The sequence below is a fragment of the Lepidochelys kempii genome, chromosome 7, assembly GCF_965140285.1.
Source record: "Lepidochelys kempii isolate rLepKem1 chromosome 7, rLepKem1.hap1, whole genome shotgun sequence".
Lineage (NCBI taxonomy): Eukaryota > Metazoa > Chordata > Testudines > Cheloniidae > Lepidochelys > Lepidochelys kempii.
The window spans coordinates 37,867,041-37,999,101 of NC_136386.1; the positions used below are offsets into that span (position 1 = coordinate 37,867,041).

General features: G+C 40.0%; 1 protein-coding gene across 9 annotated transcripts; it reads right to left on the reverse strand.

Annotated features, from left to right (window-relative positions):
- Positions 1-6,486: 6,486 nt before the first annotated feature.
- PPARG (peroxisome proliferator activated receptor gamma) lies at positions 6,487-112,000 on the reverse strand. 9 transcript variants are annotated; one of them, XM_073352270.2, is made up of 8 exons: positions 111,919-111,946; positions 86,622-86,660; positions 49,949-50,176; positions 47,344-47,513; positions 41,525-41,663; positions 31,287-31,486; positions 21,683-22,133; positions 6,487-7,476 (listed from the first exon to the last, which is right to left on the reverse strand). In XM_073352270.2, the coding sequence occupies exons 3-8, from the start codon at positions 50,166-50,168 to the stop codon at positions 7,229-7,231; spliced, it is 1,428 nt and encodes a 475-aa protein (XP_073208371.1). In that variant the 5' UTR covers positions 50,169-50,176; positions 86,622-86,660; positions 111,919-111,946; the 3' UTR covers positions 6,487-7,228. The 9 variants fall into 9 exon arrangements, 8 of the variants coding, with proteins under 8 accessions (XP_073208371.1, XP_073208370.1, XP_073208372.1 ...); XM_073352269.1 differs by lacking the exon at positions 111,919-111,946 and adding an exon at positions 111,351-111,562; XR_012159868.1 differs by lacking the exons at positions 86,622-86,660; positions 111,919-111,946 and adding exons at positions 14,051-14,158; positions 80,143-80,282 and having other exon boundaries at positions 7,394-7,476.
- Positions 112,001-132,061: the final 20,061 nt, after the last annotated feature.

Here is a 132,061-nt window from a genome sequence, read left to right on the forward strand (position 1 = left end):
CTGAAGACCATGGAGGAGCCAATACTTGGTGCCTTGAACATTGAGAGCTCGGGGAGCGGGTAGGATCTCTGTCCAAGCGGGTAGGCACTGAGGAACATGGTGAGGGGGAATGCCTCGACATCATAGCTGGCTTCCCCTTTAACTGCACCGGAAGATGGGGCGGGTCTGCTGGCATTGGTGGTTCCTTCCCCCTGGTGGGCGAGAATGGTGCCGTAAGATGGAGGAGGTCCCGAGCAGCCTGGTACATTTCCGGCGTTGATGGGAGCTGTAGCTGCTGTATAGGCACCGGCGACCGAGGCGGGGCCAGACTTGACTGCCTCACTTGGGCAGGAGTTGACACGGCCCCAGCAGGGGATCCAGAGGAGTGGCCCGCCTGGTGTCTCACTTCTCTTAGCTTAGCTGGAGGTGAACGATTGTCCGTATTTTTCTTCTTTTGAGGCACCAGCGAGTGGGAATGGTGCCTACAATCAGACAGGCCCCACGAGGAGCCATGTCAGTGCCGAGTGTGTAGAGAGGAGTCCTTTCTTGGCACCTAACTTGACGATGGTGCCGGGGCGCTCTGCGTTGAAGACAATGCACTAGGGGTCGGGTCCCCAAAGCCCGAGTCGGAATGGGGGCATAGAGCTGCCTCCATGAGGATCACCTTGAGCCACTGTTCTTTCTTTAAGAGTCCTTGGATGGAACTCGCGGCAGATCTTACAATGATCTTTCTGATGGGTTTCCCCAAGGCACCATAAACAGGACTATTGGGGGTCACGCTTTAGCGCAGGCCACACAGTTCTTAAAGCCTGGGGACCGTGGCATACCACAGTTCCAGGGAGCCTGAGTCAGCGGGAAAACCCCCACCAAACTCTATACTAAGATACTAACAACTCTAACAAACTAATGATATACAACTAGATAAAGGACAAACTTGCTAAACAAGAGCTAGGGAAGTTCCAGACACCGTCACTGGCGGTAAGAAGGAACTGAGGGGGTGGTGGTTCGGCAAGGCTCTATATTAGGCACCATGGAGGCGCGACTCCAGGGGGCACCCAGGCCAACCCAATGGATGCTGCTAGGGGAAAAATCTTCCGGCCAACGTGCATGTGTGCGTACACACACCTGATTGGAATGGACATGAATAAACACTTAAAGAATTTACATATTCTCACAGCCCCTTCATCATGTAAATTATACCAGATTAGAGCCTTAGAGGAAAGATCTGGAGTACTGCTAATTCATGCCAGCTGAAGATCTGGCTTAGATTTTTTTTAAAAAAAACTTTTTAGCAAGGCCAAGTTACAATAAAACATTAACATACTACATCGTACATTACTTGTTCAGGATCAGGTTAATATTCAAAGAACATATTTAAAGATTCTGTTTTGCTGGCTGAGGATACCTCCTCTTCTGAGTATGCTAGAAAGAGTGACCACATTTCTAAATATTTATCCTCTTTTTGGGACTTCTTTTGTGTATGTATTTCAGGGGTTCTCAAACTGGGGGTTGGGACTAGCCTCTGTTTGCCAGAAGCTCTAGCTGGGAATGAGCGACAGGGGATGGATCACTTTATGGTTACCTGTTCTGTTCATTCCCTCTGGGGCACCTGGCACTGGCCACTGTTGGAAGACAGGATACTGGGCTAGATGGACCTTTGGTCTGGCCGAGTAGGGCCATTCTTATGTTCTTACATGGGGGGTCATGAGCTGTCAGCCTCCACTCTAAACCCTGCTTTGCCTCCAGCATTTATAATGGTGTTAAATATATAAAGAAGTGTTTTTAATTTATAAGGGGGAAGGTCGCACTCAGAGGCTTGTTATGTGAAAAGGGTCACCAGTATAAAAGTTTGAGAACTACTCATGTATTTGATGTGAAAGCTTTTCCCTTAAACGAGCAGTCTGTATTTTACTATACCACAGTTCCATAGGAGGAGGGGTCACATTTTCCCAGTAATGTGCAATACATAGTCTAGCTGCTAAGAATAAAAAAAGAAATGTATTTGTTTTTCTATTTAAAATGCAGATCCTTTACTGGAGCATTAAATAAGCAGGTCTGGTGATCTTTAAGAAGCCAGCATTTTTCATAAGATGACTCTCATAATTTTCTCCCAAAACTGTCTAATTCTTTGGACTCAAACACCTCATATGCAAGTATGACCCCTTTCCCTGCAACCGCTCAACAGAGCACCTCCATAGTAGCAAAAATATGGATCTTAACTGGAGTCAAAAGCCATTTATAAAGTAATTTATAATTTATAAAAAAAATTAAATATGAACTACAAAAATTGAAGATGTATATTCCCTTCCCCTTACAGAGATTCATTCATCTAGATTAATTTTTTTATCCAGATCCCTCTCCCATCTTTTCATCTGGGTTGTTTTCTTAGCAACATCTTTGTCAATCAAAATTATATATATGTCAGGGCTGGTCTTCACTACAGAGAGATTGATGCTGCTGCAATTGATGCAGCAGGGATCGATTTAGCGGGTCTAGTGAAGAGTGCTCTCCAGTCGATCCCAGTAATCCAGCTCTCCAAGAAGAGTCGACCAGCGAGCGTCTCCCATTGACGCTGCACAGTGAAGACAGTGGGGTAAGTCGACCTAAGCTATGTCGACTCCAGCTACGTTATTCACATAGCTGGAATAGCGTAACTTAGGTCAATTTACCCTTGCAGTGAAGACAAGCCCTTAGAAGTTGTTCCAGCTTGCTCCTGGGTCAACTCCTCAAATGTGGTTAGAAGTATATTCAGATTTCACAATACAATGTTCGACTTGTAAATACTGAAAATATAGGATCTTGAAATTATTTATATTATTACATATACAGCGGACCCCCGCTAGAATACGTGTCTATGTAGCGCGAATTCACATATAATGTGGTTGCGGCCATGGATCCCAAATTTAATTACTTTAATTGCAATTCATTTTAATGCGGTCCCCGCATTAACTTGGTACCCGCATGGATCCCAAATCCCGCGTTCTAGTGAGGGTCTGGTGTATCTTGGTATGATTCAAATCCGAAACCAGGAACAGCTGTCCAAATTGAGTAATCTCAGTTTTTACCCAGAATGAATAGTCACTTTGATAATTCCTAGGGATAAAATTCTGATTATTAATGAAAGTAGCTGAGGGAGAGGGCCTCATCAATGGGAAAATTTGTCCAAAGCTGCTAAGGTGATCTGGATAAATGATTTTGGTGACGTAAATTTCTTTTTAACCAACAATTACTATGAATAGCTAAATTTGGGCTCCAGTCTTGTTTGAGTTTTACTGAGTGTTTGTATGGTCTATTTTTAACCCACTTGATCACATATTTTAATTGTGATGCATGATAAAATAAAATTATAATAATAATAGTAATAAACCTAAGTAGGGAAAACTAATCCATCCTGCTTTTATAGGCTTATGCAGAAGTTTAGAACTCACCCTTTGTTTTTTATGTTTTCCATATGAATTTTAATAGCTCATTCTGCCATGTTTTTAATGTCATGTCAGCGATACCAATAGGGTTGCACTGAAACAAAAACAACAACTTTAGAAGGACATTCATCTTTACCAAGGCTACCGTACCTCACCAAGAAATTTAATATTTGTTCCATTCACATTTTTATTATTTTACTCCACATTGGAGGGTAATTTGCCTTAAAAAGATTTGTTATGTTTCTCCACAATACTTATTCCTAAATATTTTAAAGATTCCTTTACCCATTTAAATTTATGTAGCTGACAACAGGTTGTTTTGACCCTTTCAGGAATATTAATTCCTAAAATTTCAGATTTATCATAATTTATTTGGAAACGTGATACCTGCAAAATTCTAAAATCAACTGTTTTATAATTTTAAATAGGCCTTCTGAATCCTGCAATTATAATAAGACATTGTCGGCACACAAAGCTATTTGTGTTCTAATCCACAAGACATTTTGATGACCTTTACCAAGGGACTATTTCTCACCTTTATTGTAAATGGTTTCATTGCCAAAGCAAACAGCAGGGGGAATAACGGGCAACCCTATCTCATACTCCTAGACAAATTAAAAGGAGGGGATTGATGACTATTAACCAAAACAGATGCTCAAGGATGAATATCGAGGACCAATATGCCCCTATAAAAACTGATTTTCAAAACCAAACTTTCCAAAATCTCTCTGAGGTACTCCCACTCCAGCTAGTCAAAGGCTTTCTCAGTATCCAAAGAAAGCAGCACAGAGGAAGAATTGCTAGAATTAACAATTGTAGATCTAATTGAGAGTTCTTCTGATATTATCAGGTGCCTGCCAACAGTGAATTCAGATTGGTCCGGGTGAACACATTTGGGCAAGATGACACTTAATCTGTTTGCTAGCACCTTGGCTTAAATTTTAGGATTCATGTTAATTAAAGAAATAGGTATGTATGACGCACAATTGGTAACATCTTTTCTTTCTTTCAGAATGATTACAATTTTTGCCACTTTTAATGGATCTGGAATCTCATTCCTCTGTAACATGCCTTGAAACAATTCAGTTAAAATGGGGACCAATACTTGTTCAGAGCTCTATAATACTCCCCAGAAAACCTGTGGGACCTGGAGATTTCTTGGATTTTAAATTCTTAACTACATCTTCAGCTTCCTCTGCCGTAATTTTCCTATCAAGATCTGCCACATCATCCTCTGAGACCTGAGGATTTTTATACTTCTCAAATATCTATTTATAAATTCAGGATTTGGATGTTCTGAAGTATACAAAGTATAGAAAAAAGTTAGCAAACATTTCAGAAATCTGTCTGATGCCAGTTACTAAATACCCCTTTTTATTTCTAATCAGAAGGATGGCTGATGTATCCTGTTTCTGTATTAACTCTCTTGCTAAAAGCCTATCAGCTTTATTGCCCTTTTCATAATATTTTTGTTTAATATAGCTAAATGTTTGCTTAGCCTTACCTGTTTGTAACAGAAAATAATTGAAATTAGAGGGAAGATTAAACTTATACACTCTTTAAGATCCTATAGATTTATGTCTCCTTCCAGAAAAGAAAGTTATTTAACTAAAGTATCTTCTTCAAGAGCTCTCATCTTTTTGAGGTATGATGTTTTATGTATAGGTATTCTCTTCACTACTGCTTTTCCAGCATCTCAGAGAACCCTCATATCATTTTATTCTTTTCAGTACTGTTTTTTTCTCCAGTTTATGGTTATAAGGGGGTGATATAACAAAGCTCTATTCAACCACCAGGCCCTTTGTTTTTCTTCTGAGTCCCAGTCTTGCAGCAGAATGATCCAACCAAGTTATAACTCCCAGATTAGCTTTTTTGACCATATTAGCCAAAACTCTAGAAATGAAAATCATATCAATCCTGGAATACGATCCATGAGTAGCAGAATAATATGTATAGTCCCTGACATCCAGATTCATTTCCCATCAGACATCCCCCAGATCCTCATTTTCTAAGTGATGCAACAAATTTGCACTTGCTCCTCCCCAGTACCTCTGTGTACATACAGTTGATCCAAAATGGAATTAAGCACCTTGTTAAAATCCCCCCTAGAATTATATCCCCTTCCATAAAACTTCCCAAGTCACTAAAAAACTGATTTAAAAAAAGCTTGCCTGTGATTGGGACCATATGCATTGGACAAGGTGAGAAGTTTACTTTTCAAGAACCTCTGAATTAAAATATATCTGCCCTCTGTATTTATATATTGTACTGAAACAATGAAAGAGAAGCATTTAACAAAAAGTATTGCTACCCTGCTCTTTTATTAGACTGGCCTGGAGAGAGATGGTAGCTGAGTCCAAGATGTATTCATGTGTTTATCATAATTTTTCTTCAAGTGTGTTTCCTATAAATAGATTATACTCAGAAAATTCTTTGTCAGCGAGCGGAATACTCTTTTCCTTTTTGTTGGATTATTCATTCCCATAACATGAACAGTCATGACATTAATAAACTCACCCATGAGTAAAGATCTGGCCTAGATTCTGAAGACTCGCACACAAACTTATTCCTTCTCCTGGTCCACTTACACATCACCTCTGCACTTGGCTCACTAAGTTTAAGGCATACTTAGTGATATACAAATAAAAACAAGGGATTCTTCTCAACTTCCTATTTTACCATATGCCTTCCTGTTAGTTGCTCTTTTTGCAACATCCCTCTCTTTTGGCCCCTCAGTGTGACTTATATCAACTAGACTCCCTCAATGGACCAATGTCACAGATGGCACTAAGGGTGTATGTTGATTCCTGGATCTGACTCTAAGGGAGTGTGAATTCAATGCTGAGAGTACTAAAAGAAGGTGCAAGTTATTTCAGCTTCCCTTAGATTCAATCAAACTAGCCTCTGAATTTGGTCCTCAGTGTATTCTTACCTAACATGTTGGGGACAACACACAACAAAATGAATGAGTGATGAACAAAACTTCCATGTTCCCAAGGAGAAACACTGACATCTGAAAGACAAACTAACACAGTGGGAGATTATATTGTGGGTTTATGACTTGAAGAACAAATCCAAACCCTGCTTGATGTTCATAAAAGTCACTTTATTTCTATTTTACATAGCACTTTGAGCTGAATATGCTGCTTGATGGTGGTGCATAATGTGAAATATGTCTCAGCCCCAGTTGCATAGCATAGACTGCTCTTAGACTAAGTTAATTAAAAAGGCTTCTTGTTCCTAAAAATGTAAACAGCCGATGGTTTCCTGATGTCACTTACATTTGGAGATGGCAGTGTAAAAGAGTCTTAAAGTGGGTCCAGATGTAATCAGGCCAAGTAGGTAAAACTCTAGTCTTTTGAGTTCTCATGAAGAATTCCAATAACCTGAGATTCAATCATTGTTTTTGTTGCTAACTTTTGAGTTTCACTTATAGAACCAGATGTAGTATCTTGGATTTCCTCTAGACATGTTTGAGGAAGAAGACATTTATTTTTAAGTTGAACATTTAACTGCACTGTTAACCAACTTCAATGAAGTTGTAAACATATTGGACAAGCAATTTTGTTTAAGAAATAACATAGTGAAAAAATTGTGAAAATACTGCCAACGATTTCATGATATAGACATTTTTAATATTAAAAGTAAATTGTAAATGTGTCTTTATAAACAATATGCATAAAATACATCTACTATACTAAAGCTTTCTCTCTTTTTTTTAAATGGTATTTCACAGTAATTTCTTCGGTATGTAATGTTTTCCCTCAAAGAAATAGTGCAATTTGAAGAACGTACATTATGTCAGCAGATTAGAATTTTTGTGGTCATTAATATAAGTCTTTGTAGATTTCTTGTAGGAGTGGATGAAGACTCATATCTGTCTCCGTTTTCCTTATTATTTGCAACAGCTGCACATGTTCTGTTACAATCTGTCTGAGGTCCGTCATTTTCTGAAGCAACTTTGCAAACAGCTGTGATGATTCTGGGTGATTCAACTTTAGTTGGAGCTCCAAAGCTTGCAGCAAATTGTCTTGTATATCTTCAATGGGTTTCACATTCAACAAACCAGGACGATCTAGGAAAAATAAGTGTGGGGGAAGGAACTAGTGAATAAAATAGTAACTTTGGTTTGGAGAAGAACACCTCAGTCATTTGCTTTCTCAAAGGTTTCTCCAACACACTATCTAAAAGGGGGCACTTTTTGAATGCTGTTTGATTTCCTATTTTTTTTTAAACAGACTCAGCCTTTTATTAGAGCATTCACAAGGAAAAATAGTCTTAGAAAGGGTACAAGCATTGGTTAGTTACAGATATAAAGGTATGTATGTAGTACACTGCAATGCATAGTCTACTCCAGATTCCCTTGTTGAAGGAACAGTAAGTAAATAAGATACACTTGAAGGACATCAAAGCCTTCACTAGGTAATTCATCAATGGACATCAACATACAGATAACTGGATCTACTAGTGCTTGATACCTCTTTAAAATCTGCAAATGATTCTTCCTATGATGATGAGGGTAATATAAAAACTTGGATGGGTGCTGAAAAAGCAAACTAGTCAAGCCACAAATGTGACTTCACTGGGAGACATGACTGAAGGCCACAGATTTTGGGCCACAGTGTCTTCATAATTCTAACTTGCTGGACTTAAAGATTTTGTGCTTACTTCTCCCCCAAGTCCATACTCCACTTGGTTTTCAAAGAGCTGTTTATGGTTCCCTGGTTCTGCCCCAGCATCAGTTAGAGGGGATCTCAGGAACCTTATGCCAATGGAGGATTGTTGCATCAGTGACACTGCTTCCTTAGAGATGGTGGGGGGGCTGGTGCTGGAGCTGCCTGTATCATGATAGCAGAGAGTTCTCCTCGATGAGGGGAATTCTGTTTTAGATATTTACAACCAGAATTTGAACTCTTTCAGCACATGAGCTATGCAAAGGAACCACAAGAAACTGGAGAATCTGGCCCTTCTTTTTGTTTCAGGCTTTTAATACTGAGACCAATTTTCCATTTTCCCTTCCAATATGCTGTGTCCATCTGGGCTGAAATACTTGAATACATGATTTTTTATTTAGTAATAGCATTCCATTGCGGTGCAATGCTGCTTTCAGACTCACTGTTATCTTGTTCTTTAAAAATAGCTTTGCTTAGATCTCTTATTTCACGTGAAACCATTTGACAGATTAAATCTTTAATAGAAACATTTGTTCTGCTAATGCCTCCCTCCTCCAACTCCTTTTATTAGGTGGTGGCCATTATTATTTAACATGACTCATGGCCTTCATGTAATAATAAATTTGATTCTATGGCCACAGAAGTTAAGGTCATGGCCGAACACTATTGTAATTGCACTAGATTGTCACATTTGATAATGATTGTCAATGACTTGTTACTGCTTAGGTTGCTAATATGTAACCAACTAAACCCACTTTACAGGGGGTATGGCCTACATGTGCCCATGACAAAGCAGAAGTTAATAATTTTACTGCTTAGCCAACAGATTAGTCTCACAAATCGATCAATAAAAAGCAGTGCATACATCTGGGCATAATGGAGGTATTTTCTTCTATATGGAGACCTGTCCAGTGTGGAAAGGAGAAGGGGTGTTCTAAATACATTACTGATTAGGCACTCTGTAGGATGTGTGTCATAATGGATAAAGCACTAGACTGGGACCCAGGAGACCTTGATTCTATTCCCAGCTTGGCCACTGGCCTATGGGGTAATCTTGGGCAAGTTATGTCACTGCTCTGTGTCAATTTCCCCATCTGTAAAATGGGGATAATGATGGTTACCTCCTTTATAAAACACTACTGATGAAAAGCACTAGGTGGTATTATTGCCCGGCAGAAGTTGGGGTTGATAGATGAAGTACCTGTTCTCCAGTCACCAGATTAACTCGGCACTAGCTTTACAGGAATCTCACTTCATTTTCACTTTGCTTTTACAATGTTGCCATATTTTAGGCCTTCTCTAGACTGAGGTTTTTAGCCACCAGTGAAACTAGAACGTGAATCGCAGTTTCCACGATATGCATCTGAGGAAGTGAGCTGTAGCTCACGAAAGCTTATGCTCTAATAAATTGGTTAGTCTCTAAGGTGCCACAAGTCCTCCTTTTCTTTTTTCACTTCTAAAAGGTTGCTGACCCCTGGCATATACTGTGGTTTACACAGATGTAATGTGTCTACATTAGGGGTTTGCACCAGGGCAACTACAGCTACACCAATGTTAGAAATGCCAAGTGCAGACAAGCCAAGAAACTATAGGCCCCGGGAAGCAGAAAATAGTTGGAGTGCACCGTACTCTGGCTGCATTTCCTCTTTGCCTCTGGCCTGTCACCTGGGAGCAGGGTCAGTGTATAGGTCTTAAACCAGCTCTATGCCAGATGGGGAGATTCCCTTTACAGTGCATATAGCCAAGGGGTCATCTTTGCCCCTTTTATTTTACCAGGGTGACCTAAAAGGACCTTAGTCCACTGGAGAATCAGGCCTGGACATTATAAAGGGCTAGATTAGTAGTCCTATGGTTACTACTCTGCAGAACAACCTCTGATTTAGTTACCAAAACTAGTGGCTTGTTATTTTGGTGGATATGGAAAGGAGAAAGCAATTTTCATCATAATGCAACGATCTCTCCTATATAAGAGCAGTGTTTAATGTGTCATCCCAGTTCTTCTCAAACAGAATCTGAGTATGATGCAGCTGCAGATCAAAATCTGAGCTTTGAAATTCAGGGGCACTTGGATTTGGGGTTTTGTCTCAAGCTCATTTCTAGCATTTACAAGTATATATTTAACACAGCAATTACAAAATCATAAAGAGAGGAAATCATTACTTAAACTGAAGCAAAAATATGTATTATGTAGAGGAAAGTGAGGATTTATCGGCATGGATGTTCTAGAAACTAGCTATTCCTCTTCACTCAGTGTACTACACACAATAGTAATCTTTTCCCAGAAATCATTATCCCAAATGTTTTAGTACATTTTTAAAGAATGTCTTCCTTTGTTGCAAAACTATAAATCCTGATTTAATTATTAACCTGTGCTTGGCTGGCAGAGGTCACTTACATAAACATATTTTATAAACAAATACCAGTTTACTGGCAATATTAGACTTTTATAACCAAAAATATCTTGTAGTGTAAATATCTGCAAACAGAAAATGAACAATACCTTCTTATTGATTTCCTAGAGGACTTTAGAAATATCATCAAGACTTATTTTTAAAACTACCTACCAGACTTTGGATAAATTGTCAAGACTTATTTTCAGACTACCTGGGTACATTAAAGTCGGCACTATATACATTTGCTCATATCAATCCTTCATAAACCTCCCAACTGGATATTTCTAAGCTGTTAATAATTTTGTCTTTTGGGATGCTATAGCTTTAAATTTCACTGCCTTGCTGAAGAGGAACACTGAACCAGCTGGATATGACTCAGTGCACAGCAAAATACAAGTCAAACAAGCATGAAGACCATAGCTTCTATTTCCCTTGGGATTAGCCTCCATTTTCCCCATCTCTCTTAATGCTGGGAATTATCAAGGTGTGAGATTTTCAGATGTAAAACCCAAATCAAGGCAAATCTCATGATCCCCAAATCTGACTTGCAGGACCTCTGAAGCAAACCCAGAATGTCAGCATCTAGGCTGGGATTTACTAAGGGGCCTAAGTGAATTCGGCATTCAAATTCCACTGAAGTTCAGTGGGAGTTAAGTGCCTGATTTCCTTAGGCTCCTTTATAAAACCTTTATAAAGCATGGCTTTATAATGAAGCACTGGAACTAGGATCAGTGAAACTGGAGATGGCAAAGGCCTATCGGATCATAAAATGTTATTTTTCAATAAGCCAGATCCCGAGAAAGGAAAAGTCCTATTGAAGGCAGTACAGATTTTGCCTGAGTAAGGACTTCAGGATATGAGCCATTATTTTGTGTGCTATGCTCTTCTACAAACAGAGGATGACACGATCTCTGTCTCAAGAAGCTTATTTAGATCAGACACAAGACAATACTGTTCAAACCTATGAGACACGAGGGTTGAAGCTGCAAGCTTTACCTGTACAGCTTGAAGTTAACCACACTCACTGTGGTAGAAGAAGATGTGTTTTTTGTGCAGGGATTAGTATGGGAAGGGAGGTGATTCAGGGCACAAAGAGAGGGAGCTCCAGGCAGAGGTGGCACTACAGAAGAAGATATAAGAGTGGGAAATACATATGGAGTCTTTAGTTGAGAGCCTTGGGAAGAGCATAGATCAGTGGTTCTGAACCAGGGGTATGAGTACCCCAGGGGTACACAGAGGTCTTCCAGGGGCACATCAACTCATCTAAGTATTTGCCTAGTTTTACAACAGGCTACATAAAAACCAGGAATGTCAGTACAAACTAAGGCCATGCCTACACGTACATGCTTACAGCAGCACTGCTGTACCGATACAGCAGTGCTGCTGTAAGAGTACTTGTGTAGCTGCGTTATGCCTATGGGAGTGAACTCTCCCGTTGACATACTAAAACCCGCTCAAAGAGTGGTGGTAGCTGTGTCAGTTGGAGAGCGTCTCCAGCCGACATAGTGCTGTGCACACTGGCGCGTATGCCACTCAGGCACAGATAGTTAGAGGGGGGTAGATAGAAATAAGAAGCAAAGATATGGGCAGGGAACACATTGACATGGCAAGTGAGATGAAGCCAGCATATAGATTTGAAGAGAGGATAGACTAAGCAGTGGGAGAGGTGGATCAGTCCTAGCCACAGCATTTTCACAGACCATAGTAGAAAGAAAGGAGGTGAAAGGGGGGCAAGGATGAATAGGTGGCAATTGTTAAGGTGAGAGAAGATCAGGATGAGAGAGCGGTGACAGGATATTATCTTTAAGCTCATGTGAGTGGGAGGATGGTGTAACTGTCAATGTTACTGGAGAACAGAGCGCATTGAGTCCATTCCCTGCAAGCACAGAGTGCAGTGCTATGGAAGAGTTATTAAACGGCTATCATCCTGGTAACCATCAGTGTTTCCTCTAATTTTTCACACCCATGTGCGGAATTAATTTTGTTATGTGCACCGATATGGAGATCACATCACCTCCATATTGGTGCACATAACAAAATTCATATGGTGGGGTGGAGCTGAGGGGTTCAGAGAGTGGAGGGGGCTCAGGACTGGGGAAAAGGGTTGGGGAGTGGGTGTGTGTGTGAAGCCTCTGGCTGGGGGTGCAGGATGTAGGGTGGGGCCAGAGATGGGGGCTCAGGGTTGGGGTGTGGACGGTGAGGGCTCTGGCTGGTGGTTTGGGCTCTGGGGTGGTGCTGGGGATGACGGGTTCAGGGCTGGGGCAGAGGTTTGGGGTGTGGGGGTGGGCTCTGGCTGGGGGTGCGGGCTCTGGGGCGGGGCTGGGGATGAGGGGTTTAGGGTGCAGTGTGGCTTCCTGAGGCTACAGTGGGGAGAGAGGACTCCCCTTCAACTCTCTTTCCCCGCAGCAGCACCTGGGCTGGGGGGACAGGTGTCTGTCCCCCGGCCACGGCAGGTCTAGCTTCGGGCTGGAGGAGGGCCACCTGTTCCCCGGCCGGGACTGTGCTGGGTCGGGGCGGGGCACCTGTCCCCTGGCTGTGGCAGGTCTGAGGCTGGACTGGGGCTGGGGGAGGAGCATCTGTCCCCTGGCCGCAGCAGGTCAGGGGCTGGGCTGGGTTCGGGGTGCCTGTCCACTGGCTGTGGCAGGTCTGGGGCTGGGCTGTGTCGGGCCTGGGGAGGGGTGCCTGTCCCCCAGCCGCGGCAGGTACGGCACTGGGCTGGGTCGGGGCCAGGGAGGGGTGCCGCAGCAGGTCCAGTGTTCTGGGAGAGGCATCTCTCCCTGACGCAGCCCTGACCACCTGCACAACACTTAATAGGCAGCTGCCTGACTGTGCAGCTTAGAGGGAACTTAGGTAACCATCATAATTTTTAAGACTATTTCTTCATCTATGTTACAAAGGTCATTTCAGGTTATTAAAACTGAAAGTATTTTAAAAGTCTAATTTACTTTTCACCACTTGTACTCATTCTATCTGTCTTTTGCCTGGCTTGGACAATGGAAGCAAACTAGACTATTTCACTTTTTGTTTATTATTGGTTAGTTTTGCTTTCTGGTTCTCATTCATTAGTACAAGTCTATGTAATTTGGTTTGGAAACACTGCAGGACAATGTTTAAATCCAAATAAACTGTCTTCAATTATTGAAAAAAAAGTTAATTAAAATTGTTCTGAGATTTATAGAGTACTTTTTTTCAAAACAACCCCCAAATTTTGGGTCTAAATTACCTGTCTGTATCTGTCTAAAGTGATACTTCACTTTTTCTTAGACAAAAAATAGATTTTACATATTTGGAAGCCTCTTTCAGGCTTGAATGTCCTTAAAATTAACTATATTTTTTGTTATTTCTCACTTACAAAACGTCCATCTGCATGTCTTTATGTTTTATGCTAGCATGCAAAATTACATTACATTTTATGTCTGTAACAACCATCATTAGTCAAGGTCATTTGGAGTTTAAATAGACATTCTGAAATCATAATATGATAAAATACATAAAGAGACATAATGGCTGATTAAACACTTTTTTTCTAGTGCTATTTCTGCTGCAGAGGCAGATATGACTCAGCAGTTTGGGTTTTACTCACCAGTCTGTAACATGCAGTGCACTCGTCAAGTTTTTGGTTCAAAGCCCACAGTAGTTATCTGCAGTTGCTGGTCTGATTAGGAAGTATTTCCTTGTTCTGACATGATTACTACAAGGGTAATTTTTATAACGGTCAATGCTAAAATCCTTGGTAGTATTCAGTGATGAAACCTCAAATTTTTCATATTGTGGTCAAATGATTTAATATAACAGTTAACAAAGAACAGCTATTCAGGGCTCATGAACTGCTCCAAAACATACAGTAGGAGACCAAATAAGTCAGAAGCAGAGATAGGCCAGAACCAAAATCCTGGGTCCGAATGCACTCAGACTGACAGAGTCTGGATCTGGATCCAAACTTTGTAGCTAGACCTTTTTACAACTGGACAGACCAAATTCCCACATCCAAACATTCTTCCAAATTTGTGGGCTATTAAGTGGTGGAGATGGGATCTGGAACCAGACTTACTGCTTGGACGAAGGTTGTCAATTTTGGTTGGACATATTCCTGTAAGTTTCATCACATGACATAATCTTTAATTAAAGATTAATTTTTAATTCCTGGAAACTGCAGGACAATTCTGGAGGGTTGGCAACCCTAGCTTGGCACCATCTATAGTCAGAGGAATGACTATGCAAAAATGACCTGGTAGATTCCCTATTTATTCTGTCTCAGAGACTTCCTGAACAAATTTGCTAAATTTATAGCACGAGTGAATTAAGACTAAAGATGGCTTACATTCTCCAAAACTTCTAGCATCCCCTTCTCCTGAGACAAGTACAGGGGTGAAAGTAAAATTTCTCTTACCAGTATGGTGGGGGAGGGCAGCTTCCTCCACCAGGAAGAGGCAGGGTCTCGGGTGGAAGGGGTGGGGCTGGGGGGGGGGGTCAGCCTCCCCCAGCCAGCCAGCCCGCCCGCGCTGCCCGGGGCTCCAGCAGTGATTTAAAATCGCCAGCCCTGGGGTAGCTGCTCCTTTTGCTCCCCCCACCGTCGGCGGCCCTGCCAGTAAGGACCAGGAAGGGCCGCCAATGCGGGGCACAAAAGGAGCGGCTATGTTAAAGCGCTGCCACGACAGTGCTTTAAGCGCAGTACTTTAAAGTCAGCAGTACGGGCTGGTACAGACAGCCACTTTTTACTGGTATGCCGTACTGGGCCATACCACCTTACTTTCACCCCTGGACATGTCTTTCCCCCAACCCTGACAGACTCCTTGTTCTTTCCTACCTAAGCAGAATACTTCATCCCAGTTTACCCCACAGAGACAGGTTCTTGGTGTATGTTCTCTCCCCAGAGTCAGTCAGGGCTTCTGCTCAGACTCACTACAGTGTAGGGATCCACTCTGAACCAAGGAATCTAGATCACAAGGATCCTGCTTTTAATACACCTCTGTTTACAAGACAAAAGGACAATTTTTCTCTAATATTAAGCCCTACAAACTCAGTGTAGCATCTGATAGTGAAGCTAACTTCTTTTTGGCTGTGCATTATCACCAGTGATGCAGAAGCTGTCATTTTACTGATGATGCATGAGTCTGTATAGACTCCAGATGTACATGCTCTAAACTGCTAATGAGTAAAAGCTTGGTTTGATCAGTAAACTAAGAAAAATCAAATTGAAGACACATATGCTAAGATATGTGCTTTTAAAAAAAGCCATTGTATTTAATATAATACTTTGTAAGCATGGTAAACTCCCCAACATTAATCCTAAAACTACAGGAAAAGCTCTAAAAGATTATTTTTCTCTACAAATTCTAAAGCAAAGTAAATGAGAAAACTTAGTTAAGCATGCATTTTAGTGCTCAATGTGCTATATTGTTGCGGGGGGTGGGGGATGGCTGGGAGAGGGCAAGGTAGGGTGTTGGGTCAATCAGACCCTGATTCAGCAAAACACTTAACCATGTACTTAATCTTCTTAGCAGATGAGCAATATGCTGCAGGTGGCATGTGACCAGGATTCATCACTGAATTTGGTCTGCCAGTTGGATCATGAGCTTCCCTATCCCGCGTATTGACGTGGAGTGCGATGTGAACACTGATCCATGCCCCCTGTGTACTTAATATTATGGATGGACTCAAGTATGTACTTTAGTGTTTTCCTGAATCAGAGCCTCAGTGTATCAATGTTTTAATTCACCTTCTCTTAATACTTTTCACAGTTGGGATGCAACCTAGTAGAATCAGAAACTTAGTATGCTCTAGTCCTTCATATGTAAAAGTATTTCTATCTGAACAATATACACATAAACCCTCATAAATACATATACATACACACGTAAAATAGTTCTTTAGTTCTATCTGGAGAATTATTTTATAAACTCAAACACACCTGAACAAAGAAAAAGACAGAGACATAATGGGAAAAAACAGCCAATCAAACAAATTTTCATTCTCTCTATATGCAACCAGCATAAGATCTTGCCCAGTGAAATAAAGGTACACAGAAATGTCATACCACAGCCACACTCAGCTTTATAGAATTTTAAAGATACCTCAAGCTCTTTACCAGGTATTTTGGCAACACTAAAAAACACCAGGAAACCACAGCAGAAAAGTAAATGAGACACAGAGGAGAATAAGTTCTACACAGTTAACTTTAGCTTAATTAAACAACGATTTACACATGTTTGGAGGGGATAGGCTTAGAATTGCCTTCACCATTGTGCTAGTTTGTAAAATGAGATACTCCTTTCTACCAATCCAATCCAAATTAATGTACACAGCTAGAAGTCTTATTCCCCTTAAAAAGAGGACCAGGAACAATAGAAAAAGCCCTTTCCTTCTTCCCCTTTGGCCTTCCTCTCACAGAGGTTCCCTTGCAGCCTCCATTAACACACTTTTATCTCTTTTGCAGTAATCTTGTCAATTACAAACTTTATAGGAGGAGGGTATGCTAGTGTGGAGAAAAAGCGTGCTTTCAAATTAATCCAGAAATGGGCATGAAACAGACCACTTTTGAAGTCTAATATTTCCCTTTCAGTCTGCTTGCATTACTTTGATACCTCCTATTAAACACTGAGATTTCTTTCCATTTTGATGCAAAAAAAATATTAGTTTTTCAAGTATCATTTCCCCATCATAAATGTTTATATGTGGGACTTTTCTCTTTTGATATGAAGCCAAGCAAGTGGCCTTCCAACTTGAAAGATAATGACTGCCTGTGAAATGAGTAGGGCTCTACCAAATTCACGGCCATGAAAAGTGCATCACAGACGGTGAAATCTGGTCTCCCACCGTCTTGTGTGTGCTTTTACTCTATACTATACAGATTTCACAGGGAAGACCAGCGTTTCTCAAAGTGGGGGTCCTGACCCAAAAGAGGTTTGTGGGGGGGTTGCAAGGTTATTTTAGGGGGCCGTGGTAGTTCCATCCTTACTTCTCCGTTGCCTTCAGAGCTGGGTGGCCAGAGAGTGGCAGCTAGCTCTGAAGGTGGCACTTCGCCAGCAACAGCACAGAAGTAATGGCGAAAATACCATACCGTTCCACCCTTACTTCTGCGCTGCTGCCTTCAGAGCTGGGCGGCCAGAGAATGGCGGCTGCTGACTGAGGGCCCAGCTCTGCAGGCAGCAGCATAGAAGCAAGGATAGCAATACCATATCTTGCCATCCTTACTTCTGTGCTGCTGCTGGCAGCGGCTCTGGCTTCAGAGCTGGGCTCTGGGTCAGCAGCCACCACTCTCCAGTTGCCCAGCTCTGAAGGTAGCATCCCCGCCAGCAGCAGCACAGAAGTAAGGGTAGCAGTACCGCAACACCCCCCCTACAATTACCTGGTGCCCCCCCAACTCTTTTTTGGGTCAGGACCCCTTACAATTATAACACTATGACATTTCAGATTTAAATAGCTGAAATCATGACATTTACGATTTTAAAAATCTTATGACCATGAAATGTACCAAAATGGACCGTGAATTTGGTAGGGCCCTAGAAATGAGCATATAGTTGCAATCCTCTTCCCAGAGAAAAGGTATCTTAAATCCACCCTTGTTGACAGCCAGTTTAAGGACTTAATGGGTATAAAGCCTGAACTATTCTCTCCCCCTAAAGGTAGCCCTTCTAGGTCAGTGTTGCAGCACATTGGCAGGACTGTAGGGGGAAGCCTGCATACACAGTGCCACAGCTGTTCTGCAGATCAAGGTCTCCAGGGGTATCAATACAGCACTATTCACAAGCTTATTTGCAGGATTTTTTTTTTTTTTTAAAGAAAGAAAATACAGCATTAAGAAACAGTCCTTTTCTCTATGAAACTGCTGAAAATCTTAAATAGTCTACATGCTGCTCCCTCTCAGATCTCCTGTTTCAAGGGCTTCCTCTGAACACACTGTTCAGCTTCTTGGAATGTTTCTCATTTAGTAGTACTGTTAAATAGTGAAACCATTTACCTATTGAAGCCAGGGTTGCTTGGATGTCACAGAACAGCAAATACATCTATCATCCTAGAGTTCTTGTTTTTAATGGCCTGCAAGAGGTTGGGGGCAACCTTCAGCATTGATTTCACTGGATCTGTGACCATTCACAGCAGCTGAGGATCTGCCTCTAGGAGTACGTGATGCAGGTGATGACAGGAAGGGAAAAAACTTTTCTGAAAACATTTTTCTAAATCTCATTTTACCAGAATGTGTTTCTCAAAATTACAGTAACTAAAAAAAATGCTCTGATGAAAATTTTACATTGCTAACAACGGGATAAAAAAAATGTCTCTTTTAAGAAATGGGGATTATTCTGTTGCCCATGAACAGCAACTCTGTCTCATCAGCATTTTTTTATGTAATTTATTTTTTTTGCCTGAATTAAATATTTTCAGTATTCTTTTTAAGTAAAATGTACAATGGCACATTAAGAACAGCTGTTTAGCATTATAATAATGAGCACAGTGCAACATTTGAAATGACTGAAACTGAATGAATCCCACTGTGCTTTGAATGGCTCAGCTAGAACTCAAGTGGGTGACTATGGAGGTGGGATTATTTTTAATTTGTTGCCATTATTGTTAATTTGTCGCTTCTCTCTGTCATTTTGATGTGGGCATTTTGCCTTGTAAAATAGACCGTAAATGGTACTGTTTCAGTCTCAAGAAATGTATAAGTTTTAGAGAAACTGTGATAAATTCCAAATGATTTCATTTCACAAACAGAAATTTTTCCTGTGTAATGTTTCAGCTGGAAATATCTCCAGCTCTCTTTTTCTTTCTTTTTCTCTTTAAACAGTGTAAGAGGTACCACTTAAGGAGACAGTGGAGCCAACATTATTTCCCTAGGCTATTACAGAATCACTTACCCAAAAGCAAAGCATTTGGCTGGAGTGTTTTTGTAAGTTTCTGAGAGAAGTCACTAGGTTTTTTCTCCATTTCTGTGGTATTGCAACATATACCCAAAAGACTTTTTGAGATGGCTTTAACATTACAGTATTCTTTGAGTCAGTGGTCTCTGAATAAAGGTGTAGTGGTTTTAGAACTCATATTTTCAGGTGACACTGGCCTGATTCTTCAATATTTTGGTAGGCTAACTTCCCACTGAAACATCAGCAAGAGCATCCAAAAGAGCAGGGTTTCACTTCCATATTTCGTCAGACCTGTCTGTATTAAATTACCTACTGCAAAGAAGGAACACTGTCCTTCATGTACTCCCACAGAACATATTAATATAAACCACAGCTGGAACGGATTATAAACATTAGTTTGTTATAGGTACAATTTGACTCTGTAGACTAGAGGACATCCCCAAGTAGGAAGCAAGTTGTCATTGTCTTGGATAAGGGATGAGCTTTTTCAAAACATCGTCTTTCTTATTTTAAAACAGTCCTGAAAGCAGGTAGAAGGATATCACCTTCAGAAATCTGTTTTCATATCAGAAAACTATAGGATTTTTATGTACAGTGGCTGGATGAGATTCTGAACTAATTAAAACTAATTAATTAAATTCAAAAAGTGGTTCATGAATCTCGGTTTTCAGATTATTCATGTAAGAAAAATTATTATTGGTTGATTAATCTGGTTCACAGAAGTTAACATTTCTTAGTGGGTTATTATCCTCCTGGGATCCAAAATGTAAGATTACTTACCTCATACTTGTTTCCTCTAATGCAAAACAAACACCACTGAAATTTAACAGACCCAGTTTTGCAGCTACAGATTATGAGTTCCCTTTTTTCAGTTAGAAATGGGAGAGCTTTTAAGGGCCTGTTTCTCATCTGTTAACTTTTCTGTAATATCAAAAAACTCAGACTTTATTGGCTCACTTTCTGGAGTGTCTTTTTAAGATTGTATAAGTCCATCCCTCCCCAGCCAACCAAAAATGTACTCCTATCATATTCTGCTTTATTGAATTAATTCAAAGTCCTCAGGGATCCATTTGTTTGAAAGTCTTGCTCAAGCAAAGGTCTTCTGAGAAAAGTTGTACTTGTTTGAAGTGGATTTAGCTAGTCTAATAGAACATTTTGTGATATTTTCCCTGAATGAAACATAATGCCAGAAAGTAATTTTACATTAATTTAAACGTGATGTATGGTATATCATACATAACAACACACTTCAAACAAAATGTTTGATTTTTGTATGTTAGCATGTGGTGTTTATGTTTAAAGATAATTCAATAAAAAAGCACTCTGCTTTGCTGTGTTGAAGACCTGAATTCAGAAACGTGCACAGGTCTGCTATGACATCTGTGGTGCAGAACTGAGAATAAGCATACAGGCCAGCTGGGCCAAATTCTCATTTGGGTTACAGTTGTAACACTGACGTCAATGGCACCAGCATAGAAGAGCTGACCCTGGCCTACAGTGTAGGCTTGATGTATCTGGTTTTCTATGGAAAGAGTGCTGCTTTGGACAGCTGCCTGAAAACTGATCCACAGAATACCAGAGATGTGACAGCGTTAGAAAAAGGCGGGCGATACCAATTGCTTCTTCTAAAGAAGAGTGAAAATTCACTGTCCTCTTTGGCATAAAGTTGAAGATACTGCATACACATTGATGCCTTAACTTCTGTACCCGTTCTGTCCACAAAGCATAGACACTGCTATTAGCCTAGCAGCATAGAAAAGGTTGAACCGACCATGAGGGCATGTTTTTTTCCTAGTGTTAATAGGCTCTCACTTTCTTGAGTAACTCATTAATTTTTTTTTTCTTTTTAAGGTGAACAAAACCCTATGTGGGTCAATATCATTGACTGAATTCAAATAACCTTACATTCCTGAGAGTCAAATGCTGAGTACTTATTCATTTGAAATTCTTATTGAATTCAAGCTATTAATATAAAATTAAGAGGCTGCACAAGCTAATTGTAGGTGAAAAAGAATTCTTACTACAGTAGGGTGACTTTTAAATGGTTTTGCTGGTAAGATTCCCACCCTTGCTGTTTTAAGTAAGACCATTCTGATTTAATTTTTTTAAGATGAAAAATACTGCTGACTCAGCAGGCATGTCCAGCTCAATCAGTAACAGCAGCACATTTGCATTGGCAGTTTGTGACTGAGACTGAAGGAAAGCAAGGAATATCAAGACAGTAGAGAGCTGATCAAAGGCTACATTTAAGCAATCTGGTCTTGATCTCTTAGTAGTGATCCCTTGTCTGTTTTCACAGGAGTTAAAAACAGCAACCCTATTATATAAAATTGCATATTAAATAAGGCAGTGCTTACCTCCACTGAGTATAATGACAGCTATAAATATTGCCAGGTCACTATCATCTAGTTCCAGTGCATTGAACTTCACAGCAAACTCAAATTTGGGCTCCATAAAGTCACAAAAAGGTTTTCTCAGACTCTTCAGAAACTCCCGCGTCATGAATCCTTGTCCATTGGATATGAGAACTCCATCTTTATTCATCAGTGAGGCCAGCAACGTATATATGATCTCGTGGACACCGTATTTCAGGAGAGTTACTTGATCATTCAGGTCAAGGTTCACAAAACCTGGAATGCTTTTGGCAAATTCTGTGATCTCCTGCACTGCCTCCACTGAGCGAAACTGACACCGCTGGAAGATGCGAATTGCCACCTCTTTGTTCTGCTCCTGCAGGGGTGTGACATGTTTGCAATTGATCTGATCTTCACCCATCATTAAGGAGTTCATGTCGTAAATAACGAATGGCTAAAAATAAAAGTAAAAATGGGATTGAGTTTCATGTATCCTTCCTACATACATTATCCTACTGAAAGACTATAAAGGCATAAACCATTGTTAAGAAACCCATGAAAGTTGGCATGGGATGTGTAAATACGCATCAATATACCTAGTAGTTTTGCTTTTGGGTTAAAATCCAGATAAATCCACTGAAGCAAACTTTCTTCCAGCATTAAAAAGAGTTCGCAGAAAGGGCCAGTAATTCCCACAGATTTCCTACACTTGCTGGGAACCCACTTCCTGGAGTTTTGGGATTTGGAGAGGGTAATTTTTTAAATAATTCAAGGAAAGCAATTTCTTTTAACATACAGAACTGATTTTCACGCCTAAAAAGCGTCTATTAATGTTTTTGTCCTCTCTTAGTTTCACAAGTGTTTTACTATAAGAATTCAAAGTTCAGAAAGTTAGTTAATAAAAGAATATTATCTCTTTAACGTGTATTTTAATAGTTTACATCCAATAACATATTACCCTTAAATGTTTAATTTGTAGTTATGTAGGTACAATACTTTTTCTATAGATAGACATATGTTCACATTTACATTACTTCATATGCTGTTATGCTCATTTTTAAATACAAGTCCTAGTAAGTGTTACAAATAATTGCAACTATTTTATTTTGACTATCTTGTAAATGGCATCTTCTGTTACACTGATATATTAAAGGACTTCAGAGTTTTTTAAACTCAAATAACTTGTTAATGAGAAAAAAAGTCCTTGATGCAAAAAATAGTATGTTGTAAACTAGAACAAAGCGAATTCAGGTCACAACAATGAGTCTGCCTGTTAAAAATACCCAACTAGAATAAGTCAATTTGAAAACAAATTAGCAAAACTAATACCAGCAAAATTCTTCTTCTATGATCTGGAAACAATCTATTTCAGAATAAACAGATGTGAGGCCCAATGATAAGATCTGTTAAAAGAAGTGAACAAGTGAATACTACGAATTTATCTTAGGAATGACTATCCTTGGGGCCAGATTATTTAAATATAGTGCATGCATCATTTACCCAGGATTGTATTAGTTTATTTGTGAAAAACAAAGCATGGACCCTCCCAAATATTTGGTAATATTTGTTTTTCCCCCCTGACAATTCACTCTCTCTTCCTTCCATTTTCCCACACATAAGTAATTATCTGTTATTCACCTCAACTGAAGTAAGAAACACAGGGAGGTATTTCTAACAATTTCTAACATGCTTTTTAGCCTTCATGTATTCAACCCATTGACTTCAATGAGCACTGGATCAGGCCATATGTTACTGACTCCCAAAAAAGTAATTTAAACATGCGCCAACAATTGGATCATGTTCTGCTCCTAAGAAACATACAATTTTAATTGTTTAATTGTGAAATTGGATGGAAAACCACAATGTTACATTTGAGAGGGGAGAAGGAGATGTTGATAAGGGAGAGCTACAATTTGTAAGATATCAGCTATCTTTAGTACCACTCTATTGTGTTGCAGCTGCAGAAATATTTCTTCAAACTGAGACCTACGTATTTATCTGTGAATGGTTGATCCACTTCTTATTAAAGCAAAATAAAATAATAAATAACCACAAGGTACTACATATTTCTATTTGGCATTTACTTTTCTACCTCAATTCCACATATACCAAAGTTTCTGTTTAAGTCTTTGATTTGCCTTTTGGCACCAGTCATACAAAATTCATAGGTCAGAGATTCCAAGGCCAGAAGGAACTGTGATCACCCAGCCTGACCTCCTGTATAACACAAGCCTTAGAATTTCTCCAAAATAATTCCCCAAAAGAGCATATCTTTTAGAAAAAACATACAATCTTGATTAGAAAATTACCATTGATTGAGAATTCAAAGGTTAATTACCCTCACTGTTAAAAATTTACAACTTATTTTTAGTCTGAATTTGTCGAGGTTCAACTTCAACATTGGATCATGTTATACTTTTCTCTGCTAGATTGAACAGCCCATTATTAAAATATTTGTTCCCTATATAAAGAAAAGGAGTACTTGTGGCACCTTAGAGACTAACCAATTTATTTGAGCATGAGCTTTCGTGAGCTACAGCTCACTTCATCGGATGCATACCGTGGAAACTGCAGCAGACTTTATATATACACAGAGAATATGAAACAATACCTCCTCCCACCCCACTGTCCTGCTGGTAATAGCTTATCTAAAGTGATCATCAGGTGGGCCATTTCCAGCACAAATCCAGGTTTTCTCACCCTCCACCCCCCCACACAAATTCACTCTCCTGCTGGTGATAGCCCATCTAAAGTGACAACTCTTTACACAATGTGCATGATTATCAAGTTGGGCTATTTCCTGCACAAATCCAGGTTTTCTCACATCCCCCCCACCCCCATACACACACAAACTCACTCTCCTGCTGGTAATAGCTCATTCAAACTGACCACTCTCCAAGTTTAAATCCAAGTTAAACCAGAACAACTGGGGGGGGGGGTAGGAAAAAACAAGAGGAAACAATACTTATAGACTGTAATTAATTCACCCCTTAACCTTTTGTTTGTTAAGCTAAATAGATTGATCACAATAAGGCATGTTTTCTAATCCTTTAATCATTCCTGTGGCTCTTTTTTGAACCCTCTCCAATTTATCAACATCTTTCTTGAATTGAGGACACTAGAACTGGACACAGGATTCCAGCAAGGGTTGCATCAGTGCCAAATACAGAGGTAAAATAACTTCTCTACTCCTATGTGAGATTCCCCTGTTTATGCATCCAAGGATTGCATTAGCCATTTTGGTCACAGTTTTACACTGGGAGCTCATGTTAAACTGATTATTCACTATGACTCCCATCCTTTAAGTATGGCCTACATTCTTTATTTCAGCATGTATGCATTTACATTTAACTATATTAAAATGCATATTGTCTGGTTGTGCCCTGCTTACCAAGCAATCCAGATCACTCTAAAATATACAAAAAAATACAAAAGTCTGGTGGCAAAAACTTTTAATACCTTTTAAAGTATTTTATTTGGAGTCAGACCTTTAGAAATCAGTCTTGGGAACTGTGCAGTCTCTCTGTGGAACGTATTTGCTATTGTCTTTTTTGATATTTAAAGTCAGCACAAAAAAATCCTGCTATTCTTTGACAATGCTTCCAAAAATAAAGATTTTAACCTCTTTGCAATGTCACTCCTGCAAAATAATTTACATTGCTCTTGACAAAGGACTCAATGCACCTACCTACAAGCCCATCATACCCATTTGCTTTGTTCTTGGATCTCAGGTTCCTGCTATGAAATAGAAGTAAGATGCCTGAAAATTCTGGGTACTGGCATGTAAATGAGCACACCAAGCATCCCATCTGGTTACATAATTTCTATATCCATTACTACTACAACAAATATCTTTATCTTCCAAACGCAACAAGTTCTTTTCTCTGGGCCAGATTCTGATAGCCTTACCTTGGCACTAATTCTTAAAGACTTACCTTCTTGTAATCTGGCTGCAGAGACTTAAAAGCAATTTCAAAGCTATTAGTAGTAGATGGGGTCCCTGCTCATACAATCCCCCAGTAAGGGTTTGTCTCCATAAGAACATTGTTTCAATTTAATTAAATCAGTTTAGAAGCCTAGTTAAGCTAAACTGATATGAGGCACTCTTAAAACTGAAACAAAAGTATCCACATAAGAGAGTTACACCAATTTAATTAAATCAGTATCTAAACCAATTTAGTTAAATTAGCATAATTTTCTTATGTAGAAAAGGCCTAAAACAAAACTGGCTGTGCCATTATGAAAGTGACCAGCTAGCAAACCTAGCAACAGGTCATTCGTTTCAGTCAAAATACAAGACAGTGTAAGATACATCACTAATTGTTTGCCTACAGTTCTATGACAATCATTTTAATTTCAAGATGTGTGACAGCACATGGTAGGAAAAGGATAGATATGTCTCAAGACTTATTGAACATGTTCTTCCAGTCCTGGCAACAGAGGAATATTTTTCATATAAATAACTGGATGGAATAATGACTCCATGAGTGTAGCCTACTAAACATCTACTTTCATTACTGCTGGGTCACTCTCTTTCATTCCTTCTAGAGATTCCTAGTTGCTCCTCCAGCACCAAACTTGAGAAAAGCATCATGGATAACATCTGTTCCCAGATTACTGTTCTGCTATGCTGATAACAGTACTTCAATGGGGTTCAGCCCACTCATATTACAGAATGAAAAACAAAGAGTTGACAATAGCCAAGAAAATATGCAATTTAAAGGCTCAAATGAACTCTGTAACCTGAAGCTTATTTTGCCATGGCTGGTGAGCACTGTACATTCCAGAAGAGGACTTGTTACTTAGTAATTTTAGATTCCACACACTACCTTAGCATATCCAATCATTTTCAGGTGACGCAGATGCTACTGCAATTAAAAAAGGTATAAATTTAAACTGTGCCCATAGTAAACAGTTTGATGTTCTAGAGCACAAAGTCCATTACAGTACAAATAATATAAAAGTTTTAATCATTATTTACTGACTGAGTGCATCCACTCTTCCAGTGGTATGTAAACATGTCCTGAAAAGTGGTAGCAATTATATAGGGGTTTGTCTATTTATGTATTGTTTTATGGCAAACTCTAGCCTGGTGATTGGTTTAAGTAGAACATTATGTGATGGTACACTATATACATTGCATGAGCATTGCATCAGCATAATATCCAGGCATTACCAAGTCACTTCCAAAGTCCAGACAGTTATTAATTAACCAGCCAACAAAGCATAGCAGTACAGTTCATTCAGATCTCACACAGCTCTGGAGTATTTCTCAGAATGGAAATTGTGAATGTGCTGTCCTACCACAAATTTGGAACAAATGAAGAAGAGTTCACCCCTAAAAACTCCTACCCAAACTTCATACTGGGCCCAGGGGATGCTGGGTGTTTAGGTATCAATCCTGCCAACAGTTTTATGTGAATAACTTTATGCCAGTGACTATTACTATTGACCTGAGTGTGACTACTCATATACATAAAATTATTTGTGTGCATAAGTGTTAGCAGGATCAGAGGCTCAGTCAGTGCTGTTTAGATGTCCAATCAGCATGAACACATTAGATAAAGCAGACAGTTGCTTAGTTTAATATTGACTCTAATTGCATCAGTTTAAGTATGTGAGAACAGCTGGTGGGATTCTTAGTACATAAACTCACACAATTTAGAGTCATAAACTCTGTTACATACAATAGTGTAACTAAGGTCAGAATCTGGTTTACAGAGTTTAACATGGAAGAATGAGACCAGTTTTTGAAAAAAATGTATAAAGATTCCTTTTATAAGGCAAGAAATTGGAAAATCAGCAATATACATTAAAAAAAGACAAAAACAATATAATTAAATTTGATCCTGCTCTGAGGGCTTTGATGTTAGCTACTATAACCTGGCAGACCTCTCTTGCCCTTGAGTCAGCTAATTAATTCTACCACAAACATATGAGCAGTGAGATCTGAACTCTTATACAAAACAATCATCTCTCTTTCTTACTCATAATAAACTAACAACCAATTATCTATCAAATAAGGCTCTCAACATCCTTTAGAAATAGGGACAATTCTGATTTGCAACTGGGAAGGGACCTTTGGTCCCCAAAATTTTACACTCTTCAATTATGTAGGATTTAAGCAGTCCATGAAAAATAGTTCCTAGCCCTACTGCTCAGGAAGAAAACCTTCTAGTTGTGGACAAGGGTTGCCAATTTTGGTTGGATGTATCCCTGGAGGTTTCATCATATGACATAATCTTTAATTCAAGATTAATCTTTAATTCCTGGAGACTCCAGGACAATCCTGGAGGCTTGATAAGCCTGTTGAGGATCAGTAGTCTTTGACAGTCTGCAGAGAGACATAAATAATAGCCCCAAGAACTTATTTCTGATCTCAGATACACTGGTGTGTGAATTAAGAGTAACTGCACTGAGTTTAAAACAGAGATAAGAATCAGGCTTTAAGAAAGGTCTGAATTTCCCCTTTTTCTCAATGAGGTATTGATTCTGAAAAACCTAACAATTTAAATGCTGATACTGTTAAATGTTTCACTACTGGTTATTTTAGCAGAAAGATCTGGACAACATCCTTATCCATTGTTGATGAATACAGTGGCATACATAGGATGAGAGAAAATGCAATCAGGAAAGCTGCTCAACTTCCTAATTTAAAAAAAATGGCACTGCTACAAGTGGTGCAGTGTCTCAGATCAGAACTTTCTCTCCATGAAAGAGAAACTGGCTGCCCTGCCCTCTAGTTGAATTCTCCCACCATGCCCAAAACATGGGACATGAGACACAAAGAAACTACCACTGTGCTTTTCTGCACTCTGTTCAGGATACGGAGAGGTTGGGGGAAAAACTACTTTCCTTTCAGCATTGTCCTTTAGCAGCATTCTAGAACTGCTGGTGTCTTTTCCCTCCCTTTCTCACTGCTCCTTCTGCCAACTGCTTTCCTGGTCACTGCAGAACAGTGAGAAGCTTAAGAGGGAGCTGAAAGAGAGGCAGCAAGAGCAGCTGCAGAGTGAAGCAGCAGGGCTGGAATTCTCTAGGATGAAAGGAATTAAATACCACATATACACATGGAGAAAAGTATCATATGCACAACTTCTATTCTCCCCTCCAACCCCTGCCTGGGATAAACACTGTACATATGGTACCCCATTCAGAACCAGAATATCCCTAGCATAGCAACAGTTTTCTTCTTGCCAGATGCTGATGATCTGTTGGAAAGGCCAGCTCTACACACATTCTGCGCACCTCCCTCTTTTCTACCATATTCCAATGTGTAAGCCTATCTTCTAGAGGCACTGCAGCTGGCTAATTAGACCTCAAAGGCAAGCAAATACAGTAAATGGAATGTGATATTATTAGGGCTGTAAAAAACTGCAAAATATTGTTAGTGAAATTCTTGCTAACATCATTTCACTTAGTCATATGCACCTGATAGTTTGTATGAATGCATCCGACGAAGTGAGCTGTAGCTCACGAAAGCTTATGCTCAAATAAATTTGTTAGTCTCTAAGGTGCCACAAGTCCTCCTTTTCTTTTTGCAGATACAGACTAACACGGCTGCTACTCTGAAACCTGTCTTTGTACATGCTGTAATCTGTGCAAGAAAGGTGAGACACACAAATGTCTTGGTAAAAGACTTATCTCTCTTTTTTTTCTGATCTTAGTCGTGTGACGTAGGTCAGGGAGAGAAAAAGTAATACCCATGTCACACGGCACAGATCAGTGGCTGCCGTTAAAGTTTTGATGCAAACCTACATGAACTGACTATTTCATGTGTTTTCTTAATTAAAAGATTTTGGTTTCATGATAGGCCCGCTTTAGTGCACTAATTTTGTGAAAATAGGAGAATTTTTTATTCACATTACAGTGAAAAAACTTGGCAAAATTTGAGACTCTTAATTTTGTTGTCAATGATTCACAAACCTCTGTTCCTTATAATTATTCATAAAATATGCATGCAAAGCTTCTTAAAGTGTAAGGAGCAACTTGGCAATGCCCATTTTGATGATTATTCTATACCTGACTGGTTTTTATGGGTTTGATCCAAAGCCTAAATACAGATCCATAAAACAGTTCACTTCCCAAATCAGATACATGCATAGAAGCAAAATTTCTACTAAGCATAATAATACCAAGCCAGGTCAGATTATAACTGTTCTCACTGGCTCTTTTGCAAGTTTAGGATATGTCTTAACTGCAGAGTCAAGTTACTGCTTTTGAGTTAGATTAGCTTGAGAGAGAGTGGGCATATTGCAAAATAACACTTGGGCTGCTATGTCTGACTGGTGTTATACTTATTCATATGTGGCATTAAAAATTCTTAGGGACATATACCATGGTTCTTTGCTTTGCAGGAAGCTGAACTGCTCTATCAATTCTTTCCCAGTGAACTGTGTGAAAAGTTGTCTATCCTGGGCATATGCAGGAAGATGTTGGAGGACTAGCGGCATTACAGTGGAGCTAGTCTGAGTCCACACTACAGAACAGTCATGTTAGCAAGTGACAAATTATGCTTTAGCCTATACCTCTTGAGGGGCCAGCCAAATGGAGTTAAAACACTGCCACACTTGAGTGAAGGATTTTTGCGTGTGGATGGTACCTGAGTTTGAGGCACCACTTGAGTTATAACTCGAGTTAACTTTGCAGTGAAGACAAGCCTTTAGTAGCAATCAAAAAGTGTGAAATTCTTTCCTGCCTTAGAAAATATCAAAGAAAATCAAATCAACTGGCTTTAGTGTGGTCCTAACTCACAAACTCCCTGATACTCAGCCTAAAGAAACACATCAACACCAATAGCTGTTATTTCTGGAAAAGTTTTTATCCCATGTAGTTGAATGATGATAAAACAAAATTCCACTGTGTTTAATAGGATGTCATAGATGCATACTTTTATGCTGCTTTACAGAGATATTGCTGTATAATAAAAAAGATCTTTACATGTTGCATTTTTCAAGGGAACCCACAAATACATATACATTTATTACTAACTTACACATATATTCCTATAAAGTGTTTCCTTAAAATTTAAGTTCTAGCACCACAGGATACTGAACTAACCAAGATAACTAACTTAAATTCAGGAACACATCATTATATCTTAGGAACAAGCAGTATATTTGTGGGGAGTGGGTGACAGTGCTGGTTCTGTGAATCATTCAACACTTACGAAGCAGGAAACCAAGGAGGGTATGACTATTATCATTTAACTACATGGGTTTAGAACATATCTTGGGTTCACAGCTGGTACTGGTAATAACTACTCTATGGATGCTTGTAATAGTACTGCAGCCTATCCTCTAACAGATAGACCTATTACAGAGATAATGTGTAAGATAAATTATGGTGGAGGACAGGGGAAATAGGAAGAATGGATTGAGGAGTACAAAAAGGTTAAGATGACCTTCAAATTCTTGTACTGATTTCAAGTATTTTACTAGGTGAACTTGGAGATTTTTCAAATTATATTTACTTATCCTATCTAAAAACATTTCCTGTGTTTCAGACACAGCTTGAAATATGTAACTGCCAACAGCAAAGGGTTGGGTTTTTTTAGTGTGTTGTCAATGTGGTAAATCATTTACTTAAAAAAAAAACAGAGAAAACTAACTGATTTGTCTGTCGTTTTTCCTGTCAAGATCGCCCTCGCCTTGGCTTTGGTCAGAGGGAAGGACTTTATGTATGAGTCATACAAGTTCTTGGCAAGGGCTCGAAGATCAGCCGACTCTGGGTTTAACTGGTCGATGTCGCTGGAAATCTCTGCCAAGAGCTTCTCCTTCTCAGCTTGTGGCATTCGCCCAAACCTGATAGCTGAAGAAGACAAATTGTTACATTAGTCACAGCTGCACCTGAACACAAATATATTTTTAAAATAATATTTTCTGTCACCTTTCATAATGAGCATTCCAGAGTTTAATTTTCATTCAGAGTGCTTAGACAAGTGGCAGGAAAATGACTTCACCCAATCGAGTAGACAAGCAGTTGAAAGGGTTCAGAGAATTGTCATAAGAACAAAACTAAAGGAGGAAACAATCTGGATACCATACAGTCAGCTAGGATGCCCTTGTGAAAAGGTGTCAAGTTCTAGGAGCCTGCATGGAAATCCAGAGCTATTCTTCAGACTCATCTGGCAGTCAGATCAGGTGAGTCTGATTAATCCCAACTCATGAGGATAAAAAATGGAGAGTAAGTAAAGACAATGTTGTCGGTTGGACCAAGTGCAGGATTAAAAGTCAGGAAGTCCTGAGTTTTAATCCTGATTCCTCATTGTATGATTTTAGGCAAAAAGGGAATGCTTACCTACTTCACAGAAGTGTTGTGAGAATCAATTAGTTAATATCTATATAGTGAATAATATATAAAGTACAATAAAATGTTATTCTGAGAGCAATTAAGGGGTCAAACAGGAGGTCTTTCAGATGAAATCCCTAGAAACAGCAATTTTAGAAGGCAGCTTGACAGAAGGTTGCTAGTTGCCCTTAAGTTAATAATAAAGGAAACCCGCGGAGGGGTGAGATTTGAATGCTAACTCTGTCTGTATGTGTGCTGGGTTGACAGAGTGGCGAAGGACTCGCCTTCTCACAATACCTCACAACTATCCAACTCAAATGTAAGGCAGGATACAAGGCACACATCTTTACAATTTATAAGTGTGTACCATCCAAAGGACTGTTTACACACATGGGCAATGATTCTGAAAAATCTTTCAAATAAGCCAATAAGATATGTTTCCTAACAGACTATTTTTTTACAATATATAGATTTCAGTAAATGGAATTAAATCTATATGACCCTTAAGAAAATAAGATAGAAAGAACATCAAGGTGAAAAAGACCAAAAAAAAAAAAAAAATCCAAGGAAAAAAGTTTGTGGTGTTGGTTTAGGAACAGGTAAAAAAAAAAAACCTATAAAAAAAGATTTTCCAATTGTCAATGTCTTCTCCCTTTAAAGGTAAAAACATTGTTAGCTTAGTACTTCCAAATGGCTAAACTGGGGACACTTCCTTTGGATTATGCATGCCTCTTTCCTGTTATGAGAAAACATGGAATACTCCTTTTTACACTGGTGTTGTTGGGCCAGAAATAGCACTTTCATAAAACTCAAAATAATCTTTGATGACACAAAAGCATACAAAGCCATTTAGCACCTGTATCACTGACTGACTCTCACTTCATGACGGCTTGTTTGCTCTCACATTTCCATCACAGTTCCCTTGCAGTAAACTCTATCACCAAGAGAAACATGCTGCATATCTCATATCTCTGCGGGTGTCCCCTGAGTTCACATTTCAGAATAAAATCAGAATGGAAGGGAACCTAGCAGGTCATTAGGGACCACTTAACACATTCTATATTTAGACTTTTTCCTGAATATGTCCCCTGCCTACAATTTCTTCATATGGAAACATCTGAATAATTGCCAATGTATATTTGTTTTGGACTGGAGTCCACGTTACCGTCTTTTTTCCCCCCACAGGGATAGTAAATGGACTTAGTCAGCTACTAGCAACAGTTTCCAGTGACACTTCATTGCCAATCCTCTTGATTTCTTATAGTTTAGGAAAAGCTTTCTCCAAAATCCCAGATTTTAAAAGATTTAAAGAAAAAAAAGTACTATACATGAATCTGAATGACTACAGCGGAAATGATGGCTCAAAGAGATTAACACAGTTCTGTCAGGGTGAAATGCCCAAATCCTGCATAAAAGAATGTGTACTCAGGTTTGGGGTTGGTATCCTGTGTAATGGTTGTGAGAACAAAATCTATCTTTTATCAACCTAGGGACAGACTTTATTGTAGTCTTTGGGGTGCTGCCCCCGCTATATCCCTGATCAGCACCTACCAGATACTATAAACTGAATAAGAATGTATCCAATGCCTTCTTGCCTCACCTGGCCCCAAACAGACATCTTGTTTGTTAGCACATTGAGAGTTGGCCTGTAGCCCATCTTCCCAATGCAGAGGGCTTGATTCAAGGACCATTGAAGTCAATGGGAGTCTGTTGACTTCCGTGGGCTTTGGATCAGGCCTAGGAAGATCAGAGCCCCTTCTGTGTTACTGTTCCATCCCATACTCACATGAGAAGGGGAAAAGTGAGGCCTCTATAGCAGGAGGGGTTTGCATGGGCCTTCTACTGACAAGTGAATTTCATCGGAAGAGACTAGAATTGTGGATGGACAGTAAAGGCAAGTGATTGAAAAAAATTACTCATCAAACTAACAAAAGAATTTAGATTCATACCTAGTGAAAATCCACTAAAGTTACTGAAATATTGAAATCAATGGAGACAATACCAGAGACGAATTCAGTTCAAAGTGCTTAAATAAATACTTTTAATTAAAAGCAGGGACTTTGGTTTTATATTTGAACTAGATACTGCTGATACTATCTGTGTATCAAGAAATCTTGAAACTCTTATTTGTTATTATAAGTTATTTATATCAGGAATCATAAAACTGAGGTTTCGGACAATATGCTAGCGTAGTTTATCCTGAATCACTTAAAGTTTCCCACACTATGATTTTCCTTGTACTCCTCATTTTTGAGCTTTGTAACACAGTCAAGACTTGACATGTTGAGGTTCTATGATCTGAGGTTTTATAAGAAATGTTGTTTTTCTGGCTATTTAAGGACAGCTTTACTGTTAATCACTGACCAGTACTAATGATTTGTTTATATATATAACAAAGATGTCAATACATTTAATACAGTATTTATACAATGAGACCTCATATTAGATTGTTATATAATGCTTTAGGTCTCACTTGTGCAAATGTGTTCCAGTATTGAGTAATCAAGGCCGCATTTAATAAAAAGGGTCAAATTAGTATAATTATATTACAGGTAAAGTGTAATACTGTGTACATAATACAGATAGCCTTTATACACAAGGTACATTATACCATATGACTTCATAAAAATTGTCATAGGGAAAACCAAATCCAACATGACATTTAAGACTCTTGCTAGGGGCAGGAAAGGCTTATGAAAAGTGAATAAAATACAGTAGAACCTCAGAGTTATGAACACTGTGGGAATGGAGGCTGTTCGTATCACTGAACAAAATGTTATGGTTGTTCTTTCAAAAGTTTACAACTGAACGTTGACTTCATAGCGCTTTGAAACTTAACTAAGCAGAAGAAAAATGCTGCTTTTAACCACCTTAAATGAAATGAACATGGAAACAGTTTCTTTATCTTGTCAAATCTGTTTTTAAACTTTTCCTTTATCTTTTTAGTAGTTTACATGTAACACAGTACTGTACTGTATTTGCTTTTTTTTTTTTGGCTCTGCTGCTGCTTGATTGCACACTTCTGGTTCCAAATGAGGTGTATGACTGACCAATCAGTTCGTAACACTTGTGTTCGTAACTCTGAGGTTCTACTGTACATTTTGAACAGGGAACCAGAGTGATTAGTGCTGTGAAATTCACATTTTCATTAAAGTCTCCTTGTCCTCTAATAAACCAGCTTACAGGCTTTAAATAATGTCAGAGCTCTGACAATTAGTAGGATTATGTTTTATGATTAATTTGTCCACTTTTTAAACATATTTGTTCATTTTGCAAGAACCTCACCATGTCAGAGAAGAGTCTTGCAATGCTCTGGTGCCTTTTTAGGGCTTTTGCCAACAAGATCGACTTTCCCTGCCCCTCACCTCTCTTTTAAAGAAGGATTTATAAATTGATGATACAGCTTAAATGAGGTCTGGCAGGTTACTAAAGGACATTTTCTAACTCCCAAAAGCCAAAAAAGAGGCAATATTGGTGTTAAAATTAAGGATCTTGGATGCAAAGGGAAATCATAATAATACATTTGTTTAGATCAGTAGTGGTATGTGTAATAGCTGTAGCATTAATCACATATACAAAATATCTACTGTTAGAAACTCATGCTTCAGTATGGATATTGATAATGTGTTCACCACTGTAGTAACTGAGTGCATGTGGTGCCACTGGCTGGATGTACTTAGAGTCCAATTCTGAAAAGTGGGGACTTGAGACACGAATAGAAGTGGAATTCAGAGGGTGTATCTTCACAGGAGATACTCAGCAACTCACAAGAACAGGACCTTAGAGGGTATTTCACCTTCCTATCCAGGGTAGGTGCTGATCACCACTGAAAACAGAATACCAGAGTAGATGGACAAACTGTCTGTTCTGTTATGGTACTTCCTTTGTTCCTAAACTATATTGCTATATATGTACACAATACATTCATAACAAGGCACATGATATCTTTAACAATCTGAGAATATCAGATATAAATGCTATGAACTCACTTCCTGAAGCATGCTATTGCCTCTAAAAAATAATGGCAATAAAGCGTGGCTAAGAAATATAGCTCTACTGGATACAAATATTGAGGCCCCATTCCTCACTTACACAAGAAGTCTCACTGGTTTCAATGAGACTATTCTCAGGAGTCAGGGATTGCAGGATCACACTCATGATTTTGAAATCTCACTAACAAAAGTTGTCCTTTTATACAGACTATTTTTATACAAAGGGAGAAGAAAAATGGACACTATAATACTTCCCCTTGGTGAATTAAATATTCACTTAGCTCTAAAATTTTCATACCCTTCTCCAAGATTTTAAACAACAGGATTTAATTTTTTTTTACACTAGATAATCCCTCAGTGTCAAAGTTTTTACACCAAATCTCAACTGAAAGTCACTTAATTGATCTTACATTTTAGGGTCTATCCAGACTAGGGAAAGCTACTTTATTAAAGTAGAGTTGCTTAACACAGGTATTTTGATAAGATCAAGCAATATTTACCCTGCTTATACTTTGGTTGTTGGTCCCTTTATAGTGTCTAAAATTTACACTCTGTTGTACTTAGATAGGCCTTTGTTTGTAGCTCACTTAAGGATGTGTACATATATTTTGAGATTAAAAGACAACATAAATTCTAGTTCCTAAGGACATGTTTTTTTTATTTTATACAAGTAAAACTCTCTCATGCTCTACATCCAAATTGACTGAGCAGTGTCTCAGAGCTATAGTCAGTTTACGAGTATGCTAGGAAGAAATTAATATAGTTCTTTAAACAAAAAAAACAAACTAACAAGCAAACAAAAACTTAATTGAAATATTAGGATCATTTCAAAATGGAGACTGATTTTCCATGAGAGGATAATTGCCATTAAGCTGTACAAATAATATTATTGTTAAGACTAATAATACTATTTTAAGACTAAAAATAATACTATTTTAAGACTAAAAAAGAAACCAGACTGGAATAAGGACCTTGCTAGAAATTCCAATACTGGTGAATTGGTTAATGCTCATTGGTTCAAGAACATTAATACAAACCAGTATGACACAATTTTTAATTTGAAAATATTATTTTTAGTATGTATTTTTAGAATTTAGTATTTAAATTGCTATTTATATTTAAAATATTTTTTTCTTTGCAACTTCCAAATTTAATGTGTTTGGTTTCTGCTTCTTTCAAAAATGTATAATTTACAAAGAGATGTCAAAAAGCCTTGTGGAAAATGAAGTTGCATCAGAAATGGTCACTTTTTTCTTTTTTCATAAATTGGAAATTTTGGGTGAGCTTGATTGGTTGTGAACTGGTCAAGGAGAAGTGCTTTATCAAAGTTTTATAAAGGCTGTTTGCATAAAAATCACAAGAAAAAGTACCATAAGGGAGACTCTGTGTCTCTGCTGATCAATAAGGTTGAAGGCCGTTTTTCAGTGTGCCTGTGATTTTATGAATGTGAATGTATTTATGTATAATTTAATTTAGAGTTAAATTCCAGTGGTATAGGGGAAAAACATATCAAATGACACATGAGGGAAGCGGTATATAATTTGATATTTATTTTCAAAGAATATTTTGAAGTAGAAAAGACTCAGGTTTCGTATTGTCAGCTTGACTGCAAATATTAAATGTCTTTTTTTAAAGATACGATTAATTGTAATTCCTATTTTCTAAATGAAAACAGAAATAGTACAGCTGGACATACAATAGAATTATCCAACAAGTGATAATTCACTAAAAGGCTTGGGTAGGCTAGGCTTTGTTACTTTGAAACAAAATTAACATACAGAATCTTGTCAGTCAGACTTTTGATGAGAATATCACTGTTCACTTTTTTTCCTCAAACTCATGCATGCTGCATTCATAATTCAATTAAATACAACAAACAACAAAGCCAACTCCTAACATATAGTGTTGTTAGGCTAACATTAAACAAACCAGGACTATCTTCTCCTATTCTCCTATCAGAGCATGTATCCGCTAACCAGCTAATCAAGACAGTGGGCAGGAGCTATCTCCTATTGGCCTGAATGCCCACCACCAGTTCAACAATCCATTGCATAAGGGTTAGTGCCTATCAGACCACATACACATTGGTTCAACAAACGAGAGTATAAAGAGTATTCCTGCTACTATCAGAATTTGTATGTACCAGTTAGGACCCAAGCCTGTTTCACTGGAGTCAATGGCTAAACTCTTATTGACTTCACTGTGAGCACAAGCTGGCACTTATGGTTTTCTGTGCTCTCTCTATCTTTGGGACTTATATAGCTGCTCATCACCACAGTACTTGAGTGCCTTCCATGTAAAACTGCTATAGATTAGCAATAGTGAAGTCCATAATGGTCTTCATGGAGTCTCCCCTCTTCCCTCTTGTCAGGGTATAAAAAGTTAGCTTTGGATAAAGTTGTTTTTGTTTGTTAGTAAAAAAAAAAAAAAGTGGAAAAACCAAACTATCTTATTTTTGGGGAGATGGAAGGAACCTCGCTGTTGTGAATGTCATTTGTTGTTAGCCTAACAATAATTGCTTTTTCTTTTTTTCTTCTAAATTTGTGGATGCAGCATGGATTGGTAAATATTAACACAATGGACCTTTCAAATAGGGTCCTTTTAAACCTTTAAAAGGGTCCCTATAAATCACAAGTTTACATAAAGACACAATTAATTTAAGTAAGGAGTTCTGGTGAAATTATAATCCAGGAGAATTAAACTCCTTAAACAAAGGATCTGTCACCACAACCTCACAATGCATTTTTCCTGCAGTAAATTGCTGCACATTTTGGTAACAACATACAGTTAGAAAGTTTTGCTACAAAATAGTCTCAATTTACAATGCGTAGTCTAAACTACAGTATTATAATAATATCAGTGACATAGTATCAATAGTTATGAGAGTAAAATGCCACATCAAGATAAATTATTTTTTATTCTCTGTTTCTCTGGACAAAGCTACAATACTCATCCTCCCCTGCCACCAAGTAGTGTTTTACAAAAGAAGTTGCCATATGTACTTTTTTTGTCTCTGACAGGAGCTGACTTTGTGTAAATTGTAATTTCAGTGAGAAAGAAAATTTAAGCAAGCTTCTGATTAAAATTACGGGAACCCCTGATGAGAGATACATAGCAATAGAAGATGAACAACTGTGCGTTAAACAGTGTCTAGTGATTATGGATAGAGAAGGAAAGGAAAACAACATCCAAAGCATGAGAATACTTTTTTAACCTCCACTCAAATGTTACAAAATGTGGTTAGGATCCTGCCTCCTGAAAGTGAGCTATTCATGAATATCTTCATGACTTGGAACCTTCAGACCCAATGAGTCGCATTCTACATGGGTATAAAATCCAGAGAAATTCAATGGCATTACTCCAGTATATACTGTTGCAAAAGAGATCAGAATTTGGCCCAGTGTGTGTGGTGGCTTCCAGTCCAGTTTTGCATTTCTATATGTCCTCACAGCATGAGGCTTTGTCTTTAAAGGCACAAATTTAATCTTTTATTGTCAAATCTATTTTTTAATTTATACATGGCAAGGTGACCTTCTGCCATGGAGCAATATAAAGATATCCTGCCTAGCAAAACAGGGAAAGATATTACTTAAGAAGATCTGAGTGCTTGAAAATATACACTATTGGCAAAATTCTCCCTTGGACATGCACGTGGCTCACTCTGACATCAGTGGAAGCCATATCCCTCATCTACAAGAGTATCTGGCACACGTCTTGAAAATAATAACAGCAGCTCTCTCCCCCTGCCCCGCCTCCCCCGAGAACATGGTAAAATTACTATAAAAATACCCAGAGAAGTATTTTCAAAATGAGATTTATTTTTAAGAGTTACTGTTGCATCCCAGAAACTTGAAAACCATATTTTCCATTAGGAAAACATTTCCCATACCAATGTATTCACTGAATTCACTGTATTAACTTCAGAAACCACAGTTAAGCTTTCCTCTTGGGAACAGTGCACTAATTTTTTATACTGAGAATAATGAAAGTCCTAAAAAAAACACAGAGAAATTATTTTCCCAGTCATGTTTGCAATTCTTTACTCTTAGAATTACATAAGTCTCTATGTTATGACATTTAATTCCTGTTTTTACTTGGCTTTGCCAAGAAAAAAGAGTGAAGAATCTTCATATGGCTCTCTCCCTTCGAAGATTCTGAAATAAGTATTTTCAAAGGAATTCAGATACTGACTTTAAAGCTCACAGGGACCTTCTAGATTTTCCTGTGCCACAGAATAGTATCATACTATGTTAGGATTTTAGTGCTATCTGCTTACATAGTGTAAGGGGTTCAACTGTAAAATTGTACACTTCTTTATAGCCTAAGTCCAGAGGGTATACAAAAAGGAAATGCTGTTTGGGATTCACATTTGCGATTAAATTTGCCTATAGGTGGTGGAGAGGCCAGAGAAAGCTCTCAAAGCTCAGGAACTGCAGTCGTCCTGCTAGGTGGTGGGAGGGCATCTCTAGAATGCGTGTGCAAAGGAATTCCACACTCCTTCCAAACAACAGTGCCAGCTCTACACATACCAGAAAGAAAGAGGAAGATTAGGGGTGGGCCAGTAGTGTGACCACTTGGTTTGCAATTATGCACATCTAATGTCCTAGTGTGAGGAGACTTTATTACCATTAATGCTACCAAACTTGGATAGGTGTTCTGTGCAGCAAATTGAAATTATTATTATTTACACACTTTTGGTAAATTCCACACTACACAGAATATATTTTCCAGAATTAAGGTTAATACTCACTGGTTTTGGCCCTAAATGCAAAAGGCTGGTGTGTTAAGGTATACAGCACAATTTAGACAGGAAGTAATACAGTGAAGCAAAGAAAGATAAACAGTTGCACTAGTGATAATTACATGAAGAATGAAAAAAATGCTTCATTAATTTGTTAAGGCCACAAATGATGGAGGATATAAAAACAGTTATCATATTACTGATCATTGCAGATCTCCTCCTACTGTCAACCCTGTTTTCTCTAGTCCTGTAATAAGACTGCAAGCTCTTCAGGGAAGGGACCATCTCTTTGTAATACAGTAGAATCTCAGAGTTACAAACACCTTGGGAATGGAGGTTGTTCGTAACTCTGAAGTGTTCATAACTCTGAACTCTGGTTGTTCTTTCAAAAGTTTACAGCTGAACATTGACTTCACAGCGCTTTGAAACTTTACTATGCAGAAGAAAAATGCTGCTTTTAATTTAAATGAAACAAACATGGAAACGATTTCTTTCCTTGTCAAATCTTTTTTTAAACTTTCCCTTTATCTTTTTAGTAGTTTAGTAGTTTATGTTTAACACAGTACTGTATTGTATTTGCTGTTTTTTTGGTCTCTGTTGTTGCCTGATTGCATACCTCCGGTTCCAAGTGACGTGTGTGGTTGACCAGTCAGTTCGTAACTCTGGTGTTTTTAACTCTGAGGTTCTACTGTATGCTTGTGTAGTGCCTATCACAATGTGGCTGGGGCTTCTAGCAGTACAAATAATAAATAATAATCTAATTTATGATTTTTTTCAGATCAAATACTATATTTTTCAGTATGTGCTGACAATTCATGTACTTACCATTATGTGACATGCCAACTGCAAGGCATTTCTGAAATCTGCAATACTGGCATTTATTCCTGCTTTTCTTATGAATGCGACAATTCAGATCACATCTGTCATAGATTAGCTTTAACCTGATTGTTCTTCGAAAGAAACCCTGCAATAAAAATAAAGGCATGGAAAAGGATCAGTCTAAAATATCTTCCAGTGCCTCTGCCTCATTTGAAAGGCAGATTCCACTGCACTGAATATACTGTAGCTACCTTTACTTTAGAATGTGTGTTAGAACTTTTCCATTTTAAGGTTCTGCACATTTTCAAAATATCAGAACTCATTACCAGATGTAAGAAAAATTCTATGGATCATAGCAAACCCAATCCACTCTCTGAATCCAGGAGTTTAAAAAAGAATGATATGCAAATGCATCTGGATGGGTTGCACACTCTCCAGTTTAAAGAACTACTGTTGGTGCCTCATGGAAAACATTATAAAATATTCCATGAAGAAAGACATTCTACTTCTGCATCATATATTTTCTGTCGTTATTTCCACAGTTCTTTTTACTGCATGAAAAACAGGCCCTCATAAGCCACTGCTGCTTATGCCTCACCTGAACTCATACTTCTCTATTAATTACATTAGAATTTAATTTCCATCTTCCCATTCTTTTAATTCAAGCAAATCATTACCATCCAAGCAAATCATAAGATTGGGGGATAGTTGTTGGTTTAGTTATTTTCTCTAAATACCTCTGCTTCTTCATTATCTTCAAATGTTTTTTATTGTTGGAGGCCCATGTACTTACAGAATATTTATTTTCCTTCATTTATTCTATTTCTTTGGCTGTTTTTATTGCTAAACTATTATTGTAATATTTATTTCCAGGATCTGTTTATGTTTGAAACATTCAGTTTGCTCTTATTGTTTTGAATTTACAGGTCTTCAAAATATACAACCACCTGAAAATTCTAAAATTGATGTGATAGCCAGGATAACTACTTCAAAGTGCAATATAGCCCTGTAAAGAGACAAAGTTTTGCTGGTCATTATGGAAATTCATAATCATGTCTTTTCAGAACACTTTTTTTAACTTGAAGCCTTATAGGCGTTGAAACACAAGCAGAAAAAATATTTTGGTTTACATGGTTGTTTAGATTTTAGCATCCATTCTAAATTCTACAGCTAGATGAAGGTTTTTTGCTTGTTAGGAACAATGTAAATAATATCCAATGAATGCACATGGATGATTTTTTAAAAATCCCATTACATTGCAGCAATAGGACAATCCAAAGGCAGTGTATTTCTTAACAGATTATTGTACTTGCTGGATTAGACTAGGATTGTCTTTGACTAAAACCACATGGCATGTGCAATATTTGCCGATAATTAAACTGCTGGTCATATCTCATGGTTTAGAGTTGTATTCTCAGATCATTCATATGCAGTTTATTTTAATAAGGCATGTCCAAGTTTATTACAGTTCCTTCCTTGTTACAACTAGTTTTTCTCGCAGTTCAGTTGTAAGCACTGTGCTGACTTCTTGTTTATATATTTGACTGTGACCGTAAGTAATCAATAACAGATGTATTGCTCTTCTGGGGATTTCTCGTAGATTCACAATTTAATCCTTTGAGTTTTTGTTTAAAACCAGAGCAGGTCTGTGCCTCTGTAATCCCCTATTACTGAGGATAGTGTAGCCCTACAACACTCACTTATCCTTTTGGTCTTGTACACTCTAAACATAGCTGGCATCAGTGGGTGCTTTGAAAGGGAGTAAATGAATTTTTAAAGTCATATGGCCTGATTCACCAATGCCCTTCGATCGTGTGTAGCCATTTACAACTGTGCAAAGGGTATAAAATGAAAATCAGAAGAATATAGCCTGAATGTTAAATTGCCTAGAGATTGACTAAAAATTTAAATTATGTAAGAGCCTGATCTTGCTTCCATTAGAATAAATTCAGATTTTATGAGTGACTTCAATGACAGCAGGATTGGGACACCATCTCTTTTCATTGACCAAACTGGGAAAATAAATGAATAGCATAAAAATAAATGAACAGCAGAAAAATAAATCAATAGCATAAATAACAAAAATTAAACTAGATTTTAAAATCCTTTGAATTTTAATATAAAGTTCTGTTTGTAATATATGAAAGGCAATTTGTTTTAAATAAATATTTTTAACATGACAGTGCCCTTTTAAACAGAACACAGATCTCATATTTTATTGGGTGATTCTTCAGAATCTCACAAGGCCATACTTATGTATCCTTTGTGATCTATATGATTTTGCATAGAATCCCTATGCATAGTAATTCCATGCTCAAATAATAATATAGCAGCAGGGTTATATTACCAACCACCTGACCAGGATGGTGATAGTGACTGTGAAATGCTCAGGGAGATTAGAAAGGCTATTAAAATAAAAAACTCAGTAATAATGGGGGATTTCAACTATCCCCATATTGACTGGGTACATATCACCTCAGGACGGGATGCAGAGATAAAGTTTCTTGATACCTTAAATCACTGCTTCATGGAGCAGCTAGTCCTGGAACCCACAAGAGGAGAGGCAACTCTTGATTTAGTCCTAAGTGGAGCACAGGATCAGGTCCAAGAGGTAAATATAGCTGGACTGCTTGGTAATAGCGACCATAGTATAATTAAATTTAACTTCCCTCTGGCGGGGAAAACACCACAGCAGCCCAACACTGTCGCATTTAATTTCAGAAAGGGGAACTACACAAAAATGAGGAGGTTAAACAGAAATTAAAAGATACAGCACCAAAAGTAAAATCCCTGCAAGCTGCATGGAAACTTTTTAAAGACACCATAATAGAGGCTCAATTTAAATGTATACCCCAAATTAAAAAACATAGTAGGAGAAGCAAAAAAGAGCCACCGTGGCTAAACAACAAAGTAAAAGAAGTAATGAGAGGCAAAAAGGCATCCTTTAAAAAGTGGAAGTTAAATCCTAGTGAGGAAAATAGAAAGGAGCATAAACTCTGGTAAATGAAGTGTAAAAATATAATTAGGAAGGCCAAAAAAGAATTTGAAGTACAGCTAGCCAAAGACTCAAAAAGTAATAGCAAAAAATGTGTTAAGTACATTAGAAGCAGGAAGCCTGCTAAACAACCAGTGGGGCCACCGGACGATCGAGATGCTAAAGCAGCACTCAAGGACGATAAGGCGGTTGCGGAGAAACTAAATGAATTCTTTGCATCAGTCTTCATGGTTGAGGATATGAGAGATATTCCCAAATTCTTTTTAGGTGACAAATCTGAGGAACTGTCCTAGATTGAGGTGTCATTAGAGGAAGTTTTGGAACAAATTGATAAACTAAATAGTAATATGTCACCAGGGCCAGATGGTATTCACCCAAGAGTTCTTAAGGAACTCAAATGTGAAATTGCAGAACTACTAACTGTAGTCTGTAAACTATCATTTAAATCAGCTTCTGTACCAAATGACTGGAGGATAGCTAATGTGACGCCAGTTTTTAAAAAGGGCTCCAGAGGTGACCCCAGCAATTACAACCCAGTAAGCCTGACTTCAGTACTGGGGAAACTGGTTGAAACTATGGTAAAGAACAAAATTGTCAGACACATAGATGAACATAATTTGTTGGGGAATAGTCAACATGGTTTTTGTAAAGGGAAATCACGCTCACCAATCTACTAGAATTCTTTGAGGGGGTCAACAAGCATGTGGACAAGGGGGATCCAGTGAATATAGTGTATTTAGATTTTCAGAAAGCCTTTGACAAGGTCCCTCACCAAAGGCTCTTAAGCAAAGAAAGCACTCATGGGATAATAGAGAAGGCGCTCTCATGGATTAGTAACTGGTTAAAAGATAGGAAACAAAGGGTAGGAATAAATGGTCAGTTTTCAGAATGGAGAGCTAAATAGTGGTGTCCCCTAGGGGTCTGTACTGGGCCCAGTCCTATTTAACATATTCATAAATGATCTGGAACAAGGGGTAGACAGTGTGGTGGCAAAATTTGCAGATGGTACAAAACTACTCAAGATAGTTAAGTCCCAGGCTGATTGCGAAGCGCTACAAAAGGATCTCTCAAAATTGGGTGACTGGGCAACAAAATGGCAGATGAAATTCAATGTTGATAAATGCAAAGTAATGCACATTCAAAAACATAATCCCAACTATACATATAAAACAATGGGGTCTAAATTAGCTGTTACCACTCAAGAAAGAGATCTTGGAGTCACTGTGGATAGTTTTCTGAAAACATCCACTCAACGTACAGCAGCAGTCAAAAAAGCGAACAGAATGTTGGGAATCATTAAGAAAGGGATAGATAATAAGGCAGAAAATATCATATTGCCTCTATATAAATCCATGGTATGCCCACATCTTGAATACTGCATGCAGATACGGCCGCCCCATCTCAAAAAAGATATATTGGAATTGGAAAAGGTTCAGAAAAGGGCAACAGAAATGATTAAGGGTATGCTGCTATCTGAGGATAGATTAATAAGATTGGGATTTTTCATCCTGGAATAGAGACAACTAAGGGGGATATGATAAAGAGCTATAAAATCATGACTGGTCTGGAGAAAGTAAATAAGGAAGTGTTATTTACTCCTTCTCATAACACAAGAACTAAGGGCCACCATATGAAATGAATAGGCAGCAGGTTTAAAACAAACAAAAGGAAGTACTTTTTCACCCAACACACAGTCAACCTGTGGAACTCCTTGTTAGAGGATATTGTGAAGGCCAAGAGTATAACAGGGTTCAAAAAAGAACAAGATAAATTCATGGAGGATAGGTCTATCAATGGCTATTAGCCAGGATGGGCAGGGATGGTGTCCTTAGCCTCTGTTTGGCAGAAGCTGGGAATGGGCAACAGGGGATGAATCACTTGATGATTACCTGTTCTGTTCATTCCCTCTGGGGCACCTGGCATCGGCCACTGTCAGAAGACAGGATACTGGGCTAGATGGACCATCTCTTCAGTATGGCCGTTCTTATATTCTCATGCATATTTGTGTGGACACATAAAGAAGGTATGATTGCAAAAGACACTTGACACCACATGTGAAAGGAGATGAGTATTGGGGTTTGTATATCACATTTTAGCTATTATTTAAACAATGTTTCTCCTTTCCCTCCCCATCACCTCCTTTCATCACTCAGTGCTGGTTTCATAGTGTGGCTTCTCCTTATACTGTATGAAAAACTAATAAAATCATTTAAAAAAACCTATCCAGGCTTGCTAAACAAAAAACCAAAACAAACAAACAAAACCTCTGCTCCTAGAGCAAAGACCAAATGCATGGGAGAGCTAACTGAGAAACGTTGGATTCAGAGCACATTTGGGAAAGGCTCCCTATTTCTGAGAATTCATGCAGAGTTTACAGCTAATCCACATGCTAACTGACATTAATGATAATCACAGGAGAAATCCTGGAGGAATAAAATGATGTACCATCTGTCAGGGTCAGAGAAATAGCTGGGTTAAAACTAAGTTAGCCAAACTTACATGAATTAGGATAGAAAATATACAATTTCATTCCTGGAGAAAAGGAAGACCAATGGTGAATCTACTACTCTACACACATTCAGTGTTAGAACAGTTCTACTTGACACCATTGAGATGTTAATTCCATTGCCACTGGACCTTCAGCATATCCGGATAGTGCTGCTGTCCATTAATATTCTATTAAAATCAGTAGAATGGAATTCTTTTTCTAGGGATATTCAACAGCACAGCTAAGGTGACCAACCTGGAATACTTGGCAGCAGTCAAGAAATGAGAACGTGGAAATGATAGAATGTTCTTATTTCAGGCAGACACTATTGGGACAACCCACCTTACAACCTTCGCATGCATGCACGCCATAATGAAATCCAGAAGCCTTGTCCCCACATACTCTGCATTCTATAGCCATGAGAGAATTGGAGGTCTCTTCAGGAAGTTTATTGTACAACTGAACTTTTTCTGAAAAATAAGGTGGGGAAGGAGGCTCCATTTTGATTGCACCTGCATATGTAAGAGATTTTAAAAGATTAATTTATCATCTGTTATAAAAGGTACAATAAGATGTCAAGAAATAGTGACCAATACTTTCATTATAACTAACAACCACAGTAAATAGGGCCAAAAATTCTCCATCCTGTCTAATAATAAAATAATGATAAACAGCTGTAAATATTAGCTCCTTAAAAGGCTACAAGCCACAAGTAGCCATCTAGTAGATTGTGAATGAGGCTGAACTATGTTGAAGATGGCAGGGTCTGGTGCAGAAACGGGGCTATTGATCCAGTCTTCAGATTGGTAGTGCAGAATTGGTTTAGGTTGGGGACCTCATTGCCCTCCACAGTGGGGACTTCGTATTTATTCCCTGACATAGTTGTCCTCCCTGAATCTTCCTTCCTCCCGCCCTCCCTCTGCAAAGAGTGTGTGGTACTTACTACAAGTCTAGGGCAGCAGTAGCTCTGGGAGGCAGGGATTGGAATCCCTAACAAGGTCTAAAAAACGACGACTCACTTGAGCTACTCAGTTGGATAATTTGGTCAAATAAAGATTGTGCTGGTGTTTTAGAGCCACTTCAGCTCTTAAGAAACTTCACTCTGTATTGGTAAATATAATTCAACCCCAGAGGCTGGTTACTGTTACATCTGACCCTTCTGAAAATTACTAATTAAAGTGCCCTTTATAATTCTAAAAAAGTTCAGCGAATACAAATAAATATGGCAATTCTTCATCAACCTATAGAGTTGGACATAAAAAGGAAGCGTTGACTTTACTAGATTATAAACTCATAGCAATATTACATTTTAGGAATAGGGAAACAGAACAACAAAGCAAGAAAGATAATATAACAATAAAGCAAAACCTTCCTTTTCAGTGGCAAACTCAGTATATGCTGTATGGATTAGGCTCACATTCATCAAGCTAATTCATCAAGCTAAGTTATACAGCTATGAACTGGAGGCAGAAACTATTACTACTTTCTTTCCTAACAGTTACCAAGGCTGTGATAATCTTCTCATAATGGTATATTTCCTATTCTTCTAATCCAATATGCAATCATCTTTGTGGTATCTTTGCATGAAGCCTTGTCTGTGTGATTCCATTTTACCTGTGTCTTGTCTTATGTGCTTCAGTGACAATGAGTGTCTATGTTGTGCACAGACACCTTTTATCTGTCAGCTTCTGGTCACTGTGGGGCAAGCCGTTACTTGCTGGCATCGTCCAATAAAAGATGTCAATTGTTTCCCACAAAAGTCAAACAAGTACCTTTTTGCTCTCCCGGCAGGGAGCAGACTCATGCCTACTGTTACTTTTGCACTTTACTTTGTGTGTTTACTGTTCACATCATGTAAAATCTCTAGGGATGAATCCAGTCTCCAGTGCCATGCCACAGTAACTTTGACGGGTGCTGGGATGATCAATGGGATGGGGGAGAGAGGAGTAAGAGGGCAGGAGTCCAACCCCAGGCTCCAAAGAGACAGCCTATTGGCTGGAGTATTTCTGCTTCCCTAGCAGGTCCTTCAGAGGAAGTGGAGACGGGCTGAAGGGTGTATGTGTGGAGGGATGAACTAGAGAACATGCACATTGACAAAACTTCCAGTCCCTCCTTCAAAACACCCCATGTGTTGCTGTGCAAAGACCCTTTGGGTGCAAGTCCCTGTGCTGCACAGATGGGCACCCCCCTTTTGAAGACTCCTCCAAATCTTGCCCCCCAGTGCATAGTAGGACTATACCAGTTCTGCTGCCAAGGGCTTTCCAGACTTGCACACTGAGGGCAGGATTTGCCACTTGATAAACAATTAATTATAAAAAGAGAATAAGAACTGCTTATGATCATTGACCATTAACAGGAGTCACATGGCTTTAAGCAGTTTTTTAATACAGTTTTTATGACAGATTTCCAACTCGCCTTATAAACAAAAGAGACAAAAATATATAAATCAGAAACTCTGGATGTTGTTGATAAAGAAATAAATCATTCTGACATCATTTTAGAGTACCACATGGGGCTGAATCCTAAAGTTCGCTCAGGGAAGTCAATGAACATTTGCCTGGCCCACTGGCCTAAAAGAGCAGTGGTGTGATTGTCAGCAGAAGTGGGGTAACCATGTCCTTAGGAACAAGTCACCTCCCTTCAGGATGGGAAAACTTCCATTTGGGATTTTATTCATAATTGTGAAGCTAGGGGCTGCTTTGTTTACATGCAACAATACAAAGGGAATGCTCACAAAACTCCAAAGGCCTGTCTACATTGGGAATATCTATGTCTAATTTGCTTGGTTTTTAATAAAGCTTCAAGGACATTTTACTCCAAGAGTATCTGGGAGAGAGGGAGGTTCTGAAACAAATTCTAAAAAATCTTTTGTGGAGGGTACACTTCCCAGAGAATTAAACAATTCAAATTTGGACAACCTGAAAAGTGAAAAGAATACTTTGCATACTTTGGCATTCCTGGAGCTTGATATCATATTTGTAATCAATGGCTGTCTGGTCAGTTCTTGCAAGAGGAATATCTTCATAGTGTGGTGAAGAAATACTAGAAAAATCAACAGTGGTAAAGGGCTTTATGTCAAAGGAATGGGAGTGATCTTCCATGGCAGACAGATCCACTTGGCTAATTCCAAAATTAATGGGCCAAAACGGCATTTCTGTGTCGACCATTGTAATCCCTGAAAGGAAAAAAAGAAAGAAACAGACATTTTAAAAACTGCTTCTTCTCCATCCAATGGGGACTCAGTAGGTTCCCATAATTCCTGTTACTGTTAGGTGAATAATCTACACACATACACATACAGATGCATAAAATAATTATTTACTTTATATTATTACGAATAGCTAAATGACACACATCCTGCTTTTATATTTTAAAAAATATTTATACCATGTGGAGGCCTTCAAGTTACTTACAAAAATGGATATTGCTAATTTAAAGGAACATGGGACATGATTCTCATCTTTCACCATTTTTTACACCCATGTAAATTCATTGACTTTGGTGGGGTTACTGTTGATTTATACCAATCTACATGAGAGCAGAGTTATGGTGGTTTTGGTCTGCATGGGTTAATTTCTAACATTTTCAGACTCTAAATTGATTTACTAAGTATTCTGCCAGGTTTGAGCTTCCAAAAATCCTAACCATTTAAAAAAACATATTTTATGCTATGAAAAATATAGTTGATATCAATATTATAGTACAAACAGCAGGCGGGAAGTTTTTTTCAAAAACATTTAAGTGATTAAGTCCCACTGAAGGCACTTTGAAAATTTTACCCTACATCCTCAGAACCATGGCTCGAAGAAACTTCTTGTTATAAGTTTCCATACCCCATTATGTTTCTGGGTCTCCATATTTTCTCTTAAGTTTTAAAAAGAAAGGCCCAAATCAAAAGTCTAAATGTGTATAAGCCCCAAACATATTGATATTTAGCTCTCAGTCCAAAAACCTGCAGTTTGTCCTCGTCCTATCATGTGCGGAACCAAATTCCTTGATTTGAACACCGTTAAGTTCCAAAGAAGTTAGAATTCTAATCTGAATTTTGCACATTGGGCCCTAACTCTACTTTTTAGTGAGTTATAAAAAGATCTTTAGATTAAAATTAGATTGAACATTATGAAACTACAATAAAGTAGTGAGCATGGGTATTTCATTTGGACTTGAGACCCATTAAAGTATATAGACTTTAAACTTTTATGTAATATGAACTTGTTTGACTTGGTTTACTTTGAACCAACTAATACTACTCTGTCATGCTGCCAAAAAGGCTGTTGTTACAAAATGGATATAATGGGTGCCGCTCTTCAATTTAGAGGAGACAATATGTGTTGCACAGATTGTCATTCTTTGTTGGTGAAGGCTTCTAGATGTGCAGGTCTCACAGAGAACCACCTGTTTGCCTTTCTGTACAGCAAGCACTGACAGTATGTTCATGCTTCTTACTCCTAAACATTAGATGAGAGGGCAGATGGCGTAACAGTAACTGATACAGAAAGAAGTGCCCTCCTAACAGCAGGGGTTCCGGATGAAGTACTTAGGCAACTCCTTAGCAGTTTCCCCAATTCCTTCCCCCAAAATCTTACAAATTTTATGGGACAGATATATGGACCCTGATGCTACTCTCAGTGAAAGCAGGATTGTGCCAAAGGTAAACAAAGAATTTCTGATTAATTTCTCCAAGCCAGAAAAACCTTCTGAATATATAGTCCTGGTTGTCAAAATGTTTAATTGATTTTAAATAGTTCCCACAAAAACGTATTCTTCTTTCAGTGCGTAGGGGATCTATACATGGATATCTATCTTCAGATCAATAGAGCATTTTATCTTCATTTTCGTTACACAGATTTCCAAATAAAAGCGTAAAAACAGTCCAGTGAAAAGAATGACCACTTGTTCGTTTGGCTACCTGACATTTTTTCTTAGTTATAAATCCATTCCTTTAATCATTCTTGCCCACCTCAAAAAACCCTTAACACATGCTTAGGGCGCTACCAAATTCACAGTCCCTGTTGATCAATTTTGCGGTCACAGGATTTTAAAAACAGTACATTTTGTGATTTCAGATATTTAAATCTGAAATTTCACCGTGTTGTAACTGTAGGAGTCCTGACGCAACTCTGAAGGCAGCAACGTAGAAGTAACGTTGGCATAGTATGGCATTGTCATCCTTACTTCTGCGCTGCTACTGATGGGGTGCTGCCTTTAGAGCTGGGCACTTGGTGGCAGCCACCACCCAGCACTGAAGGCAGCACAGAAATAAGGGTGGCAATACCACGACCCCCCTAAAATAACCTTGTGACACCCCTCCACGACCTTCTTTTGGGTCAGGAGCCCGAATCTGAGAATCACTGGTCTCCCTGTGAAATCTGGTCTTTTGTGTAATTTTACCCTATACTACACAGATTTCACGGGCGAGACCAGATTTCACGATCCGTGACACATTTTTCATCGATGTAAATTTGGTAGGGTCCTACACATGCTTAACTTCAGCTGCATGCTAACTCTATCTCTATTGAGCAAAGTACTTAAGCACTGAAGATAACGAGACTTAAGCACATGCCTAAAATTAATGGGATTTAAGCACATGCTTAAAATTAAGCACAAATGTAAGAGATTTGCTGAACAGAGATAGTCTTATGCATGTGCTTAAAGCTAAGGATAAGCTTAAGTGCATCACTTGAATCAGGGCATATGTACATAGAACTGCCATCGAACTGTTGCATGCATGATTGAGGCTAGTGTTCAATAGAAGGGATTAAAATAAACTCCAAAGTCTCCATGAACCATTCATAAGCAATGCAAAAATATCCACACAATTTTAAGGGGGGCACTACGTAGTACTTTCAAGCTAAAGAGCTTCAATTTGCAAATTGCTACAAGCTAATCAAATTTAACAGTAGCTATATTTTTATGCTATAACACAGTACATGGGCATCTCCTGAATTTAGGAAAGCATGACAAGGATTTAGTTTTATGAATGTGACCATTCTCAAACTAAGACCACATGTGCTACCAAAACAGACCAGCTTCTGTGTTTGATGACAATCCTGGCCTGTGTGCCATTTCCTTTTTGTCACATTTTGAGATCTCAATAGGAGAATACTCCTTACTCTTATAAACAGCTCTAGGGTTCATAGACCAAAAAGCATATATGGTTCAAGAAAGAGGCTGCTCTTTCAAAAAATCAAATAAATATGTGATGTGTACAAATATTTCAGGACTGAAGATACTGCATTCATGCCCCCTGAATTGCTTCTTTAGTTTTCTTTGTGTGTGTAAAATTTTTCATCCTGCATGAATATGAAGAATGCATTCATGCATTCATGATACACGACTACCAATGCAAACTTACTACTATGTTGGAAAATGCACATGATTATCCACTGACTGGCTGTAGTGCAGTGTTTCTCAGTTGGTGAGGATGGCTTCTCCCACCTCTTCAAGGAAAGGTCAAAACTAGGGTGAACATATTTGCCTATGCTGAATATGGGACACCTGGTAAAATTACTCGTATTCAAGCAAGTTCAACGGCAATCAAATCAGAACTATGCAGTACAAACATTCAAATTAATATCAAGTTGACTGAGCCCCTGTTAAAAAAGAAATACTGTGTAGTTGGATTCTTTTTATTTACCTTCTTATCTTTAAGCCTTTAGGATTTACACGGGGAGGGGTGCCATACACACACTACCATACACCTCTCTCACGCAGCGGGGGTAGCTGACTGACCCGACCCTCCCTGCCCAGCGCTCTCCGCCGGGCTGGGCCCCAGGGATGGATCTGCCTCTCCTCGTACAGGATGGACCCACCTCTCCTGGTACCTGGAGCCATGTCTTCCCAAGGCAACACGTTGCAGGGGTGTGGGGGGGACATGCAGGGTCACACGCCCCCTGTCCCAAGATGTCTGTCAGGGTTCACATCAGAACGTGGCTAGCAGCAGCCTTTCAGCACTGTGCAGCAGGGAAGGGATGGGAACTGCTTCCAGCTGCGGGAGGGTGGGGGGGAGTGGGGAAGGGATGACCTGGACTGTGTCTTTGCAGAGTTCATCTCTTCCCTTCCCCCACACCTGTGGCTGGAAGCAGCTCCTGTCCCTTCCTGCCCACACAGTGTCGAAAGGCAGCTAACACCTCCAGGCTGCTGCTGGCCACCAACCTAACCCAGCCACCTCCTGTCCCCTGGCTACAGCACAGACAGGAAGGGGTTAAACCCTAAGGATGCATTGTGCACCAGGGCCCAGGGAACCAGACTGCACGGGCTTCAGCGAACTGGCCCAGAAAGGTGGCTCAGTAGGAGAGAGTGCCTAGGGGACAGAACAGCCCCACACTCCCTGGAGCCAGGACCCAGGGCAGGTTGTGTGTGAAGAAGGTGCTATGGAGGCTGCACAGTTGGGGTGCGAACAAGCTGGAAAGAGGCTTCCCCATGCCAGCACTGTGTGGGGCTTTGGCACATGCAGGGCTTGGCTCCTCCTGGCCAGTGTGCTGGGCTGGAGGTCTTTTGGGCTTTCCCAGGGAGCCAGCCCAGCCAGAGGCAGTGGGGGGAAGGAAGGAGCCTGAAGGCTGTTGATGAGCTGAGTGCTTTGACTAGAGGCTGGTTCTCCGCACATTGCTGGGAGTGGGACGTGCCCTGCTGCGGGGGGATATGGAAGAGCAGCAGGGCTGCGGGCAGTGACAGGGCAAAGCAGGGAGAGGACAGCGAGAGTGGGAGAACATAAAGGGCCGATCGATGGGCAGCAGAGGCGACATGTAATTGGCCACTGCCTGGCGCCTGCCTTCAATCACCAGCCACCACAGCTCACAGCCAGAGCCTGCTGGAAATGGGACAGAGGGCAGGGCTCTGCTGGCCAAGAGCCAGCATGCATTGGGGGCTGCACTGATGGACCAGCAGGAGGAGCAGCCGGCCTCACGCATTGCGGCTTTGCCAACCACCAGCCTTGTACACCCACCCCCATTGTTGGCCACTCGACCTGCCCCACTCACCACTGGTGGGCAGGCAGCTGGCAAGCAGGGATCCAACCAGCAGCAGGACCCGCCAATACTGATGTGGGGGAGACAGAAGATACGGGACAATTTGCCTGTTTTTAAGAAAAAGTCAGGACACCTGCAGGAGGGTTTAAATATGGGACAGTCCCTTTAAAAACATGACGTCTGGTCACCCTAGTCAAAACAAGCTCAGGGAAAAGGAATATGCTTTCTTTCTGTTTATGAGAACTTATGCATAGAAAACTCCCTTTGATTTCAAAAAGAATTACATGCATGTAAAGGTTGTAGGATCAGGCCCCTATAAATTCTGGAGTGGAAACTTGTAGACAAATAAAGAGAAACATTTCTGACAGAAAGCTTAAAAAACCCTAACACTTCTTAGCTAGAACATGTGTTACTTGAGAAACAAAAGTGTTTAGCATTATCCTCAATCTTCATAGCTAATAGGAGAGTGGGTAAAAAAACCTTGGGAAAATAGGTATTTTTCTATCTGCGGGTAGAAGCAGGGATGGTATAGTCAGCATTTTCCTAGCACAGTCTGCCAATACTATCAGAGCACCTTCATAACAAAACATTGTTTCCAGCCCTGAACTGTTAACTTCTGCTTGTTGTATTAACTTTTAAGGTAAGCAATGCAAGTTAAAAGAAGCAGGCATCAATTTTCCCTGAGTATAATGATCATTGAATGGAAAGGTGTGGGCTCCATACAAGCTAGTCTTTTCTGACTATTTGTTCTTTAATTTTGTTTTTGTTTGTAACACACAATTTTCTGTGTGTGTTGAGAGGAGGAGAAATAAAAACTTCAAGATTATATCGAAGGAAGGAATTATTTGTACATCAAGAACCAGAGAAAGAAATTAATAGTGGGTGCAAGGATTGGCTACTATAGGTAGCAATTCCTTTTTTACCGCTCTTATTTTTGCTACACAAGGGCAGTAAAACCTTGAATTATTGGACATTTACATGCACAGGAGCCTGTAAATGCCACACCCTTTGTACGCCAGTAACATATGTTCTGTACTCAAGATTTCTTCATACAACTAGGAGGTTTCACTAAGTCATGCCAATATGCATCTGTATACATATGTTCTACATTACAGTTGCCTCAAAGGGCAATATTGGTTTCTCTGTTGTACAGTAATTGTATCATATATAGTATGTCCAGAGACTGCTGTTTAGATCTAAGGGCCTGATACTTATCTGAAATTGGTGGAACTCCTCACATAAGCAAACCATATTAAAAAGGGTTTGCAAGATCAGGCTCTAAATTTCTTATTCTTCTCCTTCCACTGAACACAGCTAATTTTGTCCACGCCATTAGTTCAAATGAACAAGCCACTGACTTAGCCTAATTTGCTTGCACAGTACCTGCAGAAATGCAGTGTTTCTATTTCTGTCAGATCAAGTGTGCAAGGGTTCATGAGATTAACTGTTGCAGTTACCCACAGCCAGGAAGCATTTATCTCAGGAAGGCAGTATGTCTCCCTGACCTTCCCTATGCTTAGGGGAGAGAACAAACTACTACAAACCTTTAACGGATACATAGGGTGACCAGATGTCCCAATTTTATAGGGACAGTCCCGATTTTGGGCTCTTTTTCTTATCAAGCCTCCTATTTCCCCCCACCCCCGTCCCGATTTTACACACTTGCTGTTTGGTCACCCTACGGATAGAGCATATTCTCCAACAATATGGCCAGCCAGTTCTATTGGCCAGCATACTGGGGAGGGGATGGAGTGGTGGCTTCTGCCTATTTTTGCCTGTCTCCAGTCCATACCCTTTCCAGAGGGTTGTTTCCTGAAGACCATCTTGGTAGCAATCCCTGCACTTTGCCAAGTGCACAGGCTACCATTCTGGCTGACCCTTTTTCAGGCTGGGCAAGGATTTGGGAGTGGCTCTTTACATTCTCTTCCTACTGCATGGCTGTGTAATTAGCCACAATTGACCCCTTTACCATTATGCAGATATGCTGATTTGTGACTTGTTGGATGAAAAAATGCAATGTTATCTATCTCAAAAAGTTCAATGCAGCTAAATGAGTCTTCAGTGCACTGGTATAAAGTATGCTGTACAGAATAAATATCTCAGGCTTCAAATCTATCACAGGAGGCATTTTGTTTTGTGCCCTGCATGGCTGTTTTTGTATTAGAACCACATCTATTAAAGTGTTATGAAAATAAAAAATAGCTAAGCTCTGGTGACCTTAAAAACGTTTCAGAATTATTCACTGTTTCAGATTTGCTCACTATTTTATCTCAAAATCCAAGCACCTGTGAGTTGTTCATCATGTTTCAAAATTAAGAATCCTGTTCACACACAGGAGCTGACCACTGTTCGGTTGTTATTTTAATTGCCCGATGACTTAGTACAAGGATACTCAGTTTATTTCAGTAAAATTATCATTACACATATGAACATTAGAAACAAGGTGAATTCTACCAATCGACTTTTGTCCCATCTCTAAGTTTTACTATCAATGGTAAACTGAACAAAAAATTACGAGTGATAATGTCAACCTCATATTTATATGACCACTGAACTCCAAAATGTTTGTTAGTACTATCTGATATTTATGTTTGACAATTAATTTATGAAGACACATAACTGTATTTAATTTTTCTTACTTTTTGTCTTAATTTTTTTCCAATAAAAATAAATTAAAAAGGGTTTTACTGCAGCCTTTTTAATGGCTCTGAGTCATTTTCCATCAACCAACAATGACTTGAGGACAACTTTATCAGTCAAATCCTTTGGAATTCTAGGGCACTGTCATAAAGCTTACAGAATCTTGTGTGGCTCTCCAGGCAACAGGAATATTTGTCATTAAGTGGTGAAGAACTTCCACTCCACCCTGCAAATTTTGATTTGTAGAAATTTGTTCTCAGCCAGCACAGGGTTACATAAAGTGGTAGCAGAGGCAATACCACTTGCACAAAGACAAATGAAAATGCTTACACATTCAATCATAATAAAGACTAGAAGTGAAAGGGAGAGTGCTATGAAGTAACTAATTTATACACCAGGAAGTAAAATGAGGCACATGAACCCATCTGACATTTGCTTGATTAAGCTGTCAGTCTCTATACCATTAGGAACAGCCTGGATGACAATCTATAGCTGATTTGGTGTGACTGAGGAAAACAGTCATTCACTCACTCTAAGAAATTCCATTCAACAAGAACCACAAATAAAATCAGTTAAAAATTTCTTATTAGGGCAATTCAATACAATTTTTCTATATTAAGCCAACAGTAATACAAGATATAAAATAAGAGATTACCATGGTATGAAAAACATCTTGGATCACAAACTGCCCCTTACTATAAACAATGCTTGCTCTCAGTTAACCCGAAAGGCTTGTTGCACTGCATTCTACACATACTCTTTCCAAAGGGACAAAGCTATCAAAATGTGACCCTAGAGCTGTTTAATGAAATAGCCAGAACATCCTACCCTAATACAGCTTACACAAAAACAGAAGAGGAAAAATACAAAAAACCTCTGGGACTTGCAAAGAGTAAATTAAAAACGAGCTGGTTGTATATATATAAATACACAGACATACACATATACATATATTGAGTAAATTAATATAATTGTAATTTTAACTGAAATATATTTCATGTAGCAGCTTGCATTTCACTTCAAATGACTAATACATATTTTACAAAGTAAACGGACAAGCAGCACCCCACAGAAGTAAATGAGAGTTCTTCCAATGACTTCAATAGGAGCACGATTGGATGCTCAGTGAAATCATTTGACATATGTAGGGAGTTACAGTTAAAATGGTCCCTCTTTCTTTATGAGAGAGTCATAGTCATTCTTAGCCTTTAACGAGTACTTAGAGCTGGTGAAAAGTGTAAGTTTGACATCCCTTCAGATTTACTTCTTTAGGCCACACAACAGGAGCTATCCAACCTTTCACACATCACCCTGCCAACACTTCTCCTGCAGGCACCACCTCCTATAAAGTAAAGGGTTTCATTATTTTCATAGGGGGAGAGAGAATGAGGCAGAAGACTGCAGGAAAAGAAAGGATATTCATGTGGTTAAAGCTGTTGAATGCCACATAGAAGAATTCAGTTCTATCCTTGCCTCTGCCATAGAGTTACTATCTGGTGCTGGGCAAGTCACTTAAGCCATAACATTTTCAACTGTTCACTAATTGTGTGTTTCTTGTTTTCTGGGTCCCTAACTAAGACACCTGGTGTCCGATTTTCAGATGTGCAATGTACGCACAGATACAACCAAAGTTAATGGGAGCTATAGATACAGAACCATGCTGGAAACAAGGTAGTGTAGTCTGGAGAAATGCGTACACACTTGGGAAACAGGTGGTCTTGTGTTCTAATCATAGTTTTTCTACCGAGTCACTGTATGGCCTTGAGAAAGTTACTTTGCCTTTCTGCCTCCATTTCCGCATCTACAAAATGGGGATACCACTATTTAGTATGGGTCTCATTTACCCATCTGTAAAACAGGGATAATAATATCGCTGTTTTCCTATTACTTGTCTTGTCTATTTAGACTGCACACTCTTTGGCCAGGGACTGTCTCACATCATGCATTTGTACAGTGCCTAGTACAACTGGGCCCTGAACTTGTTCAGGGCCTCTAGAAACTACAATAATAATAATAATAATAATTAATAATAATAGTGGGTGTATAAAGTTGTTCATTGCTGCCTTTTATCAGCATAGCAGGCTTTACCTATAAGGTAATATTTGTACAAGGAAATAAAGGCCTTTAGTTTGGGAAATAGCAAATTACACATATTTTTTATATATCTTGAACAATAAATGGAACATGGTGAAGTATTTAAGCTATAATTTTAAAGCAACTACTGCATGCAATCCTGATTCCTTTTAATTCTAATAATCTGCCATTCTGAAGCCAAGACTAAAAGACTCCACAATAAAGGACCATTACTATTTTGTGCTCTGTTGCTGCACTGACAGTAGAGGGAGCACAATATAACTAATAAACCAATCTAGAACTCTGCTGACACCATCAATGATACGGTTACACAAAAAGAGCCCTCTTGGCTAGTGCTCCGTGAATATCAATGTTTCACAAAATCACCGAAGAAAGAAATTTTATTTGTAAAGTTCAGTAAGGTTCAAGCTGCACTAGAAGATCAAATTAAAAGTGAAAAGTTGTAAAGAATACTTTCAAAGTCCCATAACAGGTTTTTACAGTGACTCCTGGATGTGTAAGCATGTGTGTGAGAGAGAAGGGAATCTATTTTTGGATTCATGTGCCCTGTTCATAGTTTTGGTAAAGTAAATTGGAGAGACTGAGAGCGTAATTTACATTGATGAAGTATGTATTGAATTATATTATATTTATAGGTATTCAAAATGGTAATTTAAAGAAGTCTTTCAGCCAGCAAATCACAAGTTAGGAACTGCTATGATTGTGGTGAAAATTAGGTTTGTTTTAGTTAAGTAATGAACCAAGGATCACCAACTTTTCTGCACTACAAACTCAAATGCTCCTGAGAATTCAGTATTGCCTTTTAACATCCCTCCTCCGGAACTGTGTACGGAGTAATGATGAACTCACATAGGCATGCACCTTAGAACATGTAAGGTGCACTGTTTTGTTGTCTACAGTGGGCTTGCCATTTTTATCATGAAGTGTGTGTTCTTAAATAATAAAATATCTAAGAGACTAAAAAGTGAGGTCACTGAAGAACACAGAAGTCAGATTTTAGGAGGGTTTTCAAGTATTAGGGAAGTTAGAACTAAAGCTAGATGTGACGAGAAAAGGAGAAATAAAGGATTGGTTTTATTTTTTAATTTACTTGCACAACCAACTCAACAAAATGCACACAACGTCCCCTAGCAAATCCTGGGTCAAATTCAACCCTAGCGTAAATAATGACTTCAGCATAGCTGCTTTTAACTCCAGCACCAAACAAAAATCCTGAGAAAAGATCATATTCTATCCTCTTATAGGGCTTGATCCTACAAGGTGCTGAGCAGTATGCCGCCAATCCAGCAAATCATTTTAATCATACACTTTGAGTGCAGTAGTCTGGAAAGACAGTGGTTTTTGAAAGCTAGCTAACAGTACCAAAAGATGCAATGCAGGTACCTTGAAAAGAGAAATAAATATTCCACGTAAAACTAAAGAAGACATACTTTTTGTGCTTCTGGACCAGATAACCTTGTCACATATTTATGTACGGAAGGAATGTAACATATAGAGTTACCAACTTTCTAATCACACAAAACGGAACACTCTTGCTCTGCCCTGCCCCTTTCCTGAAGCCCCGCCCCTGCCCTGCCCCTTCTCCAAGGCCCCGCCCCCACTCACTCCATTCCCCTCCGGTCATTCGCTCTCCCCCACCCTCACTCATTCATTTTTACCAGGCTGGGGCAGAAGGTTGGGGTACAGAAGGGGGTGAGGGCTCCAGCAGGGGGTGTGGGCTCTAGAGTGGGTCCAGAAATGAAGGGTTCTGGGTGTGGGAGGGGGCTCCAGGCTGGGGCAGTGGGTTGGGATGTGGGCTCTGGGGTGGGGCTGGGGATGAGGGGCTTGGGGTGTAGGAGGGGACTCAGGGCTGGGGGGTGGAGGCGAGGGGTTTTGAGTGTGGGAAAGGGCTCTGGGCTCAGGCAAGGGGTTGAGGTGTGGCAGGGGGTGCGAGCTCTGGGCTGGAGATGCGGGTTCCAGGGTGGAGCGAGAAATGAGGGGTTCAGGGTGCGGGAGGGAGCTCTGGGCTGGGGCAGGGGTGCATAAGTGGGAGTGCGGGCTCCAGGAGGGAGTTTGGGTGTGGGAGGGGGCTTCAGGCTGGGGAAGGGGGTTGGGCTCTGGACTCTGGGCAGCATTTACTTCGGGGGCTCTCTGAAGCGGTGACATGTCCTTCGGCTCCTAGGCATAGGGGTGGTCAGACAACTCTGCACGGTGCACTCTGCCTCCGCACACAGGCACTGCCCCACAGCTCCCACTGGCTGTGGTTCCCAACCAACTGGAGTTGCAGAGCCGGTGCACAGGGTGGGGGCAGCATGTGTAGCCCCCTGGCCGCTCCTGCGCCTCAAAGCCAGAGGGACATGTCACCACTTCCAGGTGCCACGTGGAGCCAGGTAGGGAGCCTGACAGCCCTGCCAACTGGACTTTTAACAGCCCGGTCAAAGCCGCCAGGGTCCCTTTTTGACATGGTGTTCTGGTTGAAAACCAGACACCTGGCAACCTTATAAAGCTCTTAAAGGTATAAATACTAGAAGTTTGGTACAAGAATTGAATTAGACAACCCTCATTATGTTCCCTGTACCCAAATAATTTCTACATCCAGATCTATAAGACAGTGAACTTCCCAAATCAAATACATTTATAGAAGCAAAGGGTAAAATTTTGCCCTATGAAGGGGAAGGAGGATAATGTTCCCCTGCCACAAGCAGCATGGCAGAAACCTACGACACCACAGAAGAATTCTAGAAGCTGCTCTACTCACGAACACACAAGACTGCAAACCATTTTCCTAGGAAGGTTTGGGCTGTGAGTGAAGGGGCATACCAAGCCCCTCAGGGGCTACAGGCATGCATGCTGCTACAGAAGTATGTACTGCTCAATAGGAGCAGGAGAAAGTAAACTACTCCCACTCAAAACAGGAATAAAGAGCACCCAGAAGGGTATTGCCTTGGCCCACCCTGAGCCCTGCAGGATGGTTCTAAAGTGCACAACACATGCAACTGACAACATCCCATTACACATTCCTCCACTTGCATTAAAAAAAGACAGGATTTAATCAAAAATTTGCATATTACAAGAACAAAGCAAGTTTTACAAGGCATTTAATGTCAAGGCAGGTCAGTCAGGTTCTAACTGGCTCTCCTGTTAACTAACACATTCTTTACTTGCAGATAAGAGGCACTTCAGAAAGGTGTGAAATTCCTTCCTACCTTTAAAAACATCAAAGATATCACTTCCAATCTGTCCTAACAATCAAGTGCTTCCAGATACATATAAGCAAGAGACAATGACATCAGCATCACTAGGAAATGGTTTTTGTAAAATAATATTTGACCCACACAACTGAATGATCATATAAGCAGCAAGCACCAAAAGTACTATCCATTGAACCTACTGTAATCTTTAGTGTGCAGTGGGTAGTGCAATAGAGGACTGAATTGAAAGAAAAAGCCTGTTCTGGGAAAAAATATATATGGTTAAAATTTATTGTCTATGCTCTGTTTGTAAAGCCTACACAGAATGAGAAATGGGTGGGATTCTCATTTACACTAAAGCCGTTTTTTACACTCCTCTCTCTGTATAAATCAGCTTTGGTGTAAATGAGAAACAGGCCCAAATATGCCTCTGGGGTTATGCAGATATGCTAGAACTTTTACAAAACTATTTCAGATATTTCATTTAATCAATTTTGTTGTATTCTGAAACTGAGTAGATACTGCTGAGACCTCAAGCCTATTTCATTATATTGGATATGAAAGGATTATTACTTACAAGCATGTGCATAAAACAGAGGTGATAGAAGCGGAGAAGACTGGAAAATGCAGTATGGTTGTGGAAGAAATATTGATTCATATACTAGAAACAGCTTGATGTACTTGGAAGGATTATTATATAGTTTTAAAATTAATTTTATTGTAAGTGGAAGAACAGAACTTTAACAAAAGTTTTAGAGGACATTACTGCAAGGCTGAAAATGATGTGATATCCTGCCCCTGTCAGTAGAAAGCTGATTGCAATAGAAATGACAGTGTTCTACTATTATTCATAAATTTGGCAGGCCTCCAATAGGTACAAATAATGTATTATCTTACCACGCTGTCTCACCAATGACCCAGATGTTAGGTCTGTGGGGAGGAGCTCTCCAACCCAATACAAATTGCCTTTGTAGCTACCTGAACAGAAAGACTGAACACTGTGTCAAACTGTTTTCTGTTGGGGGCAGCTGTAATTTAATTCTGTGTGAAGAGTGTTATAAAACCAAAACTAATTCTATTAAGATTTTCTTCCAGTGCTCTTCATTCTAAAGCCCTTAAAAAACCTCACATTCTAAAAATGAAAACCATTGTTAATTCACTATGTTGTAAAGAAAATTAAAAAGCAGAATCAATACAATACGATGCATTCCTCTACTGTCTAATCACAAACAATATGGAAGGGAATATATAAAGAAGGGAATCATGAACGGCGAAAAATGTGTGTAGGTATTTCTACCATTCCTAACACAAAAAGAAAAGGAGTACTTGTGGCACCTTAGAGACTAACCAATTTATTACAGCATAAGCTTTCGAAATAAATTGGTTAGTCTCTAAGGTGCCACGAGTACTCCTTTTCTTTTTGCGAATACAGACTAACACGGCTGTTACTCTGAAACCTGTCATTCCTAACACAGTGTCATCAGAGCACAAAACTGAATTATTTTGCTTTTGATTGATTTAATCCAGTTTATCCAGCAAAAATTAAAACAATTAAAAAAATCAATCCTTCTCTATAAAACCATCCATGTTGCATTCAGCAATAGTGAAATTATATCTCATGATGTACAATTTAGGCGTTACTCTCTATGAATCATTATTATTTACAGAAAGATATTGATAGGCTGGCAATGAGTCACGGACAGTTTTGTAATCTGAAAAGCTGGCTTCTTATTGGAGACTTTTGCCCTCTCTTTGGCAAGGAGCAATAGCTAACTGTGCCAAGTTACTAATTTTTTGAGTAGGCCTCCTCTTGTCACATAAGTGGTCTAATAAGATTGCAATGAGTTGCTGATTTTAAAATATACCAACATTCTGTACTGCATATTACATTGCAGATCTTTATGGTCTAGATACATACAAATTATTTTAATTTTCAGAATTGCACTTGGCCCAAAGAAATCTTCATAAATGATCTGGAGGATGGTGTGTATTGCACTCTCAGCAAATTTGCGGATGATACTAAACTGGGAGGAGTGGTAGATACGCTGGAGGGGAGGGATAGGATACAGAAGGACCTAGACCAATTGGAAGATTGGGCCAAAAGGAATCTGATGAGGTTCAATAAGGATAAGTGCAGGGTCCTGCACTTAGGACGGAAGAACCCAATGCACAGCTACAGACTAGGGACCGAATGGCTAGGCAGCAGTTCTGCGGAAAAGGACCTACGGGTGACAGTGGACGAGAAGCTGGATATGAGTCAGCAGTGTGCCCTTGTTGCCAAGAAGGCCAATGGCATTTTGGGATGTATAAGTAGGGGCATAGCGAGCAGAACGAGGGACTTGATCGTTCCCCTCTATTCGACATTGGTGAGGCCTCATCTGGAGTACTGTGTCCAGTTTTGGGCCCCACACTTCAAGAAGGATGTGGATAAATTGGAGAGAGTCCAGCGAAGGGCAACAAAAATGATTAGGGGACTGGAACACATGAGTTATGAGGAGAGGCTGAGGGAGCTGGGATTGTTTAGCCTGCAGAAGAGAAGAATGAGGGGGGATTTGATAGCTGCTTTCAACTACCTGAAAGGGGGTTCCAAAGAGGATGGCTCTAGACTGTTCTCAATGGTAGCAGATGACAGAACGAGGAGTAATGGTCTCAAGTTGCAGTGGGGGAGGTTTAGATTGGATATTAGGAAAAACTTTTTCACTAAGAGGGTGGTGAAACACTGGAATGAGTTACCTAGGGAGGTGGTAGAATCTCCTTCCTTAGAGGTTTTTAAGGTCAGGCTTCACAAAGCCCTGGCTGGGATGATTTAACTGGGAATTGGTCCTGCTTTGAGCAGGGGGTTGGACTAGATGACCTTCTGGGGTCCCTTCCAACCCTGATATTCTATGATTCTATGATTCTATGAAATAATATGAATTTTGTAACTGGCAGTATTTATATTTCTCAGAGGTCTAGTAAAGTTTTGCTAACTACAGGATATCCATATAATGTGAAAACTTCATATATGTGAAGTCTTAAATCTACACTAAATGGTTGGTTCTTTCTTCAGTTTCTTAGTTATTAAATGACCTAATATTTGAGAACAGGAACAACTTCCAAATCCTTTGTTTTTGGATTTCTATTAACTAAATGAGATGAATAAAGGGAATACTCTAAAAAACATCCTTCCCTGTAGTCCTAAGAACTGGAATAAATCAGAAGAAACCCATTCTGTTTTGTTACAAAAAATGACAGTATAATTTTAAAAATCAAGTGATTTTAAAAATCAAAGTTCCTTACCGTGTTACAAAACACAGACCATACCCTGAATCCATTGCAGTCACTGCAAAACTTACATCAGCAGGAGCAGGGTTGGGCCTCAACACTTTAGATTATTACAAGTGAGGTATAAAAAAAATTTACTTTTCACTAATTATACTACATGTTGACTTTTTTGGTTTTCTATTGGCCTGAACAATGAAAACAGATAGTCCATTTTACTTTTATTGTGGTCAGTTTTTAACTGATGATTTCACCATCGGTTTCTGACCTCTAAAAGAGCTGAAATGTATTGCAAATACTTAGGGCCCTACCAAATTCGCAGCCATGAAAAACGCATTAAAGACCATGAAACCTGGTCTCCCCCCATGAAATCTGGTCTTTTGCATGCTTTTACCCTATACTATGCAGATTTCATGGGGGGAGACCAGCGTTTCTCAAATTGGGGGTCCTGATGCAAAAGGGAGTTGCAGGGGGGTCACAAGGTTATTTTAGGAGGGTTACAGTATTGCCAGCCACCCTTCTGCACTGCCTTCAGAGCTGGGCGGCCCGAGAGCAGCAACTGTAGGCTAGGTGCTCAGCTCTGAAGGCAGAACCCTGCCAGCAGCAGCGCAGAAGTAAGGGTGGCAATACCATACCATGCCACTCTTACTTCTGTGCTGCTGCCTTCAGGGCTGGGCATCCAAAGAGTGGTAGCTGCTGACTGAGGGCCCAGCTCTGCAGGCAGCAGTGCAGAAGTAAGGGTGGTAATACCATACCATACCATCCTTACTTCTGTGCAGTTGCTGGTGGTGGCCCTGCCTTCAGAGCTGGGCTCCCAGCCAGCAGCCACAGCTCTCCAGCTGCCCAGTTCTGAAGGCAGCGCCATCGCCAGCAGCACATAAGTAAGGGTAGCAGTACCGAAACCTCCACCCTATAACCTTGCAGTCCCCCCACAACTCCTTTTTGGGTCAGGACCCCTACAATTAAAACACCATGAAATTTCAGATTTAAATAGCTGAAATCATGAAATTTATGATATTTAAAATCATATGACTATGAAATTGACCAAAATGGACTGTGAAATTGGTAGGGCCCTAGAAATACTTAAGAGGAACATTTTTTCTCTAGAGTGAGTCTGCTGATTTTTTCCCTCTGTTGATCTTAGGTTTTATAAAAGTTATCTTTAACAACACCTACATTTTGGGAAGAATTTGACCAGTGTCCCTTTGATACATCTTTGTACTATGATTTAACAATTTTTTGTTTTGCATTTCTCTATAGAAAGTACATGATTACCAAATGAGAACATCACTGGGATTAATAAAGATTACGGTGAAATGTAGACCATAGAATGGAAAACATATTATAAATCAGGTTTATAATATCTGCTACATGCCATGCATTTAATATTTGTAAACAGAAATTTCATATGCATATCTAAACATTACTAATTCGTGGCAGTGGTTTAGGAACTAATGAAACTCCTGCTCAAGTCAATAGAAAGACTTTTGACTTCAGTGGGAATTGGATTGATCACTTAGGCCCCAACTAAAGAAAGCACTCCTGTATCAGGGCTTTATTGCTAAACTACAGGTATTTTGGAATATATATAAGAAATTAGGTTCCCCACAAATTCACTCTTTTCTATGCAAAATTTCCATCCACTTCTAGTACCCAATAAGATAATAGCATTGAACTGAAACCACAATCTACATTTTTGAAAAAGGCCTTGATAAAACAGATTCACAACTTTGAAGTTAATCTACTTAGCCAGGTTTCAGAGTAGCAGCCGTGTTAGTCTGTATCTGCAAAAAGAAAAGGAGTACTTGTGGCACCTTAGAGACTAACAAATTTATTTGAGCATAAGATTTCGTGAGCTATGAAGTGAACTCAGAAGAACTTATGCTCACATAAATTTGTTAGTCTCTAAGGTGCCACAAGTACTCCTTTTCTTCTATTTAGCTAGTTACCTATACTACATTCACTTGAGATACAGAACTGTTACAGTCTATGAAAAAATTTTATGTGACATATCCAGTAAGTTTGTACAGAGGCTAACACATAGCTTGTTATAATATGAACACTGGCCAAGCCCTCTGTTGCCACATGCTTATTTGCAAACCTACCAAAGATTTAAGAATGCATCACTGCAGTGGTGATGTGAGAACAGTAATGTGAAAAATGAGATTATTTTCAAGAAAAGGCTACACAACCTTGTTTTTTTAAGTTAAATGAGAACATAATCTCAGTGTCTTTTAATAAATAAAATCATGAGCCTTTGTTCTGTAAAAATTATGCTTACTCATTAATTATCAACTAAGTCCCCAATCTGGCGATGAACTCTGTGTGGTTGAACTCCAGGAAGATATGGGGGACAAAGCTGATATTAAACTTGATATTTCATTTTTAAATGTTAATTGTTTATTATAATGTTTACAGTATAAAACTTTCTAAGTTTTTTAAAATTTGATTCTCCTAAATTTGAATGTTTTATGTTATCAGGTAAGAGTGTTTTACATTATAAGGGATGTTATGTAAATAACTACATTATACATGATCTTTCATGGTATAAAGATTTTCTCTAATGCAGGAAATAAACTTCTGGGGTGAAATCTTGGCTCCACTGAAGTCAATGGCAAGTCACTTCAATGGAGTCAGTTTTCTACCTCTGGTTACTTTTTCCATAGATTGTCCTGAATATATTATCAAAACTCTCCACCTTTTAAAAAGTCAAAAGGCCTTTTGTAAGAATCAATGGATCTTATTATTCTCAACAGATACTTTATCAAATAATAGGTTCTTAATACTCATAGGACAGGCATCTTAAATAATGTTTCCAAGAAATGACCTAAAGAGGAATATGACTTTAAGAGGGTAAATCGCTAATATCATAGATGCAATTTCCTGCCATGATCGAACTCTGAATACTCCCACAGGAGGAGAAGGAACAACTGCAGCATGAGTTGAAGCTCATTCCTTGAATTAAATCCCACTTTTAAAGTCTTCCCTGGCAGTTAGAGTATGTTTTAAGTTATTCATAAAAGTGCTTTTGACATATCAAAATAAATTTGTTTCATCACAAAGCAGCCATCTCCTAAAATTCTCAAAAATGAAATATTTACTTGAATATGTATAAGAAGATCTGAAGTGCCTACCTATTTTGATAAGCACAGTGAAACTAGAAAATGAGAGGGTCATAAATAGTAATGAAGGGGGTAAACATGTATCATTCCCCTCTTCCAAAAGCAAAAGACAATCCACTGCATGCATTAAATTTTGCACAGTCCTAACCTCACCTAGGGTATCACATCCCATTTAAGGCAGGCCCTATTGGCAGCCATACTCAGGATTCTCTACCCACAGCACTTCCAAAAGAGCTCAACTTCTGAAGAACTGGGGTTGGTGGTGCACCCAGGGACAGAGTGGAGGCACAAAACCTATGCCTGGATGACATTAGGGCAGAACTAGTGTCTATTCTATGATGGGAAGAGATGGGCAAATCCCACACACCGAAATGTGAATACATTTTAGTGCTTCTATTTTGGACAAAATCAATGCATCCTTCTTTAATTTATATTCTGTATTCATTTATACTGTTAATGCTTCACAAATTAAATTTTTATGTACAGCCAAATTCTGTACTCACTTACATATGTGCAAACTTTGTCAGCAACTGTAAGGGTTTACAGCTTTTTCCCATAGTACCTAAATGTGCAATTCAGGTATTCATCATTCTAAAGTAACATATTAATAAAGCTAACAGTCTTTGTGCAGCCATAATCTGATGTTCTTTAAAAGCAAAATTTACCTTTTTATTTTTCTTTCAATAACTAAGTTACTTTTTCATGTGAACAAACCTAAGAAATGTATAACCTGTCTAACCACTTTTCAGTGATAAACCAATCTCTTTTCACACTACTGCACTTTTGAAAAAAAAACTACATGGAAAAACAAGTAATGTCTAAATGAAGTGGACCGAACGGGAGGTATGGGATCTGATCGCTGTATGGGGAGACAAATCCGTGCTGGCAGAAATCCGTTCAAAAAGACGAAATGCCAAAATATTTGAAAAAATCTCCAATGGCATGAAGGACAGAGGCTATAACGGGGACCCGCAGCAGAGCCACGTGAAAATTAAGGAGCTCAGGCAAGCCTACCAAAAAACCAGAGAGGCAAACAGCCGCTCTGGTTCAGAGCCCCAGACATGCCGCTTCTATGATGAGCTGCATGCCATTCTAGGGGGTGCAGCCTCCACTACCCCAACCCTGTGCTTTGACGCCATCCAAGGAGTGGGAGGCAACATGGAAGCAAGTTTTGGGGGTGAGGAAGATGATGATGAGGAGGAGATTGTAGATAGCTCACAGCAAGGAAGCAGAGAAACCGGTTTCCCCAACAGCCAGGATCTGTTTATCACCCTGGACCTGGACCCAGTACCCCCCAAACCCACCCAAGGCGGGCTCCCGGACCCTGAAGGTGGAGAAGGGACTTCTGGTGAGTGTACCTTTGTAAATATTATACATGGTTTAAAAGCAAGCGTGTTTAATGATTAATTTGTCCTGGTATTCGCGGCCAGTACAGCTACTGGAAAAGTCTGTTAACGTGTCTGGGGATGGAGCGGACATCTCCATAAAGCTCTCTTGTATGTACTCCAGGGACATCTCCATAAAGCTCTCTTGTATGTACTCCCAAAGGCTTTGCAAAAGGTTTCTGGGGAGGACAGACTTATTCCGTCCTCCATGGTAGCACACTTTACCACGCCAGGCCAGTAGCACGTAGCTGGGGATCATTGCAGAACAAGGCATTAAGCTTATGGTCCCGGTGTTTGCTGGCATTCAAACAACACCTGTTCTTTATCTCTCTGTGTTATCCTCAGGAGAGTGATATCATTCATGGTCACCTGGTTGAAATAGGGTGGTAAGCAGATATTCAGTTCCTGCTGGGCTGTTTGCCTGTGGCTGAACAGAAATCTTCCCTGCTGTTAGCTATGTGGTGGGGGGAGGGGTGAAGCCATCACCTCAGAGAATTGGGTGTGTGTGTGGGTGGGGAGGGGGTTAGTTGGGTTTCTGCACCCCCTCCTTTTAAATTGCCAACCCATTTTTAATGGCCAACCCAACAGCTACTTCGTATGGGAAATGAGGGCACTGCTGTTTGAAACCATTCCCACATGTTATGAAGGTTAAAGAAGCCAAAAGACTGTGGCTTACCATGGCTGCCTGCAAGCCGAATTCTGCTGCCCGGCCCTGCATGAGTGATCTCTCACACCAAACCAGCATACCCTCAATTAGAGGCAAAGTGCGACCTTGTAATGAAAGCACATGTGCTATGTAATGTTAACAGCAAGGTTTACCGTGAAAGAGTGTACCCATTGTTCTATAAAATGTGTCTTTTTAATTACAACTCTCCCTTTTTTTCCCCTCCACCAGCTGCATATGTTTCTCCTTCCCAGAGGCTAGTGAAGATTAGAAGGCGAATAAAACGCACTCGTGATGAAATGTTCTCTGACCTCATGCTGTCCTCCCACACTGACAGAGCCCAGCAAAATACATGGAGGCAGACAATCTCAGAGTGCAGGAAAACACAATATGACTGCGAGGAGAGGTGGCGGGCTGAAGATGGCATAGTAGGTGGCATCAGCTTGCTGAAAGAAGGCAGGAATCAATGCTCAGGCTTCTGGAGGATCAAACTCATATGCTTCAGTGTATGGTTGAGCTGCAGGAAAGGCAGCAGGAGCACAGACCGCCGCTACAGCCCCTGTGTAACCAACCACCCTCCTCCCCAAGTTCCAGAGCCTCCTCACCCAGACGCCCAAGAACACGGTGGGGGGGCCTTCAGCCACCCCACCCCAGAGGATTGCCCAAGCAACAGAAGACTGGCATTCAATAAGTTTTAAAGTTTTAAAGTGCTCTGTGGCCTTGTCCTTCCCTCCTCCACCACCCCACCCAGTGCTTCCCTCCTCCACTATCCCTCCCGGGCTACCTTGGCAGTTATCCCCCTATTTGTGTGATGAATAAATAAAGAATGCATGAATGTGAAGCAACAATGACTTTATTGCTTCTGCAAGCGGTGATTGAAGGGGGGAGAGGAGGGTGCTTAGCTTACAGGAAAGTAGAGTGAACCCGGGGGGGGTCCCATCAAGGAGAAACAAACAGAACTTTCACACCGTAGCCTGGCCATTCCTGAAACTGGTTTTCAAAGCTTCTCTGATGCACACCGCGCCCTCCTGTACTCTTCTAACCGCCCTGGTGTCTTGCTGTGCGTAATCAGCGGCCAGGCAATTTGCATCAACCTCCCACCCCACCATAAACGTCTCCCCCTTACTCTCACAGAGATTGTGGAGCGCACAGCAAGCAGTAACAACAATGGGAATATTGGTTTCGCTGAGGTCTAACCGAGTCAGTGAACTGCACCAGCGTGCTTTTAAACGCTCAAATGCACATTCTACCACCATTCTGCACTTGCTCAGCCTATAGTTGAACAGCTCCTGACTACTGTCCAGGGTGCCTGTGTATGGCTTCATGAGCCATGGCATTAAGGGGTAGGCTGGATCCCCAAGGATAACTATAGGCATTTCAACATCCCGACGGTTATTTTCTGGTCTGGAAAGTAAGTCCCTTGCTGCAGCTGTTGAAACAGACAAGAGTTCCTGAAGATGCGAGCATCATGTACCTTTCCCTGCCATCCCACATTGATGTTGGTGAAACGTCCCTTGTGATCCACCAGTGCTTGCAGCACCACTGAAAAGTACCCCTTTCAGTTTATGTACTTGCTGCCTTGATGCTCCAGTACCAAGATTGGGATATGGGTTCCGTCTATCGCCCCACCACAGTAGGGAATCCCACTGCAGCAAAGCCATCCACTATGACCTGCACATTTCCCAGAGTCACTACCCTTGATATCAGCAGCTCAGTGATAGCGTTGGCTACTTGCATCACAGCAGCCCCCACAGTAGATTTGCCCACTCCAAATTGATTCCCGACTGACTGGTAGCTGTCTGGCGTTGCAAGCTTCCATAGGGCTATCGCCACTTACTTCTCAACTGTGAGGGCTGCTCTCATCTTGGTATTCTTGTGCTTCAGGGCAGGGGAAAGCAAATCACAAAGTTCCATGAAAGTGCCCTTACGCATGCAAAAGTTTCGCAGCCACTGGGAATCGTTCCAGACCTGCAACACTATGCAGTCCCACCACTCTGTGCTTGTTTCCCGGGCCCAGAATCGGTGTTCCACGCCATGAACCTGCCCAATTGACACCATGATGTGCACATTGCAGGGGCTCGTACTTTGTGAGAAGTCTATGTCCATGTCCTCATCACTCTCGTCACTGCGCTGCAGTCGCCTCCTCCTCGCCTGGTTTCACTTTTCTTGCAGGTTATGGTTCTGCATATCCTGCTGGATAATGCGCACAGTGTTTATAGTGCTCATAATTGCTGCAGTGATCTGAGCGGGCTCCATGTTCACAGAGCTATGGCGTCTGCACTGAAAAAAGGCGCAAAACGATTGTCTGCCATTGCTCTGATGGAGGGAGGGGCAACTGACAACATGGCTTTACAGGGTTGGCTTACAGGGAATTAAAATCAACAAAGGGGGTGGCTTTGCATCAAGGAGAAACAGAATGGCCCCCTCAAGGATAGAACTCAAAACCCGGGGTTTAGCAGGCCGTTGATTTCATGGAGAGAGGGAGGAAGGGAGGAGAAAATGAATATAAAACAAATCTGGTCTATATCTTGTTTTGATCCACTTCATCTATCTTTATATATCTTGCTGGCAGCAGACGGTGCAGTATGACTGCTGGCCATCGTCGTCTCCTGGCTGCTCATTAGAAGACGGTGCAGTATGACTGCTGGCAGGACTGAATCGCCATGAGACGAAACTTAAAAGGGAAATGACCTGGCTGAGTCACTTCCATGTTTGCCCAGGCGCCCCTGACCAACCTCACCGAGGTCGGCTAAAAGAGCACCCTCGAGTACGGCAATGATGGCTACCAGTCATACTGCACTGTCTGCTGCCAAAAGGCAATGAGCTGCTGCTGTGTAGCAATGCAGTACCACGTCGGCCAGCACCCAGGAGACATACGGTGATGGTGAGCTGAGCGGGCTCCATGCTTGCTGTGGTATGGCGTCTGCATGGGTAACCCAGGAAAAAAGGCGAGAAACGATTGTCTGCCCTTGCTTTCACAGAGGGAGGGAAGGGGGGGCCTGACGATATGTACCCAGAATCTACCGCGACAATGTTTTTGCCCCATCAAGCATTGGGATTTCTACCCAGAATTCAAATGGGTGGCGGAGACTACGGGAACTGTGGGATAACTACCCACAGCGCAACGCTCCAGAAGTCGACGGTTGCCTTGGTACTGTGGACGCACTCCGCCAACTAAATGCACTTCAAACATTTGTGTGGGGACACACACAATCGACTCTATAAAAACGTTTTCTACAAAACTGACTTCTATAAATTCGACCTAATTTTGTAGTGTAGACATAGCTTAAGTATTATCTTCTAGAACATCCCTGACAGGTGTTTGTCCAAACTGCTCTTAAAAATCCCCAATGATGGAGATTCCACCACCTCCCTAGGCAATTTATTCCAGTGCTTAACCACTCTGATAGTTAGGAAGTTTTTCCTAATGTCCAACCTAAACCTCCTTTGCTGCAATTTAAGCCCATTGCTTCTTGTCCTATCCTCAGAGTTTAAGAAGAACAATTTTTCTCCCTCCTCCTTGTAACAACCTTTTATGTACTTGAAAACTTTTATCATGTCCCCTCTCAATCTTCTCTTCTCCAGATTAAACAAACCCAATTTTTTCAATCTTCCCTCATAGGTCATGTTGTCTAGACCTTTAATCAGTTTTGTTGCTCTTCTGTGGACTTTCTTCAATTTCTCCACATCTTTCCTGAAATGTGGTGCCCAGAACTGGACACAATACTCCAGCTGAGACCTAATCAGCGTGGAGTAGAGCGGAAGAATTACTTCTCATGCCTTGCTTACAATATTCCTGCTAATACATCCCAGAATGATGTTTGCTGTTTTTGCAACAGCATTACACTGTTGACTCATATTTAGCTTGTGATCCACTATGACCCCCAGATCCCATTCCGCAGTACTCCTTTCTAGGCAGTCATTTCCCATTTTGTATGTGTGCAACTGATTGTTCCTTCCTAAGTGGAGTACTTTGCATTTGTCCCTTTTGAATATCACCCTATTTACTTCAGATCATTTCTCTAGTTTGTCCAGATTATTTTGAATTTTAATCCTATCTTTGAAAGCACTTGCAACCCCTCCCAGCTTGGTATTGTCCGCAAACTTTATAAGTGTACTCTCTATGTCATTATCTAAATCATTGATGAAGATATTGAACAGAACCAAACCCAGAACCGATCCCTGCGGGACCCCATTCATTATGCCCTTCCAGTATGACTGTGAACCACTGATAACTACTCTCTGGGAATGATTTTCCAACCAGTTATGCACTCACCTTATAGTAACTCCATCTAGGTTGTATTTCCCTAGTTTGTTTATGAGACGGTCATGCGAGACAGTATCAAAAGCTTTACTAAAGTCAAGATATACCACATCTACCTCTCCCCCCCATCCACAAGGCTTGTTACCCTGTCAAAGAAAGCTATCAGGTTTGTTTGACACAATTTGTTCTTGACAAATCCATGCTGACTGTTATTTATCACCTTATTATCTTCTAAGTGTTTGCAAATTGATTGCTTAATTAGTTGCTCCATTATCTTTCTGGCTACAGAAGTAAAGCTGACTGGTCTGTAATTTCCCGCGTTGTCCTTATTTCCCTTTTTATAGATGGGCACTATATTTGCCTTTTTCCAGTCTTCTGGAATGTCTCCTGTCTTCCATGACTTTTCAAAGATAATTGCTAATGGCTCAGATATCTCTTCAGTCAGCTCCTTGAGTATTCTAGGATGCATTTAATCAGGCCCTGGTGATTTGAAGACATCTAACTTGTCTAAGTAATTTTCAAGTTGTTTTTTCCCTATTTTAGACTCTGATCTTACCTCATTTTCACTGGCATTTACTATTTTAGACGTCCAATAGCCACCAACCTTCTTGGTGAAAACTGAAACAAAGAAGTCATTAAGCACCTCTGCCATTTCCACATTTTCTGTTATTGTCTTTCTCCCCCCCCCCCGGCCATTGAGTAATGGGCCTGCTCTGTCCTTGGTCTTCCTCTTGCTTCTAATGTATTTGTAGAATGTTTTCTTGTTTTCTTTTATGTCCCTAGCTAGTTTGATCTCGTTTTTTTGCCTTGGTTTTTCTAATTTTCTCCCTATATACTTGTGTTATTTGTTTATATTCATCCTTTGTAGTTTGACTGAGATTCCAGCTTTTGTAGGACTCCTTTTTGAATTTTAGATCATTGAAGATCTCCTGGTTAAGCCAGGGTGGTCTCTTGCCATACCTCCTATCTTTCCTACGCAGTGGGATAGTTTGCTCTTGTGCTCCTAATAATGTCTCTTTGAAAAACTGCCAAATGTCTTCAATTGTTTTTCCCCTTAGACTTGCTTCCCATGGGATTTTACCTACCAACTCCCTGAGTTTGCTAAAGTCTGCCTTCTTGAAATCCATTGTCTTTATTGTGCTGTTCTCCCTCCTACCATTCCTTAGAATCGTGAACGCTACTATTTCATAATCACTTTCACCCACGTTGCCTTCCACTTTCAAATTCTCAACCAGTTCCTCCCTATTTGTCAAAATCAAATCTAGAACAGCCTCCCCCCAGTAGCTTTCTCCACCTTCTGAAATTAAAAAAAAAAAAAAAAGGTCTCCAATACATTCCAAGAACTTGTTGGATAATCTGTGCCCTTCTGTGTTATTTTCCCAACAGATGTCTGGGTAGCCATGTATGTCCCCCGATACATCTTACCAAAAAAATCATATTGACTTGTGACTTCAGAATGCCTGTACAGACAATGTCAGATCAGGACATATGCATGGGAGCTTGCTATTGAGACTGAAATGTCAGTATTCTGCAACACAGGGAGAAATACCTAAAGGGAGTCAGTGACTCAGTTATGAATTGTGCACTAACATGAAGCTAGCTCATACAGTGCCACTTCTGAATATTTTGTTGGGTTCCAGAATAGAATATCTTCCCCCATTCCTGCTTCTTTTGGGCTGTAATATAATTACACGATAACATGCATTGTACTCTATATTTCACCCCAAAAGAAAAATATGCTGAAGTTTTTCTTAGGAAAATTGTGAAGATTAACTACCATAAACGAGAGTCTAAGAGTAATAGTAACTTAGCATTTTTCAAAACCTGATTATGACTGAATACTAACACTTTGGGAAAAAAATATACCATTAATCACTTAACACAGCTGTACTAGTTATAAAAACAATCTGTTACTTTATTTTAGAAAGAATTAACACATAAAAACCATCTTGAAAATTCACTTTTACGGTAAACATATTTTCTTATGTTGAATTCACAACTTTTTGCTCATAAAAAATTTCTTTGGGCCAATTTTTCACTTTTTTCACTTATTGTATCCCTTGCCCTTTACAGAAATAGTACGGTTAGGAATTTTCTACTTCTTTTTTTTCAAACGGCTTCCTGCAGTGCATTTCAGACAAGACCAGGAAACTATAGTAATTATAGAACAGAAAACACAGAACAGAATTATAGTAACTACGGAACAGAGATTACCCAGAAGCCCTAGAACAGATCTCACCTGTACAACAGAAATGGATAATACAAAATGGACTGAAATTGCAGGGAAATCATAGAATCATAGAACTGGAAGGGACCTTGAGAGGTTATCTAGTCCAGTCCCATGCACTCAAGGCAGACTAAGTATTATCAAGACCAACCCTGACAGGTGTTTATCCAACCTGCTCTTAAAAATCCCCAATGATGGAGATTCCACCACCTCCCTACGCAATTTATTCCAGTGCTTAACCACTCTGACAGTTAGGAAGTTTTTCCTAATGTCCAACCTAAACCACCCTTGCTGAAATTTAAGCCCACTGCTTCTTGTCCTAGCCTCAGAGGTTAAGAACAATTTTTCTCCCTCCTCCTTATATGTACTTGATGTATTGTCACTTTGTGCTCGCTCCTGTCAACATCTAAATAGACCTGCACAGTCATACAGCACTCTCCATCTAGTAAACTCGGATCATTCCTGCTTGGTAATCCACTGTGCTCCTGCATTCTAGTATAAAAAAATAACTTCCCTTTCCCCTCAAAGAGAACCATGCCCTTATAAACAAATGTACATATGCTGCCCCAACCCTAATATTCTGTAACAAACCAAAGAAATGTCACTGTGACACACCCAGAAGTTATTTGAGTTATTTGAGGCCATTTTAAGCCTGGTGTCACCCAAGCCTCCTTGAAGTTTCCACAAGCAAATCCCCTTTTCATAGAGGCTTCTTTGAGAGCAGTATAGAATTTAGCTAGATGCAAATCTGTTCAAATTTCCTATTCAGAAGAAGGCTTTCTTTCAGTTATCTTTACTAAACTGATTTAATAAGAATGCTACTTGTGTGTGTCATTTTATCTCTCTTCTCTCCTAAGGGCTGATATTTCTGTGCGCTGAGTGCACAGACAACTAGGATGACCAGATGTCCCGATATTTGGAGCTTTGCCTTACAACCCCCTGTCCCGATTTTTCACACTTGCTGTCTGGTCACACTACATAAAACATGGAAAACCTCAGACAGGAGACACAGGGTAAACATTTCAATATAAAATACTGCAAAGTCCTTACCTCGTTACAAATGTACACATTTACAGTATTCTGTAGCAATAAATCTTGCAATGTTCCAAGCTTGCTCAACATCCATGCAAATTAAAACAGAACAGAGTGCTTTTCATTTTAATTTGTAGAATGTTTATTATGTTCTCTCTTGGATTTTTCCTTTTTTCTATGGCAGTAAGCCACCTGCCCCTCCCTCTGCTCCCCTCTTTCCCACCCTGAACTATTTCTCCGTGGGTCTTGCCTTGATTTCCTAATTCCTTCATTCTGGAGCCAATATTTCTAGTTTTTTCATCAGCAAAAAATTGCATGTATAGTGCTTTGCCTCGCACAAAACCCTTGCCCTGTCCCTGCCCCGCCCCTCCTCCGAGACCCTGCGCCTTTTCTGATGCCCGGCCCCCTGCTCACTCCATCCCCACCCCCCCACCCCCCGTTGCTCGCTCTCCTCACTCTCATGCACTCACTCATTTTCACCGAGCTGGCTCAGGGGGCTGGGGTGTGGGAAGGGGTGAAGGCTTTGGCTGGGGGTACAGAGGTTTGGGATATAAAAGGGTGCTCCAGGATGGGACAGAGAGGTTCAGAGGGCGGGAGAGGGATCAGGGCTGGGGTAGGGGGATGGGGCATGCGGGGGGAGTGAGGGCTCCAGCTGGGGGTGCGGGCTCTGGGGTGAGGCTGGGGATGAGGGGTTTGGGATGCCGGAGGGGGCTTGGGTAGGGGCCTGGGAGGGTGTCAGGAGTGCAGGCTCTGGGCAGCGCTTACCTCAAGCAGCTCCCGGAAGCAGCAGTATGTCCCTCCTCCGGCTTCTACCTCCTACATGGAGGTGCGGCCAGGCGGCTCTGCGCACTGACCCATCTGCAGGCGCCGATCCCGCAGCTCCCACTGGCCATGGTTCCTGGCCAATGGGAGCTGAGGGGGCAGCACTTGGGACGGGGGCAGCATGTGGAAACCCCTGGCTGCCCCTATACATAGGAGCCAGAGGGGGGACACGTCAGCTGCTTGCTGGGAGCCATGCAACATGGAGACTAGCAGGGATTCTGCCAGCCCTACTGCGCAGTGCCACCAACTGGAGAGTCAACAGCCTGGTCAATGGTGCTGATCAGAGCCGCCTGATACCTTTTCAACCGGGTGTTCCAGGCGAAAAACGGACACCTGGTAACCCTAATTGGTGCAGCTGACTTTCCCCTTGTCCTTCCACCTCAGTGGTGTGTCACTCCAGCATTTCCCAGGAACACCATTCAGCCAGGAAGTAGATCAGAAGAATTTTAAATAATATTATCAGCCTGGCTGTAACCAGCTCCTGTTTTTGTACCTTCAGTGCTGTTGCTTCATTTGGTTGCACCCACATTTTGTAGACACAGAAATGGAGTCCAGCATTTGAAAAATTGCATATAATGTTCTTCAGGTATTAACTACAGGGGATCCTGAGTCCCTATGCAGTCCCTGTCCAGGGCAAATCTCCCACTGAAGGTAATGGAAATTTTACCCTGCATAGGGATTGCATAATCAGCTCTGTTAAACAATGATGGAAACTGCTTAATATTCTCTGACAATCAGCTTCTGCCCTTCTGGAATCACAGTGATGTCAATTTTCAGCACAATGGAAAATTTGGAATTTTAATACCCAAGAACGATGGGCCAGTTTACTAACTGTTGCAAGCCTAGAATGTCCATACTTTGGACAATTTATGTAATGTATTTACCATATTTTGTAAATTCCTTTATTTTCAGCTATAATTAAAGAACCTGCATGAGTCTGAATCTAACATAAACTGTGTTGCTAACCTTTGCCATGGAAAATCATGAGTCAGACCCCCCACAAAATCACAAGATTGGCTTAAAAATCATGAGGATTTTTTAAAAATGAAATGTGAGTTCTCTTTACTTTCCTTCCAGTTTCTGAGCCTTTAAAGTGCTCTCAATTCACATATCTGGCTGACAGCAGGAGCCCCAGCCATCCAGGGCTGACAACGGGAGCCTCTCCTCGAGGGCCCTGTGAAGAAGGGCTCCCACTGTCATCTCCAGGTGGCTGTGGCTCCCACTGTCAGCCCCAGCCACCCGGGGCTGGCTGAGAGCGGGAGCCCTGGCAGGCCAAAGCAGGCTGACAACAGGAGACTCTCCTCGCAGGGGCCTCAGGAGGAGGGGCTCCTGCTGTCCTCCCCAGGCTGGTCAGGGCTTCCACTGTCCGCCCAGGGTGGGCTGACAGCAGGAGCCCCGGCTGTCTAGGGCTGACAGCGATTTCTAAGTAAAATTATTATCGTGAGCTCAGTTTAAAACTCCCAAATGTCAGGATATTTGTTTTCAGCCACAGCTGGAAAAAAAATCTGACATTTCGTTCTATCACGAGATCATGAGTCAGGCTTAATTTTACTTTAAAATCGCATCTCTCACAATTAATTCAGGTGAGTTGGCATGTCTTCATAAAATACATTCAAATGACTCTTTGTATTGTGTATATAAATATTGTAGGGACTCTGAAATGTCCCTCAACCCTAACCTTGGATAGAAAAACTCTGCAGAACCGTTCAGTCACCATGCCCATTTTCATCAGGGGACTCTCCAAAGCCACAAAAGAGAGGTGGATACCTGCCTATAGGACTAGGACCACAACCACTAACTTTTCATATAGTGAATCAAACAGCTATTAAGGGTAATAACTGTCACTAGCAGCCTGTCAGGATTTGTATCAGTGGCCTTGAGGTAAAAAGCTACGTATTCTGTTACCAGGTCCTTGAACCATCCATCTTCCTTACCTGGATTTCTTAGAAAATATCCAAAAGATACTAGTCCACTTTAAGTTCCTTCTGTTTTCTTTAAAGATACAAACAACCAAGTATTTGCTTACAGGCTTTGACTTTATTTGCCACATTTCAACCCAGTGAAAAGTGTTATAGTCAGATTCTAACTCCAGGAGATTAGGAATTAATGATTAAGTGGTGATACAACATTAACTATAGTGGTGCAAACAGAGTTATTACACTGAATTTTAGCAGCAATAGAAGGAGAGAAAAGAAACAGATTGGGTAAATTTCAGTTTCCTTCCCTGTATCATGTGCTCTTGTCATCTCCTTGCCCCCTTCTATATTTAAAATTGCATTAAAAATTCCTTTTATAAGTCATCCAATAAGACATATAACAGCAGATCTTTTAGCTTAATCTGCCATGATACCTGGAATTATATAAAGCACATTTTGAGATAAATATCTATGCCTGCCTATACATATTTATAGCAATAAAAAGCTTAATCACATTTTCATGTTTTTCCAGAAAGTTTATTAAAAGAGGGTAAGTCTGCATATAGAAAAAAATCACATTAACATTTTCTAGATTTAATCACAATTAATATCAATAGACATTCTTTATTTGAACAATTAAATATGAATCCATTACCACAATCTTGGTAAGTCTGTAACTTTTATATTGTTTAAATTCTGAACGATAAATTGGAATGTGGTCCACATAGTCTGGAATCCTTAGGAGCTAAAATGTTGTCGTTTTAAATCATTTTCCTCAGTTCATTTTGGAATAATTCTTATAGCTAAGTATGCAATAAATTGTGTTGTCATGCTTCAGTAATTTTACAACTGGATTTATTTTCTAGGTAAGCAAGTACCATATGAGGAACTAAAAGTTTTTATTGTGACTTTTTGTAACCCCTGAAACATGCCTATGAACAGCTAAATATCATGTGGTTGGTGGGATATATTACTACACTCAGGATGAGTTACTGTGGCTTTTTACTGTTCTGAAATAGTTCAAAAACAGATTTTTTTCCTTCTTTGCTCCTGTAGTTATTCCCAATCTAAACAAAATCAATAGTTTGCAAGTTTCAAATTAATCTGAACCAAAATCACAATGCAAATGACTGAACTCTAACAAGACTGAATTTTACTCAAAGAACCATTATCAGATTACAATATATTTATAATTGAGATTATAGCAAAAAAATAATTCATAACAGACCTCTGGATGACAACAAATGCAATATACTGTAAAGTAGAGCTAAATGTCAGGAATAGGACACTTACTGCATTCTTTTCACATGCAAAACTCCTAATTTAACTTTTCTGAACTATCTCAAATCCAAAATTGGGTCTTTAGAAGCAAGCTGCCCCCCAAACTCCGCACAGCCTGTCCTTTGGGTAGTAAGGCCAGTGCATCTGGTCTAACTGTATTACCTCAATTCACACACAGAAATTCCACAAGAACAGACTTTTTTGCAGTAGTTTAGCTGACCCCACACCAGAAGGATTGGGTCTAGTGTAGGAACAAGACCTGGAGCATAATAAGAGCAAGGACAGAAATGGTCAAACTTTACCCCACCATCTATGACCCTGAGAGCTCCGCAATACCAACTGTTAGAGGGCACATCATACCATGACTCACATCAGGGCTGTGCCCTAAAATACTGTTATCACAATATATATCACAAAGGTATCATGTAAGGTATAATATATAAACTAGTGACATGCTGGTCCCAAAAATAATTGTGTGATGTATGTATGTATGTATTCTGTACAAAGAGTTATAGATGGGTGCTGAAAATATGTTCTTAAAATGTGTTTGGGAGGCAGTGCATGTAGAAACAGATTGACAGAGCCAGAAGAGTACCCAGAAGTCACCTACTACAGGACAGGCCCAACAAAGAAAATAACAGAACGCCACAAGCTGTCATCTTCAGCCCTCAACTAAAACCTCTCCAACGCAAGGATCTACAACCTATCCTGAAGGACGACCCATCATTCTCACAGATCTTGGGAGACAGGCCAGTCCTTGCTTACAGACAGCCCCCCAACCTGAAGCAAATACTCCCCAGCAACCACACACCACACAACAGAACCACTAACCCAGGAACCTATCCTTGCAACAAAGCCCGTTGCCAACTGTGTCCACATATCTATTCAGGGGACACCAGCATAGGGCCTAATCACATCAGCCACACTATCAGAGGCTCGTTCACCTGCCCATCTACCAATGTGATATATGGCATCATGTGCCAGCAATGCCCCTCTGCCATGTACATTGGTCAAACTGGACTGTCTCTGCGTAAAAGAATAAATGGACACAAATCAGACGTCAAGAATTATAACATTCAAAAACCAGTTGGAGAACACTTCAATCTCTTTGGTCACTCGATTACCAACCTAAAAGTTGCAATTCTTCAACAAAAAAACTTCAAAAACAGACTCCAACGAGAGACTGCTGAATTGGAATTAATTTGCAAACTGGATACAATTAACTTAGGCTTGAATAGAGACTGGGGGTGGATGGGTCATTACACAAAGTAAAACTATTTCCCCATGTTTATTCCCTCCCCACCCCACACTGTTCCTCAGATGTTCTTGTCAACTGCTGGAAATGGCCCACCTTGATTATCACTACAAAAGGTCCCCCCCCCCCACTCTCCTGCTGGTAATAGCTTACCTTAAGTGATCACTCTCCTTACAGTGTGTATGGTAACACTCATTGTTACATGTTCTCTGTGTATATAAATCTCCCCACTGTATTTTCCACTGAATGCATCCGATGAAGTGAGCTGTAGCTCACGAAAGCTTATGCTCAAATAAATTTGTTAGTCTCTAAGGTGCCACAAGTACTCCTTTTCTTTTTGCAAATACAGACTAACACAGCTGCTACTCTGAAACAAAGGAATGTGTGTTTACCTGTCTTACTGACTTGCTTATAGGCACAGGAGAATAGAAGCATATATTCATATAAAGTAAACAAAGCCATCAAACTAAACAAGCGGGGAGAAGCCTGTTTAATAATAATGCCAGGGGACAGAATCTACACCCCAGGAAGCCTTCCCAGCTCTTGAGGCAGAGACAATGGACGTTGAGCAATATAAGGGAAGCAAAAAGAACTTTTAATTATTCATCACTGTGGGGACGACAGGGTACATCATGCACTGAGCCTATGAAAACTGAATCTTCGTGGCCTGAAAGGCAAGAGCTGCTGGAAACTTGATGTAAGTGAGAAATCTGCTTAGATAAAGATTGTAACTTGCTGAAATGAAATTTCAGTCAGTAGAATGTATTGTATTTATTTTGTTTACTTGTAAACATACATTTATTTTATTCTTGCTTAGTATTACATAAATCTCTGTTGTTTGTTAATAAACTTATTCTTGTTTTATTACAAAACCACCTCAGCACTGTGTATTAAAGTGAGTGTGAATCCTCAGCTAAACCAACAGGTTTGTAGGTATTCTGTTTCTTTGGAGGCAGCAAATTTGATCATTTCTGTGAGTGTCACAGTGAGAGAAACTGGACAATTCAGAGACATATCTCTGGGGAACTCAGCAATTGGAATTTGCTGTTTATAATCTTCAAGTCAAAGTTAGATTGGCAGAGTCATGAACAGTTTGCTGGTCTGTCAGGGAACTGACACACAATTTAGCAGCAGCAAAGCTCTCACTCTTGCTAAGTCAGAGTGGTAACACAGTCAGGCTCACAGTTCTGAGTATCCTGGGCAAAATGTCACACCATCCAAACTGGAATAGGTTTGGAATTTAGGGCCTGGTTTTGGTCCATCTCTCATGCTTACCTTCACTTACTACTTCTGAATATTTCCCCTAAAAATGGGAACTTGGAAAGGGGCCTAATCCTAATTTTACAACCCCTGTCCACCAAACAGAGACTCCTGCCTTCCCCAAGTTCACAAAAAGACACTTCTCATGTATCCACTTGCCCTCTTCATCCAGGCACCCCTCATTTGTACTAGATGAGTTTGCAGAGTGTATGCAATAACATAAAATTGTTCAGTACAAATTACACTCTTCCCCATATTCAGAGAACATCTGAACTATGGGATTGTCTTCTGCTGGTGTAAACTGGCATAGAGTCTGGCCCATAGTTCAGAAGTATATACTACATTACACAGCTATATATCGTATGTTCACTTATTCAGACAAGACAATAATACACTTGGGGTGATATCCTGGCTCCACTTAAGTCAATGGCAAAATCCCCATTGACTTCAATGAGGCTGAGATTTCACCCAGTGTTTTTTATTGCTTAGGAAACTTGTGTACCTTTTGGTCAATACCAGGACATACCATATTTAAACCCTAATGGCCAGCACAGCTAGGCATATCATGGGCCTCCTCCACTGAATCTCTGTTGTGAGCCAATGGTTAACCACTTTGACAAAAACATTTCTGTGCAATACCAGATGTGAGAAAAGGCTACACATGTATTGATACCAGCTACACCAACTATGGTGCATGGCATTCAGAGAACTGAGTTCCACATCTTCAGATATCTTTCAGGGAATAACTTACACCCAAGAGATTAAGTTCACCTCACATCTTTTGAATTTTTCCAATTAACCTGAATTGAGTGAGGCAGAATGGAACATTAAACCCATTGTGCTGGAGTTAAACTTAAAGGAAGAGACAATATATCAGAAACAATGAGAGAATTTAAAAGTAAATATTGCCATTTAAATCAACTGAAGTCATTAAAGAAGGTGATTATGACCGATACAATTAGTTTGGTACTTATTCTCAGATCTGTGATAGCACAGAAACAATGGACCATAAACTGAGGTTTTACACACACAATTGCAAACAAAGTCTCTTTAGGAATCTTGCAAGTCTTAAAACTCACATTGGTGGTGTACACCTAAAAACAAAACAAATAAACAACCCTCTCTATAAGAGCTTCAACTAGTTATGTATGAGTGCCAAAACTTGAGGAACTACCACACTAATACACCTCACAAAGCAAAGCAAAAATATACATGGTAGATGATTAAATCAGAAGCACATGGAGAGAGTTTGATACATACGAGGAGGTGATCAGCCCTGCCCTCACTGTGGACCTCTGCCTGTAGAGAAAAAGAAAATGCATCTCAAAAGAAGAGCACCTTGATGTAAGCAGGATCATCTTACAGTACGATTGAAACTATTTGATTGGAAGGGTTAGGCTGGTATTTCCAGTTTGGGCTACACGATAACTTCCTTACAAGACTCATCCTCTCAATTAAAGTAAGAAAAGTTGCTGCTGATTCCATTATTTATGCTAGAATGCCTTGTAGAATGCCTTTCTCATTTTCTTCTGTCAGATAAAGAGACACATATTCCACTGACTTCAACAGCCTTACACCAGGACTTGAAGAAAGCTAAAGGGGCTTCGGGCAGTTATCTTCATTGGAAAAGAGGGAAGAGGAAGACAGAAATTCACAGAAATTCTAAAGATAAAAACCCAGAATCATCAATGGGAGATGCCCAGATAAATCTAAGGGCAGACTTGGATGCTATGTCCTGCCAGTCAATCCTATCTTCATTTCACTTATTGTTCTGGCATGCTGTAGACACTCACTGGAAACTGTTCAATAACATATTGTTGGAAAATTGTTAGTGCCCTAGTCATTCAGCATCATTTTGAAGCTCCATGGGAATTTAGGTATGCAAAACTTATTAGGATATGACCTTTCCCTTAGATTTCTTATTTTAAGATCAAGTTACTATGAAATGTCCCCAGTGGGAGTTACTGTGCTTCCTTCACAGATAAGAAAAACAGCAATGGCAAATTACAGAAAGAGGACTTTCATATATTTGTACAGAACAGACAACATTGTGGTCTTGAGAGACATCCAAAGCATTCTCGGAGTCAAGAGGAAAGTCATGCGATATGTTACTAACCCCGCTTTCCCCGAAACATAACAAGAGTATTTCCTTAAATCTTTTAAATGCCCCTCCCACCCACGCCCCACACTTTTTTTTTTTTTTTTGCACTGCAGTACCTAAATTGCTTGACATTAAGTTTTCATTAACTTTCTAGGCTTCTGGGCTCCTTCTATTCAGGGGGCTGAGGCTCTTGGTTGTCAGACATTTTTGGTATTCATTGCTCTTTCTGAAAACCCATTTTATGACGGTAGTCTGAAGTGGCTATTATCATCTCCATGTTCTCCAGTACCACTCTTTTTTTCTGTAACATGGACTTTGCCACTCAGACCATATTTATGCTCTCAGTACTTCCATGCTAATGGATTACTGTAATTCACTCCTAACTGTGAAACTAATCTGAAAGCTTCAGGACTTAGAAAATTCAGCTTCCCAATGCCTCTTTTGTTTTGCGAACAAGGAATTGGTAAAATCCAGTTCCACTGACCTACACTGATTGTAGGTTTAAAGCCAATGGAGTGGCTCTTTGCAAAGACTTCATTGGAAATTGGATCAGACCCTATGTCTGCACTTTCTAGCTGTCTCCAGTGTTTTGTGTAGGGTATTTTTATTTGAAGCAGTTCATCTTTGGCCATTTTGTTTTATTCTGATTTTCACTGTGCCTTGTGTTAGGCACTGTACAAACAGGATTATTTTTCTTTGCTTATTTTATGATAGTGTGTTTACCCTCCCTGGGCCACTGGGCCCAACTTTATTGTAATCACTATTGATTTTAAACTTTTCGGTAGAACCCATGTAGGTGAAGAAATAAATGTGAAAGAAATTTAAGTTTAAACGGTGCTGCTTATCTCAGAAATGTCTGTATTTTTAACCTATTTTTTTTGCAAATCAAGATTGTAAAATCTAGCAGCTCTTGATCATTCGGATTGTTTTTCAGGATAGAGTAACTTGCTTGCTGAAAATAAAATCAGCAGGTCAATAAAAGAATAGCTAAAAAAAAGATTAAATATTTTGCCTTTTGGGCATTCAGGGCACATAACTGTTCTCTCCAACCATAAATACCCTGCTAAGCAAATAACATAAGATACGAAATGGTGAAATATAGTAAATGCTTAACTTAAGCGTTTAATATCCTGGAATAAGATTGTTAAATTAGTACACTAGCTATGAATCGCCTCCTATCTCTCAAGGTATTTATTATATATACTCGACTCTATATCGGAATATTGTGGCAACACTGTAATTAGCAGAAAAATGGAAGAATTCTAGTCCTGCCTCAGAGAAGTTTAGAGAAACCCAGTCTGTCTCAAACGTCTGAGACTCTCTAATTGATGGGGCTGCAGAGTGCCATTTAAAGTGTGTGTTTGTGGGCATAGATTTGTGCCTTCCACCCCACCTGACTCTCTTTCCCTCAGACCCCCTCACTGCACTACCAGCAGCCTGACGTTGTTGGCCCATGAGCCCCTGCACGCACCCTGTCCAAATTTGAGTGACCAGTGTTGCAACCTGCATACAGGGTTGTGGTGCCTCAGTGTTGCTGCAGCAGGTCACAACATCACTCACTCAAATTTGGCCCAGCTACCCCACCATTATGGCCAAAAAGTGGCCAGGCCATGGCCTACGTGACCCCTCCACTCTGCAGCCTATGAATCATTGGGAAAGTTACAATTAGAAGAATATGTGAATTTCCACAAAACTGCATATTTGAGTGAAATCCTTCTCTCTTTAGTCATGTGAGTTGTTCTACTGACTTCTTGTGTGTTTAGAGCAAGCAGGGCTTGGTCCCTTAAAGCTTTCTTGCAACTACAGTTGGACTGTGGGTCTCTTGGCTAATTATATTTGCTTTTCCAGAAACTGCCCTTCCTCTTTAAATGACTGACAAGAGATAATAATTTACTGCTGTAAGAATCAAGTAGCAGGCAGCCCTTAAAACAATTTGGATTGCAGGCCCTAGGAGTTAATTGACCTGAGGCCAATCTGCCTCCCTTGGGTAAATAAAGAGTCATTATGTAAATTAGTGGGTTAAAACTCTCTAATAGAATATGCAACACAGGCTAAATAAATCCAGCCTTGTGTGATTCACTTAATGCATCTCCATGGTACACTGATGTCATATGTATCCTGAATTCAACTTGTTAGTTCTATTCTATATAGGTTTTTATACCACACTCATGAATGTAGTATCTGAGCGCCTCCCAATAGTCCATTAAACATAGTGACTACACATCTGTCATATGTTGTTTGTTCTTTCATCCTCTCCAGAGAGGGAGAAATGTGTTCAATGGAGTGTTTTGTTTTAGTAGGTTTTTTTTTTAAATTTATTAAATAAATATACCTGTTGCTATGTGTTTATAAAAGGCAAGGTCAAAGAAATGCACCTTGCACTTGGAGTGGGAGGTGGTGAGATTTATGATGGTCCTTAGTTCCCGGGGAAGTTCATTCCACAGTCTTGGACCACCCTCAAACAAGGCACCCCAAAAAAAGGTTGTCTCCTCTTTGCAGTTTCTAGAAAATGCTAATAATATTAAATGAATTAAATCCAAAGTTGAAAATCACCAGCCCACAGAAAGGAAAAGCCATCTGTTGGCTAACCTCATTTCTAAGAAGAAAAGGAGTACTTGTGGCACTTTAGAGACTAACAAATTTATCAGGGTTCCTTCCCCACTCTGAACTCTAGGGTACAGATGTGGGGACCTGCATCAAAACCTCCTAAGTTTACTTTTACCAGCTTAGGTTAAAACTTCCCCAAGGTACAAACTATTTTACCTTTTGCCCTTGGACTTTTGCTGCCACCACCAAACGTCCAACGAGTATTATTATTAGGAAAGAGTCTGTTTGAAAACATCTTTCCCCCCCAAAATCCTTCCAAACGTTACCCCCCCTTTCCTGGGGAAGGCTTGATAAAAATCCTCACCAATTTGCATAGGTGACCACAGACCGAAACCCTTGGATCTTAAGAACCATGAAAAAACATTCAGTTTCTTAAAAGAAGAATTTTAATAGAAGAAAAGTAAAAAGAATCACCCCTGTAAAATCAGGATGGTAAACTCCTTACAGGGTAATCAGATTCAAAACATAGAGAATCCCTCTAGGCAAAACCTTAAGTTACAAAAAGACACAAAAACAGGAATACCCATTCCATTCAGCATAGCTTATTTTTCTCAGACATTTAAAGAAATCAGAATCTAACGCATATCTAGCTAGATTACTTACTAAGTTCTAAGACTCCATTCCCGTTCTAGTCTCAAAGGTGCCACAAGTATTCCTTTTCTTTTTGCGAATACAGACTAACACGGCTGCTACTCTGAAACCTCTCATTTCTAAGAATATTGTACATCTGCCGGCACGTTCAAAAAATTATTCAGCCCAAGTTATATCTCTGTTCCTACTGTTGTGACATTGAGTTTCTGCAAAGGAGCACAGTCTAGGTGCTAAGAGTTTATTTACAGAGGGCAGGACTGAACTTTGCATGTGAACACATACAGAACATGATAAAGATCTTTCTGTCTCATTAGTAATTTACAGAATTGTGATTTGCTACTCCCAACACACCTATAATTGAATTCCTTAGTGATAAAATCACTGGGACCAAACAAGTTCAGATATCTTTTATCTGTTGGGTTTTTTTAATCATACGTTAACCTATTTCTTATAGAGCTTTTCTTCTTTTTATAGATTCATTTGCTTAAGTTATAAATTAACCCAGTACTTACTCTCCCACAGGCCACATACTCCAGTTTTTTTATGCTTCTTGCAAAAATTTCAAGCTTTATAAGTTTTATGGTTTGGAGTCACTCTGAACAATAGTTGGTGTTTAAAGTATAGTAAAAAGTAAATCTCAAAAGATTCATTGAGCCGTTATTCATTGATCCATTTGGATCCATTGATCCAAATGTCCAAAAGTCGAGATAGTGTTCTATTCCTTTCTGGTCTAGAAATCATGCTAGGCATATCAAAAAGGGAAAAGGTTCTCTTGTGAGACTTCTGGTACTTCCTGGTGATGTTGACTAATGCAAGGCCCAGGCCTGCAAACTTCTTACTCAGGACAGAAATCCCATACGCTTTAATGGCACCTGAAGGGGCCAGCACATCCCAAAATGCACTTAGTGCTTTTCAAGATTGAGCCATAACTTCATTTTACCCATATTAACCAAACATAAACATGTATTAAACAGACTGATTAAAAACAATTAAAAATACAATACATTTTCATTAACTTTTTTTTGTATGTTCAGACAAAACATTCATTTCAGCAGCTGAGATAATACACAGACTATTTGCCTTATTGTCTCTCTTTTCCCCACCCGAAACCATTCAAATTCTGGAACTTGTCTTGACAAGACCTTGCACAATAAGTATAGCTTTTTCTAAAGTTTCATTCTTGTTCTTACTAAGGTTTTTCATAGGAGAATGTGGAGCACTCTGAAAAAAAATTACTTAGGGATGATTCAGGGATTGGCAATGTGACTTAAAGAACCTTGCATCTCTAAGTCACTCTTTCAGATCCAGCTTAGACTAGCTGTGACCATGACTGACGTGTATATTGCATATACTTAGGTGGTGACTTAATACAGTTCCTGGGGATGTGCTCACATAATCAAAATACAGTCACAAATGGCACTGATTTATTTTAAAAGTTATTTATTTGGACTTTCTGATTTCATACATATTTATTCTAATATAAAGTATACGACAAAGGGTTTAGGAACTTGTAAATTGCATTTTTTATGTTTACATGGTTTATTTTTCATACAGTAGGTTCCCTCCTCTATTTTCTTCTCCTAATCTATTTCAAAGGCTCATCTGTCCTTCCAGACAAGGAGAGCTGAATCTTGCTCCCTCCACAGTATAATAATTCTACTCCTGAGGTTGCTTGATGGCCGATTGAAGTTAGTATTTTAACATTTCCACATTGAACTGAGTTTGTGTCTCTAGTTTGTAATACTCTATATTTAGCAATAATCCCCATTACATAAATCTGTGACAAGCATTCTTTTAAAATGTTGTGACAAAAGATTTGTTCTCAGACACTTCATCTCTTTCATTATTTACAGTAGGTCATTGTCCTATCTTTGTTTTGTCTTTGCAAAATTTTGTATTTTCTGCTCTTTTAAAACAGAATCGATAGCAACACGGTAGAAAGAGCTTTAACAGTCAAAATAAAATATCTTTATCAACTTTACAACAGAAGTAACTTTTCTTTGCTACTGGAGTGGCTTTGCTGTTTAAATACATACTATCGAATATCTTAGGCCTTAATTTTTCATGCTTTTTACAATTTAAACTTCAGTGAGCAATTTTTTCCTGGTTGTACAAATCTGTTTGGTTTTAAAATTGCTCTTGTTAATTCTGTGTACTTAAAAAAAAGTCCTGTGTTCTTACTGTAAATCCCAAACATAGGCCCCAGTCATGCAATGGAATCCAGTTGAGTGTAGTCCCACTGAAGACAATGGGAGTCTAGAGCGGTGCGCATAAATGTCAGCCTGCACATATCCCTCTAGAGAATCAGAGCCTTAAACTGTGCATATGTGCCATCTATTATCAGGCCTTGTGTACCCAGCTCATAACTTTAATTGCATAGGGGACTTTCACTCAAGTCAGAAGGAATTTTCTTTACAGAGCAAACAAAATCTTATTTATTCTTTAAAGGTGACCAGGAAATTTAGTTATATATAAATATAATATAATGCTTGACATATACCGAGAGAGAGAGAGAGAGAATCTTTTGCAGACAATAATGTGTCTATAACATATATGGGGAAAACATGATGATGTGATGTGGTATAAGGGTTTTATCAACTTGAGTTTGAAACAGACGTATAACTAAGGGGTGAACTGTGTAGGTCAACCCAAAAGGGCGCTGATAAAAATCATTATTTCTTACCATCCCTCATAGACTATAAGGAATGCACATATGTCACAGAAAATGTATTTTAGAAATCTTTTTATTTATAATGGTTTTTGAAAAATGTATTGCATGTTCCTCCGCCTGAAAAGGCAAATGCCCTAGTTAGTATGAGTCCAACTTTACAGGAATCTGTGGAGAACATAAGAAAAGCCAAATTGAGCCATACCAATGGTTCATCTAGCCCAATATCTTGTCTTCCAACAGTGGTAAGTGTCAGATGCTTCAGAGTGAATAAACAGAACAAGGCAATTATTGAATGATAATCAAGTGATTTTTTGGCACAAAACTGTCTAAAAATGACCTAAAATAACAGGCTTTTTGTATAAAGAAAAGCTATCTCAGGCCCTTCCAAGTGTTAGATATAAAACTTCCATCTCTGGCGCTCAGTGCTTGCAAGATATCAGACTTTAAATCATACAATTTTTAGGTCTAGAAAAGCTATAATTGGAACTGCAGTGGAACTTGCTCATCCTGGCCTCAGGCAGGGAGAAGTTTAAGAGGAAATTCCACACTTTTCAAATTCAGGAGTGTCTTGGGCAGTAGAGCAATAACTGTGAGTTTGGTTTTTTAGTATGAAATAAAGTTTTTCAAAAGCCCCTAAGATCACCTAGGTGGTTTTGAAAATTTACCCCAAAAATTTAATTTTTACGATATTTTCCCCTCAAAGGTAGCTCCACTTCCTGGCTGTAGCACCATGATACATGGGCTGGAGCCCACTTGTCCACAGGGAGTGGAGGCTTACAGTTCTGAAAGGTTTTAAAGAATCTAAAAGTGAACAGCCTTCTAGACCACCTCTTCAAATCTCACCAAAAAATATGTTTCCACCACAGTCCTTAATGATAATCTGTCTAACATTTTTTCATCACCGTTAGCATGAACCCTCATCAGACACCTCTGAACTATTTTGTCTGTTGGGACTAGAGTGCAGCCAGGACCATGCGTATGTACATTTGGACAGCACAGAGTACATTGCTGGTAGTCATTAAACAAAAAGATTCACAAGGTATCAAATTCCAGTAATTTCCCAAATATGTGGTCAGTGTTCCAAGAGCTAATCTAAAAGGAGTATTTGCATATTTACGTATCACATGAAAATGAGGTTGGGGGGGTTTCTTCCAGGTCCCACAGCACAAGAACATACAAATCGTCACCCACAACCAGACTTGTGGTCCATCTACTATGCACTCCAGCTGAAGCTGGACAACTCTGGCTCTGATGCCAAGTTCCTGTATGCACATGACGTGATGTAGCAACTACCATGGAACCTGTGGGTACTCTTTCCTCTTACTTTGTATCCAAGCCTCCATGAGCTACAATAAACCATGTGGATATAGTACTAATATCCAAGCTATGAGGTAGACTAAATAGTAGACTGATTCCGTTTTAGGGGATTATGCAGCTTCAAATGGCATAGGTGAAATTGGTATACATAAAATGAATCACAGAATCATAGAATATCAGGGTTGGAAGGGACCTCAGGAGGTCATCTAGTCCAACCCCCTGCTCAAGAAGACAGTGATACAAAAGTCCTATTGGGTCAGTCGATCCTGCCAATGTAACATTCTTCCCCATAGTACAGTTTAGTAGAGCCCTGCAAATCCGCAAGTATCCGTTTTGTATCAGCGGATGTGACTATCCGCAGACCATTTTTACGGATTGCAGCACAGATGCGGATACAAATTTTGTGTCCACACAGGGCTCTGCAGCACACATTCAACAAAACTGAGCAGCTGTCAGTCAGCCTGCAGGCTCCAGCTTGGCTCTCTGAATCACACAGGTGGGACTGTTCTTTAAATGAGCAGGTGGCAATGGCTGCTTGCATTCGAGCTGCTGCATCTTGTTCAAGCCCCCCATGGGGAGGGCGGAACTGCAGAGAAGGTCCCAGAATTGTAGCCTCTCTGCCCAGAGTGGGGAAGGAGGTATGGCAGAGGCGGAGTGGGTGGCAGGGCAGGAGGTCTCTGGGGAGAAGTGGGGCTGGGGGAGGCAGCTGGGGGCTTGACACAGCCCTGCATCACTGCTGTACAGTGACCTGTGGAGCTGTTTAGATCCGTGCAAATCTGCAGATATCTGCAGACAATTTTTGCAGATCGTAGATTGGATGTGGATACACCTTTTTGTATCCACGCAGGGCTCTACAGTTTAGTGTTTTCTCCAGTCTACTTTTACAACTCTCATCTTCTACCATTTCCGTTGGGGAAACTGTTCCATAACCTAATACATGCATTGTCAGGAAGTTTATTCCTATTATCCATCCTAAAATTGCCTTAATTTCATCCTTTAATTCTTAGCTATACCACCATGTACCACCCTAAGTTGGGGTTTTCAAAGGAGCCTAAAGGAATTAGTTATTCAAATCCTATTGTCCTTGAAAATCCCAGCCCTAAATATTTCCTTTTTCTCATTGTTATTTACACACTTCATATATTTGTAGGCATGCCTCTTAACCTAAGCCATAAATACGTAACTTTTAATTAGGGCTGTAAAGCGATTAAAAAATTAATCGCAATTAATCATGCAATTAAAAAAATTAATCACAATTAATCATGCAATTAATCGCACTGTTACATAATACTAGAATACCATTTATGTAAATATTTTTGGATGTTTTCTACATTTTAAAATATATTGATTTCAACTACAACACAGAATACAAAGTGCACAGTGCTCACTTTATATTTATTTTTGATTACAAATACTTGCACTGTACGAAACAAAAGAAATGGTGTTTTTCAATTCACCTAATACAAGTACTGTAGTGCAATCTCTTTATCATGAAAGTTGAACTTACAAATGTAGAATTATGTACAAAAAATAACTGCATTCAAAAATAAAACAATGTGAAACTTTAGAGCTGACAAGTACACTCAGTCCTACTTCTTGTTCAACCAATCCTTCAGACAAACAAATTTGGTTACAATTTGCAGGAGATAATGCTGCCTGCTTCTTGTTTACAATGTCACTTGAAAGTGAGAACAGGCATTCGCATGGCACTGTTGTAGCCGGTGTCACAAGATATTTTTATCTTATCTGTTGCTCTTCTCTGGTCTCCCTCCAGTTTGTCAATCTCTTTCTGGTAACATGGTGCTCAGAAATGAGTATTACAGGTGTTGTGTCATATCACTTTGCAAACTCATGTCTAGTTTGCTGTCCTTGATCACCACTGGAGTCTCTCTCAACATTACTGAGGCCCTGCAATCCTCTGACCCCAAACAATCCCCTTCCCCAAGCTCCTGTGGAAAGGTCCAGTAGTGGACTGTTAGCTCCACTCAGCATATGCTAGAGATAATTAGCATGTTCACTATTCCTCCATCTCACACTGCCAGAAGAGAGTTACAGGTCCATTTCCACTCCTGCATCTTCAGGGAGCATCTGTTTCTCTCTCTTTCTAGGGGGTCATTGGTTCTTCTTTAATCTTTGCCTCTCACTTGGTGCTGGGGTGACTCAGGGTTTTTCCTCTTAGTCTCTTCCTCTCAGGCTAGAGGGTGAGGCCCTGTGTTGGTGACACATCATACGTGTTTCTCTCCTCTTCTTTCTCCCCCTCAACTATCTCACCTCAGATGTAGACCTGGGAAGAGGGAGGTAGACATTGTCCACCTCATCCATGTTCTGCTCTCCCTACTTGATTATTTTTACACACTTCCACAACATTTGGAGGATGTTGACAGTTGGTCTGGCCAGGGGGCTGACTGCTGACTCCAGCCTCCCCACTATCTCAGCTGGTTCTCCTCTCTGTTCTGCACTCAAACACATCAGCAGAAAGCTGTGACTAACAGAAAGGGCAGGCAGTCAGCAGCCATCCTCCTGCTAAAGAATCAAACTTCAGCAGGAAGTTTAAGGTTGCCACACAAGCTGCATGACTCTATGCTGTGCTACATTTTCTGTTGATTCTGGGAAGTGGGAGAGAAAGAGGGGAACCAACTGAACAGCCTAAATCAATGAATACAGTCAGGCTAGACTACAGCAGCATCAGTGCTGTGTGTAAAAGCTATTTCTTATTAGTTAAATATGTTACCCTAACCTTACCTCAGACTTCACTGAAATACACTTTCTTCTTTGCTGTCCCTAGTGACAGAAGACCTGGCATTCGTCTTTGTGCATCAGATAATTCAAGTTCCAGCATGATTAATGAGAAATGGGACTGGATTTAAAACCAGGAGCCTTTTTGGACAAAACAGAACTGGCAGGAATGCCAAAATACTACAAAAAGACTGTTCTTATAGCACTTACAGCATGTCCTAAATAAGGGAGTGCCAAAAATCTCAAAGGAAGCCAGATATAGATGGGCTTCAAGACCAACAGGTTCAACTAAGAATTTTATACTTGAAGAAACAGATCCTAACCAAATGCCTATACTTTTAAAGATTTCCCCCCTTATTAATCCTTTCCTTTAACTAGCACCACAGGATAATTATGACTTAAAATTCAGGCTCTTTAAAATAATCATGCACCCACAAATTCTTCCTCACAGTCTCCTGGGACTCCCTGATTTCCTTCCCTAATTCTTTCTTGGTTTCCCCAGATTCTCTTTTTTACTGGGCCTTCACAGAACCCTGGGCTTGGATCCCAAGGATCCTGTCTTAATCCACCAGTGCAAAAAGCATTTATGTAAAATATTCTGAACTCAAATAGCCCTTTATTTTAGATTAAATATACTGTAAATATTCCACAATACATTAGATACAGAACATGTCACAGCCTTGCAAAATTCTCCAAACTATCCTGTGCAATTTTTCTTCTGGGGATGTTTATGTTTGTAAAAATCAGGAGAACACAGTGTTTATGACAACAATTTTATTATTTTTTAAAACAAGGCTGATAATCCACACAGAGCAATTTTCTGAGTCTTCATTTGATCTCTCACCTACTTAGAATTGGCACCCTGGTGACCTAAAAGTGAATGGAAAGAAGTGCACATGACTTTCACAACCACAGTATTACATCATTAAGGAGGAAACAGTGAATGATGTATAAGTCAGCAGTATGATGTGACTTATGTAACTCCTTTATTCTACTGAAAACGGCATTTCTAAACAAAACCAGGAACCATTCAAAAAAATGACAGCAATTATGGTCAAACAGGATATACCTCAAGAAGTGAAAGGAGAATGGTGATACACAAAACAGTTTAAATAGTGATAGACACAGCATGGTAGTAATGGCTTCATATAGGGAATACTGATGACGTAGTATTATAGAAATTTACTTGTGTGTTTTATAAATAAGTATATAAATTATGAAACACCTGTGAATGTTTTCCCTGTGATGATAATATTTAGATTTTTTAAATTGATTGCTTTACCACAAAAAGTTTTCTAAAGGCTATGTCTACAAAAATGGATGCTACTTACAGGAATTAAAAGACTTAGCACTATAGTTCTATTCAGGCTTCCTACAGTATAAATTTTTTCTGATCAGTAGTAAAACCAACCCTGCTGGAGATGTGTGTAATTACTTGTTCTTTAGAAAAGTAATAAACTTGTTACATTTTTTAAAAAATTGCTGGTGCACCACAATGGGCTATGGATGCCGTAAGATATGTCATAACATGATAGCTCTGTTCTAACCTGAATATAATCCACAACATTGCAGTGATTCCCTTGCTATTAGTCATCTACTTTTTATACGTGTTAGACTACTATAGGCAACAAAATACTCCAGATTGTCTGAATGTAATTCATATTTGCCACTTCCTAACAAACTGGTAAATTAGCATATATGATCAAGAGGCAGGCCCAAAGAACGAATCTTTGACTTCTATAGGCATATTCTCGGGAAACTTTTAAGAAACATGTTAGGGTCTCTCATTCATGGTGCCACTGAATTTTTCTTCTCTTCGCAAATATCACTAATCAGCTCAGTGCAATTGGCAATCTTATATTGTAAAAGGCTCAAGATGGTAAAAGCATGGGTGTTGCATAAGACTGAGGTGGAATATAAGAATTAAGCAGAGGAAGCACACATGGAATTTGTTTGTATAATAACACCACTCTCTCTCTTTCACAAGTACCAACATCCAAATATTGTAAAACAACTGAGAACAACTAATTAAGCTTCCATAACTGTTTTTTGAAAGTTACACTTTTGCACTGGTAATAGCACTGATAGTGCTAATAATGAAGACAAATACTTTTAGTCATTGTTACAGAAAACTAAATGAAATGTCCTGCAAACTGCATAAGGACACCACACCAAAGTAACTGCCCCGTGTTTTATTGCCACTTACTATTTTGAAGTCACAAGTCACTGACCTTTTATAATATTAATCTTCAAACATAATCTACAGTTAATTATAACAACTCCTGGTTTCTTAGGCCTGGTCTACACTTAAAATTTTGCCAGCTTATCATTATCAGTTAGGAGCCTGGAAAAAAATCAAACCCTTAACATAGCTATTCTGGCCAAAGCCCTAGTGTAGATGCCGTTATACTGGCAAAATAATCCTTTATCTTATTTTGTTCAGGAAACTGTTATAAACGATATTATCAAAATAGCTCTGGTATAAACTGCATCCACTGTAGACAAGGCCTGAGAGTTTATTTCATTTGTCTTCTCAAAAGCCAAGACCAGTGCTCATGGCTGAAAAGGAAATCATATTACTTGAAATGAAAGTGAGAACTTATGTTTCCATACTTTTCAATACTGGTATAAGCAAGCTTTAAAGACAAAAATCTAAAAACAGGCAAACATGGGCAGGAGCAACATATTACAAAACACATTGCCTCTTTTTATGTTGGGACAATAATAGACATTTAAAGCATATAAAGCACTGAAACATGTTTTACTAAATATATATTCCTTAAACCATCATCACAAATATATATCATAACATATCACTGAGTTGAAAAGTAGAGGATGCTTAAATGTAGATGCAAGTGAAAGACCTAAACTACGCTAAGGCCTGGTCTACACTAGGAAATTAAGTCGGTATAACTACGTCGCTCAGGAGTGTGAAAAATCCACACTCCTGACCGACAGTTAAACCGACCTCAGCCCCGGTGTAGACAGCGCTAGGTCGACAGGAGAATTCTTCCTAATTCAAGCTGTAATCGAGTGAGGGAAACCTACCCATTACAAATTAGTGACTTTTGAAGCAATGGAGGAACACCAGCACCATTAGCCAATTGTAAAGGCCTTGTTTCAGGGCACAGATGAACCCCAGGAGTGAGGCCAGAAGAGATCCCCCATTGTCCTACAGAGAGCCAATACCCCAGCCTTCCTCAGAATTTCCCATATTTGGGCTTCAATAAGATGCAAACCCCAAAACCATTTTCAGCACAGATTTCCAGTTTATGGAAATGCAGAGAAATGAGGTTCTGCCACACATGTTTCTAAATAAGATTATAAAACACAGAGAAAACTTTATATGTCTCTGAGGCCTGGTCTACACCTACAACTTAGATCAACCTAGATATACCGCTCATGGCTGTGAAAAATGTTGTGCCCTGCGTGACATAGTTAGGTGGACCAAACCACCTCTGTAGATGCAGCTAGATGGACAGAAGCATTCTTCTGCAGACGTAGCTATTGCCTCTTGAGGGGGGTGGATTACCTACATCGACAGAAAAAACTCTCCTGTTGATGTAGGAAGTATCTACACTACAGTGCTGCAACAGCGCAACTGCAGTGTCATAGCTGTGCTGCTGAAGCACAGACGTATCCTAAAATTTTGCTCACAGGTACACCCATGCATGTCCTTTGAATTCCATGGGATTGCACACAAGGAAAGGAGGGCAGAATTTGGCCCTCTATTTTAGAAATTATTTGCTATGGTTAGAAGTCAATTTAGTAACACATATTGTACTATGCTTCTACAGAATGAGATCTGAGATCCCAGCATAAAATCCAGCAGCTGGAAAACCACTGCAGATGATAGCAAGCACTAACTAAGTAAAATGTATTCAAGATTAAAGGATAAGCACTTCACTTTTAGTTACTGTGGACACCAAAAATGACAGTTCCTAAAAGTTAATTCTATCATAGGAAATCATACACCTTATGAGAAGTAATAAATAGAAGTGGTTGCATTTTCTCCAAGCTCTCCAACTAGATAGTACCACAAAGCTCCAGCTCTTAAGTAGTAAAACCTGTTTTTCTGACCACCCCTACTAAAAGCTCCTACTCACTAAAAGATCCTACTCTGAGTGTTAAAGCCTGTAATTAACATTTTTCTTTTCATATCTCTTCTTTTGGAGTAACAAAATAACTCTTTGGATATTCTGATATCAGTTTTAAACTACCATGGTTGAGAATTTGTTTCTCAGGGACATAAAAATATCCCAGCTAACAAATACTGAAAATGATTAAAAATGCATAATTGATCACTATGTTTATATAAAAGTATATCAAACTTCTGAATTGCTGCCAAAATAAAAAAAATATTTCCCCTCCCTTCATACACACATTTCATTTTGTTTAGTATTATTTTAGAATCCCTTTTTATTCTTACTTCCACTGAAGAATGTTATATATCTTGTGTTTCTATGTTAAGATTTACAGGGGGGGGTGGGGAGGAAGAGGCTGGGAAAAAATACTGCAATATTGCCTTGAGGATTAACCATATTACTTTTTAATATAAGATATATTTTCAAACTGAAGGTCAAATGGTGTGCACTTCTCAAACACGAATGTTCAGATTGCAACTCTCAATAAAATACTAAGAGAAAACTGTTAAACAGTAGCAGAATTACATTTCATTCCACGGTTAGCTGCTATAGTATTTACACAAGTGATGACCAATATGTTCAGAAGGTATGTATAAATACACAAGTTATGTACTTTGCACCTGAAATAAAATACTATGCTATGAAACAAAATACTATTTTATGGAATACAGTGTAATTATATGTCATGTAAAGTAGTTTAAGAGCAGATTGTAATCCTGGTCAGGGCTATTTTAAGCGACTATGAGTCTCCCTTCAAAATCATTAAATTGGACTCTTCAGCTGAAAGGCCCAAGACTCAGTATGTAACCTTCCTCTCTATCCCCACCTGCTCCAGATGCCTGTTCCATGACAGTTGTGAGAATTCATTCTCCTAAAGGGAAATAAATAATGTGTCCAGAATTGTGGTATTTGTGGAGGGAAAGTAGGGGAACATTAAGTAGAGGTTTCCTGTTAAACAAGAATGGGGCGCTAGAGTGGAGGGACTCTGTAATGTGTCACAGCCACATGCATGATAAAGAGGAAAGACATCCTAATTCCACACGGGACACATGCTGTTATCACAAAAGAGCTGCAGAACTGCATGAAAAGCTAATTCTCTTCCCCAGGCATAAGCAGACAACATTACACTAGCGGCTGGTCTGTATGACTTTAGTTTGATTTGAATGAGCAGCATAATCTCACCTGCAAAACCTGTATAAAATTGTTTACATTTTGTTTAAATCTAAAGCTCAACTACAACTATAATGAACTAACCACATTAGCTCCAGAACATAATACAGAAAAATATACCACTGTTTGTTTCAAAGGCATTTCTACAACAATGTCCTTGATATATCATTTATTTATGTTTATCTAGCTTTCGCCATGTAGTCTTGCTGAGCAAATAAGAACTCACTGAGGGCTTGATCTGGTATTCTCTGCACACTCAAAATCCCCACTGGATTCAAAGGGAGTTTTGGATGCATGTGAAATGCTGGAGAGAATCTCTAGAAGTTTCTAGTGCCTAGCTAGTCTTAGCGTGAAATCTTGGCTCTACTGATGTCAATGGCAAAGCCCCCATTGACTTCAGTGAAGCTAGGATGTCATGCTTAGATTTTGTGTGTGTGTGTGTGTGTGTCTTATAGTGCAACTCTTGCCTGTATTTTCTTTTGGTGGCATGTATTAGGTTATGTGTATGCCTCTCTGCTTGGAATGCCAGCATATGATCATCTTCAAAATGATTTTGGGTGGGATTTCCAACATCTCCCAGTATTGGTCTAATTCTACTTCCATGGAAGTTAATTTACCATTTAATTCAGTGGGAGCAGAGTTAGGTGACCTCGGCGTGCTTTTGAAAATCCCACCATTTGTCCCTTCCAACATGTATAGGATAAGACACTTCTTACAGAGTGATGGGAAGGTGTCAGATATGCTGCTCATGGAAACCGCAAAATGCTTCTGTGTGAAGTGGTGTGTAGCTGATATCTATCACTGGCCAGACACAGAAGGGGAAGGGAGGGAAGAGGGCGCAAGGGGCTTCCTCTCTCACCTTGTTCTTCTGGGCCAAGGCCAGTCAAAACACAGCTGGGAAGCAATGCCACTGCTCCACAACAGTGACAACAATAGCATCTCCAAAAGAAGAGGGCAGGGTGAGGATGAGAGAAGGCTTCATCTTCTGCCGACCCACTGCTCTAGCAAGCAGAGCTGACCACATAAATTGGGGAATGCACATTGCACCATGCACTTTTCGCAAGGGCCCTTTTGGTGAATTACCTCAAATCCCTCCTGCTCCTGCTCCAGCCCACGCCCTCCACATTCTCTTGAAGCATGAACTATATTTATTTACAGCATGGGCTGTACTGTGTGATTTAAACTGTAACCTATCCCGATGAATTCTGACCCATATTTCTGTTTTATTAAGGTTAAATAAAATTTTAAAAAACCTAAACCATAAAACAGTGTTAAGTACAAAAAATCTGAAATAGTTCCAATGCTATTTATACCTTAAAAAAATTTCCAGACAGTCTAATAGTTTTTACACTGAGGTCTCATGTTGTTGCATTAGAGGTCTGGAAAGAAACTGTCCCAATGTTCTTATTTAAAACTCTCAGGGTATGATTATTGCAATTACATTAAATCAATTAATTATTACTTATTTAGTATTACTAATACAAATGACAACTAAAGGTTTATATATGCAGCATTTCTACATACGGAGGATGTTATTCCATAACACTGAAATAATATGTACATCCTGTAGTCTAGCTATACATACATAGTGTACATGAATGTTTATGTACTAATATATACAAAGCATACACTTGTTCCTGAACATACATACGCATAAGTACCTAAGCTCTGTTTTTAAAAATTGCTAATTATCAACCAGCAGAGTAGCAAGTTAGTAGTTTGTTGTTCAGCTAGATGGGACTTTGGGATTCACAGACTTGAATTCATAGACTTTGTCCTGAATATGCAAACTGCATGGCATGCAGGTGATGTGCTTAGTCATGAGGGAAGAGGGTGGCTTATGCATGTCTACAAAGCATCACCTGTTAGTTGATTCCAGAAATTCATGAACTGGATTTTGAGATAGCTGCTTATCTTCTCTTGTTAAACAGCAGTTATTTTGCTATTATAGCCAATGCCAATGAAACAAACAAATGAAGCTAAATATGCTACATATGGAAAGCATCATCTGTAAGTCCAAGTTTCTGCTTAATGATCCCACCATTTCATTGTGTTCCCCATGTTTGTTTGTATCTACTAGTGCTCTCGCCTCAGAGTTTTAGAACATAAGATCATTGGAATAGGCACTGTCTTTTCCTCTATGTGTGTACAATGCCTCACCCAATGGGCCCTGATCCTTGATCAGGCCATTAGGCACTACTGCAATTCAAGTAACAAACAATAATCATAACTATGTAGTTCACTTTAAAGAACTTTAATCTGGGGAAGGATATCATTGTTTTGTTTGGTTCTTTTAATGGATTTAGGAATCCGTTAATAACTGGGCTGTGGAACATACTGGAAGAAGAGGGGAGATAAAGATTATGAGCCCAGTCCTAACTCCCATGAAAGCTTTGCATATGCAAAGTCTGCAAATCAGGCCTTAAATGTAGCTAATTGTTTGCTAAATACTCTGTTGTTAAAATACTAGAGTTAGGGCTAGATTGCCTCTGCATGTGGGTTGTATGCAAGGGGACTCCATTGCAGCAGAAGCCCTGGAGGAATTCCGGGGCTCTGGAGGACCATATACTGCAATGGAAACTCAGCAACTCTTTAAATTGGTACCATGTGCATTTCCCCCCACCCTCCATCAGCTGAGAGTGGACCACATCCCCATCCCACTCCACTCCCTTTGAAGACGCTTGTGCAGTCAGTAGCACAAGCCTCATAGATGCCCATATTATTATTGGCACCTGACTAGGGGCACAACTGGTCTAAGGGCCAGCTATGCTTCATAAAAAACCCAATCAGTTAAAAGAAAAGGAGTACTTGTGGCACCTTAGAGACTAACAAATTTATTTGAGCATAAGCTTTCGTGAGCTACAGCTCACTTCATCGGATGCATTCAGTGGAAAATACAGTGGAGAGATTTATATACATAGAGAACATGAAACAATGGGTGTTACCATACACACTGTAAGGAGAGTAATCACTTAAGTTGAGCTATTACCAGCGGGGGGGGCGGAGTGGGGGGGCGCGCAGGGGGGGAAACTTTTGTAGTGATAATCAAGGTGAGCCATTTCCAGCAGTTGATAAGAACGCCTGAGGAACAATGGGGGTGGTGGTGGGGAATAAACATGGGGAAATAGTTTTACTTTGTGTAATGACCCATCCACTCCCAGTCTCTATTCAAGCCTAAGTTAATTGTATCCAGTTTGCAAATTAATTCCAATTCAGCAGTCTCTCCTTGGAGTCTGTTTTTAAAGTGCTTTTGTTGAGAATTGCAACTTTTAGGTCTGTAATCAAGTGACCAAAGAGATTGAAGTGTTCATACATCATAACTGATTGTTTTCAGAGTAGCAACCGTGTTAGTCTGTATTCGCAAAAGAAAAGGAGTACTTGTGGCACCTTAGAGACTAACAAATTTATTTGAGCATAAGCTTTTGTGAGCTACAGCTCACTTCATCCGATGCATTCAGTGGAAAATACAGTGGGGAGATTTATATACATAGAGAACATGAAACAATGGGTGTTACCATACACACTGTAAGGAGAGTGATCACTTAAGGTGAGTTATTACCAGGAGGAGAGTGGGGGGGGGGAACCTTTTGTAGTGATAATCAAGGTGGGCCATTTCCAGCAGTTGACAAGAACCTCTGAGGAACAGTGAGGAGTGGGGGGTAATAAACATGGGAAAATAGTTTTACTTTGTATAATGACCCATCCACCCCCAGTCTCTATTCAAGCCTAAGTTAATTGTATCCAGTTTGCAAATTAATTCCAATTCAGCAGTCTCTCGTTGGAGTCTGTTTTTGAAGATTTTTGTTGAAGAATTGCCACTTTTAGGTCTGTAATCGAGTGACCAAAGAGATTGAAGTGTTCTCTAACTGGTTTTTGAATGTTATAATTCTTGATGTCTGATTTGTGTCCATTTATTCTTTTACATAGAGACTGTCCAGTTTGACCAATGTACATGGCAGAGGGGCATTGCTGGCACATGATGGCATATATCACATTGGTAGATGGGCAGGTGAACGAGCCTCTGATAGTGTGGCTGATGTGATTAGGCCCTATGCTGGTGTCCTCTGAATAGATATGTGGACACAGCTGGCAATGGGCTTTGTTGCAAGGATAGGTTCCTGGGTTAGTGCTTCTGTTGTGTGGTTGCTGGTGAGTATTTGCTTCAGGTTGGGGGGCTGTTTGTAAGCAAGGACTGGCCTGTCTCCCAAGATCTGTGAGAGTGATGGGTCGTCCTTCAGGATATGTTGTAGATCCTTCATGATGGATCTATACCACCCTATACCGGAAACCTTCTGACCGCTATTCCTACCTACATGCCTCCAGCTTTCATCCAGACTACAACACATGATCCAACGTCTACAGCCAAGCTCTACGATATAACCGCATTTGCTCCAACCCCTCAGACAGAGACAAACACCTACAAGATCTCTATCAAGCGTTCTTACAACTACAATACCCACCTGCTGAAGTGAAGAAACAGATTGACAGAGCCAGAAGAGTACCCAGAAGTCACTTACTACAGGACAGGCCCAACAAAGAAAATAACAGAATGCCACTAGCCATCACCTTCAGCCCCCAACTAAAACCTCTCCAACGCATCATCAAGGATCTACAACCTATCCTGAAGGACGACCCGTCACTCTCACCGATCTTGGGAGACAGGCCAGTCCTTGCTTACAGATAGCCCCCCAACCTGAAGCAAATACTCACCAGCAACCACACACCACACAACAGAACCACTAACCCAGGAACCTATCCTTGCAACAAAGCCCGTTGCCAACTGTGTCCACATATCTATTCAGGGGACACCAGCATAGGGCCTAATCACATCAGCCACACTATCAGAGGCTCGTTCACCTGCCCATCTACCAATGTGATATATGCCATCATGTGCCAGCAATGCCCCTCTGCCATGTACATTGGTCAAACTGGACAGACTCTACGTAAAAGAATAAATGGACACAAATCAGACGTCAAGAATTAGAACATTCAAAAACCAGTTGGAGAACACTGATCGCCGTATTTGGGGTCGGGAAGGAATTTTCCTTCAGGGCAGATTGGAAGAGGCCCTGGAGGTTTTTCGCCTTCCTCTGTGGCATGCTGGAGGATTCTCTGCTCCATAAAGTCTTTAAACCACCATTTGAGGACTTCAGTAGCTCAGACATAGGTGAGAGGTTTTTCGTAGGAGTGGGTGGGTGAGATTCTGTGGCCTGCGTTGTGCAGGAGGTCCGACTAGATGATCATAATGATCCCTTCTGATCTTAGTATCTATGAACACTTCAATCTCTTTGGTCACTTGATTACAGACCAAAAAGTTGCAATTCTTCAACAAAAGAACTTCAAAAACAGACTCCAACGACAGACTGCTGAATTGGAATTAATTTGCAAACTGGATACAATTAACTTAGGCTTGAATAGAGACTGGGGGTGGATGGGTTATTACACAAAGTAAAACTATTTTCCCATGTTTATTCCCCACCACCCCTCACTGTTCCTCAGAGGTTCTTGTCAACTGCTGGAAATGGCCCACCTTGATTATCACTACAAAAGGTTCCCCCCCTCCCCACGCTCCTGCTGGTAATAGCTCACCTTAAGTGATCACTCTCCTTACAGTGTGTATGGTAACACCCATTGTTTCATGTTCTCTATGTATATAAATCTCCCCACTGTATTTTCCACTGAATGCATCCAATGAAGTGAGCTGTAGCTCACAAAAGCTTATGCTCAAATAAATTTGTTGGTCTCTAAGGTGCCACAAGTACTCCTTTTCTTTTGCGAATACAGACTAACACGGTTGCTACTCTGAAACCAATCAGTTAAAAGAAAAATAAGGGCATATCAGTCAGTACAAGAATTAATATCAGTACCCTGTTACTGTGATTCTTATTAATGTTAATCCAAATCAATTTCCATTCAGTCTTCGAAACCCCCCATTGAAGCCAAAGGGATTTTTCTTGAGTAAGAACATAGTGAAGATTGAGTAAGGCCCTCAGGAATTGTCTTGTTAATAGGAAGCACATGCATGTGTTCCCTTAATGATATTTCAGGGTGTATAGTTATATAGAACCAATCACAACACTGATTTTCTACTACTTAGTGATTTGTTGCTTTTTTAAAAATACACAGAAAATTAACAGAAACATTCAGAACAGTTGCAATAAAATGACTGAAGAATAAGAACCTCCTGTTAAAGAAAAAAAATCAGCATAAGAAATAAAGATTTATCAGAATTCACCATCACTTATAATATTACAGTGGGGAACAATCTGCTTTCAATAAGTCTAGTATTGACTTTAAAAAATAAATTAGTGGGTATATCATAACAACACAGCAAAATAAACTGTTTGAAAATAAAATGGAAAGCATTGTGCCCATGACGCCTCAACAAACTAGCTTGGAGAATCCTGCAAGTATTTGTTAAGATTTTTAAGCTAGTTAATTTAGATAGTGTTAATATGCTTTTTGTGTTTGCTTTCCATGAATACTCTAGAAAAGTATTCAGCGCAGAAACACGTGGAAATAGTAAATTTAAGCAAATATTGGAGAATTTTCATAGAAGGTGAATTTTAAATTTACAATCCTGAGTAGCTGCACTGGAAGCCTGGTTTATGCTCACCACAATTGAGAACAGAAAGAAAACCCTGTGACCTATGTATCAACCAAAAGTAATTAAAGTCACTCAAATTTCAAATACCAAATATTCAAAACTAATTACTGACAACTGAGTTACAGAACAAGAAATAGCTAGTGAAATTATTCTGATTTTTTTTAATAGTGAATACTTCAGAAAAAATCAAAAGGTGTCAGTTCCAAAACATAAAGAGGCAAAAATCATTAAGTAAATTATTTCCTGTGAATTATTTGCCTAGCATTGTACAAAACATGGGTTTTGCTTCTACTTATAAACTATTTCTGGCTTTACTGATTAAACTGTTGGTTAAAATCATTCAAGCACCGACTGCTATAGAAATACATTTATATTGATTGAACTGGGCCTGAATTTAGGAACTGATCTATAGGAACTGAAAGAAAAGTCAAGTAGAAAAAACTCAGATTCAGCAGTAATGTCAATGTCAGTATCATAAAGCAAAAGTTAAAAACTGAAGCTATAATATTGATCAACTTTACCATTGTACAGGCGTTTGTTGTGGTGTCAGTATGTATAATAGATACTTAAATTGGAGGAGGAGAATAATTCTTTATGGAAAGAACATACTATGACAAACTTTTCATGATACACTGATATCTGGTACAGGGCCATATACTTTTCAGATCAGGTATTATCAAGGAATGGATGCTGTCTACTAGGGCTACTCACAGGAATATATAAAATATGTAAACCAATAATGCAAAATTTTAATAAACTGATGTCTGAGTAGATTCAAATCTGACAGCAGCTCCTATAAGAATACCTGCCAAATATAATTCTGATGTTTAGCTGCCAATTTCAACATCCATGTCTAACCATTTGATCAAATATCTCCCCCACTGACAATAGTCTATATTTACACTGTGCAGAACTGTTTAAAAATGATTCTTCATAGTCTCATAATTAAATCTCTAAGTAATTTTCACATTAATCTTCAGTGAGACCTAAAGAGATTAAAAATGTTCAACATAACCACGCACAGGGAATTCTAATATCAACCAGGGTACAACAGACAAGACTAATTTGCAAAAGACAAACTGAATACTGCAGGTCATACAAGTTCCAATGTACCTCATGGGCCACACTGGGTCCTTTTAGCTAACAAATAATGCATTATTATCATCTTTAAAAAGTTACTCTATGCATATTATTACAGACTGATTGCTAGGGAAGTATATATTTTTGAACATTGGTTACTAGACAGAACATTAGTGTCATATTCCAGACAAACAACCCTTTTGGAGATGGAGGAAGTGGGTTACAAACAAAATTTATCAGTCCACACCCTCACTTTTAAATGTCCGAGCAATTAGAATTGATCCTTTTAATTTAAGTTAACTTAAATATAACAAGACTATTAAATCAGAAGTCCAAGGTACATAAAAATTAATTATTTCTTGATAAATTCCTGCACTTATCTCCAAAAGGCTACACATAGTTATCAATCTAATGTCATAATATAATGTTATAATAATACTATCACAGCATTGTATCATGTGCATATACTGCCTCAAAGTTACAACACTACAGGAACTTGCAGTCCTCAGCTGCCAAGTACCCTGGAGAGAAATGACACCAAGAAAATTACAAAATGCTCTTGAAAACCTAGGGCATGCCACCCATATATTTTATATATTTCAACATAGTATCTCTGCTGTGGAATGACTAAAATCAGGGCTCGCTGACTTTTCTTGGTTGAGAAGTCAAAAAGAAAATGATGCTTTTCATTCATTACAAGTATGCAAAGTGAGTAACACTCCCTTCCCATCTCCCCTCTCCACATGTTGTACCAATGGACATAGCCACCTATAACTATTAGAATACCAATGGGCACAGTTTACTGTCTATCTCCATCAATATCACACATGTAGCACCAATGGACATACATCCCCCTGTGTATTCCACCATCCCCATACAGTAACCATGAACACTGTCCCTCTGCTTATCCCCAAACCACTTTACATAGCCCACATGAGATCCAACCCCCTCCAGTACAACGCACCTCTGCAACACAGCACCTATGCTGCTAACTCCATAGACCACGCACACGTAAAGCCTTCTGTGTACCTCACTGCCCCTAGATGCCCCCATGGACGCAGCTCACCCTGGAGCTCCCATGAACAAATTCTTCATTCCTCCCTAAGCCCCTATGGGAACAGCGCCCTGCTCAGAGAGCCCCCATGGGCATTAGCCCCATCCTGGCTCTCTCAGCCCTCGCCACCATGCCCACAACCCCCGCACTCCATGAAGCCTCCCCTTCATCAACAGTCCTCTACCCCCACCCCCCACCCCCGCCTCCTGCCTGCACCCCAAAGATCCCCCAGGAGCACAGCCCTCCTTTCTGCGCTAGGGGAAATACCCCTGTCTGCCCCACACAGGCACAGACCTTTCTCTCTCCCCCGGGGTACAGCCCCCTTGCCTACCTCTACCCCAAAAGAGACCCCTCTCTCTCCCTTAGATCCCCACGGACGCAGCCCCCTGACGGTTCATGCCCCCCACAGCCTCTTCCTGCCCCCAGAGAGCCCCCTGCCGCGCAGGGGGATGGTCCCCGCAGCAGCTCACGCACTGACCTGACGCTGTCAAGCCTCAGCAGGAGAAACTATTCCCTTCTAGTGGAATAAACTCCCCCCGCCCGGCCCGTCCTCCCGACGGGCACCGCCTCCCTGCTCGGCAGGCACCGCCTCCTTGCCCTGCTGCTGGCCCTCCCAGAGCCCGGGGCGCCGGGCCGCGCTGCCCGCTGCCCTGGGTGGTGGGCCTGCCGCGCGACTCGCGGCGAGCGTCAGGGCCGTTGGTCTCGGGCGCTGGAGCCTTGGCGGGAAACGGGGCACCGAGGGGGATGGGCAGACAAAGGCATGAGACGCGTAGGGCATGGGGTGCGGGACACAAAAGAGAATATGGCATAAAGAGGGCTGGGGAAGGAGATGGCATAGAGGGGAATGTGGGATCCAGGAACTAGGGAGTATGTAGGAGGTGTTGCTTCTCTTTCCTCTCACCCCACCTCCACACTCTGAGGCGAGTTCAGCCCATGCAACCCTTAGTCTTAGTGAAATTACAAAAGTGTAATTGAAGAGATATTTTGGCCCATAAGTTTCTGAAGTGGACCTGGAGTTTGAAACCTGAATTCTGCTGATCTTTTCTGAAATGTAACTGACAATGCTGGTTTTCTGGCTTCCCAATCAGTATCCACTTTCTCTTTCCGCTTTCCAGTGCTGCCTGGAGTTTTTGTTTTTGTCACCTCAGGTCATAGTGTATCCTTCTCTGACAGTGGGATTAGTTTGGAAATTTGTGATATAGCTATCTTTTGTTTTTACCTCATTTTCCTTTTGTTTTCCCTCTGTATATTATTATTTTATTTTGTATGCTGCATTAATGCCAAATGGCCTCAATGAAGGGTCAGAGGCCTTTGTGCTAGGCACTATAGAAACAACACATAAAAACAGTTCCTGCACCAGAGAGCTCACAATCTAGGATTATGATAAGATGCTACAAGTGAATAAGCAGACAAATGTGGAAAGGGTAGGGAGGTATGTAACAGTACAAATGGGTGCATTTGCATGAATTAGTAGTCTCTGTGGTTCTATAGTCAAATCATATACGATGTAATGGTTTATGCTCTTTTTTTTTCAGATTTATACTCCCAAAGGAGGCAGTGTGTGAATAGAAAGATTATTGCGGGAGGTAGGACACACAAGTTCCACTCCTACCTCTGACATTACCTTGCTGAGTGACCTAACATAAATCATACAGGGGCATGTTTTCAGAATAATTCAGCTACTATTTAGGCACCTAAATGAAATGGCCAGATTTTTTAAAGGGCTCAGCACCCAGCAGTTCCTATGCTTCTTTGCCTAATGTGTCACCAGCAGAATTAACCATGTTCTCAGTGGGAGCTGGGGGGGCTGAGCACTTTTGAAAATCTGGCCATTAGTATACACAACTTTTAAATTAAGTATCAGAAGGGTAGCCATGTTAGTCTGGATCTGTAAAAGCGGCAAAGCACAACTGGTTGCTGAGCTCTGTGATTTTATCCTCATGCACAATTATTTCAAATTTGGTGACAATATATACCTCCAGACCAGTGGCACAGCTATGGGCACCCGCATGGCCCCACAATATGCCAACATTTTTATGGCTGACCTGGAACAACGCTTCCTCAGCTCTCGTCCACTCATGCCCCTTCTCTACCTACGCTGCACTGATGACATCATCATCTGGACCCATGGGAAAGAAACCCTGGAAGAATTCCACCGCTATTTCAATAGCTTCCACCCCACCATCAACCTCAGCCTGGACCAATCTACACGGGAGGTCCACTTCCTCAACACTACGGTGCAAATAAGTGATGGTCACGTTAACACCACCCTATACCGAAAACCCACCGACCGCTGTGCCTACGTTCATGCCTCCAGCTTCCATCCCGGACACACCACATGATCCATTGTCTAGAGCCAAGTGCTGAGGTATAACCGCATTTGCTCCAACCCCTCAGACAGAGACCAACACCTACAAGATCTTCACTAAGCATTCTCAAAACTACGATACCCACATGAGGAAATAAGGAAACAGATCAACAGAGTCAGACGTGTACCCAGAAGCCTCCTGCTGCAAGACAAGCCCAAGAAAGAAACCAACAGAACTCCATTGGCCATCACATTTAGTCCTCAGCTAAAACCTTTCCAATGCATCATCAGTGATCTACAACCCATCCTGGACAACAATCCCTCACTTTCAGAGGCCTTGGGAGGCAGGCCAGTCCTTGCCCACAGACAACCCGCCATCCTGAAGTATATTCTCACCAGCAACTACACACCGCACCATAGTAACTCTAACTCAGGAATCAATCCCTGCAACAAACCTTGATGCCAACTCTGCCCATATATTTACACCAGCAACACCATCACAGGACCTAACCAGATCAGCTATACCATCACCGGTTCATTCACCTGCACATTCACCAATGTAATATACACCATCATGTGCCAGCAATGCCCCTCTGCTATGTACATTGGCCAAACTGGACAGTCCCTACGTAAAAGGATAAATGGACACAAATCAGATATTAGGAATGGCAATATACAAAAACCTGTAGGAAAACACTTCAACCTCCCCGGACACACAATAGCAGATTTAAAGGTAACCATCCTGCAGCAAAAAAACTTCAGGACCAGACTTCAAAGAGAAACTGCTGAGCTTCAGTTCATTTGCAAATTTGACACCATCAGCTCAGGATTAAACAAAGACTGTGAATGGCTAGCCAGCTACAAAAGCAGTTTCTCCTCCCTTGGTGTTCACACCTCAACTGCTAGAAGAGGGTCTCATCCTCCCTGATTGAATTAACCTTGTTATCCCTAACCTGATTCTTGCTTGCATATTTATACCTGACTCTGGAAATTTCCACTACATGCATCTGATGAAGTGGGTATTCACCCACGAAAGCTTATGCTCTAATACATCTTTTAAATTGTGCACACGGAGTAGTAGCCCACCTCAAACTGGATTGGCATTTATGCACATATAATTAGGAATATGTACCTTCAACTATGTGTATAGGGCCCTATACACATACAACCAACTTAGAAAAACAACAAACTTTCAGGGTTTAGTTCAACTGCATGAGCAAACTGCAGGCATATCCAACTCCTGTTCAGACTGGTTCCAGAGAAATCAACCCACCAGAGCTCTCAGAATATTCAGTTACAAGTATTTCATCATTAGAACAAACTTATCCTTTGTACAAGCACTTTAAAACATAGAAGTGCTTATTATCATTGGCTTATGTTCTGAGGTCAGGACATTGTCACCTAGTAACTACAAGGAGCAATTAGTTTTTTCTATAAGCATGTAGTTTTATGGATTCATAGATTTTAAGGCGAGAAGGGACCAACAGACAATCTAGTCTGACCTCCTCTACAACAGAAACCACAGAATTTCACCTGCTTACTGCTATATGGAGCTCAATAACTTGTGTTTTACTAGAGCATAGATTCTAAAAAGATACCCAGTCTTGATTTCAAGACATCAAGACCCACCATTTCCTTGGGTAGTTTGTTGCAATGATTAATCACCCTCATCGTAAAAAAAACAACAACTTTATTTCTAATTTTAATTTGTCTGGCTTGGTTTGCCAACAAAAGCTTGGTTTTTTACTTGTGGCAGCTGGTAACTGTATGGTCAGCCACTTCCTACTGGGAGGCTAATACTTTATATGCATATTTTGTATTCTTTATATTAAGAATGTAATGGTCATGGATAAGTCATCTAATCTCTCAGTGCCCCTGTTCTCCTCCATCTTTTGGAACTTTTGTCTAGATTATACAATTTTTGGTGGCAGAGACTGTCTCATACTAGGTGTATGTAAATATTGGGGCTTCTAGACACAAGTATAATATAAATAAGAATGAAATTTTGGGCCCAATTCCCACTGAAGTTATACCATTAATTTCAAAGGCATCAGGAAGAGACCCATTGTCATCAACGCTAATTTTGAAATTAGGTGGTAACTATCATTCATAGAGAGATCTATTTTACTTTGCTATTGACAAACGTTTGTAGGATGTAAAAGCTGTAGGTATCTCCAAGATATTCCTTATAGAAGCGTTTCCATTTTTCATGTAAGAGAACTACAGTCCATATTAAACTTCAGTAATACCATTTGACGGTTGAAAGAGGGAGCGATTTCTTTCTTTATTGGGTCGAAATCAGTTGTTGATTTTAATAATTAAAAAGGAGATTTTGATATCCTTGCACTGAATAGTACCACATGCAATAAGTAGTCCCACTGAAATAAACTAGACTACTTTTGAACTAGACTTCACTAACCAGGCCTTTATAGTTTGATTTTAGGTCAGAAATCACTTTGAATATTATTTCTTAGTTTTAGAATTATATCTGTAATAAGGAGCCTCTGTGTCTTGTGATCTAGTGATTCCTAGAATTGGGTTGAAAAAGATTAGAAATCTTATAAAGGTGAAAGATTTATACTTCTTCCTTTATCTGTAAATATTCTATCTCCAATTTATGAATTGGAGATAGAACATTTACAAATATAGTTATTTAGTTATATCGATTTTTTCTGTTGTGTTTATGCACAAAGTCCCTAGGTGCATTACAAAGGTTTAAAAGCACAAATCACAGTGTATCAACCTCTATATTCTGGAAAGGATGAAAAATTATCTAGCCAATCTTTCAGTATCTAGAGGACAGTCTTATACTCTGGCAGTCCAACTATAAATCTAGTGGTCAAAAGAACTGTTTTGAATATGGAAAATATGCTGATCTTAAAGTAAATATGTCAAGTAGCTACTGTATGGCTGCATGTGTTACAATAACAATATAGTATCCATTACTCTTTGCTGTTGTTGGAAGCACATTACTTCTTGCTGTTGTTGGAAGCACATATTGACCAGAGAAAATAAAATAATGTAGCCTTTCTGTGATAGCCTTCTACTTGAAATTTTCATCTGCTTATTTGGTGTTAACAATGGATAATGGAATATTTTAAAATAATCTGTCTTTATTGCTAACTTTTTGGCTGCAGAGAAAATAACATGTTTGTAAAAAGGGTTTTCATCTAGTTTATTTACTCCATCTTTCCTTCTTTGACTTTTCTATACTCTTCATATTTGTTTCCATTAAAAGGAAATCTGATGTGCATTAGAGCTTTATAAAGATAGGGAGTGAATTTCATGGAATAGGGCAAATTTCCTTAAAATATTGATATGGGATTCTGGTCCTTGTTATGACTTTAACTTTTCTCTTTGGTGACCACACTACCAATATTGTCAACATTCCTGTACTATGGAATCTGTAATCATGGAACCAGCAGAAGCAATAAAAATAGGTATGATATATGTTTAGCATACATATCTTTAGAGCTGACCAACAAGAACATTTTATCTAAAAGTGATCCTCCTGCCCTGAACTTTTGGGTTTGAATAAAATGAGATCAACATTCAAACCATTCCTGGCTTTATTTTTATGAAACGACACCATTTTGTCTATCTCTAATAACAGTATGATGAACTGTGTATCTCCTCTGTTCCCTCTCCCTCTAGACTTTTCTCTTTTTCTTTTATTTTTGGAGCCAACAGCGGTCCCTTTAGAATTGTGGTCATAGAATCATAGAATATCAGGGTTGGAAGGGACCTCAGGAGGTCATCTAGTCCAACCCCCTGCTCAAAGCAGGACCAATCCCCAACTAAATCATCCCAGCCAGGGTTTTGTCAAGCCTGGCCTTAAAAATATCTAAGGAAGGAGATTCCACCACCTCCCTAGGTAACGCATTCCAGTGTTTCACCACCCTCCTACTGAAAAAGTTTTTCCTAATATCCAACCTAAACCTCCCGCACCGCAACTTGAGACCATTACTCCTTGTTCTGTCATCAGCTCCCACTGAGAACAGTCTAGATCCATCCTCTTTGGAACCCCCTTTCAGGTAGTTGAAAGCAGCTATCAAATCCCCCCTCATTCTTCTCTTCCGCAGACTCAACAATCCCAGTTCCCTCAGCCTCTCCTCATAAGTCATGTGTTCCAGACCCCTAATCATTTTTGTTGCCCTCCGCTGGACTCTCTCCAATTTTTCCACATCCTTCTTGTAGCGTGGGGCCCAAAACTGGACACAGTGCTCCAGATGAGGCCTCACCAATGTAGAATAGCGGGGAACGATCACGTCCCTCAATCTGCTGGCAATGACCCTACGTATACATCCCAAAATGCCATTGGCCTTCTTGGCAACAAGGGCACACTGTTGACTCATATCCAGCTTCTCGTCCACTGTAACGCCTAGGTCCTTTTCTGGTGAACTGCTGCCTAGCCATTTGGTCCCTAGTCTGTAGCGGTGCATGGGATTCTTCCGTCCTAAGTGCAGGACTCTGCACTTGTCCTTGTTGAACCTCATCAGATTTCTCTAATTTGTCTAGGTCCCTCTGTATCCTATCCCTACCCTCCAGTGTATCTACCTCTCCTCCCAGTTTAGTGTAATCTGCAAACTTGCTGAGGGTGCAATCCACACCATCCTCCAGATCATTTATGAAGATATTGAACAAAACCAGCCGAAGGACCGACCCTTGGGGCACTCCACTTGATACCAGCTGCCAACTAGACATGGAGCCATTGATCACCACCCGTTGAGTCTAGTTCTCCTGTCATGGATGTCATCTTCGTCTCTCTAAAACTTTGCTTTTTTTTGTTTGTTTGCCTCCATGTAAGATATATCTAGTCTGACCACCCATGCCCATCTCACACACTCCATATCTGGAGAGTTAGAAAATCCACTGTAGTAAGAGAATGTGGTGAAAACTGCACTGCACACTACTGTCTGCCAGGCAACTCTATCTCACTTTAATGTATCCTTAAAGATACCACTACTATTATGGTGACCTTCATTTAAAACTATCAGTGTTTCTTGGTCCTTTGTGTGGTCAAATTGAGACAGGTTTGTTACTGTAGTGTGTTGTCTTTTTAAAAATTGAGATCACATTGACAGTTGTAAAGGTTTAGAATTCTTAAATAAATAACTGCAGGAATCTGGACTTAGTGCTGTGCCAGCATCAAGAAGGCAGATGGTCTAATGGTTGAAGCAGTGATACTCAGACTGAGGCTTGCGAGCCACAAGTAGCTCTTTAATGGGTCTCCTGTGGCTCTTTCCAGCACATGATATTAAAACACTGTGTGATTTCATTATTAACCTAAGTTATTAACCAATCAAGATGCTTTTACTATGTTATTAACCAGTTAAATTATCAGCTTGCACTAAGTTATTAACTTATTTGCTGTGAGAATTATAGATATATAGATAGATATAGTACTAAAGTAAATGAAACAATGAATTCACACTACTGTGGTTCTTTTGCGTAATGTTGATTGCTAATTTTGCTCCTAAACCACTGAGGTCTGAGTATCACTGGTTTAAAGCATGGGACTGGATGCTGAGAGATCTGGGTTCTATTTCTGGTTGTGCCACAGACTTCCTGTGGGTAATTGGGTAAGTCACTTAACTCTGTTTTGTTTTAGTCATCTGTAAAATGCAGCTAATAGTTCTATAATGGGTAAGATTGAAAGCATTCTACAAATACTCATGTATGCTCTGATGGAAGTTCATATATAATTAGAAGATGTTATAATGAAAGGGCCAAAACAGTGGTGCTCCTTATTCAGTCTTAATGTAGTTTGCTATTCATTCCAAGCAACTAAGACTCACAGGGTTTGACCCAAAGATTTTTAAGGGGTTTTGTTTACAGATTCAAAATAACTTCTTTTTTTTAAAAAAGAAAAATCAAGTTCTCTTTGTAAGAGTGTGAAGAAGGCGGTTTTATGACATTTACTCCCTGATAATTGTTACAAAGGATTTAATTTTTTTCACTCACTGTTTGTTTTGGAGGACTGCTCTGAAGTCTCTTGGTGCTCCCATTTCCTGTAACCTTTGTCTTGTTTTATAGTTTTTATACATTGTTATGATAGAATTAATGAGAAATACTATTTTTAAAATCCCTACTTTTGCATATTTTACTCTAATCTCCCATGTAAAAATACTGTAGTCCAGCTAAATGGCAGTTCTTTAAATGTACTTGTAACCTAATAATCCCATTGAAAGTGTTGAAATTGGGATGGGGCATGGTATGGCGTGAAGGATTATGTTTTCCAGCATTTCAATTATTGTGCCATGCCTCCCAGGCTGATATATTACAACTTCACTTTCTACTACTGGTAGAAACTATAGAGAGTTGTTAAAATTAAATTAAATATTTGCCTTTGTTATTCTGTTAAAAAAAAAGTGAGGGGAGGGTTATGGCTGAAATCCCCACCTGCATTTAGCTTTTTAGCTAACATTTTTGTAGCTTTTAGATCAATTTTTTTTTTAAAACAAAAACAGTTCTTTAATCTCTCCATAGGTTTACACATTGAGGTAAACTTTTTTTTAAACTTTATTTTTTAATATTTTAGTTTATAATTATCTTCTACATAATTATACACACTAAAATTTAATTATTATGCAGTCAGAGAACAGGCACCATTGAGCAGATCATACATGTTTAATAATTATCCAACCAAAATAACTTAATTCGAGTCTGTTAAGTTTGTACTGCAGTTGTGTCCCTAATTTTTCAACCTCTAACCCGCTGCCAAATTTTGGAGAACAGCAGATGAACCAAAGAAAAATCAGAATACTCTGTACTATTAGCTGCAAAAGAATAATCATAGTTCTAAAATTCCTACATTTATATCATTTAGTACTATTATCTCTGTGGGATTGTACCACAATAAAAAAACTAAAATCACAGGAAAAGCAGCATCAAATTAAAATTTGAGCACACCATGCTGCAGGTGTAAACCAGTGGTGTGTGTGTATGAGATTTCTTTTGTGCACAGTCCACAGAGGTTATGAGTCTATGACAACTCCACCTAAAAACCTTTGGCTCTTTTGGTTAAGTTGAAGCAGCAGCTCATGCTTTTAGATCTGGAGATCCCTTGTTGACTCCTTGGTGTGTCAGCCAAGATGGCAGTCGTCACACAAGCTGTTCTCGTTTGCTCATCTAGGCAAATCCCAACTCGCACAAGCCCAGATACTGCAAACACTTATGCACATGATGCACATAGTAGTCCAGCATGGGACTATTCATGTTAGATTACAGGCTCGGGCCACCAAGAACGACGTTTGGTTGACTTCAGTGTAAATGTACACAGGTGCTAAGCCCTTAGATCAGGGGTGGGCAAACTACGGCCCGGGGCCGCATCTGGCCCTCCAACATTTTAATCTGGCCCTCAAGTTCCCACTGGGGAGTGGGGTCCGCGGTTTGCCCTGCTCCGGCACTCCAGACAGGGAGCGGGGTTAGGGGCTTGCCCCACTCTGTGCGGCTCCTGGAAGCAGCACCATGTCCCCCATCCATCTTCTACATGCAGGGGCAGCCAGAGGGCTTTGCACCGTACCCCAAATGCCTGCCCCAAGCACCTGTGGAGAGGGCAGCATGCCTTTGATTCAGTAAGGCCTCAAATTTCTGAGTCAATTTCCATTGTTCACTCATTCTCTATTAATTTTTGTGGTTGAATCTTCAACAAAGACAGATATTCTTATCTTACATATTTAGCTGAGTAAACAATCACCATTTTTATTCTGTACAGATCATTGACGTTTGTTTTACTGCAGTACAAGACATTAAACTTTGGTCAGGGTATCCAGTCTGAAATAGATATTAGATAAAATTCTTCTTGTTTTACCCACACAAGAGTCCCATTGGCTTCTCGGCTGCACATATGGGTTGTCTCGCTATGGATTTTATAATAAATAACCCTTTTATATTGTATCTTAAGCACCTTTCTTAAAAATAAAGTTATTAGCCAGTTTTCAGTCTCCACTAGCCACCAGGAGATACTAAGTATCTTTAACAGTGACTCAGGAGCTATTTTAGGAGAAAAATATTTCAATAATTTGCAGGAAATAACCTTTTTGTTCCAAAACAGATGTCATTGAACACCATTATATCTACAACAATTAAAATTATCTTTGGTAACTTTTAGCATTTGGCATTGCTCCATTATTGTTCAGTTAAATATTTTTCAAGTATGTTAGGACCTCTGCCCACTGTGTGCTTGCAACCCCTTATTGTCAATACAGAAGCCACTTCTCACTTTTTTGACATGACAGTCTCTCTTCTGGAAGGGCCTATATGATATCTTACATAAAGACAAAATACAAGGTCCAAAAATTTTATTATAACTATATCAGAAAGTCTACAAGGTAATAACAAAAAAATTTCATAGCTGAGGCATTACTTTTTAAGGCAGAGTGGTAAACGACAAAAAAAGTAGTTGAAAGTATTAACCAATATTTCAAGTGCATTAGGAAATATTCACAGACATCCTGATGAATTTAAATAGCTGGTTGTATCAGAAGGGAGGAAAAATGAAATTGGAACAGGAATAACACATAAAGCAGCCGAATACTTGTCTCTCTCATTTAGGCCGTAAATACTCTCTACTAAGGAATTATTTGTTACTTATAAAGTTGAACTTATGCAAAAAAGATTGTTTGGCGGGATGTTGCTGCTGGACTCTAGGACTTTAATCTTCATCAGACACTAATTGTATGTTCATCAGCACAGGGATCTACACTTCATACTTCTCTGTAATGCACCTAGCACACAGTTGCTGCCCCATAAATAGTAATATTAGTGCTTCAAAAAGCCAGAACTATCCTAATTTCCCACATGTAATATTATAATATATTATTGGTATTGTGGTAGTGCCTATGAGCCCCACTCATAGACTACAATCCCATTGTGCTAGGTGCTGTATGAATACAGAGCAAAAAGATGGTATTTGCCAGTTGCTGGCTGGTGCTTTAAGGTAAAAGGCCAGCTCACAGACATAAGAACAGCCATACTGGGTCAGATCAAAGGCCATCTAGCCCAGTATCCTGTCTTCCAACAGTGGCCAATGCCAAGTGCTTCAGAGGGAATGAACAGAACAGATAATCATCAAGTGATCCATCCGCTGTCGCCCATTCTCTGCTTCTGGCAAACAGAGGCTAGGGACACCATCCCTGCCCATCCTGGCTAATAGCTATTGATGGACCTATCCTCCATTAAATTATCTAGTTCTTTTTTGAACCCTGTTATAGTCTTGGCCTTCACAACATTCTCTGGCAAGGAGTCCACAGATTGACTGTGTGTTGTGTGAAGAAATACTTTCTTTTGTTTGTTTTAAACCTGCAGCCTATTAATTTCATTCTTGTGTTATGAGAAGGAGTAAATAACACTTCCTTATTTACTTTCTTTATACCCGTCTTGATTTTATAGACCTCTATCATATCCCCCCCTTAGTCGTCTCTTTTCCAAGCAGAAAAGTCCCAATCTTATTAATCTCTCCTCGTACGAAAGCTGTTCCATACAACAGTCATTTTTCAGACAGCCTGGAGGAAGACTGGGAAGAAGGATCCACCCTAGAGAGAACCAGACTGCGGGGAGAGAACTGGATGGAAGAAGCCTTGAGGATCTGTAACTTGGGTTGGAGCCAAGCTTCCAGGGAGAAAATCTGTAAGGCCAGCACTCCAAGTGAATGGGGTGGTAAGGCAGCACCACAGCGGTGGAAGACCCTTTTGTTTTATGTTCTTTGGACTAGAAGCAGCAACTTGATAGGTTGTTCCTGAGAGAAAGTAGGCAGGGCTATTGTTGGGACTAAAAGGGAAAGAGAGACAGAGCCACTTCTGCATTGTGCCACATTGGCTCACAAGAGGACTCAGGGGGGACATGTGGCCACACTATCCCAAAGAACTTACAATTCTATGTAACATTAAAATGCTTTATCAGTAGCATATTTTGGATTTGTGCAAGATCATATATGAACTAATATGAAAATGCCTCCTTTTAATATTGAAATCTGGACACATAACATATGTATTATGAGATGCTATCAATGCATAGGAAACACGCCTTTCTATATAGACGGATGCTGTGAATTTGTTAAGTGGTAGGGTTTTCTTCACACAATGTGCATTATTCTGTAATCAATAATGAAGTAAGTTTGGGAGTACAGATGTGAAATCATTATCAGTGTTGTCTCAGGACTGAGATATGCCATGTATTTTATAGATAAATGCAGTTTTTAAAGAATAAGCAGTGGAACAATAACCTCCCAACCTTCCGTTGTTATGAGAGAACTGAAGTAATTTTAACTTGCGCTCCCATGGTGTGTACTTTTAAATATATAAAATTTGGGCTAGATCATCCATTTTGTATGCATTTCTTTTCCTGTGAGTGGACTTTACATAGAGCACAATACAATGCTTCTTAACCCATTGGTTCACAGAGGAAGAACACAGGCTGCTAAAATAAGGAAACCAGGAACAGAACACTGGGAAGCACAATCTGATTCAAGTGGGAAATTATCAATAAAATGTTATACAAAACATTTTAAAGCATTTAGGTTTTCTCTGAAAAGTTTACTCTGTAAAAATGGCATAAGGGAGCCCCATATTGCGTGTCAATTGCTTCAGATCAAATTTGTTTAATTAATAAGTATTCACATTCACAGATTTATTTATAGAGTATAAATCTGGCTGCAGTAGCTCCTTTACCAGTGTATTTTCTCTAAAAAAAATTATAGAAAATTCAGCCTTCATTACAAATCAGTGTGGCAATTTTTCGTCAGGGCAATTTAGCTAACTAAGCATATTTAAAACTACAACATCTTTTTTCAGAAGAAGTATAACAGTAGTTATAAAAGATAAGCCTATTGACTTCAGTTCTGGCCAGATTCTCCATTGTTTTGCACCTTGGTTGGTCATTTACACCAGTTGCAAATTAGCACCAATTTAGTGTGAAACACCACCACAGGTGTGAGTGAAGAGTTCTGATTTGGTAGCATTAAGCTGTATGGAAAAGAAAAGTCATTTAAATCATATTGTATACTTTATAGCTCAGAGAACTTTGTTCTTCAGAGACATCTGATTGTTGCAACAGGATAGAATAAACTGGCTCATCCAAGTTGACATATTGTTCAATAGGGTAAAGCCTTAACAAAAGAGTCATCTCCTGAGGCTTGAAAATTAAAAACACAAATTTCATTTTCAATTTTGGTAATCTAGAGGGAAGGAGGTTATTCCATGATTTTAGCTTTCACTGTGATCATTGTGGCAAAAACAGTTTACAAAGGCAACTTCACTAGGTGAAGCATATGTCAGGCAGGTTAGCAAAAATACAAAAAAGAGCTAATACTCTAAACTCTGTTCCTCTGGATCAAATTATTAAAATGACTAATTTTACCTCAGCATTTGCTCTTTTATTGGTCCACAAAGAGAATTAGGATACTTCTATTCTCACATTTGGTCCCAAACTCCTTCCACTCTCTTTTCTGTCTTTTGTTTCCTGTTTACTCATGAAACAGCTCCAGGTTCACTTTTTCTAGAGTCCTTTCCATACATAAAGACACCTAATTTCCCTAGTGCTTCCTGGTTAGCAACCGACTTGGTTCCATTAGTATAGAACATTTTTATATCAGCTTTTACTGTTATTTAATATTTCCATGTATATCATCATGTCTGTGTGATTTCTTTTGGTCTGATTCATTCACCAACTCAGATTCTAAGGCTCACAAACCTTATTTTAAATCTGCATTCATCACTTATGAGAAACTGTCCTTTTAAAAACATTTTTTTTAGCTGGCAGTTTTTTCCAAAGCAGAGTTCACCCTACTGTATTTTTCAGCTGTGCCAATTTGCATCTCTAGTATGCTCTGCATGAACCTCAAGATCACTTAACCTGGGGGGATGGACAATGATATTAAGCCCTGGTCAACACTACAAGGTTAGGTCGAATTTAGCCACATTAGGTCGATTTTATAATGAATACGTCTACGCAAGCAATCCTGTTCCGTCGATCTAAAAGACTCTTAAAATTGACTTCTATACTCCTCCCCGGTGAGGGGACTAGCGCTAAAATCGACCTTGCTGGGTTTGTGCGGCAGTTTGATTGGTTGATTTTTGGTGCTAAATCAACATTATTAGCCTCCGAGAGCTATCCCAGAATGCTCCAATGTGACCGCTCTGGACAGCACTTTGAACTCCAATGTATTAGCCAGGTACACAGGAAAAGCCCTGGGAACTTTTGAATTTCATTTCCTGTTTGGTCAGCATGGTGAGCTCAGCAGCACAGGTGACCATGCAGTCCCCCCAGAATCGCAAATGATCTCCAGCATGGAGCAAACAGGAGACACTGGATCTGATTGTTGTATGGGGAGAAGAATCTGTGCAGGCAGAACTGGGATCGAAAAGAAGAAATGCTAATATATATGCCAAAATCACACCGGGTATGATGGACAGATGCTACAACAGGGACACACAGCAGTGCCGTGTGAAAGTCAAGGAGCTCAGGCAAGCCTACCGAAAGACAAAGGAGACAAACGGTCGCTCTGGGTCAGAGCCCCATACATGCCGCTTTTATGATCAGCTGCATGGCATTCTAGTGGGGGACCCTACCACTACCCCACCACTGTCCATGGACACCTTCAAGGGGGGAGTCTCACGCAACATGGGGGAGGATATTGTGGAGTAGGAGGAGGAGGAGAATGCGCAGCAGGCAAGTGGTGAATCCATTCTCCCCTGCAGCCAGGACCTTTTCATCACCCTGGAGCCAATATCCTCCGAAGGCGGGATTCCCCGACCCTGAAGGCAGAGAAGGCACTGCTGCTGAGTGCACATTTGTAACTACAGTACAGGGTTTAAAAGCAATAGTGTTTAATGTTTGATTTGCCCTGAAGACTTGGGATGCATTCGCGGCCAGTAGAGCAACTGGAAAAGTCTGTTAACATGTCTGGGGATGGAGCGAGAATCCTCCAGGGACATCTCCATGAAGCTGTCCTGGAGGTACTCTGAAAGCCTTTGCAGAAGGTTTCTGGGGAGGGCTGCCTTATTTCGTCCTCCATGTAGGACACTTTACCATGCCTAGCCAATAGCAAGTAGTCTGGAATCATTGCAGCACAAAGCATGGCAGTGAATGGTCCTGGGTTTTGGTCACATTCAAGCAACATTTGGTCTTCATCTTTCTGTGTTAGCCTCAGGAGAGTGATATCATTCATGGTCACCTGGTTGAAATAGGGGAATTTTTGTAAGGGAACAGTGAAAGGACCCCATTCATGCCGGGCTGTTTGTGCTCGTCTAAAAGAGATCATCCCATAGCCATGCAGCAGGGGTAGGGGTGAAGGGCTCATCCCAAATAGCCATGCGGAGGGGTAGGGGGAGGTGTGTGCTGCACATACACCTGAAAACCACAGCCCCTCCTTTTAAATGACAAACCCAACCAGCAATCCTTGCTATGGGAAAGGAGGACTCTGCAGTTTGAAAACATTCCCACATGTTATGATGGCGTTAGAAGCCAAACCCGCTTACCCTTTGGCTTACCATGGCTGCCTGAAAACCGAATTCTGTTGCCCAGCCATGTGTGATGTGTCACTATACCGGCAGGCACTCAATATAAAAGGCAAAATGTGACCTTGTACCTAAAGCACATGTGCTGTCTGCTGTGAATTGCTTAAGTCACTGTGAAAGAGTCTCCCTTTTGTTCTCAGAAATGTATCATCTTAAATTTTACTCTCCCTTTTTATCCCCTTGCAGGTGCAAATGTTTCTAGGCTCCCCCTATCACCTCTGTCCCGGAGGTTATCGCAGATTAGAAGGCGAAAAAAATGCACTTGCGATGACATGTTTTCCGAGCTCATGCAGTCCTCCCTCACTGATAGGGCACAGTTGAATGCATGGAGGCATTCAGTGGCAGAGTCTAGGAAAGCATTAAGTGAGCGTGATGAGAAGAGGCAGGATGCAATGCTGAGGCTAATGGGGGAGCAAGCGGACATGCTCAGGCATCTGGTAGAGCTGCAGGAAAGCCAACAAAAGCACAGACTGCCGCTGCATCCACTGTACAACCGCCTGCCCTCCTCCCCAAGTTCCATATCCTCCTCACCCAGACGCCCAAGGATGCGTGGGTGGGGTGGGGTGGAGGCTCCAGGCACCCAGCCACTCCACTCCAGAGGATGGCCCAAGCAACAGAAGGCTGTCATTCAAACAGTTTTGATTTGTAGTGTGGCTACAATAAGCAATGTGCCCTTGTCCTTCCCTCCTCCCCCACCCCACCCGGGCTACCTTATCAGTTATCACCCTTTTTTAAAAATTAATTAATTAATACAGAAAGAATGCATGGTTTCAAAACAATTCTTTGCCAGCTGTGATCGAAGGGGGGAGGGTGGTTGGCTTACAGGGAATTAAAATCAACAAAGGGGGTGGGTTTGCATCAAGTAGAAACACACACAACTGTCATACCGTAGCCTGGCCAGTCATGAAACTGGTTTTCAAATTCAATTTCAATTCCTTAACCTCAGACAATAACTAGTGTGGAAGATCTCCTTTTAAATACATTATAATTCCCCTCCCCCCATATTTGAAATATGGCCCTACACCCTTGTTTAAAGCAGAGAGTTATGCTACACAGCTTTGAGTTTCCAGGAATCCCTCTTAAGTGAAACAAGTCCCAATATAGTTTTGGCATCTGTGTTTTGCTTAATTGGCTTTGGGTCTTTTTAACAACTAGGGTTCAGCTAAGCAGGAGTTCTCAAACTTCGTTGCACTGCGACTCCCTTCCGACAACAAAAATTACTACCAGGAGGGGGGACTGAAGCCTGAGCCTGCCTGAGCCCTGATGCCTTGTGGGGTGGAGGGAAAACCCGAGCTCCACTGTCCTGGGTGATGGGGGGCAAAGCTGAAGCCCAGGACTTCAGCCCCAGGGGGCCTGTCCAGGGCTGAAGTCCTCTGGTTTTAACTTCAGCCACAGGTGGTGGGGCTCGGGCTTCAGCTTTGGCCCAGGGGGTGGAGCTCAGGCTTTGGCCCTGGCCCCAGCAAGTCTAAGCCAGCCCTCGCTACTCCATTAATATGGGGTCCTAACCCACAGTTTGTGAACCACTGAGCTAAAGAGAAACTATCAACCTATCTATGCCCCAATACTAAAACTACTCTAAAATAGGTGTGAGGAGGGGGAGAATGGCCTGTGGGTCTTAAATATCTAGGCTTTTGAAAAACACTGCTTTACGCATTTGCTTTTATTAAAAAGACAGCCACATCCCTCCTTGGTGCACCCACAGCAAAGCAAAACAGGTCAAATCCTGCTCTCAGTCATGTGCACACGTGTGATTGCATTGGGAGTTGCGTGGGTGTTTAAGGGCAGAATTTGGATCAAAGCATGCAGTGCCTGAATTAGCACTCCCTTCTACCAGCACAGGACTTCACACAAGGTCCAAAAAAGGAAGAGAGTGCATAAGTTTCTGCAAGTGCACAGCTGGACTTCTAGGAGGTCTGTTAGGAACCCTCAGTGAGCTGGCTTTCTGATGAGGAAACAAGAAAAGGAAAATATATTAAAATGTAGTAGATTAATAGTATGGCTGTGTGCATGAGGGGATTAGTCAGAGATTTCCTGTATTGGTGAGCAGCTTTTCTAGGCTTTTTTCCCCCTGACCCCATTGTTGCGTTATCTAGCATGGAAAAGATAAGCAGCAAAGATGAGGAATTGCCTTCATTCTTTCTCTATGAAGTGGACTGGCAGGGAATTAGGAGGACTTTTTGTTCTATAAGTCATGTGTATCTTGCAACAGTGATTGCAGCAAGTCGAATATACCTTTAACAGACACTAGGGGCATTAGCCAGAAGTAGTTTTATTTTACCTCTCTAGATTCTCCCTATAATTTCAACTAGGCACAGATTTCTTCTTCACTTACTGGCCTAGATTGTTGCTGTATGCTATCAAAGCAGGGGTCACAGTTTACCACAAATCTTAGCTAAAGAAAAAAAAGAAAGCCATCCTTCTTTTAGGGTCTTCCACAGTTATTGATTAGGGTTCAACAAAAAGAAGAAACCCCGGTTGTCAGAATCTTGACCCATGAGACCTTCCAGTGTCTATGGGTTGACCACTGGAAAATTAAACAGAAATAACATGCTGTGTATGGAGGCTTGAATGAGGTGCAAAACCCACAACCAGTTTAAGCATAAATCTCCTGTTAACGTCCCTCTTTTTGGAAAGCATTAGAACCTTTTGTTTCTAAGCCCCTTGACAAAGAAATAAGCTGCAGCTGCTGAAAGTGACTCAGGGTGCAGTAGAATTTAGCTATTCTTTCTCGGATTCTCTTCCTTGGGTTCTAGTGCCTTCTGGAACTTTCTTGTACAATTGTTTAGTTAGATGATGCTTCCTATGACAAGAACCCTTTCAGAATAACAGATATAGTTCTTCAACATCCCATTTGTCCCAATAACAAAAAGTGACTGTCTGAAAGGTGGAAAGCTGGCACTTAAAGGAATAATTCCTTCAAGAGCTCAAAGCAACAATGGTGGCATCAGGGTAGCTGCAGTTAAGGTTAATCACCTTCTAACCAACCAGTATGTTGGAGTGGGCTGCTTGAAAGATGAGAAGATGAGGGAACTTTCCAAGGTATGTGCCTTTATTGGTTTATTTTATGAATGTTTTAGCATAGGTGGCCTAAGACCAACTACCTGAGGGCTTTAAGAAAGAGGCTTTTCTTTAGCATTGGCTTTTAAACAGGTTTTATTGTTTTTCATGCAAAAATGTGTTTTCTGTAGTTTTGTTGAAAGAACTCTGAGTCTAAGATCTGTTATGTTATCCTGTCACTGGGAAATTGGGATGGGATGGAGACATATGGGAAGATATAGAAGGATCTGTGTTGCACATTCCTTCAGGTGGGCATATTTCACTGTTTTCTCTGATGGATTATTATGAAGTAATGATTAAATACGAACAATGTATTCAGTGCTGTATGCAATGAATGGATAAATGATCTGTTTACATAGCTTATTTTATTAAAGAATATGCTAATTAGCCTTGCTATAATTAAGTTTTAAAACACCTTCCATAGTAACCCCTGAATCTGCATGCTGATAGCTCTCCAAAAAGTCACTGCCTTAGCTGAAATAGCCATCTCCTCAGGATGGAATTTTTTGAGAGTTTGAGGAAAATTATTTTAGCCACTCCTAGGTTTTGATAGCATTGAGAATGATGAGGTGAGAGAAGGAGTTGCATAACTGAGCCTTATAAAGAGACAAATTGAGTATTTGCCCAGTTTTGTAAGGGTACTTTGCACGGATGTCTCTGTTTTCACTTGAAATGATCTTCCAAATTCCACTCCCAACCCCAGCCTTCCCTACATTACTAGTCTTCTAAGGAGGTGGCATTTTGGTCTTTGACATTTTTTAAGTGTTAAAGATACCTTACTAGTCATGGGAAGGGGATTCCTGCTTCATTCGGCCACACATCTGGGCTCCTAATTGGGCTCCCTCTTGATGTCTCAGGTAGGGTGACCAGATGTCCTAATTTTATAGGGACAGTCCTGATATTTGGGGCTTTTTCTTATATAGGCTCCTATTACCCTCACCCCCGTCCCAATTTTTCACACTTGCTATTTGGTTACTCTAGTCTCAGGTTACGTCTACGTTGCAAAAACAACCAAGAAGAATAAAAAAACTCTGTGGCAGTGAGTCTTAGAAGTCAGATTAATTGATTTGGTCTCATGGAGCCTATGAGTTGGTGGAGCTCCATTAGAGTCCATGGAATTATGCTGATTTAGACAAGCTGAGCATCTCACCCAGTAGCTTTAGCAGTAACCCTGCTATAACAACTAAATAACTCTGATGTAGAGAAAATCTTGGTTTCCTTCTGTTGCTGTTTTTCCCAGTAATGCACTTTCTCAGTAATTCTTGAGAATCACCACCTCTTCACTCCTCATATAGTGTGCTATATCTAGCAACTAAGGTGAACTCAGTTGTACCATCTAGGATTGAATGGGGGCAGTGGTCACATCCAGTCTTGGCAGCTGGCTTTAGTCTTGGACCCGGTTCCTTGCATCCTGAAGCTGAGAGTTCTGTTTACTACTGTTTTCACAATAGGATTTGGGAACGAGCACTCTGGGAATACAATAGTATACCTCCAGAAAAGTTGCCAAGAGAAAAAAATCTTGGCTTCCTCCTTTAGCAGTGGTAGGGTATAGGTAAGGCTGAGCAAAGGTTCAAGAAGGGTATAACAGCATATTTTGATCAAATGGCTTCCAGGGAAAGGGAGCATAAACTGTTTTTCTTGTTGGGTTCAGGGAAATAAGAGTATTTGGATTTTTGGTAGTATAGGTAATTGCAGCACTAACGAAGGAAACAATAGTCATGTTATAATTCTCAATCTCC

Coding starts and splice junctions, on each gene's coding strand:
- PPARG (XM_073352271.1), bottom strand. CDS start 50,168: ATGGTCGACACAGAAATGCCGTTTTGGCCCATTAATTTTGGAATTAGC. Junction 22,134..31,286: donor GAAAAACGACAGACAAATCA/GTTAGTTTTCTC, acceptor TTTTATTTTTAG/CCATTCGTTATTTACGACAT. Junction 7,477..21,682: donor TGTCATTATACTCAGTGGAG/GTAAGCACTGCC, acceptor TATTTTTCCTAG/ATCGTCCTGGTTTGTTGAAT.